The sequence below is a fragment of the Eumetopias jubatus genome, unplaced genomic scaffold, assembly GCF_037043125.1.
Source record: "Eumetopias jubatus isolate StellerSeaLion01/CBP00866 unplaced genomic scaffold, mEumJub1_p1.0 scaffold_7, whole genome shotgun sequence".
Classification (NCBI taxonomy): Eukaryota; Metazoa; Chordata; class Mammalia; order Carnivora; family Otariidae; genus Eumetopias; species Eumetopias jubatus.
Genome location: NW_028274813.1, coordinates 92,371,503 through 92,493,398, shown reverse-complemented (window position 1 = coordinate 92,493,398; position 121,896 = coordinate 92,371,503). Strand labels below are relative to the sequence as shown.

Below are 121,896 nucleotides of genomic sequence, written 5' to 3'. Positions count from 1 at the left end.
CAACTCAGGGCCACCAGGTACGAATTGGAACTTGGAGGGGGGGAACCCCCGAGCGTGTAGCTCTCCTCCCGCACACACATGAATTCAGCGAAGGCAAAGTGATGAAAAATCCCTAGGTCCCCTTCCTGGCTGTGGGACCCCAGTAACTTTCCAGATTCCTCTCTTCTCTTGGCAGCCCTGCCTGGACTCCAGGCTGCAGAATGTCTGAAGAGCTGCTTTGGCAGAAAATACATACTTAAAGGCATTCAGGTGCAAGTTCAGCTGGATTTTTCTCCTCGTGTCCAAGGGGACCCAATCACATCCTTTAAAACCGTATTAGGGAAAGAACAGTTTACGAACTGCTTTTGGGGAGGGCCACTTAATTTTATGCTGTTCTCACTCTTCCCCTCGACCAAACACTCAAACCATATCAATTATTCCTTCTTAGTGTGGAACAAAACAAAACATAACAAACAGCCCCTGGTGAATAAGCCCAACAGTCAGGCTCACTTTGTATCCTAGATCAGGGGTGGGCAAACTTTTGCTGTAAAGGGCCAGAGGGTCTAGTGTTTTAGGGGCCCCTACTCAACTTTTCTGCTACGACTTAGTTCTGCTGTTGTAGAGCAGGAGTAGTTACGAACTAGGATACAGAAGCAAATGCGTGTGGCTGCGTTCCAACACAACTTACAGAAAGCCGCAGTGGGCATGCTTGGTCTCAGGGCCATAGTCTGTCCGTCCCCGTTGTAGATAGCAGCCACGGACGGTGCCTCTCCCGAAAACTGCCCAGTGCTTCCCGTGGCGCTAGCCACGTTCATGCCTACTTACACAAGATTTCGTTCTCTGAGAGCAGAGGCGTGGCTGTGGAAGCCGCGGCCCGGGGGACTTGAGGAGGCAACGTTTATCCACCGCTGCAAATCAGCATGATCAGAGATGGACAGGAGACTGGAAGGGCCTGTTTCTGTTTCAGTAGCAAACCTGAGCGAGCAGCTGTGCCTGGCTTTTGCTAATCCTGGAGCGGCAATCAGGAGCTGAGGATAATGGTCATTCTGGTGCTGGGGTGGCAGGTGCGGAGGCAGGGAAAGGTAATAAATTATTGGCAATCTGATGCCTCCGCAACCTGAAAGGGTCCACGTGGCTTCCGAAGGCACTGAAAACAAGTCAGTACTCAGGAATTCACTGCTCAAGTAATTGGGCTTAGAAACTCGGAGGTAAATTTGCTTAGCACGTGGCTAAATACCCCCAAACCAAAACCAAATGTGGAACAGTTGTGAGAATAGCAACAGCCAAGAATCACAGAGTTTCTCACAGGTAGAGGAATTCTTGCCAATCATCTTCGCCAGCCTTTTCGTATTACCGGTCGGGAAAATGAGGCCCAAAGAGGTGGGGGGGGGGGTGTAACCTGCCCAGCTAGTCTGTGGGGAAATCACCAGATCTCAGCCACTTTGACTCCGACTTTGCTATTTTCCCTGAAGGCATCTGAACTTAGAGGGGTTCCCTGACCATATCAACACTCATGTCATGAGGTTATGACAGCTACGTACCTGGTTACCCTAGAGACAGGATTTATGTTGGGATATAAATGATGCCAGAAAACATGTGAAGGTTACTGAGGGGGAGCAATGCATCTCCTCACTGGTTTAATGTAGATAACAAAAACCGCACAGGATAAAGCATTAAATGGCCGTCTTCCCACGAATATAAGTGCTGGTCTCTCATGTTGTATGATAACATGGCAAGAGCGGACTGGGAGGTTCTCAAGTCCCAGTTGGCGCTGACCTGTTTCTGTCCTAACAAATCGAAAGCAAACGTGACCCTCGCATCTTTTGTGTCTGTGACATACAGGACCCCTCGGGCGATGAAGGCGTTGCCGGCCTTGGCTTTGGGGTACGTGGTATTGATGTGCCGCTGCACAGAGAATGTCCTCTCATCCAGCTGGGCGACGAGAATGCTCGAGCCATCCGCACTTGAAGCGTAGATAATCCAAAGGCCCTTCTCATCCACAGCTAAATTGAAGTAAGTCTTGGAATTGGCAAAGAGGTATTTTCGATCAAAATACAGGGCATTTTCAAGCTTCAGAGTTTGGGATGTTTCTTTGCCAAAATCAAATCTGAAATGTGGAAAAAGGCAGGTATGAGTCAGCACTTTTGTGGACAGTGGTGGCTTTGTTTGTGGCTATGCTCTATTAAACTGGGCGGGGCCTGGGACTCTGCATTTCTAAGTTTCAAGTCATGCCCGTTCTACAGGTCTACCCACAATGCTCTGTGCACCAAGGATGTCAAGGATGGTGACTCCATCTGAGTGTCCCCCTGTGAGCCACGTGACCCCAGGAACATTCCTTACCCTCATGACTCCTCCGGGGTTTGCTAAGCTCCTGAAATGCCCTCTCTAAGATTCTTAGACCTGCAGGGGGCCTTAAAAAATGAGCTAGTCCAGTCTTTTCATTTTACAAATGAGAATGGAGAAGTGACTGGCCCGGGAACATAAGTAGCCAGAGTTTGAATTTAAGTTTTCTAACTGCATGTTTGGGGGTTCTTCCTCTACCCCCTGCTGGAGTTTTTAAGACAAACATGTCACAGTGGTCTAAATGAAGCAGGAAGTCGGCAGCTGAGAAGAGATGTAGCCAAGGCACGGCCCTGAAGTCAGTTTTCTCATCAGGAAAGTGATTGGATACCTTGAGCTACAGCATGGAGTCCCTTGCCCTCGGCTCCGGGAGGCTGTCTGATTTGGCAGACTCCACACCCAGACCAGATCAGAAAAGTTGATTGTGATTCAAGAGTTACCTAACTCCAGGAATGAAAATTCGGGAACATTAGGCTAAAAGAAAAGAACACAAGAGGGTGCCATTGAGCAGCAGAAGAAATGGGGACAGTGGGGCCGTGGCTGCGCACTGGAGCCTCACAAGCTGAAAGCCTTTTAGGAGACCCTGAAGTAAGTGTGAAAAAAAGCCAGAGGCGAGTGAGGGCTTGAGAAGAGCCTACCGGCCCAGCTCAGCTCACGGGCTTCTCTGTCCTCCGAATGCCTGAAGGTCAGGACTGCCATTGCTCTGGTATTGGCGCCCGGCGGCTGTGTTTCTTTTCTTTCTTTCTTTCTTTTTTTTTTTTTTTAAGATTTATTTATTTATTTTGAGAGAGTGAGAATGAGAGAGAGAGAGAGAGCACATGAGAGGGAGAAGCAGACTCCCTGCTGAGCAGGGAGCCCGACGCGGGACTCGATCCCAGGACTCCAGGATCATGACCCGAGCTGAAGGCAGTTGCTTAACCAACTGAGCCACCCAGGTGCCCTGGCGGCTGTGTTTCTTGAACACAGCCCGGGGGCAATGAGGAGCTACAGTATTACATGAGGAGAAAGGGCACAGGAAGGAGTGTGTCTGGGGAGTTCTGGCTTCTAAACAGGGTGGGTTGGTTGCTGTTTTCTGTTAGCATGAGACTGTCCAAATGAGGTAGCTAGGGACATGCTGAAATGATGGGGGAGCTGGGAGAGGGGAAAGAGAGGCCAAGGGGTATGATTCCAGCCACAGCTGACGTGTGTCCCGTCCCCAGCCTAACCCACAGTCCAATGCCAGCAAGGTTGTTGTGTCTGGGCCTCATCGGGGAAGGGGGTGGAGGGTGAGAGAACAGGGACCCAGTTTTCCTGCAGGTCCTATCCCTTGTTTTGAATGACTCGGACCATGGCTTTCATAATACTGGCATTATTTCAGATAGGGCTGCTGCTGGAGGGCTGCAGAGGCTCTGGTCCATCTTCTCACTCTTACTTGAGGACCTGCAGCCCACGGGAGGTGGTGTCTTGTCCAAGGCCATGGAGTAAGTAGGCAAAGTTGGAACCTGAGGTCCCTGCTTTCTTGATTTGCCCAAGATGACCTATTTCTGCCTCTAAAGCCCAGAACTTGGTATCTTCTTAAGCCACAAAGACAGAATTTTAGCAATTTTTTGGGGAGCCAGGAAGACATGGCTCAGTCTACCCAGGTGGCCACCTCTCTCCCCCTTGGGAGAGCAAAGAGGAAGAGAGGTGGCCTGGCCAGGGCCCCATCAGGACGACAGATCAATCTGAACACAAAGGCACCTGACTTTGGGGCGCCTGGGTGGTTCAGACGGTAAGGTGTCTGCCTTCGGCTCGGGTCATGATCCCGGGGTCCTGGGATTGAGCCCCACATCGGGCTCCCTGCTCGGCGGGAAGCCTGCTTCTCCCTCTCCCTCTGCCTCTCTCCCTGCTCATGCTCTCTCTCTCTCTCTGTATCTCTGTGTCTCAAATGAGTAAATAAAATCTTTACCAAAAAAAAAAAAAAAAAAAGGCACCTGACTTTGCACTGTGTTCAGTCTTTAGTCTTCAATGATCTGAGCTGTGAGGTGGAATTCTTCACACCTCAAGTTCTTCAGAATACAACTGACTTCGGGGGGTGACACCTTCCTGACAGGGGAGTGCTAGGTTCCTCCTGCCTCTTTTTTCAAAGGATGAGAAAGTGGCAACTCTTATCACTCCAGATCTACTTCTCTCTGGCTCTAACCTCACTCCTGGTGTCCCACTGGCAATACGGCAGACCCCAGGCCAGGGCTGGGTCATGTGGCTCACTCCCTGTGTCCTGGGGTTCATTCAGCCAGCAAGCCCTGACTGGCCCCTGTGTGCCAGGCTCTGGGGACAGAAAGATCCCTACCCCTAAGTAGCTCTCAGCTAACTGAAACACTACACGGGTGCTGTCTGGGATGCCTGAGGAGGGCAGCAGCAGCCCGAGGGACTCACCTCACTATGGTGTTGGAGCCTCCTTTGTGGTAGTAAAGAGAGTTGTTGTGAACGGCATGCCCACAGCCATGGAAATAATACGGCAGGTGCACGAGTGTGTAACTGCCATTCAGCAGTGAGGGCTGGTCTTTGAATTCCTTTACCCTGATGCCTGCAGGGGAGAAGCCAGGGACAGGCGTGGGAGTGAGTCAGGGGAGGGAGGTAAAAGGACGGAGGTTGAGAGTGAGGGGTCTTGCAAGGGTCCGCGTCCAGGCTGGAGTCTCAGACTCCCAGACTCAAAGGCCAATTCTCTTCTCTGGATTCCTGAACCGACCTTCCAAGGTAGAAGCCACAGAGTTGGTTTTGCTCCTCCCAGCACAACTGCATCGCTCCCTCCCAGACCACTCTAGACTGTTTATAAAATCTTCTATCGGACTGACAGAGGCCTGTACCGGGAACAGTGAATACTTGGCCCTTGTGCAGTCCCCTTTCCCTGCTCCTGCCACTGCTCACTCAGTGGTCCTCCTTCCTTCTGAGCCACAGAGTCCTTCTCAGCTGGTAATCTGGGCAGTCACCGAGCCCTGAGGAAATGAGGCAGTGTCTCAGCTATCGCTCTGACCAGTGAGTGTGGCCAGATCCCTTCTGGAACGAGGCTACTGCTACCCCCGCTGGGAACCCCTGACCAGTCCGTCTGGGGCCGCACAAGCGGGGTCATGCTTGGAGGCAGTATGCCTGCAAGAGGGCACCTCACCTTCTCCCCTGGGCTCTCTGTCCAACAAAGCTTGAAGAAAGATGGGCAGTGCACAAGAATTTGTCTCCAGCATTTCTTCCACAGTATGGTTTTGGGCTTTATAATGCTGTCATCATAATGCTATTTGTTTCTTTCTGGGTACTCTGCCTAAAACTGGATAAGCTATATTGGGAGCGCCCTGGTCCCGCCCCTGGGCCCTGACCTGCAAGGTTTATCCCCGGTGGGCTCAACTGAGAAAAGTGTGCTGCCTGCTCATTTGTGCTTTGGAAACCAAAAAGCAGTTGCGTGACACCAGTCAGCGGGGGTTCCAGACCTAGAATGAGCCCGAAGGCAGGCACCCGACGGAGGGCACAACCCCCACGCAGATCCGCCTCCTTGCCAAGGGAAGGTACCTGAGAAATGTTCCGTCACCCAGATCCGCTCATCACTCTTGTTCACAGACTCTCTTATCCACGTCCCAAATGTCTCTCTAACTTTCAGTACTTGTGTTGGACTTCCAACAGAAGCGATCACGGATTCTACCAAAGGAAGAGAAAGGAAAATCCCTCATCTACCAGCTATGGCTTTAAGGCGTCCAATTTCTGAATTTCAAAACAAGACGCTTTGCTTCATGTACCTGCCAGTGGAGAATGGTGATCCCCGACCTTCTCATCAGCTTTTCCAACCAATGTGCCATCATTCGGTGTAGCGCATGTCTCACCTACAACAGCGATGACAATCATCAGAAGAATCGCAGGTGGCACAGTGAGACTCGTGTAACTCTATAACTGGCGCTTTCCCCACTTCCCCCCAGGCTCTAGTCCTATAAGCATCCCTTACAATAGGCCTATCACATTTTTTAGTTGCTTGCTTTTAAGCAACAAGTCAAATACTTTCAATTCCCCCCAACCCCACGCCACCCCCACCCTCCACTTGGGGAGTTCCCAACAAGCTTTCCATAATCACAGTTGCTAAAATAATGCAATCCCAAGAGGAGGTCAGTCAAAGGGGAAAAGTGGCCTGTTCAAGCCTTCAGCATTGTGGGGTGGGGGGAGTGGAGAGCCATACTGACACTTTCCTTGCCCCCCTGGCCGGGTGGTACCACGATCATGGATTATATCTTCCTGGAAGGATTTACGCTTTCAGGGAAGCTGACGGGGCCTCATAATAGGGTGGCCCCTTTACCTTGTCTTCCTGGACTGCAAAGGGAGAAACCACAGAGGAAGAAGACCCAGAGATGTTTGAGCTCCTCTCCACCATCTCCCACCCGTGTTGGCTTTAAGGTCTGTGGGACATGGGTCCTGGAGAGGCGCCTGATTCACAGTTGGTGTGAGGCTATACCTGAGCTAGAAGTCATCCTACCTGGGTTGTAATTGTTCCCTTCAACAGACGGGCTTAATTCAGACCTTTGGTGAAGAGGTGTCTTGGGTTGGCAGAAGCAGGGCAGAGGGGAGGAAGGTGGCCAGTGTGAAGACACAGAGAAAGGACTGGCTGGGGAGGCGGACCTGGTCTGGGGCAAGTCAAGCTTTCTGGAGTTCAGCCCACTTGCCTAGACCGATTCTGAGGGATTCAAATCACCTGTGAGTTAGGTGTTAGGGACACCTCCGTTGTCCCAAGGGAAGCTCACAGAATAATCTATCAGTAAAATAAAGGGCAGGACCCCCTGTACTCTATGAGCCAGTGTTTCCCAGAAGTCCTCTTGCCCCCTGATGAGAGCAGTCTTGGGGACAGTGTTACTCCCCCACACGCAGTCCTGCTGCCTTGGAGTTTCATCTGCAGTTTCTGTTCAGGAACGTGGGTTTTGCCAGGAAAGGGATGGAGAGACCCTCCGGTTCTTAGTCTGAAGAAAAGGCTCTCATTAATTTGTGTTGTACCAACCTGCTTCTAAAGCTGTGGGGGTGGAGGGGGCTTAAAGAAATGGAATTGGGAGGCGAGAAGGCCAAGTTCAGATGCAGGATGCCTGGCAACCGAGGACTCATTTCTAGGAGGCAGAGTGGAAGATTATGGCCTCTCATTTAAAGCAGTTTTCACAACCCTGCGGCCCAGCCCCTGCTGACCAGCCTCTTAGTAGGCAGGCGAGGCCGGGGCAGGCGCCTCCCCACACACCCGTGTCCTGGCTGACACAGCCTATGGCAAACTGAGACTCTGCAAACGCTCAGGTCCGATTCCCCCCCTTCTCCCAGGGAAGGTTCCCACTCAGCTCATTCTCCAAGGGCAGCTGAACAAAGAGCTGCCGCTAATGGAGGGAGTGGTGCTGAACGCCAGGGAAGGGGCAGGGTGCTAACTGCTGGGCAGAATTATAATCAGGCTCCACTGACTGGAGGGTGGGGTGGGGTGACATCTTTGGAAGCACAGATTCACCCACTCTGATGGCTGAGTGTGCCCCCAAAATGTCTCCCCGAAAGAAGAGGGCACCTAACAAAACGAAAGACCAATTAGGGAAGTGGCAGTGACATCCCCAGAAAGTGTGAAAGAAACTCCAGGCAGGATCCTCCCCCTCTTTGCTTCCCACTGAAGTCATGGTATCAAGTTGTGCCTTCTCCTGGCCTCAGCAGGTGAGTGGGTCCTAGGTCACCTCTCTGGGGAGAAGCTCTAGCCGCACCTCAGAAGTATTTTTCATTAATATGGCCCTTCATTCGTAATTAGCTTTCAGTCCCATGGCCACCTCTGTCACAGATTGGCCCACAGACAAGTCCTCTTGGCCTTCCAGAGATCAGGCGTCCCTTGTTCTTGGTTGGCTTAGTCTCAAGGTGTGAATTTCATCTCTGAAAGGAAGATGCTCTAAGAGCAGAGTTTTAGAGCCAGGCAGATGTGAATCCCAGCTCTGTCACTTCCTAACTGAGTGACCTTGGGCAAGCTACAGAGCTCCTTGGTGTTTCAGTTTGGGATCTGTAAGTTGGTGGCAATACCGATTCCCATGTCGTGGCACTGCTGTGAGCATCCAACGAACTAAGCACTTAGCACTGTGTCCCGCACGTGGTCAGCACGCAAAGCATGGTGGTGATGAGGGCAGAACCATAGTACCGTGGGGAGGTTACCAAGCCGAACCCCCCCCATCTTCCCAGCATTAGCCAAGCCCTTCACGCTCCCAGAGTGAATGACTTAGCCTTTGAGACTCTTTCAGGGGAGAGGGATGGTGGTTTGGCAAGGAAGAGGAATAGTCTGGGGATAAATTGAGAGGAGGGTGAGGAGGGGAGGGTATGGGAGGCCCAATTCTAAACCTGCTGTAAGTTCTCACCCCCAGGGCAGAGCGCCCAAGCAGCCCAACGGCCTGGTGCAAGGGAGAACTCTCGATTTAGGCAAAATCTCCTCCCTCTGTTTAAGAAATCTGGTTGCAAAGCCTGGGTGAAGCCTGAGAGTTTGGGATCATTAGCCAAAGAGATAGGATCCCTGGGGCAGAGGCTGATGACCTGAACACTGGCCACTGAACATGTTTTGCTGCCGGGGGCCTTTAGATCTTCTGCTTCCGGGGGGTCCTGGGGGACCTGGAGGGCCCGGAGGTCCAGGGGGGCCAGGCAGGCCTTGGTCACCTTTGGCACCTGGAGAGAGAGAAGGGGGGGTGGGGTGAGAGATTGATTCAAGAGCCATAAACAGAGATGGGTTTCTCCCAGGGGAAAGGAGAATGAGCAGCTCCAGGGAGGACGGCTGAGCCCCCCTTCCCAGGCATAACTGTATTCTAGCACTCGTCCATGCAAAGTTGAGGATGCACCCATAGCAGACATTGAGTTCCAACCCTGTGCCAGGAACTGTGCTAAGAATTTTACAAATCTCCTACCCATTGTTCTTCCCAACCATTCTGTGAGATGGTATTAGTAGCCCCTCAGTGACCTGAGTCTTGGGGAAGTTCAGTGCTTTGCCCAAGGTCACCACTGGGAACAAGGCTGGAACTCAACCTCAGGTGTGTCTCATGACAAAGCTCATGCTCATTTCACTGGCCATGTTGAAGGATCTCAACCCTGACTACTTATTTGAGTACCTAAGGAGTTCTAATACAATTCTAGTGCTGGGACCCCACACAGAACAATTAAGTCAAAATGGTGGGGAGACTGGTCGTCTGTATTTTTGAAAGCCTCCTCATACGCTGCCAGGTAGGAGAAGCGCTGCTCTGTGTGGTAGAAGAGATCAGGGGAGCCGGCCCAGCCTATGACCTTGGGCAGGCAGCTTAACCCTCCGATCCTGTTTCTTCATTTCCAGACTGAGTCTCATCCACCCTGTCTTGCCCTGGAAGAATCCACTGAGGTCACTGGCGTGAGTGCTCTAACTTTAGATGGCCAGTGTGCATGGGTACAGTCCTTTCCATGTGCTATTGTCTGGAGCATTCACAAGGATGCCATGAGGCTGGGCCATTTAGCCCTTTGGTTCTACCCTCCTGTCCTGAGCTGACTGGTGATCTCAGGCCTTATTAGTTGCCTCTTCCCAGCCAGACCAAATAAGCCTTTCCAGTCTCTCTTGAATGGGTAAGCCAGGGTCACAGAGGCCAGAGGCAAGTCCAAGCCCACTCTGAAAGGGGCAGAGATCTATAGGCAGGGCATATATGATCCACCCTCATATGCCTTGTTTGCTCTCTGGCCTAGGGACACTCAGTTCTGTCTGCTCTCTGGAGTTGGGGTACACTCAGGGATGTTGCTTTCCTGAATGGTTTGTCAACACCCCTCACCTGTTCGGTAGCGTAGGGGAGTGCGATATTTGGGATGTGTAGATTCCTATATAACTGAAGTATAACATGGTCTCATATTTTCAAAGTATATTCACCTATATTTGATGCTGTCAAAAGACTTCTTAAATTTTATGTATTTTGCATAGCAACCTCCCTGTTTCAGAAACAAAGCATGCTAAACATAATTTGAGCTTTGGTCTTAGCATAGTACCTGGCAAACAGTAGGTGCTCAACACATTTTGCGTGGCTAGATGGGCGACTGCTTCAGGGTCATTGTTCTTTTTTTTTTTTTTTTAAGATTTTTTGTTAATTTTTATTTGACACAGAGAGAGAGACAGCGAGAGAGGGAACACAAGCAGAAGGAGTGGGAGAGGGAGAAGCAGGCTTCCACCGAGCAGGGAGCCCGATGCGGGACTCGATCCCCGGACCCTGGGATCATGACCTGAGCTGAAGGCAGATGCTTAATGACTGAGCCACCCAGGCACCCCTAGGTTCATTGTTCTTGACCATTTATCATCCTAGCTTCTTCAGGACATAGGTCCTGTCTCACTCACTTTCATCTTCATATTCCCAGCTACCAGCAAAGTTGCTAATTCATAAATGGTGTTCTTTGACATTCAAAAGTATTTATTGAATACATAAGGATAGTTATATTTTTATGATATGAGTGGTCTCTGAAGTACTGTGCTTATAAAATTCTTCTGCCTCCTCCTCGTCCATGACCATCAGCTGTCACCTACTCTTTCCACCATGTCTTTCTGTGGTTTGCTATCTCTATACCCCCCGACCCCTCCGAGGTGCCAACTGTCTGCTCTGAGCCTGGGCTGGAAACAGAAAAAGGAGATCAGCTACCATGTCTGCTCCAATTCTATGTCAAAAGGCTTAGAACAAAGATCTGAAGATGACCCTACCTGGACTGTGAAGAAAATGTCTGAGCTCTCTGTCAGTTGTCCTCTGAAGTATCTTAAATTGCTTGCTTACTTGTCTTGTTCTAGATTGTGCTAGACTTAATAGATATTTGGAAAAAGGAAGTTCTCTTCATCCTCATTCAATCTAACCATGATTTTGGACTGGAATTATCTAAACTACTTATGCTTACATTTGAAATTTGGTCTCGCCAACATTGTGATAACATGCACGATTTTCTCCTTTTTGAAAACACAGAACCCTAAAACATGCTGCAGAGCAGATGGGCACATAAAGCAGATAAGGAGAGAAGACCCAAGCTGCCTTTGTCCTAAAAACCAGGCTGGTTTCTGGGCCCAAGTGCCAGCCACTTACCTGTGGGGAGCACATCATTGGACACCTCTCCTTTGTCTCCTTTGTCACCCTTTGGCCCTGCTGGGCCCTCATTTCCAGTCAAGCCTAGCTCACCAGGGTCTCCCTTCTCCCCTGGGGTTCCTGTGGCTCCAGGCAGCCCTGAGGGGAGGAAAATGATTTATTAGCCTGTAGTACAAGAAATTCTGGTACACCACTTTGTAATATTGTACACTGTACTTTTAGGGTGAAGGAGCTTCAACAACCAAATACCTAAGACTTTGTTGCTGACATTTTAGGTCAGCAGCATGATCTAAACTCATTAAAGACTACCGTTTCCGGGTGGCTCTTGTGAATATTTTAGGGACCTTTGGCTGGGTCAACAGGTTGGAGAGGAGTGGACCAGAAAAGGGACAATTGCAGCAACAGTGGAAGGAAGGTAAGGCCTGACCCGAAGTTTGCCATGCAGGAAGGACGGAGTGCACAGAGGGGTCTGTGTGGTGCCCGGAAGGGTGGGTGTTGTCCCCTGCCTTCTTGGTTTCTTCCTCACAACATACTGGACTGGTAGGCTGCTCGGTCATCCTTATTCTCATTGTAGAGAAGCTGGAGCTCGGGCTTACTGTGGTCATCAATGAGGCCACTAGGTGAGCAGCAGAGATCTGATTCTGTGACATTCCAGTGCAAAATGCTTTTCATCAAAAGAGCAAAATGGGTAAAGTTACTCTAGCATAAGCGTTAAGAGGGATGCTGATAGTGTGGATAAAATGCAGTAGGTGGACTGTCTGCCTCTGTTCCCGGGGAGCCATAACTCCAGGAACTGCGGACCTGCCCCTGTGAGCTAGACATGGGTAAGAGTCTAGGCAATGGCCCCTCTCAGCATGCATTATGGACCACATAGCATTCTGATCCCCAGGAGGAAGGAAGCAAACAAGGTGCATGATATGATTGCCCTGGTCACTGCTGGCAGGTAGTTTCCAGACACAAGCAGAAGGAGTGGTGCCCAAATAGAGCCTCGCCATTTCACTGAGGTGAGGAGACCAAAGCCAGAGTCTGGGGAGGTAGAGGTGCCTAGGGCTCATGAGGCAGAAGGAGGTGGTTGTGCAGACAGAGCTCTGGAGAACTTCAGAGGGGTCTCCTTGGGTCTTTGGCTGAGTAATGACCTGCAGGGTGAAACTATGAGGCAGGGCAAGAACAAACAGGAAGTTCACTATACAACTCTCAGTGCTTGCCCAGGGAAAGGGCTTCATTCCCACCAGGCAAAGCAGAGAGATCTCAGAAAATGATGTGATATTGGGTAAAGTCCTTGGAAAAGTCTTGTCTCAGCAGTGAGGCTAAATTAGCCCAAGAGTCAAGGCTGCTGTGGATCCATTATAACTAAACTTAAAAACCAGCTTCAGAAGTATTAAACAGCTGGGAGTAGTTTCACTGCCAGAATAGAGTCCATGATTTGAATCGTTTAGTGAATGTAATGCAGCACAGTAACAGTTTAAGAAAGGAAAGGATCGTATCATCTCAGCCGATGCAGAAAAGGCATTTGATAAAATTTAACACCTATTCTTTTTTTTTTTTTTTTGACAGAGAGAGAGAGAGCACAAGTAGGGAGAGCAGCAGAGGGAAAGGGAGAAGCAGGCTCCCTGCTCAGTAACACCCATTCTTAATAAGAATTCTCATCAAACAAAGAATAGGAAGAAACGTTGTCAGTCTGAAAAGGGACCTCTATAAAAATACCTATAGCTAACCTCCTCCTTAGTGATGAAAGACTAAAATGAAAGACTAACTGATTTCTCCCTAAGATCAGGAACAAGATGAGGGCATCAATACTCATCACTTTTATTTCACATGATACCAGAGGTCCCAGCTAGTGCAATAAAGAAAAAGAAAAAAAAGAAAGAAAGAAAGAAAGAAAGAAAGAAAGAAAGAAAGAAAGAAAGAAAGAAAGAAAGAAAAAAGAAAGAAAGAAAAAGAAAGAAAGAAAGAAAGAAAAAGAAAGAAAGAAAGAAAGAAAGAAAGAAAGAAAGAAAGAAAGAAAGAGAAAGAAAGAAAGAAAGAAAGAAAGAAAAAGAAAGAAAGAAAGAAAGATTGGAAAGGATGGATTCAAATTGTCTTTATTTGAAGATAGCTGATTGTTTTGTAGAAAATCTCATGGAACCTATAAAAAAGGTTCTAGAACTCCTGAGCACTCAGGGACCCTGGGGCCCTGAGAAGGAAAGGGATTGCCTAATATTGGGCAGAGGTATTGTCAGATATGAATCTATTAACACAGTCCCCTATCTGTAGGGCCTACATGCTCATTCTCACAACAGCTTCCTGGAGATATTGCTCAAAGTGGCAGAGATTTCAGGCAGCAAGGAAGAGCCAGAGGCATGTTTTAGTGCAAAACAGACCTTTGGTTCCTCTCAACTTCTATAACCAAGAGGGCTTAGGACCCATTCATTTTCTTTTCTAATTACCCTACCTCTCCCCAAGCCCCTTCCTTTTTTTTTTTTAAGATATTTATTTATTTATTTGAGAGAGAGAGGAGGGGCAGAGGGGGACAGAGAGGCAGAGGGAAAGAATCTCAAGCAGACTCTGCTCTGAGCTTGGAGCCCAACGTGGGCTCGATAACACCACCCTGAGATCATGACCTGAGCTGAAACCAAGAGTCAGAGGCTTATCCAACTGAACACCCAGGAGTGCCCCCCACCGCGGCCATGTTCCTTCTTACAGGCTCTGGCTAAGTGAGTGCCCACAGCCCCTCTCTTACGCTCATCGACTTGGCCAGTCCCTACTCCCTGTCATCTTTTCAACCTTGCGATTGTCCTCCCTCCAGATTAACAGTTGAGATTTTAAGATCTGGACCCACCCTGGCCCCACTTCCTACCAGCCCCATAGGATTCCAAAATCACTGTCCCAAGAGAATCTGAGAATTCAGGATTGGAAGGCAACTTTGAGGTCATTCAGATTAACCTCACATCCCAGCCCAGAAGCCTCTCTATGCTGCCTGACTGGCTCTTCTCAAGTCCTGTCAGCAGTGGGGAGGGAGGGTATTACATCCCATCATATCACAGATTATACCAGAAGATTCTGCATTGCCTCAAGAGGCAATATCCCCTAAAACCTACATCTGGAGCTCTCAGCACCTTTCCTTCATGCCGGGAAAGTGATACACACTCAGTGTGGCATTTGCTCTTCCCAATTCAAGGGACCGTACCCAGACCACCCCCAGGAGGACAGCAGTGTCCTCAAGAACCTTCAAATGTTGATCACTGTTAGACAACGCAGCACACAAAGTCGTGTTTGCCAGATTGCCGCCAACCACAAAAACCGCATCTTCATGACAACCATGACATTCAGCCCTTGCGGGGGAGTGAGAGGGCGATGCGCGCCGACAGAGGGCCTGGGGATCCAGGGCAGCCCCTCTGCTCCGCGGGGGCCTGTACTGGGCGTGGTGCAGTCACACAGATGGCAAACCACACCTGTGGGCAGGGGGCAGTCTTCCCTCGCAGCGGCAGCCAAGCCCCGTGGCCCTGGGTCACCCCTGCCCACGGCCGTTAGGACAGCTGGCTGGAAAGTGGCGCACTCACTCAAGAAGAGCCCTTAATCAAGGGCCTCTGCATAGGAAGACGTCCTTTTGTCGGGATTTTAAATAGGCAATTTGGCACATTATCTGCAGGACACAAAAGACGAGAACGTTGCCGTAGAGTTGGGCCTGCACAATGCGCCGAGGATAACCGATACCTTCTAAAGATTTCACATGACCCGGATTCCGCAGTGCTCAGGGAAATGGTATCTTCTAGTTACTTCGGGGTTTTCTCTTTCAAGCATTTATTCTAGTCACAAAGAGCCTCTCCGCATCAGCATTCGATTTCCCCTTTATTCCTCCCTCTTGTGCCTTTTCTTTCTCAAAAAGGCCGTGTGTGAGACAGGAAAACGTTCCTTCCGGAATGCAGTTGTGGTTATGCTGCTCCTACAGGGGTGAGGCTCTAAAGCTAAAGATATTAAAGAGATTTGCTTAAGAATGTATTTTGACTCTGGGCTGGGCCTGCACGATCGTTTTTCCGCTTTCGGTAAGGAAGGGCGGGGGATGTTCTGTCTCCATACAGTCTGTCTTTTCTCTCCTGACCGATGCCTCTGACAGTTTCCTCTTGTCCCACCTTGGCCGTGCCTTGGCCATGGGACATTGGAGGTACAGCACCACCCTATCCCATTCACTGTCAGAGGACCCCCCCCCCGCCAAGGGGGGGGGGCACTTTCTTCCCTGGCCTGATGAGGCAGCGCCCGGCAGTTACACTGTGCACAGCCCGGCCCCCCCCCGCACAGTGCATCCTGTGTGAGTCCTGGCAGGCTTCGAGTCAGCACATTCTGCAGAGAAGAAAGGCTGGATTCTGCTCGCCCGCCTTGTCTGCTAGGAGTGGCTCTCTGCTATTTTCCCTCCCCTGTGGCACACACTCAAAACAAACTATCTCACCAGCTTTAGAGTTGGGGGTTGCATTATGTTGCTGGGGTCAACTTCAGCATCTTCACGGCAGGGGGTGAGGGAGGACCGCTTATTTTTTGGCAGGACCATCTGTCGCTGACTGAGGCAGGGCAGCAAAAGGGGGCCAGGGGGGTGTCACACAAAACCCGGTCCCAAGATTGGGATGAATAAAGAGGAGGGCATTTATTTCTGTTGCACGAGGATTCAATTTTTAGAGAAGACAATGCAGTATTAACCCTTAGTGAGAAAGTGAGAGACAGATGGAAAAAAAAAAAGCAAATGCTTGGTTTTGAGCCAACAGAATGTCAAACTTCATAGAAGATGTCAGTTGCAAAATTGACCACATTTAAGTCTCTTTAGTTCTCTCTGCGTCCAAGTCGGTGTTTTCAAATGAATACAGGCATTTCAACTTAGCTTTCCTTCTGGGTTAAAACCAAGTTTTGGAAACAATAGCTAACACTAATAGGGCACTCACTATGTGTCAGGCCGTATTCTAAGCCCTATACGTATCTCTCATTTAATCTTCTAAATGACCTTATGAGGTTGATACTATTATTGTTCCCATCTTACAGATGAGGAAACTGGCATAGAGTGATTAAGTAACTTGCCCAAGGGCACACAGCTAGTAAGTGGCCGAGCCAGGACCCAGACCACGCCATCAGGCTCCAGCACATGCTATTCCACTGTTGTTCTCAGCATTGCCAAGGTCAGAAACCGAGGGTTATCTCCGATACTTCGACCTCCCGGAAACAATGGTTAGGCTAGAGCTCTATACTCTGGTTTCATCAGGTTCTTCATCTCCTCAAGAGCCCACAGTGGCTCCCCGCTGCCTCCTGCAGACACCCATCTAGCCAGGGTCCCCTCCAGTATCCAGGGGCAGTCTCACTAACAGTCCCTCCAGGCTAGGCCTTTCTCTTCTACCCCTGCAACGCCCTCCATAGCTCCCCTCTGATTATTTTCTCAGACGTTGATCACACCGCTCTCTCTTGTCCCTTACACTTAGCCCTACTATACAACCCATCTTCTACACGGGGCCCTGTTCGTCCCTTACGTGCACAGGCAAGTTCAGCTTTCTCTGCTGGCGGTACTACCCGCTGGCAGGAGAAAGCAGTCTTCAGATCAGAGTAACCAGCTATTTACTCAGTAGCTGTGTGTAAGATACAGCCTCTCCTTCCCTGGACGAGAAGCCCTCATGGACGGAAAGTAGGCACTACCCTTCTTGTTCACACACGCATGTGTGTAGTCTTCAGTCATCGATTATTGAGCTTCACCTGGGCCCGGAGAGAGCTGTGCCGAGTAACCGAATACGTATAAGACACGGTCTCTCCTTCATGGACAAGCACTAGAGCAGACTATTTAAAAATTGGAAACCATGTTAGAGTTGTGGGAACCCGACCTCCTCAGTCTACAGATGGGACCAAGGCTCAACGGTGAAGGGACCTGCCCAAGGCCTCGGAGCCGGTCGGGGACTGAGGCAGGGGCTTCGGGGACTCCTTCCACTCCTTCCCCTGCCTGGAGAGCAGGAACTAAGAGGCGCATAATCAACTCTGCCTGCCAGGCTATTCTTGCACATGTCCTGCCTCCTGGCCCTCCCCATAAGACTCAGCATCAGGCTCAGGCTGGAGGGGGTCTGCCGCCCTACGTCCTGAAGGAGTTAATGGCACTAGCTCCCAAGGCCTGACCTCCTTCCCATCAGCTCCTGCCCTGTGGCACCTCGGGGGCGCCACCCTCACAGCTGGGGGCCAGCCCCCCCGCCCCCCAGCCTGGAAGCTCAGTGTAGTCGTGTTAAAGAGCAGGGGTCCAGGAGTCAGAGAGACCTGGTTTCAAGTCCTGCCTCCTCCACTTCTTACTTTTGCAACAGTGGACAAGTTATGTCCATTTGTGTCAACATGGACTTTATTGCCCCCCCTTCGCTGGGTGTTCCAGGCCCTGGAGGTTAGGACTAAGCAAGATAGACATGGCTTGGCTGTCATGGACCTCACATCCTTCCTCGGGGGTCAGACCATCAGTGCATCAAAAGCAAACGCAAGGAGAGAGTTTCCGGGAAGGGTTATGTATTTTGACACAACAGGAATGAGGCAGGGGCTAGACACAGAGGTGGGGGACGAACTTGAAGAGGGGTGGCAATAGAGATGAGACCTGCACCAGGATCAGCTGTGGGAAGGGCAAGGAAAGAGTATTCCAGGCAGTGGGCTCAGCAGTGCAAAGGTCCTGGGGCAAGGGTGGGCTTGACCTGTTTGAGAGACAGAAAGATAGGGCTTCTTCATCTGGAAAAAATATGGCCAACAAAAATATCCATCTCCTGAGGGTGGTTTTGAAGACCAAATGAGATAAGTATAGAGAGTACTTGGTAGCATGCCTGACAATAGATATTAGCTATTTGCATACTATTGTTCAGAGGATCACTGCTAGAGGGCAGAATCCAGCCTGAGTACCGTCTCTGTGGAACACAGGCTCTTTTTCCTGTTTTTAGAAACAGCACTTGTTGTTCTCTCTTTCTGGAATGCACGCCCACCCCTCCTCTCTCCCAGCCCTGCCTGGCAAAACCACTATGGATCCTGGAACTCTTGGCCGGAATCACAACGCTTCCTTCTCCACAGTCATGACCTTGGCCCAGCAGGCACATCCTGTATGAGACCCTGCCATGCTTTCTTGGGAGCCGAACAGGAGATTCATACTACTAATCAGAAGGTCCTGGAAGGCCTCTCTGCACGCCTCCCTTCCCCCAGCCACACCTGTCGGGCCCTTGTGGGTGCTGTGCACTCCACCTGGGCCACCTTCTGCCTGCTCACATCCTTCAAGTCTGACCTCAGACTTTACCTCTGCGACCCTCCCTCTCTGTACTGTATCTCTTAACCCCTGTTCTCTCCTTCAGATGGGTATCTCATGTTGTGATTGCAGATATATTTCATTATTGACTTCTAATTTCTGCCTTCCCACCAAAGATTTAAAGTTCCAGGGGCTGCATCTGTTTTGTTTCCGCACTAGGGCTTGGAACCTGCTCAATAAATGTTTGCTGACAGATGTCCCCGCCGTCTCCTGGTCTTCTTGCTACTCAGTCCATTCTTGGCCTCCTTTGCTGGCTCATTCCCCTCGTACTTGGTCATTAGATGTTGTTGCTTCTCAGGGCTCAATCCAGGCCCTCCTCTTCTGTTAGCTCCCTCCAAAGGTGACGGTGCCCACGCCCACATGTGCACTGCCTCAGGTGGCCCATCCTGTGTACCTCGAGCCCCAGGGTCTCCACTGACTAGAGATCTGCATGCATCTCCAAGGCCCCCAACATCTCCTCCTGGACGTTTCAAGGCACCTCAAACTCAGCACATCCCATGCTGAGCCACTCTTCTTTCTCTGAACCTGAGTTGATATGGGGCTCCCTTCCTCAGGACAGAGCAGTCATCAGTGACAGAGATCTCAGAGTCGGTCTTGGGGTCCCCCTCCCCCTTCCTCCTTATATCCACCCACCACCGGCTACTGCTGATTTCCCCCCAGAATATCACTCAACTCCACCGGTCTCTCCATCCCCCTGGCCTGCCATCCCTTCGACCTGTGCACTGAGTAGCTTCTGAACTATCTCCCTCCTTCTGTCCTTGCTCCCCTCGTGTGCTCTCCACAAGGTGGCCACGGTGTTATTTTAGAAAAGCAGACCTGACCTTGTCACTCTCTGCTACTTGCAACCCCTCAGTGTCTTCCCAGTGCTCGCTGAACAAAGCCCAGTTCCCCTGACCAACTCTGTGCTCTCCTCCTTGTGAGAACTCTGAGTGCTGGGTAGGACGAGAGCCCACTGTCGGGCAAAGGAAGGAAGCAGAGGAGGGAACACACAGCTCAGGGCTTTGGCGGGGGACTGGGCACTCGTGCTGGGGTTCAGGGCCCGGGGCAGGGGCGGAGCTGACCCACGGTGGAGACGTGCTTTCAACAACCTCTCCGTAGAGCCAGGGTCGGCAGACAGTCTTTGTGTTTGTACATCTAGGATGGTGGTGGTCTCCCCTTCCCCTGGCCCGGGGCAGGGACAACGGCCTGGGCCCTTTAGTGACTCAACTTCTCTGCTCAGCTTTAGCGGACGCTTCTCGTTCTAATGCCGCTGACGCCCGGAGGCCTCCCGCACGGGGAGACAGCTGCAGAGGAGGGTCTGCGTCTTCGGCTGGAGGTCCCGTGGGATCCCCCGGAGACCAAGGATTTGGTCCCTCCCCTGGTGAGCAGACCCTGGCCCCCTCTCAGCATCCGTGCCGGGGTGGGGCTTGCCGGGTGAGGCAGGGCAGCTAGCTCTCTGCGCGGCTGCCAATCCTTCCAGTTCCCTCGCAGTACCAGCCACAGTCCTTACGATGCCAGGGCCTAGCTGACTTGGCACTATCTCTCTGGCCCTGACTCCATCACATCCGCCCCGGCCACCTTGTCGCTCCTCAGACCCCGTGGGCACACCGGCCTCACACACTCTGCTGGACCACACCCCTCCATAGCCCCTGGCTCCCTCTCTCCCTTCCCCCAGGTGTTTGCTCCCTTCCTTCTCAGGGACCCTTACCTGGCTTCCCAGTCCGCAGTCACCCCACCCCCCACCCCCCACCCCCGCCGCATACACACACTTGTCATTCCCTCTCTTGACACTGTGCTTCCTCTGTAGCACTCAGCACCGCATAACAGATGATTCTTTCCTACTTATTTAGCTTGTTTATTTTCACTCTGCCCAGACTGGAATGTGAGTTTCATGAAGGTAGGGATTTTGTCAGCTTTTTCATTTCTAGATCTCCAGCACCTAGAACAGGACCTGCCATGTAAATAGGTGTTATAGAGATGAATGAACTTTTCCTGTCCTGGCTTCACTGGGTTGTGGGCTGCATATCAAGCACACCTCTCCAAAGCCAGGGATCTGTAAGTCACCCCTTTGAAAGTCACCCCTTGCCCACCTGTTCCATACCCAAAGAACCACGGTGGTTTCCTCCCCCTCATAGCTGGCCCTCAGGATACTCATTGCTGAATCCTCAGGACTGGATTACATTTCTGGGGCCTTTCTGGGATAAACCAAATGTCTGCACCCTGATGGCCATCATTATTCAATGCCGATGCTCATTTATAATTATGATTATTATCTAACATGTAAGGATCCGTTACTGCTCCGTAATTAAAGCTGGAATGGCTGGCCTTCTGAGGACTGAGCTGACTTGGCCTGTGTGGGCCCATCTTCACAGAGGCTGCTCCCCGGGAACATGAGCATGTCGGCTTGGCCAAGCGGCAGAGCCATTTAACAATTTTCTCCCTTTCCGCTGGTTCTCACTTAAAGTGCTTAGAAGAGCAGAGGTGCTGGAAGAGGGTACTATGTCATCTGGAAGAATGTTCTAGTAGTTATTCTAGCACAGGGCCTGTCTAGGTGAGTTGGCGTTGCAGAGCTAAGAGGTTGAAAATAAACAAGAGGGTTTGGTGGAGTCGGTACTGTCCGCAGGTGGCTCAGAGCCTGGCCTTCCCGGAAGCCTCTTGGGGAGTCTCTACCCTCTGCACTGGAGCCCCCACCATGCCTCATGCTAGCTCTCGTCGGTGTACCTTCCAGGCCTTCTCCATGCACGGCCCAGCACTGGTGCTCAGGGCCCCTCAGAACTTGCCTCGCTGGCCTGCAGGCTCCTGCCAGGCCCTGCACCAGCCCCTGCTTCTCACGGCTCCCTGGACACGTCTGACACGGATGTTTCCAGGACTTTGCCATAATGCCCCTCGCTGCAGGGCAGCAGAACCCCTCCGGAGAGGCCAGCCACAGCGGTGTCGTCATCCTGCGATGCCAGGACCATGTGATCTGAGTGCCCGCCTAAGGGGGGCCCGGATGCTACCCTGCTATTCAAATGGTCCTAGCTACTCCTCTAGCCGAGAATACCTAGGGGCCGGCGTCCATCAGCTGATTTTCAGCCAAACACAAGGATTTGCTGGGCAGGAGGAGGCAGTGGGAGGGCAGGGCAGGACCTGAGCCTCAAAAGAACTTGGGGCATCAGCACACAGCCCCTGGAGCGTCCCTCTCCAGGGCTGCCAGCTCTGGCCCCTTCCATTCCTCCATCTGCCTCCGAGGAGCAGAAGAGCCAGAATCAGTTCTCAGGGAGGCCGCTCTCCAGGTAGATATAAACCTTTGGCACACAGTGGCTTCCCGGAGAGAGTTAAACCAGTCCCACAGGCAAAGAGGTAACACTTTCTCCCCACCGCATCCTGCTTGGGCCCATCCGAAAAGCAATAACTGAGACAAGCAACAAGGGAATTAACTAGAAAAGTTGCCAAAATACCCATTTTTCCTCTTTTTCCAGTTGCTCCCTTTTCTCCTTTTGGGCCCTGGGGACCAGGCTGTCCATCTGATCCATTGTGTCCTGGAAGCCCACCAACTCCTGGAGGTCCTGCGTCGAAACACGGGAAACAAGACCATCTTAAAAAATCGTCACTGAGCTTAACATGATCTGCTTTAGCCAGCGACACTGGACGGGCATGAATGCCTTTTCCAGATCTTCTCCTGCCTCTTCCCTTCCTTTTCCACCTTTGCCACCTGCCCCCCCATGCAGTGACAGATGGGGAATGGTAATGGCAGGTTCTCAAGTGGGAGGGGACAGGAGAGCTCGTGATTTGGGTCAAGACAAGGAGGGGGACACACTCCGGATTCTTCCCCCGTTCCCGCCTCCACCCCTTCTGAGCAGCCCTGGGGAACTAGCCCTCCACATCCTCCCCCTGGAAGTAAGAAAATCCACAGACTCTTACCTGGTGGGCCAGGTGGGCCTACAACAGAAAAAGGAATTTAGATGATAAAGCATGCCTGGAAGGAAGCGAAGCCAGCACCACAACCCCCAAATCAAAGAGCACTTTCCCCCTCTTAACAAGTACTAACCATCTACTGGCCCTAAGCAACCACTCCACGCCTTTTATTTAGAACCCAGCACATTCACTCAAAAGAACCTTAAAAGCAATTCAACAATTTGCCAACCAAAACCACTTTTGCTTAGGTTTCAATGAACTAAGAATAATTTCTGAATGGGCTTCACCATAGATTCATAAATCAGTCATCTCTCAAGCAATCAGCTTCATTAAATGAGACCTGATAAAAACTCAGGAGGGCACTAGTGCAGCCAGGCCCAGGTAAGCATCGGGAAATGGGCGTGCTGTCATTGCAGGGCTGAGGTCTGGCTGTTGTGAGAAAGCAGTCCCAAGAGTGCTCATCCAGCCAGCGTGTCTCCTTCATGCCACCCAGAGCGATTGAGAGCAGAAGCTGGTTCTCTATTCTGTTGCACGAAATAGCCTGAGAACAACTGAGGGTCCAGATCAGGTAACAAACACCTTGCTTAGTGTGTAATTACCTGAGGATCTAAGGGGTTCAGATGAACCATTTACACATAATCCAACAAAACAATTTTGCTTCCACAAATAGGAGAGTCTCATTGTCAATTATTTTATTTAAGCACTCAGACAAGCCAATGGGTTTATAATGTGAGCAGATGAAGTCCTTCTGTTTTTCCAGAACATATATGTTTACCCATGTTGGAGTAGAAAGGTCATTCTACAAATCCAAGTCTGTGACTTTTTAGAAGACCGCCATTTACTAAGCATTTACTATGTGCACAAAAGTCTACCAGGCAGCAGAAATCTTGGTCCCTGTGTCTGTTGTGTTTATAATCTAGCTGGAAAAGGTAGACACTCTGAAACCACAATGAAACAAGGGAGGGAGTTACAGAGAAGCAGCCCCTCCAAGGGGTACTGGCAACATGGCAGTCTGAGAAGGCTTCCAGAGAAGGCTTGAGCTGTGGCACTGAAGAAACAATGGGCTTGACATGGCCACAGGCATGACGGCTGGACAGCTCAGGTCAGGGACCAGCCAGGAGCAAAGGCACAGGGGAGGGAACTTGCATGATTCAGGGTGAAAGAAAGGGGGAAGATTGGCCAACCTGGCGTGTGTAGAGATGAGGCTGAGTCAGTACTTGGAGGGGTGGGTGTGGGGCGGCAGCATTTGAACACCAAGAGGAGAGGTGTAGGTGGTGTCTGCAAGGCAGTGGGGAGCTACAGTAGGTCTCTAATGGGGGATGACACTGTGAAATCAGTGTGTTTTTGAGATCCTCTCTGTAGATGGAAGTTGAATACAACTAGGGAACAAGATGAGAGAGAAAAGAGAGGTGGGGTGGGGAGAAAACACCCAGAGAATCTTTGTAGTTAAAATGAGGGGAAAGGATGTGGACAAATCAGTTGGTAACTGTAGAGTTGTGGAGAAAGCTAGGAATTCAAGAGGTATTTTGGCAGAAGAATGGGCTCCATGTCTGATTGGGTAGGGGACACTCAGATGACAGGGAACTGAGGATACGGATGGAAGGAGATGTGACGAGTCTTGGAAGAAGAAGTGTTTGAATATATACTTTCCATCCATGCAGTCCCACTTGGGCAAAAATGATTTGCTGAAAAGTGTAGCCTGTGGTGACATGACTTTACCACCAGATGGCGTGTGTCCGTACACACATAAGGAGGTCAGAAGAAATCCATCAATCATTCCAGACTACAGATGGAACCAAATTCAGAGGTGCAGATTGGTAGAAAAAAGGTCACCAAGCAGGAATCGGCTGTCTATATAGGTCTCAAGAGTTCTCAGGACAGTCCAATAACCATTTCTATGCAGGAGTATTGGAGAGAGGTCCTGGCTAGAGCTATATACTTAGGACACTTTGGTCATGGCCAAGAGCGTCACTACGGTGAAATGTTTAGATTAGGGTTTCCTGACATTGACCTGAGGTTCACTGACACCCGTGGCTACAGCTCTTAGTCATTTGAGTCCATAGAATCACCTAGAACGCTTGTTAAAATGCAGATACCCAGACCCCAGCTGGAGATTCTAATGCAGTATTTTGAGTGAGGCCCAGGAACATGCATTTTCACCAAGCATCACAGGTGACTGGGGAGTGGATAGTCCTGGGTACCCCCGGCCAGATGTGAAACTTTTCTGGAAAAAGAATCGGTCACTGTCAACAGAGTCCTAAAGCGGTCCCTGACCCTAGAAAGGCTATTTGTCTGGAGGCAAGAGTAAAATGTTGAGCCAAATTGTGGGATGGAGAGAGAGGGGGACACACACCACATCTGGAGGGAGGCGGATGATAGAAGAGGCACCAGGAAAGAGAGAGTGAACTGAAGGTACAGGAGGGAATTCAGGAGGTCCTGAGCCCTGAAACTAATGGAGAAGAGAATTTCAAAAGAGAAAGAAGACAAACGCTTCCAAAGAGCTCAGAAGCAGAGTGCTATAGCGACGGTGAGCCTGTATCCCGACGCCCACTCGGGATGCCTACAGAGCTGCCCAAGGGCCCCCTACACCTGGAAAAAGCCCTAAATATGTGTCATTATACTAATGTCAAATGTCAGATAATATGTGCCAACTGGGCCTTGAGAAAACTGTTTTTCAGGATGTTTTCTCAGCTCTTGACTCTTCTCTTCTTGACTAACAGAACCCCTGGGGATACATGTGGACAGCCAAGTTCATGTTAGCACCATATGTGGGGCTGGCCCGATGGGATAATGGAGCATGTAGTGGGGACTTGAAGCCTTGGTTCATATATGGTCCTGCCTCCCACTTGCCTCCTTGTTTCCCACTGCCTCCTGGCCTCTCCAGGACAAGTTTTCTGCTGCCTCCCGGGTTTCTGATGCGTCTGCCCCAGTCCCCGCCCAATCAGCGACTGCTGCCACCTTCCACACCAGTGGCAGCCTGGGTTGGACATGTGCCCTGCATGCCTTCATCACAGAGTGGGGTCTCCTGTGCTTGTGAGGGCCTGTACTTGTTCTGCGAGCATCCCACGACTTGAGGAGTATGACACAAAATAGTAAATAAAAAACCCCACCACAGCAGGTGGAGAGTAAAACCATTAAAGAAAGAAGAAAGCCCTTTTCCTGCGTTTTGAACAAGGGATCCTGCATTTTCATTTTGCATGGGGCCCTGCAAATGCCCCAGCTGACTGCCCCAACCCACATTCCTAACCAGAATCGGTTAGAAGTGGGTGGGTGCTATAGGAGCTGAGTCGCTTAGAGTTTTTTTCTCCTTGAAATCTAAGACTGACCCACAGTGCCCCTAGTTATGTAAATTGGAGGTCTGTGGATGGCCATGCAAGGTAAAACAATGCCCGTCTGCAGGGAGAGAGCAGAGAGGAGAGGAGAGGTGGTGACTGGTGTTGACACGACAGAACCACAAGATGGCAGCACTGGGATCCCGGAGTCCCCAGAACCAACTCGGAGTGTGGACTTTATGGGGAAAAAAAGCCTTTGCTGTGTTATGCCACTGGGATTTTATGGTTTAATTATTACCAGAGCATAACCTACCTTGACAAACACATCCCTCTATCCTTACAATAACTGGTGACCTCTTGACCTTTTTTTCCCCTCAAATAAGCTCTAGCGTATCTCTGCTACTAGCGAAGAGAAGAATTTCAATGTAGACAGGAAACACAGGCACACCAGTTATGAGGAAGGAATAATCCAGAAGTGTAACGCTCACTTCCCGTCTTTGAGTGGGGGCACTGGCCCCGCTGAGGGCTCCCAAGAGCACGCCCACCTGGCTCCTCTCAACACGGCCACTCCAAATCACAGGGGAGGATTTCACTAGTCTCCCGTTTCACCCTGGGATGGTGTGACAACGGCTGTCGCCAGACCCAAGGCACCTGCTTAGCAAAGCAATGACCACAGGGGACGTGGCTACACATTTCCCGAAGTCTCACTGATAGAGGAACCCAAAGAAGCCCCCAAATAAAAAAAATCCAAATCGAAACATGTCAGAAAGGGACGTCTGGTTCTGCTGCTTTAGAAAGAGCTAGTAAAAGACCGCAGCTTCCTAAGCCGGATAAGGCCAGACCTGGCGCCTGTGAGGTCGAAAGTCCTGACTCTCTTCCTCTCCTGTTCCCAGCAGGGACTCCCCAGGGCTTGGGACTCACGCCAGCCACAGCTTTGGGGCCAGACGGGAGCTCTAGCCAAAGGGAGTGTGGCTCCCCTTTCCCTTGGGAGTCGGGAATACTTGGCTGTCCTTAAGGAGGGCCTGAGAGGGCCCTAGCTCTCACACGTGGAGCTGGAGTCCACCAACTCTAAAACAACAGGGAGGCCAGTTGAGTGAGAGCGTGAGCAGCTACAGTGGCTGTTTCTGAGAACAGCCTGTCAGTTTACGTGTTGCCCTGGCCACAGCTCGGCGGCCTCGGGACCCCCCCTCTGTGGCTGCAGACCCAGGGCACCTAACTTGGAAAGGCATCTTTCCTCACCTGTCCCCACTAAGTGGCAGCTTTAGTCCAATCCCATTTATTTGGTGCCTTTCTGCTTTGGACTAGGGCATGACAACCTTAAAGAATTAGAGTAGGGATGGCAAATAGGTTTTCTTTCAAGTTCCAGTTCTCCCCCGTTAGCACAGCTTTCTGGAACGCTGGAAAAGAATGACATGAGGCCATGCTCCGTGGTGGCTCTGGTCCATTCTCAGCGTCCGCCTGGGTACAGGACAGGGAGCAGTAACTAGTACCATCACGGGGTTGGAGTCCCTTGGCCAGAAGGAGAACAGGCACTGTGGCTTTGAAGCACCTCAGCTCTGATAAGCAGTTCAGTAATGTGATAGTTTAGAGATTTTCCGAAAAGGCCCACATGCAGAGGCCACTGGAAGTGAAGAGTTACCCAAGAACCTGCCTTCTTCAAGACCCCTGCTTTTCCAGAAGATATGTTCCTGGGGTCCCAAGGAAATCTGGGCTTGGGGATAGGATGCATCCAGAAAAGCATGCTGTGTGTGCTCAAAAGCACACACTGTGCACTAGCAAAAACTCTTAAGTACTCTAGCTCTGAATTGCCCTCACTATTTGCTGGAGAGGTTACAGGCTGCACACCTCTGTCCTTGTCCCCATAGCAACGACAGCTGCCTCCAGGAAAAAGGAACAGGGATGGGGTTTCGTGGTCACAGCTAGATCAGCCTCAAGTCACAGTGCCTGCTTTTTCAAAGATGAGTCCAGTGTAAAGCTAGATCTTGTGCTCAGGCCTCGGGCCCTAAGCCCAGGGTCTGCTCTGGCAGCCTCTTCTCGGGGCTCTGGACCGAGGCTCTCTGCCCTTCCCCCCTGCAGTTGCCAATTCAGTCCTGGGTCCTGTCCCCTTCCTGCCCCCTGTCCAGACAGCATGGTCTATCCCAAGGTACAACCTCACTAGGCAATGTGTACTTTTCACACCTAAGTTTTAATTGAAGAGCTTGCTGTGTTAAAAGGGGGCCCAGTTTCAAGCTGGCATGAAAGGAGAAGGTGCTGGCTTTTGAAAAGATTTCGAGGTGCCAAAGAATAACCTCCTCAACTCATTTCCAGCACAGATGCGATTCCCACCCCCCCACCCCCCAGTCTTCCCTAAGTGGTCTTGACAGCTCCATCTGCATTCACTGAACAGCCTGGCTCTCCTTCTATCACTTCTATAATAAATATCAAAAAGGAAGAGGCTTTTCCTGTGCCTCTCAACGGGGCTTTTGTGCCTGTAATTCCATCCATCTGAGCATTTCTCTAGCGCTCATTACTATCACACAGGGGGAACTCTGAAAAGGACTTCCAAAGATGGAAGAAAGGTGCTTCAGACACAAGAGTTTCAGAATGAAGGACCAAGCTGTTCCAAAGACACTTAATTTTCTGTGAGGACCGAAATGTGACTTGAGTAATTCAATTAGCATTTCCCAAGAAGCCACAGGATTACAGCATTTCTCTCTAAAACTAAACTAAGCAAACAAGAGGCAGACTGTGGACTCGGGGTTCCTCAGGGAAGGATCTTTCTTACCAGCCCACCGCCCCGATTTAATCACTTCCATAAACCACAGGTCTAGTCGTTCAGCAAACTCCCACTGAGTTCCTAGTGCAGGGCAGGTAATGAGTGGTGGTGGGGAGAATGCTGACACACAGGATGAGGGTTCTCAGGGCTGGATGCACACTGCAGGGTTTCTTAACCTCCGCCAGTGGCGCCCTGTCAACGGGACCTCCCCAGGGCCTGAGGCCAGACACCAAGAAGGTTCAACAGAAGATTCATCTGGCTTCAAAATCTTGTGGTTATGCAGCATCAGCGTGTTTTGTTTTTTTTTTTTAATCTCAAAACAACATTCAAAACACAAAATTTCTACAATTGCTCATAAATCAGCCACTGTGAAGTACTTAAATTCTATAGAAAAATATGTACCTCAAGGTTTGATTTTATCGAGTTTCTTCATTCTAGTTCATTGATTCTAGATTATGTAATTTTACTAATCTAGTTATCTAGATTACTAATGTTTGTGTGGGTTTAGAATGTCAATAAAAAATACCACTAGTAAAAAAAAAAAATCTTGTGGTTATGTTTTAAAGTTCATGAGAGCTGTGCATTTACTCCATATTAGACTTTTAATGCAAAATCATTTCCCCATTTCCTCAGAATGGGAGAGAGGCAGGAAATAGCTGTGTCTGAAATCAGGCTCCGTAGGCCCATCCTTGGGCCTGGCCAGAGCCTTCCTCGGTCTGGGGTAAAACAAATTGGGTGACCATTCTGGGGTCTGTGTTCTTCCTTGCCCAAAGCTTCTGAAGGCAGGAGGCAAGCACCTCCCCCCCTCAGGAAGGAAGAAGGCACCCCCTACCTCAGGCAGGAATCAGGCAGCCCCTTCTCAGGCAGGAATCAGGCACCACCACCCCCAGGCAGGAATCAGGCACCCCCCTTCCCAGGCAGGAGGCAGACACCCACCCCCAGGCAGGAGGCAGGCACCCACTCCCAGGCAGGAGGCAGACACTCCCCCCTCAGGCAGGAATCAGGCACTCCCCCACCCCAGACAGGAATCAGGCACCCTTCCCTCAGGCAGGACTCGGGCACCCCTCCTCAGACAGGAGGCAGGCACACTCCCTCAGGCAAGAGGCAGGACACTTTAGGTTCAGGTGCACATGGGTCTATCAACAGCACTCTCCTCTTCCCCTGTCCAACCCATAAGCCATTCTTTGTCCCTTGGCTTGATGTGCCTCCTTTTTGATTCTCTCTGGTCTATTTGTCCTTGATTTCCTGAGTGGAGGGGAGCCGCCTAGCACATGGTAGACACCACACACAGAACACTCTTCACAGAGAGTGTTTTCCTGACTAATTAGCAGTTTGCTTCTAGAACTTTCTGTTCATGTCATATGTATAAGGAAATAATTACTTCTGGTAAGAGAATACCCCTTTCTTTCTTTTCTCTTTTAAAAATTAATGTGAGTAAGGAAAACATCTATGGCCCCCGTTCAAGGTACCACAAGTTTCTAATTATCCAAGACCTAGTTATTTTCCAGGGCTATATTTCTATGGCAATACCAAAAATATTATTTTTCATAATTATATTACAATTGATTTTCAGCTCATTAAAAACATCTGGTAAAAGTAAACCAATATGTGTTTTTATAACCCACAGTGTTCTTAGGTGTTCATTCTGCCCTGGCCCTTTGGCAAGCACACATGTGCGCAGTGTGAGCACCTCAGTGCCAGGCCGGCCTACCTGTCAGGCAGATGCCCTTGGTGCTGTTGCAGAGGTCCACCATCACCCGGATCTGCAGGGAGAGAGGGCGGTTAATAGCAGCACAGAAGACAGTGGGCCCTGAACTTGACCTTTATCCAGACAAGAGCAGTTATAAAGATTCACAAAGTAATCTCAGGAGAACATGCAAAAGTCTGAGGAAAAGTTAACCTCAGCTGAAAGAGAACCTCTTAAAAGACCTAAAGATACATGATAACAGAAGTTCATCTATCAATATTGTCAACCAAATATCCTTGATTTCTATCCAACTGAGAAGACAGAGGATGGCGAAGGAATTGCTAAATCCAGTTTTCGAGGCTGTCATGAGCCAGCCCTCCAGCATCTGAAGGGCTCAATCTGCATGGGGGTTGAATAAAGAGGGTAGGCTTGGTGGCTGGGAGTAAGCACCTACTAGGTGGGCGAGCACAGGCAAGGTACTCAACCTCTGGACACTTTGGTTTCCTCTGAAAAGTGTAAACACTATAAGCACCTGTCTTGAGTTCTGTCCCTGGCACATGGATGCTGCCCCAGATGGGAGTCATTCTCATGCCTTGTGGATACTACCTACTCATCACTGGATGGCTGCCTGTGGTAGGCGATCGCTGCAGCATGGTATGAGCCCGGTATCTGGTTTCCCCGCACCCATTTTGCAGCCCCTTCCCCCCATCCACTCTCTATGCTGCTCCCAGAGAACGTCACAAAGACCAAATCTGAGTGGGTCAGCCCTGATTCAGATACTCTTGTGATTCCTTGCTGCCCTAAAGATAGAATGAAAATCCTCCATCTCTGGACTCATCTCACACCACTCTCTTTTCCCTTTCTGTCTTCCAGCTACACTTTGCCTCAGTTTGCTCACCCACAAAATGGAGATAGGAACAGTGCTTACTTCTTAGGATTGTTGTGAAGAGTAAGTGAAATCATTTTATGTGAAGTTCTTAGAACAATCTCGGAAGCACCCACAAAAGTATCTTCCATTTCATGGAGGCAAAAGAGAGTGTAGACAGAAGCAGGGATTCTGAAGTCAGCCTGCCTATGTTCAAATCATGGCTTTGCCAGTCACAAGCAGTGTGATCGGAGGGCACTTACTTAACCTCTCTGTGCTTCTGTGTTCTTATCTGTAAATGGAGCTAATAGCACCTACCTTATACCATGGTTATGTGGATTAAATGAGTGAATACATGTAACACACTCAGAGCAGGACCCGGCACATAGTAAGCACATGCTATTTATGCTATTGTGTTAGATAGTTCCTTAAACATGCCAAGAATGACTTAGTTAATTTATCAATTTACCATCCAATTGTTTTCAACTTATAGATTCAGTAATTTTTAGACCCCAATAATGTGACACTTCAAAATTTTGGAGAGAACTTATTAAGAAATGGATTTGAGACAGCTGGATAGACATCTGAGGGAAAAGCAAAAAGTTGAATCCTTCCTTCACTCCTTACACTAAATAAGTCCATTAAGCAATATTGATAAAACAGCTAAAAGTGAAAAACAAACTTAGAAAAGCACTGGAAGAAAACCTGGGGAAAAATTTTTTTAATTTTTTTATTGTTATGTTAATCACCATACATCATTAGTTTTTGATGTAGTGTTCCATGATTCATTGTTTGTGCATAACACCCAGTGCTCCACGCAGAACGTGCCCTCTTTAATACCCATCACCAGGCTAACCCATCCCCCCAACCCCCTACCCTCTAGAAACCTCAGTTTGTTTTTCAGAGTCCATCGTCTCTCATGGTTCGTCTCCCCCTCCGACTTACTAACCTGGGGAAAAATTTATAATGGCATTAGAGTAGGAAAGAATTTTCCATGGAAGAAACAACCCCCATACTATATAGGAAGAATGTGTAAATTCGACTGTCTAATAACTTTAAATTTCGGCAAGAGGTGAAATACTATAAGCCAATAACAAATGAGAACCATAGACCTTGGAAAACAATTGCAAAGGGCTAGTATATAAAGAGCTGTTACAAAGCAATAAGAAATAAGAAACCAAAAGAAAAATGGACAGTGGGCCCAAATAGGAAGTTCAGAGAAAAAAAAAAAAAGAGTGCCTCATTTTCACTTATAGTTAAAGAAATACATTCAAATGATGAAATGCTATTTCCCACCTCTTAGATTTGTTAATAAAAAGGCTAACAGAGCACTTCTCATGGGATTGGCCAGAAGGGCTGCACTCTCTCGACCTGTTGATCAAGTATGAAGGCATACTATCCCTTTGGAGGGCATTTTGGCAATTAACTACTAAAATTTAAGTGGGTCTACCATCTGATCCATCTATTGCACTTTGGGATTTATTCTTCAGATATATTCATATATGCATGAGGAGATAGAAGTACAAAGATGGTCATTGCAGAAATGTGGGCAAGAGCAAAAACAACCTCAATATTTATCAGAGGGTCTTGTGAAATGTAGTGTAGCACACCCATAGAATGAAATACAGTGAAAAAGAATGCATTTAAATCTGTAAGAATGACATTAAAATATCCCCAAGATAAATGAAAAAAATGCAAAGTTCTGAGCAGCATGTATAATGTCCTCTCATTTATGTAAGAAAAGTGGTGTGCACATAAATGTTTCTATATGCTTCTCTCTTGCTGCTTTTAGGATTCTTTGCTTTTTGCTTTCCAGAATATGTATGGAAAGAAACCTAAAAAGCCTCCAGTGAGGGGGGAATGGAGGAGCAGGGTGGGAGGAGGCTGTACTAAACATGATACGCTGCCTTTTGTTTCATTGGAAATTTTCACTGATTACTCTTTCAATTAAACTCTTTTTTAAAAGAACATGTTTTGATTTGAGGGGAAAGATTGTTTTGTCTTCTACCTAGGCTTCGTCTGTTTGCTAAGGGATCCAGAGGAAAACTCATACTGCGTCTACTTTGTCAAGTATATCAACAGGTATTTATTGATAGCTTTTGAAATTTACTGTGAAACATACATCTCACAAATATAGCAAATGTGCACAATTTAAAGATGAGTCATAAAGCAAACATGTATATTCCGCCCCTCCCGGGGTAAAAAGCTGGAGGGGCTTCTTCCTGTAACACACCAGCCCCATCAACTCTGAGACAAACTATACTGTGCAGTGTTCCTCTCCCTTTCATACAAGTCAGAACGCAGAGCTTAGAGAGGTGACATCATTTACTCAAGGTCACATCAGTTGCTCGGAGCAGAGCTGGACTCAACTCTAGCTCTCCTGATGCCAGGTCTGCTGTGCTTTCGATTATGGCTCTGATGATCCGCTCAACACAACCAGACAGAAGAAATTTCAACTCGTTATTTTTAGTCATTTTCATAAATGAATGTAATCAGCTGCACTATGGACAAGATTTATTATCTTAAAAAATGTATAATTGCCCATTGAGAGAACCATTAAAGACTTCACAATGCTTCATTTGTTGCCTGGGGGATTGCAGCAGAGGGAGTAGTTTGAAACAACAGAAGCATCAATAGGGAAAATTAGCCTTTCTCTTTCCTCCCCATCACCGGTCTGGAGTAGGCACAGTGTCTATAAAAGACGACAAAGAAAGAATCTTCATTTCCTGACCTTTGGGCTCCACTTAGATGCTAAATATCCATTCAGATATGTACCAGTAAATTGTGTTAATCTTGATGCAGAAATATTCCTCTAACAGACTTGGGCTATATAAGGTTGTACCAGGGGGAAAAATAGGGTATGAAAAGTTGCAGCCATAAGAAAGTCAGAAACTGTCTTTTCTGATAGTGATTAAGAACTTGGATCAGAATAAGAGAATTCAAAATTGGTTGTCACACAACCTAGGTTGCCAAATTACAGAATCACATTTGGCGTAGAGAGCTTTCTAAATCTTAATTTAGGACTTGAGAATGGTGAAGCTGGAAGAGGCCTTCTAGCTCATTGTCCTGGGGGTGTCAGGCCCGATCCGTCCAGGATGCGGCCCTGTCCCCTCCCAGAGTCCAGCTCCCACCACTTTCCCCTGTCACTCTGCTTCAGTCACACTGACTGTCCTCTCTGTCTTTCCTGTGCCTGGAGGCAGTGCTCACGTCTTTGCTGAGACCTCAGCCCAAATGTCACCTCATCAGGAACACTTTCCCTGACTCCCCAACTGAAAATAGCCCTAGGGGCCACTCTCCATCACCTCACCTGGCTTTTTGTCTCTGTAACGCTTATCATTATCCAATATTATCTGACTTATGTCTTCATTTATTTATTATCTGCCCCTGCCTTGCAAAGAATGGAAGCATTTTGAGAGAATTTGCGCTTTGTTTTGTCTCTATCCTCTGTGTATTAAATAGTGCCTGCTTCCAGACCCAGAACTTCTCCACTGCGGAGATACAGTTCAAGGAAGACAGTACGTCAGTGGTCTCTAAGGGAGAGCCTACCTTGACAGAAGGTGACAATAAATTGTTAACCTGGGTTTATGACGTGAGAATCCGTTGGTGTTGGGAAGAGGGTGGGTGAGATGCAGAAAAAGCTCCACAGCAGCAGTGGGAAGGCCCTCCCAACCCACAGACACTATTTGGAGGGCACATTTTAAGGGAACCAATGGCTGTCACCCTCAGTGTAATATAAAGAATGGTACCTCTGAGCCCTCAGGCTTAGTGCACCCTTGGTCACCGAGGCAGAATCATCTCCCCAGGAGAAACACCATGGCCTGTCGGGGTCGTCTCTCCCCAGTAGGAAGATCAATACAGTAATGGACAGGGACATGCTGTATGGGGACTTGTTCTTAGCAGTGACAACATGTGGGTGATGGGAGAAAAAATAGCCAAAAATGGGAGGGAGGGCCTCGGGTTCCTCCCCATGATGGTTCTTGGCTTTGCTTGAGAAAGAATTCAAGAGCAAGTCGTTTAGAAGGAGGGCCAAAGATTTATCAAGTATAGAAGTGAGAAAGGAGCTACTTCATAGACAAAGTAGCAGCCTCTCTTAGGAGGATCCCCCTTTGCCTGTAACCAAAAGCTTTATATGTTTTTAAAATTAGTTAAGGGAGGGGCTTACTCTTTAACTTTGGATTTATCATTTACATTGGGCACTTAGTTTTTCCATTGTCCTAGGGTTGTGAAATTACCTACAGGGAACAATTTTAAAAATGTCAAGCTTTTGTGGCTTTTATCGTCTGGTGGTCTTCCATGAGTCAGATCTTCTGACTTTTTTTTTAATGACTTGCTGGTTTTTAATTGAAGGGTCAGCCTAAAACCAAAATGGCTTTACTTTGGTTAACTTATCTCCTGCATCTCCCTTCCCTCCTGCCTCAAAGTGGCTTGCTCAGGGATCTTACATAACTGAGTTTCAACTTTTCCAGAAGTGTTAATCCGGGTACAGCAGGTGCTGTTGGCCATAACACAGACACCTCCCTGCTCCACTAAAAGGGGGTCAAGGGTTATCCCATTATCAAGAACAACTTTGGCCAGAGAATCTAAGGTTCTTTGCTGCCCAGAGAATCTAAGAATCCCAAAGATCTTAGCACCAGATTCTGCAATAATTTCAAGAATTAAGAAGTTAGCCTCTACATTTATCTCTAACCAGGGAAGTAGGGCAGTTAGAAAATCTCCTAGCCTGAAATAAAAGGCTGCTCTAAATTCCAGAGGTTACCCGCCTTAACAATAGCCTGGGAGATAAAGATGGGGGCATTATCTTTCTAGGCCAATGCGAGGGTAAAGGGCAGGAAAATAAGGAGAAAGGGGTTCATGCTTAATTAACGTTTGAAGTCTCAATCTGTCCTCTTGGGTGGAGGCAGTCCATCTTGATTTCAGCTGCTTTTCTTCCTTGTCAATCTGACTTAGAGGTCTCCAGATTCTGTACAGGTGGAACCTTCTTTAGCTGTGTGATGTGTACCCAAGGCTCAATACCTTCTAGTTTTGCAACAGTGTCAGTGGACAGGAGCACTGGGAAGATCACCTTTCCAATGGGGCTTGAGAGCCGTCTTTTTCAGAACACCCAATCACCAGGCTCTCACTTGTGAGCGAGTTAGATTCTCTGAACTGGGACCTGGGAAGGCTTCTTTAACCTACTGATGATGGGCTTGAGTAAAGACATTAGAGACCTATAGTAGCTGGTCATACTAGCATGAGATGACAAGGGATAAGCAGAAGGTTGTATACTGATCAAATTTTAAGAAGTTTGTAAGGTTTTTGTTAAGGCTGTTCAGGATATATCATATGCCTTTCTTAAGGCATATGATATGTCCTGTGAAGTGGGTGCCTCAATCACCAGAGATCGTGAAAGGTATATCCCAAGTGGGAAATGTACTTTTTTAACAGTTTCTTTGCTAGTGTGAGGGCATCTGCCTTGTAGCAGGGGGAAGCTTTAGCTCTTCTGGAAAACACACATATAGTAATAAGAACATATGGATAACCCATATGAAATGGCAGTTGAATGCAGTCCAACTGAAGGTGTTGAAAGGGTCCAGAGGGAGGTCTGAGGTCTCTGGGAATAAAAACAGATTTTTTTCAGGATTATAGACCTGACAAGTCAGACGTAGCTGGTAGACTGTTTTTGCAATTTTATAGAAGTCTCCTTACCAATGTCTATTCATAATTTGAGTCATCTTAAATGCACTGTGGTGGGTGAAGGAATGCAAAAACAAAAAACAAAAACATGGGGTTTTTCAGGGAGCTGAGAAGCACCAAGGGATCTAGAGTTTCCCATAGCCCCGACTATTCACTTCATTTATAGCCATTATTGCTTACGCACCTTAATTTCGCTGATTTAGGAGCAGATTGTTGCCCTGTTACAAGGACATCAGGATGGCAAAAGTCTTACTATTTGTGGAGAAGATTTTTAAGACTCATGTTTGTCCCTGGAATTAAAGAGGTTGTGCTAGAGTTTGGGCACAAGAGTCCTTTTAATTGTTTGTATTTTAAAGGTTTTGTTCCCTAAGCCTGGGTTGTAACAACCAAAAATGTCTCCAGACATTGGCCAATGTCCAGAGGAGCTAGGGGAGTGGGGGCAAAAGTCACCCTTGGTTGAGAACCATGGTTCTAAATGTTAGTCACTCCAACCAGTAACCCTGTGCCAGGTTGGTCCTCAGTACTCTCTTGTTTTATCCTCAGGCAATGTAAGAGGTAGGTTTTATTGTTCCCAAGTTACAGAGAAGGATTATCTCCCCCAGAATGCTGACTGACTTGCCCAAGAACCCACAGCTAATTAAAGCTAAAGCATGGAATTCAATGGCATTGAGCTGAAGCAAGCTTCCCCAATGGTGTGAAATATGACCAAAGTCGACCGCTATGGATTTTAGGCAAATGTGTTAGCTGTGAATTCTTCTGTGGGATGTCGTTTCCCTGAGCACATTTCTAGACATGCCATACTGTTGCTTAAAAAACATCACTGGAGGGCGCCTGGGTGGCTCAGTTGGTGAAGCATCTGCCTTCAGCTCAGGTCATGATCTCAGGGTCATGGGATTGAGCCCTGCATCAGGCTCCCTGCTCAGCGGAGAGCCTGCTTCTCCCTCTCCCTCTGCCCCCGCAACTGCTTGTGCTCTCTCTCTCTCCAGTAAATAAATAAAATCTTAAAAAAAAATACAAAACACATCACTGGAGTTTTGTTATCCACACGGTAAAGTCAAACCTTTAGTTAAAGACCTGATATCAACCTACTAGCCCGGTCCAGATGAAAGCCGTTTTCCCTATCTGGGTGCCCTGTGGCTCTCACTGGCCTGTGAAGTGCCCCCAATATTCTCCAGTCCTTCAGGTTGACCCCTGACCTATGGCTAGAAGGAAAGTGGGGTTGCATTCTTTTTGTAGCTGTCCTTCTTGAAATAAAATGTATATCTGCCGTAGGACACCTGTGTGGTTCAGTCAGTTCAGCGTCCGACTCTTGATTTCAGCTTAGGTCACGATCTCAGGGTTGTGAGACCGAGCCCTGTGTTGAGCTCTGTGCCGGGTGTGGAGTCTGCTTGAGAGTCTCTCTCCCTGTCTGCCCCTCCCCACTGCTCCCCTTTCTTAAAAAAAAAAAATGGGTATCAGCAGAATGTCAAAGTGGCTCTGGGAGCCAAGTTGAAGCTGGGAGCTAAGTTGAAGACCTCTTAAAAACTTTTCTCTCTTTAAAAGCTTGTATCTTGGGGCGCCTGGGTGGCTCAGTCAGTTGAGTGTCTGCCTTCGACTCAGGTCATGATCCCAGGGTCCTGGGATCGAGTCCCACATTGGACTCTTTGCTCAGGGCGGAGACTGCTTCTCCCTCTGTCCCTCCCTGCACTCATGCTCTCTCTCTCTCTCACTCTATTTCAAATAAATAAATAAAATCTTAAAAAAAAAAAAGCTTGTGCCTTGAAAATTTCAAAGAGCATTGGATTTTAAATCCATTTTCTGGGATGAGATTAAGTATTTATAACCCATAGAGAGAGCAGATTAATAGATTGTCAAAGCCTGGAGGGGAGCAGGGAGGAAAGGGGCAGTACCTGCTCAAGGGGGACAGGGTTTCTTTTTGCGCCGATGAAGAAGTTCTGGAACTAGACAGTGGTGATAGTTGTACAGCATTGCAAATGTAAGTAGCACCACAAAATTGTACACTTTAAAAGGGTTAAAAGGGTGAATTTTATGTTAGGTGTGTCTAACCACAGTAACAAAGTATCTGTTTAGAAGCTTAACCCTTTTAGGATATTTTTGTGTCCCCCCTTTCCTGGAACAACTCAATATCCTGGGATCAATAAGGAAATACGTTGGGGGATAATCTGAATTAATATTTCCAACATTACTGCACCACATGAAATTCTCAGGTTGTAGATATTTTTCTGTATTCTGCAGAATTATGACTAACACAGTTTTGCCTTGTATCTTGTTCTGATGGGAAGATATAAAAACTAACATTGTTAAAATTGATATTAGGAGCTTCACATGTAGTTATACTTAATTTATAGTAAAAGAACAATATTGTCCCAATTTATGGGTGAGAAAACTGAGCAACACTCTTTACATTTGGAGCTCAGAATCTAGGGGGTCATTCAGACATTTAAACTACCATTTACTAGAAAGGTGGACATTGGAACAATGTCTTTTTTTTTTTAATATGTTAAATCATTTTGGGACTTACTTTCCACAATATTAAATACAGGATCAGTTAGGGATGGTGTCTAATATTGGGGTGAGGGGTTTAGAGGAGAGGTGGGGTGAGGGGTTTAGAGGAGAGGTGGGGTAAGAAGTTAAACTAATCTGGTTCAGAAGAAAAAACTAACTAACGAACAATAAAAAGATCTCATTCCCTTTTATTTTTTTTCCTTCAGTCTCAGGTGATTGTGGGCTGTGTTTATGTTTCAAAGACATGATAAAATGTATACATCAAGGTACAGAGAAAGACTATAAGTTCTTCTAAGAAGGGCTTGGGTTTCCTAAGGTCAATAATCTACAAGTCTTTTGAGATAAACAAGGAAAGTTTTGGGATTATTAAAGGAATAGGTGAATTTTGAATTGCCTCTAGAGCTAACTTCTGTTTTGTGAAAAATGTGTAACATTAGGATCATTGCTCTCTATTCCTCCAAGAATTGGCTTATAACTGAAATGACATCATAGATTGATCCACCTGTGCAACTACATTTCCTCAATTTCTTTCTTTCCTTTTGGGTACAAACTTCTAATTTTAAATTCTTCTGGCAGTATTGCATAACTTCCCTTGGGTATAAGACAGGTCCCCAAAGAGGGTGCAAAGAGCCACTCCCAAACACAGCCCAAAGAAAGAACCAACAATCTGCTTGTCCCAGTCAGGCAGAAAGCCAAACCCATTTATGCAAAACAAGACAAGCTAGAAGGCAATACATAATCTTGGGAAAGAAAGGATCAACAAACAATGGTTTTGGACTTGGAAAAGAAGGCACAACAAGATATTTTATCTTCCTCTCCTGACTGGGTACTACAGGCAGTAATTCAGAAGAACTGTTTCTGGTAAGAATTTTCACCTCTCACTGGCTTCTGCCAGAGTTCTTTAGATCCCTTCAGCTGGCTCTGGTATTTACCAGTGTCCCCTGGGCTGTTTAAAGGAATAGTTAGCAGCTTGGAAGAAAACCCCTCAATTTTGTCAACTTTGGGCAGGGGGCCATTTAAGGGGGCCCTCTTTTGAAGGTAGAGATGGGGGTATCTCTAAAGTTATTAATTTGGCAGTCTTTTGTTTACAGTTGTGTTGTCTTTTCAGAGTGGAAAAACAATTCAGACACAGGATTAGTAGAATGAGTACTCGAAGGAGGAAAAAGGGGAGCAATAGGAGTGACCTCAGTCTTATGGGTTTTTTTTTTTTAAAGCTACCTCTTACATCTTTAATTTTTCTTAAGCCTTTTGCAATGAATCTTTTGATGAACTATATTGGAATTTTGAAACCTTGTGGAGACGTCTGCTTGCCAATTAAAACAGGTATCCCGTCTGTTTAATTTGGCAACCCTTGCTTTCAAGTGTACTACTTAAATGATCTTATCCAACTGGAACATTCCCCATCATGGCCATAGTGTTTCTAGGTTGTAATTCCTCTGAGGGCTGGCAGCAGTTTGGTAGGACCCTAGCTGCAAATGGAGTTAACTTACATTTCTGTCTGGACATATCTAGCCATACATGGAGCACAACTCACATTTCTGTTTGGCCTTATTTTGGGGCTCTCAACCTGATGGTTACCAAGCCAAGTTCTTGAGGATATAAAATAAGCTTGGATATTTTTATAACTTCCAAGACCAAAATTCTAAGATATAAAATAAGCAAGTGTGCTGGAAGGTGGAGCACTTAACTCTAGAATTGAAGGATATTAGCCAAAGCTTTATTTACACAATACAAGACAAAACAAACATGAGCCCCTAAACACAACAGCAGTAACCAAAAGACGGCACCATGGACTGGCCAAGAGAAGGCGATGTATGCCACCAGTATTCCCAGCAGGTACTAAACTAAATGGGGACTGTAGACTGGAAGTGGAAAGGGATTCCACCATGGAGCTGTGGACTGGACCAAGGGCTAAGGACTGGTGCTCTGTTAGAGCCTTCTGTCAGTCTAGACTGACCTGTTAACCCTTGACTAGAAAGCCAATTAAATGGTAGCTCAAACACAAAAAACCAAGAGTGACTCACCAATGGCCCTCAGAAACAGCGAGAAACACAGTGAACTCAAAGGGCTTGCAGAGCACCAGGACTGTGTTTCTTGTTGTCCCTAAAGGCCATCAGAAGTCAGCTTCAGATCCCACTGCTGCCACCAAATCTGTTAAACAAAATTCAGCTGAGTAAATTTGAAGATTTAATTGGCTTTATTAAGATGATTCATGAATTGGGAGCATCCCATCTAGTAAGTAGAGGGGAGCTCCGCTGAGCTAAACAGAAGAAAGGGTTTTAAAGGCAGAAAGAGGGCATTAAAAAAAGAAGAAGAAAGGAATTTATTAGCAAGGAATGCATTATTTAGGCAAGGTTGCCCTCTTAAGGGGAGCAGCAGGGGTATATCAGTAAATTTCCTAGTATTGACCAGGAAATTCCATGTTGACTAGCTAAAGGTTACATTCCTTGGTGGCAGCAGGGGCGGGGGGAGGGTTTGAAACTGCTGCTAGGTTAGGTACTAAGTCTTCGTCTGCTGACTTAGCCTAAGTGATGTCATTTGGGGCCTGCAGTTTTCCTTTTAACCTAAGGATATCCTGGACAAGAATGCTTATGGCAACATCGTGATGGCAAAAGCACTTGAATAAATGTTCATCATTTATTGACGAACATAAGCACTAAATGTTCGTCAATAATGCAGTTGTTAAACGGATGAAAAAGAATGAGGTAAAATAATATGTCCTCATCTGGAAAGATGGTCTTAGCGTACTCTTAAACAAGGTGCAGTAAGAGCCACAACACATAATGCAACTTTCTGGTTAAAAGAGGATATCTAGACATGTCTGGATAAGCACAAAGAAGAGCTGGGAGCATCATGAACCAAATCACTAATTCAGATTCTTTTTTCTCCTGGCAGCTGAGACCAGGGGAATAAAAAGGAGATTTTCACTTTTTAGTGTATATAGTTTTAAAAGATATGTTGGGATAATGAGTGATTTTTACTTTGTTAAGTTTTTAGTAATTTAGGGGGAGAGAAAAGAGCATGCAAACATAATGTGAACTCAAAACATGGGTCTGATGGGAGGAGGAGCAAGATGGCAGAAGAGTAGGAGACCTAAATTTCATCTGGTGCCAGGAATTCAGCTAGATAGGTATCAAACCATTCTGAACACCTACAAACTGGAGAGCAAAAGAAAAGAATAGCAGCAACTCTATGAGCAGAAAAGTGATCACTTTCTGGAAGTGTATATTTTTCTGGGGTCATTGTTACCCTTTTAGCATTTTGTTCTCTCATTCATCTATTCTCCTCTGGACAAAATGACAAGATGGAAAAACTCACATCAAAAAAAAAGAACAAGAGGCAGTATCGACTGCCAGGGACCTAATCAATACGGACATTAGTGAGATGTTGGAACTAGAATTCAAAATGACGATTATAAAGATACTAGCTGGGCTTGAAAAAAGCATGGAAGATACTAGAGAATCCCTTTCTGGAGAAATAAAAGAACTAAAATCTAACCAAATCGAAATCAAAAAGGCTATAAATGAGGTGCAATAAAAAATGGAGGCTCTAACTGCTAGGATAAATGAGGCAGAAGTGAGAATTAGTGATATAGAAGACCAAATGATGGAGAATAAAGAAGCTGAGAAAAAGAGGGATAAACAACTACTGGACCATGAGGGCAGAATTTGAGAGATAAGTGATACCATAAGACAAAACAATATTAAAATAATTGGGATCCCAGAAGAAGAAGAAAGAGAGAGAGGGGCAGAAAGTATACTGGAGCAAATTATAGCAGAGAACTTCCCTAATTTGGAGAAGGAAACAGGCATCAAAATCCAGGAGGCACAGAGAAGCCCTCTCAAAATCAATAAAAATAGGTCAACACCCCAACATCTAACAGTAAAACTTACAAGTCTCAGAGACAAAGAGAAAATCCTGAAAGCAGCTCAGGACAAGAGGTCTGTAACCTACAATGGTAGAAACATTAGACTGGCAGCAGACTATCCACAGAGACTGGCAGGCCAGAAAGGACTGGCATGATATATTCAGAGCACTAAACGAGAAAAATATGCAGCCAAGAATACTACATCCAGCTAGGCTGTCATTGAAAATAGAAGGAGAGATAAAAAGCTTCCAGGACAAACAAAACTAAGAGAATTTGTAAACACAAAACCAGCCCTACAAGAAATATTGAAAGGGGTCCTCTAAGCAAAGAGAGAGCCTAAAAAATAGTAACGTAGACCAGAAAGGAATAGAGACAATTGCAGTAACAGTCACCTTACAGGCAATACAATGGCACTAAATTCCTATCTTTCAATAGTTACCCTGAATGTAAATGGGCTAAATGCCCCAATCAAAAGACCCAGGGTATCAGATTGGATAAAAAAACAAGACCCATCAATATGCTACCTGCAAGAGACTCATTTTAGACCCAAAGACACCTCCAGATTGAAAGTGAGGGGATAGAAAACCACTGACCATGCTAATGGACATCAAAAGAAAGCTGGGGTGGCAATCCTTATATCAGACAAATTAGATTTTAAACCAAACACTGTAATAAGAGATGAGGAAAGACACTATATTCTATTTAAAGGGCCTATCCAACAAGAAGATCTAAATATCTATGCCCCTAACATGGGAGCAGCCAATTATGTAAGTCAATTAATAACAAAATCAAAGAAACACATTGACAACAATACAATAATAGTAGGGGACTTTAACACCCCCCTCAATGAAATAGATCATCTAAGCAAAAGATCAACAAGGAAATAAAGGCTTTAAATGACACACTGGACCAAATGGACTTCACATATATATTCAGAAAAATCCATCCCAAAGCAACAGAATACATTCTTCTCTAGTGCCCATGGAATATTCTCCAGAAGAGATCACATCCTAGGTCACAAATCAAGTCTCAACCAGTACCAAAAGATTGGGATCATTCCCTGCATATTTTCAGACCACAATGCCTTTTTTTTAAAAGATTTTATTTATTTATTCATGAGAGAGAGAGAGAGAAGCAGAGGCAGAGGGAGAAGCAGGCTCCCCGCTGAGCAGGGAGCCTGATGCAGGACTTGATCCCAGGACCCTGGGATCATGATGTGAGCTGAAGGCAGACACAACCATCTGAGCCACCCAGGTGCCTGCAGAACACAATGCTTTGAGACTAGAACTCAATCACAAGAGGAAAGTCAGAAAGAACTCAAATACATGGAGGCTAAAGAGCATCCTACTAAAGAATGAATGGGTCAACCAGAAAATTAAGGAAGAATTTAAAAAATCCATGGAAAAAAAATGAAAATGAAAACACAGCTGTTCAAAGTCTTTGGGATGCAGCAAAGGTGGTCTTAGAGGAAAGTATATAGCAATACAAACCTTTCTCAAGAAACAAGAAAGGTCTCAAATACACAACCTAACCCTACACCTAAAGGAACTGGAGAAAGAGCAGCAAATAAAGCCTAAACCCAGCAGGAGAAGAAAAATAATAAAGATTAGAGCACAAATCAATGAAATAGAAACCAAAAGAACAGTAGAACAGATCAATGAATCTAGGAGCTGGTTCTCTGAAAGAATTAATAAGATAGATAAGCCCCTGGCCAGACTTATGAAAAAGAAAAGAGAAAGGACCCAAATAAATAAAATCATGAATGAAAGAGGAGAGATCACAACCAACACCAAAGAAATACAAACAATTATAAGAATGTATTATGAGCAACTATATGCCAGCAAATTAGACAATCTGGAAGAAATGGATGCATTCCTAGAGACTTATAAACTACCAAAACTGAACCAGGAAGAAATAGGAAACCCGAACAGACCCAGGACCAGCAAGGAAATTGACACAGTAATCAAAAATCTCCCAACAAACAAGAGCCCAGGGCCAGATGGCTTCCCAGAGGAATTCTACCAAACATTTAAAGAAGAATTGATACCTATTCTTCTGAAACTGTTTCAAAAAATAGAAATGGAAGGAAAACTTCCAAACTCATTTTATGAGGCCAGCATTACCTTGATCCCAAAACCAAAGACCCCATCAAAAAGGAGAATTACAGACCAATATCCCTGATGAACATGGATGTAAAAATTCTCACCAAAATAGCCAATAGGATCCAACAGTACATTAAAAGGATTATTCACCATGACCAAGTGGGATTCATCCCTGGGCTGTGAGGTTGGTTCAATAACCTCAAATCAATGTGATATGCTACATTAATAAAAGAAAGGACAAGAACCATAGGATATTCTCAATAGATGCAGAAAAAGCATTTGACAACATACAGCATCCTTTCTTGATTAAAACTCTTCACAGTGTTTTATGTGCCATCTATGAAAAACCCACAGCGAATATCATTCTCAATGGGGAAAAACTGACAGCTTTTCCCCTAAGGTCAGGAACATGGCAGGGATGTCCACTATCACCACTGCTATTTAACATAGTACTAGAAGTCCTAGCCTCAGCAATCAGACAACAAAAAGAAATAAAAGGCATCCAAATCAGCAAAGAAGTCAAACTCTCACTCTTTGCAGATGATATGATACTTTATATGGAAAACCCAAGAGACTCCACCCCAAAACTGCTAGAACTCATACAGGAATTCAGTGAAGTGGCAGGATATAAAATCAATCCACAGAAATCAGTTGCATTTCTATATACCAACAAGGAGACAGAAGAAAGAGAAATTAAGGAGTTGATCCCATTTACAATTGCACCCAAAACCATAAGATACCTAGGAATAAATCTAACCAAAGAGGCAAAGAATCTGCACTCAGAAAACTATAGAATACTCCTGAAAGAAATTGAGGAAGATACAAAGAAATGGAAAAACATTCCACGCTCATGGATTGGAAGAAAAAATATTGTGAAAATGTCTATGCTACCTAGAGCAATCTACACATTTAATGCACTCCCTATCAAAATACCACCAACTTTTTTCAAAGAAATGGAACAAATATTCCTAAAATTTGTATGGAATCAGAAGAGACCCCGAAAAACCAGAGGAATGTTGAAAAAGAAAAGCAAAGCTGGTGGCATCACAATTCTGGACTTCAAGCTCTATTACAAAGCTGTCATCATCAAGACAGTAGGGTACTGGCACAAAAACAGACAATAGATCAATGGAACAGAATAGAGAGCCCAGAAATGGACCCTCAACTCTATTATAAACTAATCTTTGACAAACCAAGCAAGAATGTCCAATGGAAAAAAGACAGTCTCTTCAATAAATGATGTTGGGAAAATTGGATAGTCACATGCAGAAGAATGAAACTGGACCATTTCCTTACACCACACACAAAAACAGACTCAAATGGATGAAAGACCTAAATGTGAGACAGGAATCCATCAAAATCCTAGAGGAGAACACAGGCAGAAACCTCTTCGACCTCAGCTGCAGCAACTTCTTCCTAGACACATCGCCAAAGGCAAGGGAAGCAAGGGCAAAAATGAACTATTGGGATTTCATCAAGATTAAAAGCTTTTGCACAGCAAAGGAAACAGTCAACAAAACCAAAAGACAACCGACAGAATGGGAGAAGATATTTGCAAATGCCATATCGGATAAAGGGCTAGTATCCAAAATCTATAAAGAACTTATCAAACTCAAAACCTAAAGAACAATTCAAACAAGAAATGGGCAGAAGACATGAACAGACATTTCTGCAAAGAAGACATCCAAATGGCCAACAGACACATGAAAAAGTGCTCAACATCTCTCAGCATCAGAGAAATAAAAATCAAAACCTCAATGAGCTACCACCTCACACCAGTCAGAATGGCTAAAATTAACAAGTCAGGAAATGACAGCTGTTAGCGAGGATGTGGAGAAAGGAGAACCCTCCTACACTGTTGGGAGGAATGCAAGCTGGTGCAGCCACTCTGGAAAACTCAAAAAGTTGAAAACAGAGCTACCCTACGACTCAGCAATTGCACTACTGGGTATTTACCCCAAAGATACAAATGTAGTGATCCCAAGGGGCACATGCACCCCAATGTTTACAGCAGCAATGTCCACAATAGCCAAACTATGGAAAGAGCCAAGATGTCCATCAACTAATGAATGGATAAAGAAGATGTGGTACACACACACACACACACACACACACACACACACACACACAGGAATATTATGCAGCCATCAAAAACCCCAAATTCTTGCCATTTGCAACAACATGGACGGAACTATAGGGTATTATGCTAAGTGAATCAGAAAAAGACAATTATCATATGTTCTCACTGACATGAGGAATTTGAGAAACAAGACAGAGGATCATAGGGGAAGGGAGGAAAAAATGAAACAAGATGAAACCAGAGAGGGAGACAAACCATAAGCAGCTCTTAATCTCAGGAAATAAACATTGTACGGATAATCTATATTAAAGAGGGCACATACTGCATGGAGCACTGGGTGTTATATGCAAACAATGAATTATGGAACACTACATCAAAAACTAATGATGTATTGTATGGTGACTAACATAACATAATAAAATAAAATTAAAAAAAAGATCATGGAACACTATATCAAAAACTAATGATGTATTATATGGTGATTAACATAACATAATGAAAAAAAAAAGATGGGTCTCATGGCCCAGCTTTCCCTGGGAACCCAAACATCATACCTTCACAATTACTCCCATCACTTGGAATAACTCAGACCTCTGTTGCTTCTAGACACATGAACATAGAATGAACTAGAACAGTTGTCTAGTCCAGTGATTTTCAAAGTATTCATTAGTCACAAGATTTTTCTTTTTCCCACATAAATTGCCAAAACCCAAAATATAAAACAAATAAAAATTGAGCTACTCTGGGTGAACTGGGGTGAGGTTGGCCTTATTTATCTGTAAAATGAGAGGTTTGGACTAGACATGATTTCAAATTCTGCTCCATGGGGAAGAGGAGGTGGAGAGGGACACCCAGAGACCTAGAGGGACACCCAGAGACCTAGAGTCATGGGAGGACGGAAGAGGAAGCTGAGGACCAGAGAGAGTAAGTGGGGTAGCTGTTCCAGATTCACTCAGCTGGCTTCCAGAGCTGAGTACTATTTTCTTTCATAGGTACCTTTTCATACCGCTAAGCCTTTGCAAAAGGAACTGTCTGAATTCCACTTGAAATGCAAATTTTTGCTTTAGTTTAGTTTGAATATGAATAGGATATTAGATTTTTATTATTTGAAAATGCATCAATCTTAAGAAATCTTTTCTGTGCAAAAGTGAAAGGTTTAGTCAAAAGTGTTTCTCCTCAGAATGAGTACTGCTAACTGCAGTGAGTTGCCACTGTTCATCTGAACACAAAACATCGTGGTGGTTGGCTGGCTCCCCTCTTGAACTACCTTCCTCTCACCTGTTACTCTCAGAACTGCTTCATGAAAAAGTAAGAGAGCAAACCCGCACATCCGCACCAGCTTGCTCTGGTTTGAGCCCTGCTTAAACAATGTATACTGCTGTGGCTTCTCCTAAGTTCCCCAAGTACAGTCTCTGATTTGCTAGCCAGAACACTGTTCAAATTCCAAGTTACCTTTCAGATCTGACCTATTCTGTAACTTAAGTTCCATTTTTCTTAGACAATTGAATACTCTTTATGACGCTCTGTAATTAGGCAAATTGCTGTTATTATGCACATACAAATGATCCTTTAGAAACAGCTCCAGGGAGCTGATAATCAGCCTGCCATTGACTGTAGAGATGGGGCTCTGAATGTGGGGGCCCAGGTGCTGGAGGGTTAGACCACAGGTGTTGGAGGAATTCCTCGTGGGGTCTGAAGCTGAGGTCAGCCACCCTGGACTCATCCCCATGAAAGACAAGAATTCACACTGGGGCCAAGACATGGTGACGACAATCTGCAAATCCCAATGGGAAAGTGGAATTTGCCTTGTATGGGGCTGAAATTCTTGGGTATGAACTTGTTCCTACAGGCCCACAGGAAGATCAGCCAAAGGTCCAGGCATCTGTCAGCTCAAATAAGCAAGCCCTGGCCATCCCACACCAATGGCCTTGGGCCTGAGTGCTCCTGTCAGTTCATCCTGACTGGAATCCTGAGAGTCCAACTAAACCCTGCCCAGCCTTCCCCAAAGACCTCTGTTCCCACTGATTGCCCCCGTTTTGAGGCCAGCAGCATCACCATATGGCTGGTTGTTGGCACACTTCCCATGTGTTGCTCTGGCTTCTCAACCAAATGGGCTTATTGGTAGGGACTGCTTCATCCTTTTTCTGTATGCTCCACTGACTCCTTAGTTCTCTTTCCCGGCATTACAGGACATTGGGCACAAAGTAGATGCTCAATAAATACTTCATAATTGGTTATTCACTCAACTGGAAGGAGAACGTACTCCTCAACCAATGATATTATTTCTTTCTGACCAGCAGTAACATTGTTCATGGGAAGTGAACATCTAACAGGTGGTTACCTATCTCTCTTTGTGCCTGCTTGTTTAAGATAACTTTATTCTGGCAGACATGCCACTAATGCCTAGAAAAAGCTTCCAGGATTATCCTATCAGGGTTCCTGAGACATGGCTGTCCCCTTCCTGCCCACATTAACATCACTGCAAAACCAGAAACAATTGCTATCCCCCTGGTATGCCAGGAAATAACCTGAACGTTTCATGCTCTGTTGAGTAGAGGCACCTGCATGAGCTCTGCACCCAGCTGGTGAGGGCTGGGTCAACTAGGCAGAGACTGGGGTGCTGACATGTAAGGCAGTCTCAAACATCAGTGAAAATCCAATGCCATGGGGAAAACATGCTATTTACCAGCTACTCTTGCTTTACTAAGTGGATTAGGATGGGGGTGGAGGCTAGTCAGCCCTCCAAGCAGGGGTTGGACTACTTCTCCTGGAGGCCTTTCTTTTGCAGAGTAGGGTCTGCAGAGCTGAAATGAATTGCTGGAGACCATACAGCCTCCTGCCACCCACCTTCTCACCCTGCCCCAGTCACTGCCCAGACTCTAACAAAATGCCGAAAAAGTAATTAAGGAGAGCTGGTTTAGAGTCCACCCACAAGTCTTGGCCGGCCCTCTTGCAAGTCAAGTCACAGAAGCTGAATGAAGCAGCTGGGGTTGGGCTCAGGACTCATCAACAGTCCCAGTTGGAAGAGGTGGTTCCAGCAAACATCCTCACCCAGTGTCTCTGGCAAAATTGCTTTCAGCTGGGATCAGGGCCTGGGGACATTTATTAACACTGGGAACATCTGAAAATGTGCAGTGCAAGTTCCTGAAGGAGCATTTCCTCCTCCGGTTGTGCTTCACAGATGTCTTTAGGCGCTGACCTCAGGTCAATCACTGGTGGCAGATATCTGTTGTTTCTTGTTGCCCACGCAGACTTGTACAAGTGCCCCAGACCCTTGACAAAATAGGACTCATGACAATGCTTGCCCCAGGGAGCAGCTGGGAGGAGTAATGAAGTCTTCATAAGAACAACTTTAAATGTTTGTATTGGTGTTATACAAAGATATCGTTTCATGATTTGAACATAAATAAGGTGGTTCTACTTTTCGAAAAATCATTAATTCATGCTATTTAAAAAAATATATATTAGACTAAAGTCTAGTTGCTAGCTTTACAATGTAAAAATGGAGTAAGATTTATAAAAACAGCCAGACAAATCTATAAGCTCCCTAACTCACTGAACAGAAATTGCCATTGGTCATTATGACCCCCTTCTTAAGCCTTTCCCTTCTCCTATCAGGCACCCCTCAGGCACCAACAAGCCCCAGGTTCTCAGTCTTATCCTGTCTATAGTTCAAGTAGCTGCCCCTCAGGAATAGCCAGACCTTTTGCTTTTCCTTCTGTTGACAGACTGGGTGAGAGTCATTGGCAGCAAGGAGCACTGCTCACACCATTGGGCTGACCCAGCTCCAGAACCAGAAACCTGGTCCATTCTCAGAGAAGTCTCAGAACACATTCTCCCAGTATCTCCTGTGTTCATATCATTCTTCCACCAGATGGGAGACAGATGCAAATACAGAGACACGGGGCGCCTGGGTGGCTCAGTTGGTTAAGCGACTGCCTTCGGCTCAGGTCATGATCCTGGAGTCCCGGGATTGAGTCCCACATCGGGCTTCCTGCTCAGCAGGGAGTCTGCTTCTCCCTCTGACCCTCTTCCCTCTCGTGCTTTCTATCTCTCGTTCTCTCTCTCTCTCAAATAAATAAATAAAATCTTAAAAAAAAAAAAGCAAATACAGAGACAATGTGACATCGTATCTATCCTGAGACAGTTCTCTCCACAGCCCACATCATAAAAAAAAAAAAAAAAAGTAGCAGCTTAAATCAAGTTACTAAACTCAAATCCTTGCCTATACTTTAAGAAGTTGTTTTGTAGTGAATTGTCTATTTTCAAATCCAGCAATCTATTGACAAATTCTGGCCAATTGTTTCTTAAAGGGAAAAGAACATTTCTTTTTATTTTCTGTATAGTTTAAACACATGCAAATGTAATGGAATAGCTTCCAAACAAAATTATATGTAACTGTGAGAAAATAGAGGTGAGGATTTAATGTTATGATCTTGAGATGGGGAAGAACATTCTAAGTGTAAAAGCAAAAGAAGAACCCATAAATGAAAGGCTTTATAGATTTGACTACATGAAATGAAAAATTGTCAAACCCCCTCAAAAGAAAAAAAACTCTAGAAACAAAATTAAAAGACAGGAAATACCCAAGGCCAAAAGGTGTGGTACAAAGAACGGGCTTTGGAGTCAGATCCAGCTCCATCTGATCTGAATTCCAGTTCTTTCACTCACTGGCTCTGTGATCTCGAGCAGGGTGCTTAATCTCTCTAAGCCTCAGGGATCTGTCAGCCATGTGGAAATTACCCAAGGCCATGTGTCTTCTTCCCCTTGGTATAATTAAAAGGTGCCTAACTGGGGCGCCTTGGTGGCTCAGTCGGCTAAATATCCAACTCTTGATCTCAGAGTTGTGAGATTGAGTCCTGTGTTGGGCTCCAAGCTGGCTGTGGAACCAACTTAAAAAAAAAAAGTGCCTAATTGAGCTATAAGCACCCCAAACCAGGTAAAACTCACAATGTCCAGCATCCGATAACAAATTACCAGACCTGCAAAGAAGCAGGAAGACAGAACACATGATGAGGGGGGAAAAATCAATCAATTGAAACTCACCCAGAAATGGTATAAATGAAGGAATTATTAAAGGCAATAAAACAGTTATTATTTAAACTGTATTCCAAATGTTTAAGAAGCTAAAGACAAGACTGAACATGTTAAATAGAAACATAAAAAAAAAAATAAAAAACACCTAATTCAAACTTCTGGCAATGAAAATTACAACGTCTGGGTGAAAAGTGCACTGAATGGGACTAAAATCAGATTAGACATTGCAGAAGAAAGATGAGTGGATGTGAAGACACAACAATATCAGCTAGCCAAAATGAAACACACAGAAAAAAGACTTAAAAAGTGAAAAGATCATCAACGAGCTGTGGGACAACTCCAAGTAACCCAACACATGTATAGTTAGAGTCCCTGGTTTGCAGCATGTGGAGGGGGTAGAAAAAATTTGAAAAAATAATAGCAGAAAACTTTCCAAGATTTCAGAAAAACTATAGATCTGTATCTCTGGCAATTTCAACAAAACCCAAGCACAGGAACCATGAAGAAAACGACACTAAGGCATATCATAATAAAACTGTTTAAACATGTATTAAAAGGAAAATCTTAGGGGTAGTCAGAGAAAAAAAGACACAATCCATACATAGGGACAAAGATGAGGATAACAACAGTCTTCTTGTTGGGAATAAAGCAAGTAAGAAGACAGTGGGATAACATGTTTGAAGTATTGAAAGGAAGATCAAAATAATTGTCAACAATGAAGGCAAAGACTTCAGACATTTTTATGTTGACCCGTATCATGCTGGACCTAAAACAAACTACCTGCTGCTCAAATGCCTTCTTGCTCCTGCCCAGCACTTGCCTTGTGAAGTCTTGCCCATCCTTGGCTCAAATGCTGCCTCCTTCTTGAAACCTTTCCTCACCGCCCACTGGATTTTAGTCTTCCTTCTCTGAGGATCCTATTTTCCTTTGCTCTGTGTCGTTAAGTGTTTGAGGATGTGCCTTTTCCTTCCCGCTAGCCAATAAATATGTTGGGGGCTCCTGTCTTGTTCTTCCTCATCACCCACAGTGTGCACCCTGACTGCCCAGAATAGGCACTAAGCATTTGTTATACTAACTTACATATTACTTAGTTGCTTAAAGGCTTCTGTTAAACTTCTAAGATATTTCTGACTGATTTAGAAGTACTTATTTACTCATCAGCAAACACTTGATAAGCTGGGCCCTGTGCTTATAAAGGTAAGAGAAAATCTCTGGGCACAAAAAGCTCACAATACAACAATTGGTTTAATTTGGTTGTTTATAAAAGATTTTTTTTAAACAGTCTCAGTTTTTTTTTTATTAACATATAATGTATTGTTTGTTTCAGGGGTACAGGTCTGTGATTCATCAGTCTTACACAATTCACAGTGCTCACCATAGTACATACCCACCCCAATGTCCATCACCCAGCCACCCCAACCTTCCCACCCCCTCCACTCCAGTAACCCTCAGTTTTTTAAACAGTCTGAGTTTAATATGGAGTAGAGAGATTCTTGGTTAGAGCCTCCCAGTGTCCAGGTAATGAATATCCTCCTATTCAGCATTTCCATTATATCCTGGGGATACTTCCAACTGAGACCCCTTCCCAGACTCGTATGCTGCTCCCTCTTTGACCTCTTCACGTGGACATCTAAAGGAAATCTCAGTGTTAACATGCCGCACACTGAACTCTCGATACTCCCCTCAAACATCTATAGTTCTGCCATCTCAGTTAATGACGATTCTATCTTCCATTGCTTGGCCACTATCCTTGAGGTCATTTAACATCTGTTTTACCCCTTTCTCCTATATTCAGGCTGTCAGCAAATTCTATCAGTTTGAGCATCAGACATATCTAGACACCGTCCACTTCTTGTCATATCTGCTGCCATCACCCTGATCTAAGCCCCTCTCTTCTTTCACCTGGATTATCACAATAGCTATATAGAAAGCCTCCCTGCTTCCACAGCCCACTCCGCCCCCATACAAAGTCTAGTCTAATCACAGTGATTTCCTTGAAAAGGCAGGTCACATCATGCCACTCCTCTGCCTAAAACCCTTCAAAGACTTCCCCTAAAGGTCAGGGTCCTTACAACAGCCCACAAAGCAATGTGTGAACTCTTCTCCAGTTCCCCCAGTTTTCTATCTGACCTCCTTTCTGACGTACTTCTCCCTCCCACTTACTCTGCTCCAGTCTCCTTCCCCAGGGCCTTTGCACTTGCTGTTCCCTCTGCCTGAATGGCCTTTTCCCAGATATCCACCCAGCTCACTTCCTCCTCCTTCCCCCAGATATCCACCCAGCTCACTCCCTCCTCCTTCAAGTTTTCGCTCAAATGTCACCTTCTCAGTGGGGCCTTCCCCACCTACATGACTTATAATTCCATCTTCATCTTCCCCCTCTCTAATCTTCACCCCTGCTTTCTCATTTTCCATAGCACTTATCACCTTCTAATACTGTAGGTAATTGTGTACTTTTTTGCCTGCCCTTCCCTTCCAGAACATGAAATCAAAGAGGACAGGGATTTGTATGCTTTCTTCAGACTGTTTCTCATGCACTCACAACAGTGCCTGGGACATAGTAGGTGCTCAATAACTACATATTGAATGAATGAATCTCTCACAGGTAGAGTAGGCCTCTTAAGTCTTACCAATACCTGACACCATCTCCTATTTGGTGAGTAGCATGAATTCTGAGGAAGGAATTTTAAAAATGCTCCAGGACCCACCTTCAAAACTCTTAGCAGGGCAAGAAAGCAGATTCAGAAACTGACAGATACCTTACTTTAGATTTGCACTTGTTGAGTTGTGGATGAATTCATCAGTGAAGTGGTATTCATCAACTACCTCACTAGAAGCATAGCAAAGAATGGTGAGATGTATTTAAAGAGAAAAGGTGACTAAAGGTGATAAATTGGAGACCAAAACTGTACACAGAGTTTCAGTTTGTGTGATACAGACAAATAAGTGCAGAAGGAGTGAGGGAAGGAAAAGATGAGTGTTTTGAAGTGAGCTGAGAATCACTTGTCTCCTCCTGGCCCCTAATGGAGTTTTCTGAAGAATGAGTGTTGCTGGAATAATCTTTCAACAACTGTTAATAACAATATTTTGTGCTCACATTGTTCCCTTCAACAAGCATCTTCAGATAATTTCTGATTTTTATCTAAGCATTCTTATCCTTACCTTATAATCAGAAAAGTATATATAAACTGTAACAAGTAACTTGTCGGTGTTGGGGGAATGGACAAAGAATTAAACCATTATCCCCAGACTTTGCCCTGTGGCATTCTTTGTACATAGCAAAAGCATTTGTGAAGATGTTTTGTCAACCTTCTCCTTGGCTCAGCCTCCTCTTCCTTCCTCCTTGTATCAGGGAAAAGCTATAAGTGGTTACTCCAGAAAACATTTGGAAGAGGTCCTTGGGGGTGAGATGCTCATCCACAAAATAATTACTGATGCTGTTAGCCTCTGAACACTGACTGGATGGGACCATTGGTCTGACAAACATGCTGTTCCTATGGGGTTCAAAAAATTTGGGTCAATGAAAGAATGAATGCATGAGTTCACATTGGACATGAATAAAGATATTTGTAAATTATGCTTAATATAATTAAATTCCCTAAATATCTAAAATATATATATTTTTTTCCTTTTGGACCCAATAACTAAGAAAAATAACTAAGAAACACTATTCTTTCTAGAGGTCTGTGTTTCCCCAGTCACCTGAGATTCCAAACTTTAAAGTCATCCTAGGATCTGTCCTTTCTCTGGCAAATTCTGTTGCTTCAGTCAGCATTGTTTTTATTACAAGGTTTCAAAATTCCCTGAAGCACAGAAATGGAGCATTTGAGAAATACTAAAATATCAGTAATAATAAGCTAATACATACTGAGTTGTAGGCACCACGCCAATGACTTTACATGGATTACCGAATTGAATACTTATGGTAATACCTAAGGTAGACACTGCTATTATTGCCTTCTTAAGGATGAGAGAACTGAGGCACAGAGAGCTTGACCTGTCAAAGTTCACACACCTAAAAGGGAGCCAGGAGTAAACACAGCATGATTCTAGCACTCATTGTAAAGGCTTTGGATCTGCCTTTTACTTTTTAGACTTGTAAAGATTTCTCTCTCAAAGCAAAGACAGAGTTCTTGGAAGCAGGATGTTCTCCTTTCCCTGAATGCTCACTTTCCTCAGTTATCCTTCCCCCCTTTTTTTCTCTCTTTTCATCTCATGTTTAATCTCAAAACAAATTCAGCATCCTCACTTAAATTTTTTTCCTTTTAGTTACTTTTTAGAGGGTGGGGAGGGGAAGAGGGAGAGGGAGAGAGAAAATCTCAAGCAGGCTCAATGCCCAGCATGGAGTCCAACATAGAGCTCCATCTCACAACCCTGAGACCATGACCTGAGCAGAAATCAAGAGTCCGACGTGTAACGGAATGAGCCACCCAGGCGCCCCCTAGCATCCTCACTTCTAAATTAACCTGCTTCAGTGTTTCCTCAATTCTGCCTGTGATGCCTTCACCCTTCTCAGTGTTGGATGGATCTGGACCAGATGGTTCCGTTTTCTTTCTTATATCCAATTAGTTACCAGTTCAATTCATTCTTCTGTCTTAGTATTTGTAGGATATAGTGCTTCTTCTCCATTTCTGATACCACCACCTTAGCCAGACATGAATCCTTTCTTGCCTGGACTAAGGCAATAACTTCCTACCTTTCTTCTTGCCTCTGATCTCTCCCCTGCCTGTCCTGCACTACACACCAGACCAGTTCTACAAAACCACTTTGTTCATGACTCCTTCCTGATGAAAGATCTACAATGTTCCCAATTGCCCATCAGATTCATTCTCAACTTCTCAAAAGTGTAAATTTAAGGAATTCCCCTCCCCCTGGCCCAAAATCCCGAGTGCAGGAAGATCTTCTTTGTTCCTTGCTCTTCCAGCCTGGGACCATTTTCATTCCAGTCCCTTGAGCTTGGCATAAGTTATCATCTGCCCTTGGAATGATTCACCCTCCTTGCCTGCCCAAATCTTACCAACCCTACATTGCCTACTTCAAGTTCTGTTTCCTTCTTCATCACTTTAGTGAGAATTGATTTTCTCTCTTCTTGACTACTCTGATGCTCATCACACATGTCACTATAAAGGATTTTCCTCTAAAGGTCTCCCTGTTCAGAGGGATTGATTCCAAGTTCCTCAAGGGTTGCCTAGAGCAAGAGGGCATGTTACACCTCTGAGTGAAAAATGAATCCAGACTCCAAAAGTCATCCATTAAATTACTGAAAAACTGGGGAATTATTTTGCAGTTGCCAGTTCATCATTTTAGCTCGGGAATAGTTATCCACAATTTTTCCCCAAGTACTCCCCAGTCTTTACATACAGCCCAGGCAGGGTCTCCAAAGTTCCCAGCACTTTGGTGAGCACAGGAAACTTTCTGAATGGCAGCTGAAAGGTTACTCTCCTATTGCATTCAGAACAAACTCCACAAATTGCATTTTGAATGATCTTTAGTTGGCCTTCTTGTTTTAACTCTACCTTTCAGTAAAGAAAATTGTGCCTTGAACTTTAGTTAAACTAGAAGTAAATTATATCTACTTAAAATATAGAGCTGTTAAAACACAAAGAGATACATAAAAGCAACTGATGGGCTGAAAAATGCTCTCTTTGTTGCAGAATCACAACCTAAAAGCTTCAGTTTATTTCACACAACATGACCTTTAGTCTGTAGATAAAATGCATGGAAATGAAGCTTGAATGTCAACTAGATTTGGCCAAGGATTTCTTTTACGGGAGCGAGGAGGGGGGAGGGGTGGAGTTTGAGGAATGTAGAGAAAAAATATATATCTTTTTTTTTTTCTCAGATAAGTGTGTTTTGTCAGATCTGAAGCCTGTTCTGATAGTTCCCACGTAGGTAATCCTACCCTGGAGAACATGAGACCCCTAAGAAGTAAATTGTTCTTCTTTTTTAGAAGTTGTTTTTGCTCTACCTTCTGCTCACATTTTGTCAATTTTCCAAGTGCAAGCATCCAAAATATTTTTTAGGACTGCCACCAAGAGTAACCAGTAGGAGTTAACAACAGCTGAGCCAGTCAGAAAGGGGGTCAAGATGACTCCCTCTTAGTGGGTGTCAAACCTCGTCATCAGTGGCCATGTAGAAGGGGTAGGGGCCCAGGAAATCCTGACCAGCTCAAGAAGCCCTGCCACCCCATCAAGGCTAACTCTGTTTTGCTTTCATGACAAGGTGATTTTGGCTGGTGTTAAGAGGCCAAATTTCCCAAAGCAGCCGCTGATAGAAGTACATGTGAACAGACAACTTGGCATTCTGAAGGAATTGGCAATAAAGCATAAACCCAGAAACAAGATGCTGAGATAATGGGGCAAGAAGGGCTAACGATAAAGTAAGGGTGGAAAATCTTCGTAATAGCTACAATGAATAGCTCCTGGGAACCTGACTATACCAGGTGCTATGCTTGACCTACATCATTTCCCTTATACCTCCTAAGGGCACTATGAGATACACACTATTATCTCAATCTTACAGATGAGGAAACTGAAGTTTGGAGAAGTTAAAAGACATGTCCAAGGTTGCCCAGCTACAAGGCTGTGGGCCCAGGATGTGAATCCATCCGACTCTCTGGTTCATACTCCTCACCACCACAACATACTCAGGGAAGAATCAGGGAGAGAGAATTTGGCTGGGAACCTAAAAGTTGAGGAAGGAATCCCAGGTTGCTCAATTTAGGGCTGCCACACAATAGCTGTAGGTGGCAAGAGTACTGTGTGGAGGTGAGCCTGGGCCAGCCATAGAGAGAATTCTAGGACAAGCGTGTTGGGGATGAAAAACAACCTCTTGGCACTGGAAGACTCATGATCTGAGAAGTAATTCTGGAACTCACCCAGAAAGGGCCATCTGCCCAAAATCTCTCAGCCTGTAGTCTAGTGGGCAATGTCACTAACTGATGGGCTGGTCTGGGGGTTCTGCTGTCTCCCCAGAGTGGAGTGGCACTGTTCCAGAGGCCATGTGGCTTTGAGTTCCAAAGGGAAAAATTCTTTTTATCCCTGGAATAGAGGCGGTATAGGTTGAAGGAAAGGCAGGAAAAAGACTAAGCCCCAGAAGGTCCATCCTGCTCAGGCTGTAGAAGCTTGGCAGAGTTGTTCCTGCTTCCCTCACCTCTAATGCTTTGGTGAGAAAGAGACTAAGGGCTTTTTGATGGCGCCAGGATCTAGGAGCAGGTCCAAATTGTTAAAGCCATTCATGTGGTCAACGCAACTGCCCTGTTCTCATGGGTCCAGATGCTCAGTCTTGGCCCACTTGTTTTTTACATATGTCCTTAGAGAATCATGACAACTGTATATTTACATTGAGTGTTTTATTTGCATATATGCAAAATGTGTTTTGACAAAGTGTCTGAAGGATGTAAGTAAGGAGCTAGCTCTTGCCCAACTTCCTCAACGTGCCATCATGAGTTAAGTTTATGGGTGTGTTCACAGTACCAACAGCGGACACAATCTTAGCAGGCATGTAGCTTCACGTTCTCCCCACCCTTAATTGACACTCAGAAATGGCTTCTGACATGCAAACCAACTGCAGTGTCAGGTGTGACATCCCAAGTGCCCATGTGCACCTGATGCTATGACAAAGGCCATGGGGAAAGATACCTCCCAGGCACTGCACGTGGGTTTGTGCCTTTGGCTGCCTGTCTTTTCTTGTTCTTCTGTATCCGGCCTCTGATCTTTCACGAGGGACTGTTCTGTAGGACCTAATGGGGTATAAACCACTCCCTTCGAATTAAAGAGAATGATGGGGTTTGAAAGGAGGCCTAGATATGGGATTAACGGTGGTTAAAAGCTGTCCTAACATGACTGCTCTTGACTTAGGCAGCTGGCCTAGAAGGAACAAAAGGCTTGAGGCCTGCAGCCCTCCTCCAGGGTGAGACCACACTTTGGGTCAGTTCCATCTTAGATTCTGTCTCCTTGGGGGAGGTCTTAAAACCCTGTCAGAATGGCTAAAATTAACAAGTCAGGAAACAACAGATGTTGGCAGGGATGCGGAGAAAGGGGAACCCTCCTACACTGTTGGTGGGAATGCAAGCTGGTGCAGCCACTCTGGAAAACGGTATGGAGGTTCCTCAAACAGTTGAAAATAGAGCTACCCTATGATCCAGTAATTGTCCTTCTAGGTATTTATCCAAAGGATACAAAAATACTGACTCGAAGGGGCATACGCACCCCACTGTTTATAACAGCAATGTCCACAATAGCCAAATTATGGAAAAAGCCCACATGTCCATCAACAGATGAATGGATAAAGAAGATGTGGTATATATATATATATACATACATACATACCCAATGGAATATTACTCAGCCATCAAAAAAATGAAATCATGCCATTTGCAACAACATGGATGGAACTATAGGGTATTATGCTAAGCAAAATAAGTCAGTCAGAGAAAGGGAAATACTGTATGATTTCATTCTTATGTGGAATTTAAGAAACAAATAGATGAACATTAGGGGAAAAGATGGGAAAATAAAATAAGATAAAAACAGAGAGGGAGGCAAACCATAAGAGACTCTTAACTCTAGGAAACAAACTGAGGGTTGCTGGAGGGGAGGTGGGTGGGGGGTGGGCTAAATGGGTGATGGGCATTAAGGAGGGCATGTGATGTATTGAGCACTGGGTGTTATAGTGTTATATGCAACTATGAATCACTAAATTCTACCCTTAAGCTAAAAAAAAAAAAAAAAACCCAAAACAAAACAAAACCCCAGGGTTAACCCAATCCTAGAACACCCTGATTTAGTTGCCTAGGTTCTCCAAAGGAAAAACCCCTAGTATCTCCTCTGCTCCGATGGACCACAGTCTAATGAGGAGTTGGCAAGTTTTTTCTATAAAGGGCCAAAAAGAAAATATTTTAGGCTTTGTGGGCCATATGGTTTCTGTTGCAACTACACAGTTCTGCTGTTGTCATGTGAAAGTAGTCACAGACGATATGTGAACAAATGGGCATAGTTGTATTCCAACAAAACCTTATTTATGATGACTAAAATTTGAATTTCACATAAAGTTTGTGTGTCATGAAATATTCTTCTTTTGATTTTTTTTAACCCTTTATAAATGTAAAAATCATTCTTACTTTGCGGGCTTACAAGTGGCAGACTTGACTTGGCTATGGGGCACAGTCCGTTGACCCCCCTGGTCTGAATCCTCAGCTTTTACACCATCTGGAAGTGACTCACTCCAAGAGGTAGGAATCCCTGACACAGGCAATTTGGGGCTTTCAAAGAAGTATAGCATCTATGCAGATAGGAGCTATGACTTTAGGTAACATGATTTCCCCCCACAGACAAGATAATGTATAGATCCACAGAAGTGTACCTCATTATAGTCATCATGAAAAGCTCTGTTTATTACAATAATGCCTCAGACAGCTCAACACAGCTGGCTTCTCCTCGAGAACTATCCTCAGAACTGGAGCACAAGCTTTTGAAAAGCCACAGTGCTGGGAAATCTCGGTCCACTGAAGGTGGACTTGATATTTAGAAACAGCCAAAAAACAAAAGAAAACCTAAACCAAACCAAACGCACAAAGAAACCCATCTCCACTCAACCAACAGTAACAATGGCACGGTTACTGGTATCCTTGCAGAACCAGGGTGGGAACTACATGGGGGAGGGTGATGTGGTGGAGCTGAATAAAGCCATTTCTGTTCAAAACCACCCATGATTATAAGATGAGACTGCTGGGAACTAAGCTTGGTAGTCCTAGCATGGCCCCTAACAATATGAGTGTTGTTTGGCCAACACACTCAGCCAGTTAAAAACATTTGTTTGGAATTTTTTGGTCAATATTTCAAAGCCAAGAGATTTCACAAAAGAAGTCAGATTTTTTCACTTCTCTTGAAAAAAAAAATCAAAAGATCAGGCACACTGAGCTCTTGCTCTTGTACAGGAACAATCAGTGAAAGCCCACCCCCCCGCCCCTAGACAGCACGTGAACTTCAGGTTGGCATAGTCTGCCACACCCGACGGCCCCCCAGTCCAGGGCCAGTGGCCATGTAACCTCGTGGTTAGGGCCTTTTCACTCACAATTACAGTAACACAATCACATGGTTCAAAAGTCAACATGATACACAAAGCTATACAGTGAGAGGCTCATTCTCATCTTACCCCCACCCTCCCTAAGTAAAGCACGTTTGTTAATATCTTCACTTATTTTTCCGCTTTTTCCTTACACAAGGTAATACTATATATATATATATATTTTTCTGTCTTGCTTTCTTCACTTAAAATATATCCTAAAGATTATTCCAATAACAGGACATAGAGAATTTCCTCATTCTCACTTTACAGCTACCTATCCCCATGAGTGCATAGGTTGGTTTATTAAACTAATTCCATATTAACGGGCAAAGGTTGTGAATAGTCTTTTGCTCTTACCAATATTCTACAATGAGTATGTGTATATGTCATTTCATAGGTGATAAAGCCTGTCGTGCAGGATAAATTCCCACGAGTGAGATTGCTGGGTTACAGGGTAAGTATATTCGTAATATTTTTAGGTACTGCCAAATTGCATTCCACATGGGTTGTACATTTTGCGGTCCAGACATCAATGCAAAAGCATGTCTATTTCCTTTCAACTTCACCAGGAGAATGTGTGGTCAAACTTCTGTAGTTTTGTCAGACAGGTAAAAATTATATTTCAGGACAGGTGTAATTTGCATTTTAAACCAAGACATCTTTTCTCACATGTTTACCTAGAGACATTTGTAATTCTTTTTCTGAGAACTGTGTTCCATTTTCCTACTGGATTCCTATTTCTGCTGATTTTCCTATTAAATTCTTGTTTTTTTTTCCTTATAAACTTATAGGAGTGTTATATATATTCAGAAGGTTAGCCCTGTATCTAGGATATGAGGTGCAAATATTTTTTTCCAGTTTGTCCTTTGTCTTTTGCCTATGTTTATGAGCTGTATGTTTGTTTTTGCTGTTGTTTGCCATCCAGGTGTTTTGCTGTTGTGTGTGCTTTTTAAAATGTAGTTAAATTTATTTACTCTTTGCTTCTGGTTTTTGAGTTGTTGGAAAGAAAGATTTCCCCCATTCCAACATTAAAAATGAATTTAACCATATTTCCTCCAGTAGTTTTAGGGTTTCATTTTTTAAAAATGTAAATCTTCAACCCATTTAGAGCTTGTTAAGATGCACATTGTGAGGGGCGCCTGGGTGGCTCAGTTGTTAAGCGTCTGCCTTCAGCTCAGGTCAAGATCCTGCTCAGCGGGGGAGCCTGCTTTTCCCTCTCCCACTCCCCCTGCTTGTTTTCCCTCTCTTGCTGTTTCTCTCTGTCAAATAAATAAATAAAATCTTAAAAAAAAAAAAAAAAAGATGCACATTGTGAGAAGTAAAACTTTTTTTCCTACTGGGAGCTTGACCCTAGATTTTGGACAGGATGATGAGGCTACCAGAACATCAGTAAGTGTAAGACCTGGAAAATGGGACGAGAGAGCCGCTGATGGGAAGACAAGTGAGATATGGGGGTGGTGGGAAGTGAGGTGGGGACAGGACTCCCTCTCCTGCAGGAGGTCCTGGCAGATGGCTTCCCAATATTGGTCTAGCTCAGTGGTACCCAGGGCCCTTATTACTTTTCTCCAAAGTATCCACTTACTTATTTTTTGCCCTTTTAACAACCAGTTTTTGGGCCGAATGCTAACCAAAATTACCATGCTGAGTTGATATACTTTCAGCCAAAAGCACAGAACTTTGAAGGGTCGGTTAGCTTGAGGAGACTCATCTTGGATAAATGAGCCATTTGGAAGACTTTATGAAATGCTGACATTAGTCTGCCTATAGCTTATTTCTTTGTTCCTAGGTCTCTAAGGACATGGAACCACAGTGGGGGGACCTTTGATCTCATACTCATTGAAAACCTACTGGTGATGTATAACAGGGTGGGGAAAGGTGTGACTTCAACCAAAAGAAGTCTGCACACCCACCTCCACAATGTATACTAAACAGTTCTCTTAGCAACTTTTCTACTAGAGGTGCCCCTGAAAGTGTTTTTTTCTTTAAGATTTATTTATTTAATTTGAGAGAGAGTGTGCACACGAGCAGGGGCAGAGGGAGAGGGAGAGGGAGAGGGAGAGGGAGAGGGAGAAGCAGACTCCCTGCTGAGCAGGGAGCCCAATGCGGGGCTCCATCCCAGGACCCTGGGATCATGACCTGAGCTGAAGGCAGACACTTAACCACTAAGCCATCCAGGCGCCCCCTGAAAGTGCTTTTTAAAACATTGTTTCCTCATGTGAATAATTCTCTATTCTGAGAAAAACAGGGAGTAAAAATGAGAGAAATTTGCAAAGACGAATGATGCTAGAATAAAGTAAAAGGCTTTCAGCAATAAAATTGGTTCCTCTGCTTGAAGCGGAGGCCTCAAAAGATACCTGGTGGGAGTGAGTTGCTTAATGCTACTCACTGTCAGCAGGAAGGCATGCCACACTGCACCTCTAACAATTCAGAATCTCTGGTGGTGGGATCTAGGTATCAGTCATTTCGAAAGCCCCCATGTGATTTCAATGTGCATCCCCTGCTCCTGAACCATGCTGTTCAAAGTGAGGTCCTCAAAACAGCATTGGTGTCAGTGGGCACTTATGAGAAATGCAGAATCTCAAGCCAGAAATTAGACCTTCTGAGTCAGACTCCGCATTTGAACAAGATTGTCAAGGTATTCACGCGCATATTACAGTAGAGAAGCAGTGATCTAGAGCAGCTTTCTCAAAGTGGCACGTGGAACCCCCTGTATCTAACTCACCAAGAGGCTGGGAAGGTAGGGGAAGGGTGATCTCGGACTTCTTAAGGAAGACAATTCTGGAGATGATCATTTTAGAAGTGTGAGGGGGGACCGTGGAATCTGCATTTCAACGTGCTTCCAGGTGACCCCCTTGCCTACTGCTTGAGAACTACTCCCAACAGGAAAGCCAACAATATGACAGCCATTTTCTCCTGACCTGCATGGAAATTCCCTCAGTGAGGCGGTAAGGTCAAAGCATGCCCATTACAAGTGGGGTATGAGTTGGTGATAATCTATGAGTGCTTCTCAGCCTGACAAATGTGATCTTTCTGCTCTCTGACCTATAATAGAGCAGGTGGTGATCGTTAAATCTAGCTTTCTGACTGACACAGAAATGGGTCTCTCTGTTCTCTTGGGTTAGTGACTGAACAAGCTTCTACCTTAAAAGCAGGATTAAAAATATAAAATGTTGATGCTCAGATGCATCCTTCTTCAAGGGTTTCAAAAAACCCTCAAAATGCATGGTAGAGAGACAAGAGAAAGAGTAAATTCCCCGAAAGGAGATTTCTTCCTTTTTCAGAGGTCTTTTAAAAATTTTTTTGCTTGGGCCCAGATTTTTAAATGATAACACAGGTAAAAAAAAAAAAAAAAAAAGAATGAAGGCAGGAATGGAAAATTTGATCTCTCTCAAAAGATGTATTTGCAGTATGTAGTACTCCCATGATGTAGTTTTAAAAGCATTTCAGCTCATATAAGATACTTAAAAGCTTTTATGATGCAGAAGCTTTAAGTGAGTTTATCTTCAAATACCTAGGATTCCGAAGTATGGCTCACGCTTGACTTGGGGTGCCAGAACTGAAATCTTGGTAATTATAAAATAAAATAAGACCAGTGCGGTTGTAATGGATAATGAAACGGAATGGGGAGCTGCAATGTGATCTAAATGTAATTGTTAGATAATTACTGAGTTAAAAATCAGCAAAAGCAAAGAAACTTCAAACTGGAAAAAAAGATTTTTGAGGCCTTGCTTTAAAGACGTTTTTAAGAGCAGAGTTTCTTTAACCTTTTTGGGGGGAGTGCAAATCTAATGCAAATCTAATGAAAAGCCACCGACTCCCCTAGATGCACGCCCCCTGAGTGCACACTGGTAATTTCTGGAGTTCCATAGACCCGCTGGAGCCCACGTTAGAAACTCAGCTTTCACAGTGGGTTTTTAAGAAAATTTCTCTATTTTGATCTCTTCCACTTGGAACTGCTTTAGACCCAAAAGCAATGTTCTCAGCACCAAGGTTCCAGGTGATTGGTAAAATTAGGGCTGATTGTTTTCCCTTCAACCAATCTCATGAGGATGGTCCGAGGCCAGGTGAAAAGCCAGACCACTCGCTGAAGCCCGGGAAAGCATCCTTTTATTGAAGAAGTCTGCGCTCTCAGAAATGTCTTCCCCGTGCTCTCAGGGGGCTCCAGCAAGTCGCACAGGCAGAGCCCGGAGCCGCTGTGGCTCCCTTCACACCAGACTGTGAAAACTTTTGTCCGACGTTAGGAAGGAAAGTAGGCTCTTAAAAACACTGCCTACGCCCCTCATTTACCTGCAGACCCAAAGATGCCAGAGGTGGAAGACAGCCCTTCACCCCGTCCCCCATTTAACAGGAGGAAACGGACCTCGGGGGACTAAGGTGCTTGCCCAGGTGACCTCCCCAGCCGGGCTCACACCCAGGGCCCTCTCTCTCTCTGCACCTCGCCGTCTAGCCAGAGGAGCACAGGGCGTCTGGGCCTCTCTCCCCTCACTGCCTGCCGCCCACCCTGGCGGAGGCGCCACGGGGAGCCGGGCCCCCGCCTACCGGCACCATGGAGTAGGTCATCATCATCAGCATGTCGTGGCTCTCCGCGCGGATGTGTGGCGCGGGCTCCCCGCCGTGGCTGCGCTTGTTGCGCGCGGCGCTGGCGGGGTCCAGGGGTGGCGCGGGCGCCCGGCGCAGCGCGCGACTCAACTCAGCCAAGAAGGAGCGCAGGGCGTTGTCCTCGCGCTGCTCGCGGCCGCGCTGAGCCTCCAGCGCCCGCACCGCCGCGCTCAGCCCACGCCACTGGCACAGCGCGAACACCGTCCCCGCAGCACTGAGCGCCGCCAGCAGCGCCACCGCCGCCAGCGCGCCCCGCAGCCCCCAGCCGGCGCTCCCGCGGCCTCGCTCCGCGCCCCTGGCCATGGTCTGCACGCCTCGGGCCGGGCAGGGCTCGCCGCCTCCCGCCGGGCAGCCTTTATACGCCGCGGGCAAGCCGTGGGCTGGTGGCAGCGCCGTGAGTCACGCTGTCCTTTGCCCGAGCTGGCGGGGCGGGTTGGGGACAGTAGTGGTGGCGCCTGAGCAGCCCGGAGGGACAGGCGGGTGAGAGGGGGAGAGGATCAAGTGGAGATGACTGGGGCGGGGTGGGGGGGGTGGGGGGAAGGGGTGGGCAGTGTTCCTGCTCCTGGTGCCTGGCCAAGAAAACGGGCAAACCCAGGTCTCCCTCCTTTTCTCAGTGCCCTGCCTGTGGGCATTGTTGTGGCCCAGGCCAGCAGAGTGAGGGTCAGACTGAGGGGGAGAGCAGGAATTCTTAGGGCGGGAGAAGTCACTGAATTCCACTCCCTTCTCCCCCCACACTGACCTCTCTGGAGAAAAGGATCAGCATGCCCAGATGCCAAGACATGTGCCCACTGTCCCTAGGTTTGCTGCCCATCACGTGGCCACTGAAGACCCCATGAGATGTTTCTGAGGAAGGGGATGGATAGAGACAAGAATACAGTTGGCATTGGAGGGTTAAAAAGGCCACCGATCAGAAACAAAAGCCTTGCCCTGCCTGAGAAGCAGGAGTCCTCTGTGAAGGGAGATTTCTAGGATGTGACAGGCCAAGAACTCTCCCATGAGACCCATATCTAGGAGGCAACAGTGTGAGGAGAAAAAAAGTCAAGGGTGGAAATCAGGAGACCTGGTTCTAACCCCATCCTGCTACTACTCAGCTGAAGGGGTTTGCACATGTCCCAAGACCACTCTGAATTGATTCTGAGGTGCTTTCTGGCTGAAGAGTTGGGACTCTGTCTAGGCTCTTTCTGGACCTCACTTAGCCTGCCTTGCTTGAGGGGGGCAGTTGCCTCATGCCTCCTAGTTACCCCTTCCTTTTCTTGTCATCTCAGATGCCTGTACCTCAAGGATCACTATCCCCCAAATGCAGAGTCACTTCTCAGCCTCCTCAGAGGACCTCTCCACCCCTTTTCTCACCTTTCCCTTGAATGGCTCTGCCTCCCTGGGGCCCCAGGGCCCACAGGAGACCCTGGTGGTGTTGGAAGCCAAGATTGCTGTTTCCACAGCCCATTATTTCGAGGAGGAGGTGGTCCCCTGCCATCAAGCCAGCTGGAGCTGTCACGGTTCTGCATCAAGGTCTAGATTCCTGAGTTTTAATTGGGACATGGACCAACTTTGCATATTCTTAGGAGAACATCCAGGATGAGGAGGACTTAGGAAAGCATGAAGTTCCAAGTGGTTCATCAAGGACCTAAACTATGGGGACATGATGTCTAGGAGGGAATGGAGGTGATACAGACAAATTTGTCCAGTTTCTCCCCACTCTAACATACTGTGATCTATTTGAAGAATGCCATGTATCCTTATCTCATCCAGGCTTAGGATGCCAGGCTTAAACCAATGGAGAGAAGCCCCAGAGAGACAGAGCTGGGAATCAGGCTCAGTATCTTCATCTAATTCACTAAAAATTTAACGAGCTGTGTGTCAGGCATAGTGATGGGCATTCGAGGTACAGAAAGGAACAAGGCAAGCAGCTTGCAGTGTGAGCAGTTGGGAGTCCCACGGAGCCTCCTGAGCTTCTCTTTATCCTAACATTCATTATAGTTACTACCGCCTGACCATGTCATCAGTGCTCATCAGCAATAATAGAGTATATAGCTCCTGAGGTTAGGGGCCACACATTGTTTGACCTTGTCTCCCCCAACACCTTGCACAGTCCCTGGCTTGAAATGGCCATCCATTAATTCCCTGTTGAATGAGTGAATGAACAAATGAATGAGTAAAAGGCTGTATAGTGAACGTATGTCCATGTAAAACGAGGTGTGCCTAGTGGGAATAAGGCTTAAGCACGAAACTCTACTTGTGCCACCAAACTGGAGCTACCTTCCTTGGAAGGCTGCCTGTCCAGTGGGGAGAATAACTGCAGCCTGACACACACACCCCCAACCCCTCTGGTTCAGAGCCCATAGTAGAAGGAGTGGAGTTCCAGTTCCATTTGGAACCAGCCAGGTTTTATCTGACAACCTCAGGTGAAGATGCTACCCTTCTTGGGATGTAGGACTCAAAAGGTTTGTGGCATCGACTTTGCACCAGATGGGTGGAGTGCCTGGGATACTGCACTCAGAGAGAGCAGAGAGGCAGAAAGAGAGCAAAGGGAAGGCAAGACTCCTCTTCCACTCAACACTTCTTCCAGTTTTCTCTTCAAGTCTTTCTGTGTAGGAATATAATATTTTATTGGAAAGGAGAAGGGTGGGACAAGTTGTTACAGCCTACGAGGCAGGTGTCTTCACTTATCCCTCCCCCCAAGATGGCTGTATCCAAGCAACTGGCCTTGCTCTGTTCTCTTTTCCCTTTCTTCTCTGTCTTCTCTCTACACCCTCACTCCACCACAGCACCATGCATTGACCCTTCTCCTTCTCTGTCCTATCTCAGAGTTCTGCCTGTTTAAGGCCTAGCTCAGAACCCTGTCCCTCATCAAGCCTTGCCTTCTGTACCACAGTCAATTCTTCCTCTCCCTGAATTCTGCAAGCCCCAGGGACTCAGAGGCTAGAGGCATGGGCTTTGGAATCAGATAGAACGAAGCTTGAAACTGCTTTCTAAATTTACAAACTTGGGCATGTTACTCAGCTTTTCTAAGGAGAGTGTAATCATATCTATCTCATAGCTTGTGAAGATTTAATGAGAATATACATGTAGAGCACTTGACATATAGTAAATGCTCAGTGGACATTAGTGCTATTGTCTATGGGCTGTCTGAACTTGCTGACACACTTGCTGTGCCTTGGGCTGTTGACCAACATCTTAGTCTTCCAGATCTTACTTTTTTTGTTGAGTTACAGTATGCTTAAGAAAGGGACCTCTGTTCACTGTGACATAGCAGGGGCTTATGCCAAGAAGGAATATTAGATGAATACATTGATTAGCTAATTACACTTTTTTGGGATCCTTTTTGAGGAACAGAACTTTTCAATACATGGTAAACTTGGCTTCTTTTCTGAACACAGTGGCTTTGAGATTGGTTATTTGGGGCCTTTTCCATCTCTGCTCTACCTAAGCCTCCCATGACTCCTCGAGGGGCAGATACATCTGTGTAGACTGCCCTACTTAGTATTTCTCAGGATGGGCTGGTACTTTTAGTAATAAGTAATTCTAAAAAAAAGTTAGCTATTAATTTGGCCTATTTTGTTGACACAGGGGCTCAAGATATAGTGAAGACACAGGGAGATATCTGACTTTCCTTTTCTGGAGAACCAAGGAAGCCAAGAACATTCTGTGCTATCTTTACAATAAGAAGTAGCTTTTCTATTAAAAGACAGCTGCTTCATTTTCAAAGGTTAAATAGAATTGTCCTTAAAAAATAATTCCAGCTAGTAAACTTTAGGGCCCCGGAGAAAAATATCCAATTCAAGCATATACTCCAACTTTAAGTCCACAGCATTTCCTCATGACTGTCAAGTGAATAATTTTCATTTACTCTCAGGCCTGATATTGGGTATTGTCATCCTCTGTGATGAGGTTGGCAGGTATTCTGTGACTCCTGATGGTGCTGTTCTGCCTCCCCATCCCCACCCTTCCTCCTTGCCAGGGGTTAGGGAAAAAATCTCTGTAATCTTTGCCACCAAAATATATCTTTCGCCCAAGCACATTTGGTTTTTAGCTCAACATTTCTACATTTTAACCCCACAAAACTTCAAGCTCCCCAAACAAAATGAGTCAGAAATTTATTTTCTTTGTTCATTCACTCATTCATTTATCCATTTATTCAACAAATTGGGTGCTTACTATCTGTCAGGAACTGTGCTAGGAGCTAGGAATAGGAATGAGAGCAAAACCAGACACCATTCCTGCCTTCCTGAAGCCTGTGGTCTAAGTGGGGAGATGGAATTAGCCGAGTAATTGTGTGAGGGTATAATTCTAAATAAGACAATGAGATAGAAGACCTGAAGGAAAGGAGTGCTGTTCTGTGAGATCATATCACTGAGGAACCTGTTCTAGATGTGGAGTCTGGGGCCAGGGAAGGTCTCCCTGATTTTGTGATGGTGTTTGAGCTGGAATGTGAAGATTAGCAGTAGTTAACTAGGTGGAGGTGTGGTTGGGAGGGTTGTAGTTAGAGGGGACAGCACATGTGAGATCCTATGGCAGGAAGCACCATGGTTTATTTGAGGAACCATAAGAAGGCCAATGTGGCTGTAGGATAAAGACCATAGGGAGCAGGGAGGAAAAGGGAATGAAGTGAGGCTGGAGACTGAGTTAGGGGCCAGATTCTGTGGGTGGGACCTTATAAGACTGGGGTCTTTATTGTAGGAGCAATGGGAAGTTAGGGGTTTTAAGTGTGTGTGTTGGGGGTGGGAGGTTGGGTTGATGAATGACAGATTTTCATTTTCAAAGATTACTTTTTATTGGTAGGATTTGCAGTGGCTTCTGTCACTACAGAAACCACCTCTGACCTCCACCAGGCTAAATCTCAGCCTTTGAACCCATCTTTCCAAATAAAATAAGACGACACTGAGTTCTAGAAAATACCATTTTCTCTTTCATTGCACATTTAAAGGTATTTGAAAAGTAGAACCATGACAAACATTTAGACAGTTTGGCTATCATGATACTAGCTGGAGTTTTTGTTTGATACCGAGCAGGTATTTGCATTTTTTGAGAAGTCAGCCTTTGGTGCTTCAAGGTGAGATCATCAAATCAAGTCATCTCTAACATTGGGAATAAGAATAAAAGATAACTGCTTCCCCTGTGAGATTTTGGTTTAAGTTGGGGAAGCAACAACAGCTTTCCACCTGTCATAGGTGCAGTATCTGAGAGTCATCTAAGCATTGTTAGACATGGAGCTGTCAGAGGTTGTACAGTAGGGCTATTTCAAATTCTCCCTCTGCCCTTTCTGTGCTTTATTTCCTTTGTGATAAACATGCCCCTCCCTACTGCACCCATTGTGCCCTCGCAGTGCATCATAGCCAATTATCACAGGTTGCGTTCTCTGGAACAGATGCTGAGATGGAATTTGGGGTGCAAGATATTTATTAGGGATCAGTATCTGTGAAGGAAATAGAGGAAGCAGGATTAGGTAGAGGGAGAAGTCCAACTCATTGCAGTCTTACAAAGCCTCGGCCAACCATTTGGGAGCTCTGAATTGAGTATTGTCCATTGGAGTGTCCCTTGTCAGGCCAGAATGGGTTGGCTTTTACCCCAGTCTTACCCAGTCACAGGGAAGATGTGGGCTGCCCGAGGAAGGGTGTGACCTTGGGCCAGGTGGCTCTCAAAGCTGAGGCATACCCTGACCTCACTCCCTGCAGCTGGGCATCAAGTCCTTCCTTGAAAGGGAAAGTGGGGGGCGCCTGGGTGGCTCAGTTGGTTAAGCGACTGCCTTCAGCTCGGGTCATGATCCTGGAGTCCCAGGATCGAGTCCCGCATCGGGCTCCCTGCTCAGCAGGGAGTCTGCTTCTCCCTCGGACCCTCCCCCCTCTCATGCTCTATCTCATTCTCTCTCTCAAATAAATAAAACCTTTAAAAAAAAAAAGAAAGAAAGGGAAAGTGGGGCACATCTCCACATCTACCATATCAACCACCTGATTAGTGTCAAAGACAGGTCTGCAATTCCAGTATTAGTGAACTTTAAATTGTAATCATATCAGACAGTGGAGAGAAGCCTTCTTTTTCACCTAGAGTTATGGCCTTTCAGTAAATAAAAAAGTGATTGTTTTCAGAAACAGAATGAAAATACGAAGAAAAGCTCCACTGGTAGCTTTGAAATGGCTAGATCCATGGAAGTAACTTAATACTGCAAAGCCCCACTTATGAAACTTGAACCACTGTTTTGAAAGGACAAAACAAAGCTTTACATGTGTAGGGCACTTCAGTTTTCAAAGTACTTTCTCATGTCATTTGAGCCCCATAATCAGCTTGTGAAGTGAGCAGGGCAGGTCTTATAACCATTTCACAGATGAGAAAGCAAGGCTCACGAAGGTTAAGCGTCTTGCTCAAGATCATACTGTTGAAACCTCACCAGCATCCATCGAAAGTGGGAACCTTCTTGACCCAAATCTTGGGCCAGTCAGGAATGCTCAAGAAGATGGACAGGAAGTGGAAAAATAGGGCAGGGAAAGGATTCAAACTGATGAAACGGAAAAGGGCTTAGAGCGGCACTTGGCTCCAAGACTGCAAAACAAAGGCGGGGCAAGCCCTGATTGCTAGAATATGTAAACTATGCAAGAGAAAGAAAGGCAGTCCCCAGTCTAGCATTTTATGGAGGGTTCAGGGAGACCAGTGATGTCAGAATGATTTCCTGGAGACCAAGTAGGGGAACTGTCATCCCTGCGTCTCAAGGTGAATATGGAACCTGAACGAAAGGTGGACTTGGGGCCTGAGAAACCAAGACTTTTCCTCCTTGGGGTCAGAAGTCAGAGTGACAAGCAAAATTAGATATGTCTCACCTTTCCAAAGTCTAAGTGAAAGGAACCAAAAGGGATTCCTGCCAATACCAAGTCTGGAGAGATGGCACTCCATCTGCAGAACCAGGGGACTGAAGGACGGTCCTCAGCCAGGGGCAACGCAGGTCAGACTACAGATCCTGAACCCAGATGACTTCTTCTTTTTTAAGAGATGTGCATAACTGTGATATTAGGCTATATCTCTCCTACCCTTTCCTTCCCTCCTTTCCTTCCTTCCCTTTCTCTCTCCCTCTCCCTCCCTCCCTCGTTCCCTTCCTTCCTTCCGCCCTCCCTCCCTCCCTCCCTTCCTTCTTTCTTCTTTTGGTTTACAGTCTCACAAAGTTACTAGGAATGAATTATTCTTGTATGTCATTTTACTTGGTCTCTTTTTAAAAAAAATTATTTTATTATGGTAAGAATACTTACATGAGATCTACCTCTTGACAAATTTTTAGGGCACCTGGGTGGCTCAGTCGGTTAAGTGTCTGCCTTCGGCTCAGGTCATGATCCCAGGGTCCTGGGATCGAGTCCCACATCGGGCTCCCTGCTCAGCGGGGAGCCTGCTTTTCCCTCTCATTCTGCTGCTCCCCCTGCTTGTGCTCTCTCGCTCTGTCAAATAAACAAATAAAATCTTTAAAAAAAATTTTAGTTATATGATACAGTATTGTTGACTATCTGTAGCACTATATTGTGCTACAGATCTCTAAAACTTACTCATCTTGCTTAACTAAAGCATTATGTTCTTCAATTAGTAACTCATTTCCCTCTTACCCTAGTCCCTGACAACCACTAATTCCAGTCTTTGATTCTACAAATTTGACTATTTCAGATACCTCATATTAGTGAAATCATGTGGTTTTTATCTTTCTATGACTGTCCTACTTCACTTAGCATAATGCCCTCAAAGCTCATCCATATTGTCTCATATTACAGAATTTCTTTTTTAAGGTTGAATAATATTCTATGGTATGTTTATGCCACATTTTCTTTCTCCGTCCATCAGTGGATATTTGTTTCCACATTTTGGCTATTGTGAATAGGGATGCTATGAACACCAGAAAGCAGGTATCTCTTCAAGATCCTGACTTCAATTCTTTCGGATAAATACCCAGAGTGGGATTGCTGGATCATATGATAGTTCTATTTTTTTAATTTTTTGAAGAAGATTCATACTGTTTTCCATAGCAGCTGCACCATTTTACAGTTCCACTAACAGTGTCCAATTTCTCTACATCCTCAACAACACCTGTCTTTTTTTTTTTCCTTGACAATAGCCACCTTGACAAGTGTGAGGGTGATATCTCATTGTGGTTTTGACTTGCATTTCCCTGATGATTAGTGATGTTGAACATTTTTTCATATACCTATTGGCCATTTGTATGTCTTCTTTGGGAAAATATCTACTGAAGTACTTAGCCAATTTTTAAATTGGGTCATTAGGGTTTTGGTTTGTTTGTTTTTGTTTTTGCTACTGAGTTGTAGGGGCCCTTTGGAGATTAGCCCCTTTTCAGATATATGGTTTGAAAATATTTTTCCCATTTCGTATGTTTTCTTTTCACTTTGTTGATTGTTTCTTTTGCTGTGCAGAAGCTTTTTAGTTTGATGTAGTCTCATTTGTCTATTTTTTCCCCCACTTCTCTATTTTTGCTTTTGCTACCTGTGCTTTTGTGTCAGATCCAGGAAAGTATTACCAAGACCTCTGTCATGAAGCTTTTTCACTGTTTCTTCCAGGAGTTTTACAGTTTCAGATCTTACATTTAAGTCTTTAATCCATTTTGAGTTGATTTTTGTGTATGGCATAAGATAGGAATCCAGTTTCATTGCTCTGCATATTTACATCCAGTTTTCTCAGCACTGTTTGTTGAAGAGATTATCCTTTTCCCATTGTGTGTTCTTGGTACACTTGTCAAAAGATCAGTTAATCATATATGCATGGATTTATTTCTGGGTTCTCTATTTTGTCCCAATTGCCTATATGTCTGTCTTTATGCCAGTACCATGCTGTTTTGATTATTGTAGCTTTATAATATATGTTGAAATCAGGAAATATGATGGCTCCAGCTTTGTTCTTCTTTCTTAAGGTTGATTTGGCTATTCATGGTCTTTTGTTTTTCCATATGAATTTTAGAATTTTTTCCATTTCTGTAAAAACCATCATTGGGATTTTAATAGAGATTGCTTTGAATCTGTAGATAACTTTGGATAGTAAGTCTTCAAATCCACAGCCTTGAGATTTTTCTATGTTTATATTTTTCTATTTCTTTTAACAATGTTTTTTAGTTTCAATAGAGAAGTCTTTTACCTCCTTAGTTCAATTTATTCCCAAGTACTTTATTCTTTTTGGCACTATTATAAATGGGATTGTTTTACTATTTCTTTTTCAGAAAGTTTGTTGTTAGTATACAGAAAGGCAACTGATTTTCACATGTTGATTTTGTATCTTGCAACTTTACTGAGTTATTTTATTATTTTAATAGTTTTTCGTGGAATCTTTAGTGTTTTATATATATAAGATCATGTTGTCTACAAACAGGGATAGTAATACTTCCTCTTTTCTGATTTAGATGCCTTATATTTGTTTTTCTTACCTCTTTGCTCTAGCTAGTACTTCCAATACCATGTTGAATAGAAGTGGTGAAAGTGAGCATCCTTGCCTTGTTCTTGATCATAGAGGAAAAGCTTTTAGTTCTTCACCATTGAGTCTGATATTAGCTGTGGGCTTTTCATATATAACCTTTATTATATTGAATTAATTTCCTTCTATTCCTAATTTGGTGAGAGTTTTTATCATGAAATGGTGTTGAATTTTGTCAAGAACATTTTTGCATCTGGAGACAGTCATGTGATTTTTATCCTTTATTCCATTAATATGATGTATCCCATTAATTTATTTTCATATGTTGAACTCTCCTTGCATCCCAGGGATAAATTCCACTTGGTTTTGGTGTATGATCCTTTTAATGTGCTATTGGATTCAATCTGCTAATATTTCACTGAGGATTTTTGCATTTATATTCATCAGGGATATTGGCCTGCAGTTTCCTTTTTTTTGTATGTGGTGTCTTTGTCTGCTTTTGGTATCAGGGTTATGCTGGCCTCATAAAACGAGTCTTTCTTTCCAATCTTTTGTAAAAGTTTGAGGATTGGCATTAATTCTTTAAATGTTTAGTAGAATTCACCAGTGAAGTCATCTGGTCCTTGGCTTTTGTTTATTAGGAGGTTTTTAATTACTGATTCAACCTGCATGCTAGTTATAGGTCTGTTTAGATTTTTTTGTGTCTTTCTGATTCTGTCTTGGTAGGTTGTATGTTTCTAGGAATGTATCCATTTCTTCTAGGTTATCCAATTTGTTGTTGTATGATTGTTTATAGTAGGCTGTTATGTTCCTTTTTTGTTTCTGTGGCATCAGTGGTAATGTCTTCTCTTTCATTACTGGTTTAATTTATTTGAGTCTTCTTTTTTTCTTAGTCTATCTAAGGGTTAATCAATTTTGTTTATCTTTTGAAAGAACCAACTCTTAGTTTCATTGTGTTTTTTTTTACTATTAATTTCCTATCTTCTATTTCATTGATTTCTGCTCCAATCTTTGTTATTTCCTTCCTTTCGCTAATTTTTGTCTTAGTTTGTTCTTTTTCTAGCTCCTTGAGTTATAAAGTTAGATTGTATATTTGAGACCTTTATTCTTTTTTATTCCTTCTTCTTTTTAATCTCAATAAATTTCCCTTTTAGTACTGCTTTGGCTACATCCCATAAATCTTGGTATGTCATGGGTTTTATTGTTATTTGTTTGTTTGACCTGAAGTATTTTCTAATTTCCTTTTGATTTCTTCATTGAACTAATTTTTGTTCAAGAGTATGTTGTTTAATTTCCACATATCTGTGAATTTCTCAGTATTCCTTCTGGTATTGATTTCTAGATTCATTTCATAAAAGATATGTGGTATGATTTCAGTCTTCTTAAATTTGTTATGACTTGTTTTGTGACCTAACATATGATCTATCCTAGAGAAAATTCCATGTGTATTTGAGAAGAATGTGTGTTCTTCTGCTGTTCATTAGAATGTTTTGTATATGTATCTTAGGTTCATTTGGTCTATAGTGTTATTCAAATCCTATGTTTCCTTATTGATATTCTGTCTGAATGTTCTATCCATTATTAAAAGTGAAGTCTTCTACTATTATTGTATTGCTATATATTTCTTCCTTCAGTTCTGTCAATGTTTGCTTTATATATTGAGGTGCTCTGATATTGGTTGCATATATATTTATAATTGTTCAATCTTCCTAGTAAATTGACCCTTTTATCCTTATATAATGTCCTTCTTTGTCTCTTGTGATAGTTTTTGACTTCAAGTTTATTTTGTGTGGTATATCTATAGCCACCTCTTCTCTCTCTTGGTTACTATATGTATGGACTATCTTTTTCCATCTTCACTTGTAGCCTATGTGTGTCCTTAAATCTAAATTGAGTTTCTTATAGATAGCTTATTGTTGGGTCTTGTTTTCTTATCTATCCTGCCACTCTATCTCTTTTGATTGGCAGTTTAATCCATTTACATTTAAATTAATTATTTGTAGGCATGGATTTATTATTGCCATTTTGTTGTTTTCTGTTGGTCTTGTAATTTTTTTGTCTGTCTTTTCCTCTCTTCCTGTCTTATTTTGTATTTTGTTGATTTTTTTGGCACTGATATTTTTAAAATTCTGTTTTTTTTTGTGTGTGTAACTTCTATAGGTACTCTTGGTGTTGATAGTTACTTTGGGGCTTACATACAATACCTCATAGTTAAAAGCCTATTTTAAGCTCATAAAAATAGTCTATTTTAAGCTGTTCAATCACATATAAAAACTCTACACTATAACTTCTCTCCTCACATATTTTGTTGTTTTGTGACAACACAATATCTATTCATATTGTTTCTCTTTTAACATATTTTAGGTATAGTTATTTTTAATATTTTTGTCTTTTTAATACTAAAATTAAAAATAATTTACCCACTACCATTCTAGTAACACAGTATTCTATATTTGTGTATATATTAACCTTTACCAACACATTTCATACTTTCTTACGCTATCTCAACTTGAAGAACTCCCTTTAATATTTCTTGTAAGGAGGTCTAATTGTGATGAACTCCCTTTACCTTTTGTTTGTCTGGAAAATCTTTATCTCTCCTTCATTTTTGAAGGGCAGTTTTGCCAGGTACAGTATGCTTGGTTGGCAGTTTTTTCCTTTGAGCACTTGGGATTTATCCTACCATTTGTTTCTGGCCTGCAAGGTTTCTGCTGAGAAATTGCTGATAGTCTTCTGATGGTTCCCTTGTATATGACAATTTGCTTTTCTCTTGCTGTATTTAAAATTCTCTTTTGGTCTTTGAATTCTGACAATTTGATTATAATGTATCTCAATGTGAAATTTTCTTGCTTCACATTTTTTGTATTTTTTGAGCTTCTTGGATTTAGATGTCCATTTCCTTAACCAGAATTAGGGAGAAATATTCAGCCATTATTTCTTTGAAAAAGCTTTTTGGTCCTTTCTCTCTTTTCTCCTTCTGGAATTCCTACAATGTATATGTTGACCTGTTTGGTGATATCTCATAAGTCCCTTAAGCTTTCTATACTCTTTCATTCTTTTTTTTCCTTTTTGCTCCTCTGACTGAATTATTTTCAATGACTTATCTTTAAATTCATTGATCCTTTCTTTTGCTTGCTCTAGTCTGTTATTGAACCACCTCTAGTGATTTTTTTTAAGTTTAGCTATTGTGTTCTTCAGATCCATGATTTCTATTTGGGCCTTTTTAAATATTTTCTATTTTTTTATTGAAATTATCACTTCATTCGTGTTCTCTTGACCTCAGTGTGCATCTTTATGACAGTTATTTTGAATTCTCTCTTAGGTATATCACATAACTCTATTTCATTAGGATTGTTTTGTAAAGATTTATTGTGTACCTTTGTGATATCTTTGCCTGATTCTTCATTTTCCTTGACTCTGTGTTGGTGTCTGTGCATTAGACAAAACAGCCACCTCTCATAGTCCTCACAGACAGGCTGTGTACAGGAGAAGACCCCCATCAATTAGCCTGGCCAGAGATTCTAAGGGCTTCTCAATATTTTGTGTTAAACCAACCCACTTTCTCTGTTCTTTGCAGCTCCCAGATGTCTAGAGTATGCTGGATCTTATCAGTGCATTGGGACAAGTGATATTGAAGCTAGTTCCTTGGATGGTACCCAGAAAAGTTGGATCACTGGACACTCTGTCCAACTTTTCTTTCCCTAGAGAGGAATCTGGGAAGAGTTTATCTATCTATCTATCTATCTATCTATCTATCTATCTATCTATCTATCCATCCATCCATCCATCCATCCATCCATTCATCCATCCATCTATCCATCTATCCATCCATCCATCCATCTATGTCTATCTATCTCTGCTTGCTCTGTGTTGAACCAGGAAGGGGTACTATGATGACTACCAACCTACCAACCCAAATCTTGTTTCAGTTCTCACTAGCGTCCAGGCAGCTAGAATATGTCAGGTCTCATGAGCACTCCAAGACAGGCAAGTCAGAACTAGTCCTTTGGGAAGCTCCCAGAAAAGTTGTGATGTTGGAAGCCTGGACCAACTCTTTCTCTCACCAGGGAGAAGCAGGCAGCTGTGCTTTTGCCTGCTTGCTCTGTGCTATGCAGAGGGGAGGAGTCATGGCATTTACCAGTCCAAGTCACTGTCTCTGTTCTCCCCTGGGTGGCTAGACTGTGTTGGACCCATGAGAGTGCCAAGGCTGGCAAGACAGAAGCCAGTTCTCTGGGGGGCCCTTTTGGAAAAGCTGGGCCACTAGGTGCATGAATCAACTCTTTCCCTCCCCTGTGAAAACCTGGGACCTGGAGAGTCTCTTCCTGATCATATGGTGCTGTGCTAGAGGTAGGAATTCTGGCAAAAGAGTGTCCTGAATTTCCCTTATGGCTTCAGTGAGCCTGGTTTCATGTTTGCCTGGGGTGCAAAAACCTTTCAATTAGTTTCTGAATTTCTCACAAAAGGAATTTGTGAATTGTTGCTGAATCAATGTGTTTATGGAGAAAGAAGGTGTTCCTACTCTGCTGTCTTGCTCATGTCACTCTGAGATAACTTCTTGAATGGAACCTGTGTTTCTTTCTTAAAGCTGTTTATGTAAGCACCTAGTCTCCAAACTGCCCCTTCTTCTGTGATCAGAAGAAGGCCCCAGCATCTGGGCACCAGTAGGTATCCTGGCAAAGAGACAGCTGGATGAGAGGGAGGGAATTGTATAGGTATACTATGTTCTACCTCTACTCCCAAGACTGGGCAACGTGAGAAAACTAGAGAATGAGTGTCTTCCTTCTGGCATCTTGACTGGGTGAATACTGCCCACCATTTGTGGGTCTGCCCCATCTTAAAGCACCTCAGTGATTGGCACTGAGCCCCAAGAGCAGACAAAAGAAACTACTATAATACCGAAGGAGCCCAGCAATACTCTTAGGAAAGAGGCTTGCATAAAAACAAGCCACTAAAGGACAATAAGAACTTTAAAAATAATAAGAACATTAGGATGTAAAGATTCTCGTAGAGTGCAAAAAAACCTTTCTGGATCCAAAAGACAAGATCTGCACACAAGTTAAGTAGATGGAAAAGTTAAGGAGATAATATTTCAGTGGTAGAAAATAAATTTCCCAAGCTAAAAAAAAGGCCTCAGAATGCTGATTAGAAGGTTTTGGCAAGTTCTGGGCAAGACAAATGAGTCACAGCATGATAAATTCCTGAAGTCTAAGGATAAAAAGAAAATGTTACAATCATCCAGAAAGAAAGTACAATTTACTGACAGAGGAAAAAGGATCATGGGGACATCAACTTTCTCTTCTAAAACACTTGAAGCAGAGAGGATTGTGGTGAATCATGTGAAGATCACTGACAAAAAAATAGTGCATACCAAGAAACCTGTAGCAAGACATTGTTCCCCTATCAGAATGAAAGAAATATATTTGAGGATATGCAAAGATTCAAAGAACGTGTCACCCACATCTTCGATCAGAGAAAAAGATATTAATAAAGGATCTAACCAAACAATAATTGAATCTGTATAAAGGCTTCAAGATGGATGGAGGATAAAAAGGAAAAAAAAAATAGTGATGAGCAAGAATCCTTACAATATATAACTAGTTACATTTGTATGGATAATAATAGACTGTTTAGGATGTCTAACAGAAGTACTCAAAATAGAAGAGACATATTTCAAGGGAAATGTTAATAATAGCCTGGAACTGAAAGTACTAAAGGAAAAAGGGGAAGGAAAACTTTCCCACACATCTCATGTTGGTGTGAGAGTGGGAAGTGAAAGCATTCTAGAGGATCCATCCTTCAGGGGAGGAAGAACAGCAGGAGAATAGAGTTTGGGGGAAATAGTTGGAGTCTTATCTTCATGCAATGGAAGAAAAATATTGGTCTGACTCTAAGTGACAAAAAGGAGAAGAAAGCTGATATTATGGAAAAAGTAGAGTAGAGATCCCAGATTAACAAGAAAAATAAAAGAATTGAATAACAACTCTGTACAACAACTAATTTGTACAAGGAAATGGGGGGGAGAGGAAATAAGCAATAAACAAAATAGAAGAAACAAGTCACTGATGACTTGTTTGCTGAATACAATGCACACTTTTCATTCTGAAGGTCAACCTTACTTGACCTCTCTGCAACCTTTGGTGGTCTTCATCACTCCCTCCTTTGTGGCATTCCTTCCTATCCTGGCTTCCATGACATTATTTTCTTTCAGGTTTCCTCTTACTTTTCTGACAATTCCTTCTTAGCCTCCTTCAACTGTTTAACCCCTATTCACCTCAATTGCTAGTGTTCTCCAGGGTTTTGCCTACTTCCTCTCTATACAGACTCTCCCTTGGTGATTTAGCTCATTCCAAAGCTTCTGACTGCCACCTACTATGGATGACTCCCAAACTCTCTCTGCAGCCCAGGCCTCTCTCCTAAACTCTGGACCCACAGAGCCAACTACCAATGGGGGGGCTCTGTTTGGAGACCCACAGGGACTCAAACTCAACACATCCTATATTCCCTAAAAACAAAACAAAAACCCTTATGAAGTCAACGCAAGAAAGTACCATATCATTTTATTTTATTTTTTTGCTTTATTAGTTATAACAAGATTTTTTCATGTTTTACTGATCAGTTATGTGTATATATGAGTGTGTGTGTGTGTATGCAAATCCTTTCTCTACTTGACATTCTGCATACCCCTTCCTTCCTCCCTGACTTGTGCCTTAATTTGGGTCCCCATCACACCTCCCTCAAATTACTGCAACACTTTCCTGAGTGCTCCTCCGGCTCCTGGTCTGCTAGTTTATGCCACCAGACTCGATTCTTCAGTTTGAGTGATATGTTTATTATACAAATCTGATCATGCCACTCTCCTTAAAATATTTCAATGGCTTCCTATTGCTTTCAGGGTAAAAACCAAGCAGGCTTGCTTGACCCACACAGGGTGTCCCACGATCCAACCCCTGCCTGCTCTCTCTGGCCTAGTTCTTCCCACTCCACACCTGTACCTTATATCCCTTCTTTTAGCTTCTGGGAGCTGCCTGCTCTTTACCTGCTTCATGCCATTGCAGCACTCATCTCTCTGCCTTTTTTCCCTTTTGTTTTTCTCTGTCTGGTTAGCTTTAATTCATTCTTCAGAACCCATCTCTATGTTCCCTCTGGTGGGCTTTCCTCTCTCCTGACACCACCTCCCTGGGAGGGTTAGTTGTTCTAACTATGTGCTCCCACTGCAACTGTGTTACCCATCCTGGTGTACATTCCATTATTTTATAATTGCCTTTTACCTGTCTGTCTCCTTGCCAGTCTGTGAGCTTCTTGAGGACAGGTCTACATCTTCCTTGTCATTATGGTCTCAAAACTTAATGCCAACCTGGCATACAGTAGACATTCAATACATTTTTGTATGACTGAGTAAATATGTGATGAAATACTCTTGCTATGCTTTCTTTCTGAGACTCCTTTCCTGACCACAGAATTAATTCATTTATTTAGAAGGGGGAATAATCAAAGTAAATCAAAGTAATCAAAATGCTACCAGTCTTCTCCCAAAGGCCCTTTCTCCCTGTTTCACAAGAGGACCCAAGCCTGAGTGTCCAAGAAGACACTGAAAAGGGGCCAAAGTCTCAGGGCCAGTCAGTCAGCTCTAAAGAGTGCCTTGTTGGGTCCCTTCCCCTTTCTGTTTGCCATTGCTTGATTCATGCTAAGTTTGGAGTGGGGTCCTATGTGCTGCAGCTGGAGCCTCCTGATATAGTACTTCAGAGTGTCTTATGGTGGACCAAAAACTGTGATAGCCAAGAGCCCGGCATGCTCAAGTGGGGAAACAGAGGACAGAGGCAGTACAAGGCAAAGACATCACTCAGACTTGAATGGGAATGTATTAGTCAGAACTCTTCAGAGAAACAGAAGTATCCCATCCTATTGGCTGTATACAGTTATGTATATAGGATGTATGCATAGCTAAATAAAGATTTTATATCTATATAATAAGGAATTGGCTTAAGGTTTTTATGGAGGCTGACAGGATGAATTGGCAAGGTGGAGACCTACGAGATCTAATGTTGTGGTTCCAGTCTGAATGCTAGCAGCCTTCGGACCCAGAAAGAGCCAATGTTTCAGTTTGAGTCCGAAGGCAGGAAAAAGCTGATGTCCCAGTTTAAGGCAATCTAAGGAATTCTCTTACTCTCTTACTCTAGGAGGATCAGCCTTTTTGTTCTATTCAGGTCTTCAACTAATTGGATGAGGACCACCCACATTAGAGGGTCCAATCTCCTTTACTTAGTCTATAAATTTAAACGTTAATCCCATCCAAAAACACACTCACAGAAATACTCAGAATATTTGACCAAATAACTGGGCACCCCTTAGCTCACAGGTTGACACAAAAATTTTTTTTAAAAGATCTTATTTATTTATTTGAGAGAGAAACAGCGAGAGCAGAAGTGGGGGAAAGGGCAGAGGAGAGGAAGAGGGATAAGCAGACTCCCCGCTGAGCAGGGAGCCTGATGCAGGGCTCTAATCCCAGGACCCCGAGATCATGACCTAAGCAGAAGTCAGACGCCTAACCAACTGAGCCACCCAGTTGCCCTAACACACAAAATTAACCACCTCAGGAGGCAAAGGGTGAGCAGGTTATCCCTACCGCCAGCTGTTAGAAGATGCATATAACCCATACACACACACACACACACACACACACACACACACACACACACACACACACCACACACTCACACACCTGCCCTCTAATCTAGGCTTCCCAGAAAGGGTAGTTTCACTCTCTAAGAGGCATTTTTGGAAATTTATGGAGGCATTTGTCACAATCACAATTTGTTACAATGATGGGGGGGTGCCACTGGATGGAGGTGTCAGATGTTCTGCCGTGGTCAGGACAGTCTATACCACAAGGTACTGTCAACATGACTTTCAAACGTCCCACTAGATGTTTATGTCCATGAAAACCCTGTTTGTAATTATCTGAGTCTAGCATCCAACTCCATTTTACATATAGACATGAAGGATTTTTTCAATTTTAACAGGAACTGAATTTTTCTAGGAATGAAAAATTGAGTGAAGGTGGCACATTTTGTTTAGGACTTTACTAAGGGTTGTTCCCCAGTATCCCCATGATTCTGGAAAATCATATAATGAATAGCAATGCCAATCAGTATTTGAGTGGCCCTTAAAATACATGTGGATCTGTGCATTTCTAAATATTGCATTCATGGTGATTCTGCACTGAGGTGCAAACATCTAAGTACTCATTAGGTCTTCCAGTGTAACTGTGTACAGATTTTTTCCAGGTACTGAAATACTTAATATTTTACGATAAAATTACTTTTCTTTGCTCTTTGATTATAACAGCGAGTGCATTATTATAATTTTTTTTAAGTTATGGATTTTGGAGGAAAAATTCTGTGTGTAGGCAGATTGTGTTATTTATGGTTTTCATTTGAGCACAACAAAGGGAGAATTAAAAATTATTTGTTATAAAAAGAGGCACTGGATCTAACATGGCTGAGAGCCACTATTCTAAATGAACCAGTACCTCTGAAGAGATGCTCATCTACCTGTCAGGCCCAAGCCTGGCCCCAAAGGGCCTGCATGTAGTGAGGAGGCTAGGTCCCTAATAATCTTATCTTCCATTTTGGGGAAACTTCAGAAATGAATGAGTCCTGGGGTGCCTGGCTGGCTCTGTCAGTGGAATGTGTGACTCTTAATCTCAGGGTTGTGGGTTCAAGCCCCATGTTGGGTGTAGAGATTACTTAAAAATAAAAAAAAAAGAAATTAACAAGTCCCTAAGCCACTGGCTAAATGTCACTGAGTGTCAATGAGATATTTCTTTGTTCAATCAGGGGCTGGAAAGATCAAGAGGGCTTTGTGTCTACCTTCCAGGGGCTTACAGACCCTGCCTCCTCCATGAAGGCTGCCTGGATCAGGTCCCCTTTGAGGAAGCTCTCTCTCCCCCCTCCTCTGCTCTGCCTACAAGTGCTCCACCTTAAATTCTTTTCATGAGTTCATTTCTTATCTCCTCAAATGGACTGTAAATTTCTTGAGAAGAGAGGTTGATGTGTCCCATGTCCTGAAGTGCTCATTAAGAATACTGAAAGAATGAATGAATGACTGAACAAATTAGTGAATGAATGGATGAATGAATAAGTGAATGCATGATTTGGGGGAGTCTAACAGATGGCTCTACCAATATAATACCAATATCTTTGGAAGTCAAATAGAGGGGACTGTTTATACCCAGCCAGCTGGCCAGCTGAACTCCCAGTGATGCCTTGGGCTTTAATCAGGAATTTAATTAGCCCTGGCACCTGATTCTGGAAGAAATGGAGAACAATGATGAGCACAAGCAGGAGAGAGCTAGGCTGTTAACCAGCCTGACATATGGTGCCATGTATCACCCACTGGCTTTCTTTTAGGGCTGGACTAAGTCCTAGGTTACTTCATTTCTAAATGTTAGATATGTTTATTCTCTTTCCTGATGCTAGATAATTAAGACCTTTTATTGACTGCCTGAAACCAAAAGCATGTGGTACTTTTGAATGTTTAGGGGTATATACAAAGTAGTTGCAGATGTAGCAAGTAGAAGTAACACAGTTCTGGTAGGAGTTCAAAACACTGGGCTTGATCCCTGACATTTTCCACCAACTAGCTGTGTGGCAATGGACAAGTCAGTTGATATTTCCAGGTTGAAAAGTCTATGAATCAACAAAATGCAGTAAATGACTACTTAAATGAATTGCACAGTGATTCATTGGCAGAGGTAGATATACCATGAAACTAAAGATGTTCACACTTTAAGGCCCTTCATTGCACACTGGCCTCGTCCCAAGACTGTGCTTTGTTTTGTCAGATGGTAGTATTATCCCAAACTTGGGTCTCCAATTAAAGTTTCTCCCAGGTTCAAAATTCTATGTTTCTGGCCAATGGGCTTGAGGAAGGGCATTTTCTTCAGTTTTATAACTTGCTATTTTTGAGTGTCAAGGACAGTGCTGTGTCATAGGTACATTGTTGCTTTCTTTAGGTACTTGGCATGATTTTGGATGATTCCGATAAAGAAAATAAAAACACTGAGTGAAAGTCTAGATCTGTGGGATTTACTAGCAAAATATTTAAACTCGAGCCACATTCTATATTCTATTGTAGTTGAGAATTCTACCAGCAAAATTCTTTGACTGTAAGGTCCATGTCTTGTTCCTATTAATTTTGCTCAAGTCTCATTTCTTGTTGTCCGGGAGACCTAAAATTTGACTTATATATATTGCAGAGGCACTTCTCTTCCTTCATTTTCCTAGAAGAGCTTTGACCCTGGCGTCTTGGAAGCCATCGCTGGGAGGTGCAGGTGAACTATGAATTGAGCTCATAGTGTTCAGTAAAACAGGTCTTTACTGTGTGGCAACCTGATTCAGACACCTACGCTAACCAAACTGGGAAAACTGGGGGGTGCTCAGGAAGTCTCCTCATTATCTGCCGGGTGAGCATGAGGGGCAAGCCCCAAGGTTAAGTGTCACACTGCTAGCCCAAGAGGACAGAGCAGAGATGGCAGATGGTGGAGGAGGTGAATATCCTCAGGCCAAGGTCCTTACAATGGAAGCTTTCTTCTGTGTCTCCTTGGTCCTCACAACCTCTTGCCCTGCCAGCAACAAGCATCCAAAGGGCCTCTGTCCTCAGTGGCTTTCCAGAACCACTGTAAGTTGTCTTGCCCTGGAGCAACCTGCTTTGGGCACTCACCCCAACAAGCAGAGTTGATGTTGGCTCAGGAATTCTCTTACTTTGTTTTTCTTATTACTGGCATTTTATTCCTTTTTGTGGAGAGGGGAGCGAGAATGCTTTTCTTTCGTTTATTCTTCCTGGTGATTTTCACCAAAAATGAGTTTACGGTTCCACTTCTGCCTTCAATTTGTGTCAAACACAAGCCCCAGCATTCTGTTATTGTTTTTGTCTTTAACCTTGTTTTCCCAATATAGAATCACTTCTTCCTTGGTAATATGACCCAGTAGGAGGCCCACAGCTGACAGTAAAAACTCCAGATCAGTGGATGGCTTAAGTGGAGTTCAGTTCACATTTACTTTGCCTGTCTGAAATTTGCATTTCAAACACTTATGCTTCTTCTCATTTAAATTTCATTTCCATCTATCTGTTAATTGGATTTAGATTGGTGTTTAGTTTTGAACAAGCTTTGAACTTGCCTTTTTATTTTTTTGGCTCATAGTTATCTTTTAGTTTATATTATTTTACTATTAAGTTCTCAACCATCCACGAACACAGTTCTAACCCAGCTCTGCTCAGCGTGTGACCTTGTTCCCCAGCATGCATTACCTAATTTCATCATACAGGGGTTTAATAAACATGGTGGTTCCTCTCTTTGCAATGTTCTAGTGCCCTCTGAATTGGCTTTGTTTTTATTCATTCTTATTTCTATGTTCGTATTTTTTAGACCAATTCCCTGACTTACTTGGGAATACATTGTTAACATATAAGCCTAATGGTAATTAGGAATAGCTAGAATAATTCCCATCAAGTTAGGACTTTATAAGTATTAATCTTTGGAAGTGATGAGAAATGCCTACATTTAAATAAGGAGAGTATCAACTCTGTTGGGGGCTGGAGGGCTGTCCCCCACTGAGGAATATGTGGGAATAGCCCCATTCCATGTGCTGCCTGATTGTAAAATAGCACCATGCATGTCATCGTGCTGCCCAGTCTTCAAGGGGACTGAGAGATGTTGGGAATAGTGTCAAAAAGGGAAACATTTTTGTGTAGGTTTTTTTAAAAAAAAGCATGACCTTCATGTCTCCTGATTTTGTCCATCATGCAGACCCTCCTCCTTCCCACGCTGCACACCCGTCTTCTGTTGTCCTGTTGCAGAGTGTGTCAGAAACCCTGCGGTTTCAGAGACTTGGGGCACTTCATCTAGGGGGCAGGGGAAAATCCACATACAAAAACAACATTCAAAATCCCTGCGCTGATTAGGAGTTGGGGAGGGGATGAAGTGTGGGGAAGGCTGGAAGGGAACATGCCAGCATCTTTCTCTCCCTCCTTCTGTTCTCAGGGTAGTGGGAGTGAGTAGTGGAGCTAAGAAGGAGATGACTGGGGGTGGGGAGCAGGGCATGGGCATGGGGTTCTATGCTGAACTGTACAATTTGCAAGCATTTTTCTGTTATCTCACGGGGGTAGGTCAGTAGCTCCAGGGCCATTTTATAGTTCTAGAAATAGGGATTTTAGAGTGGTTAAACAAATTTCCCCAGAGTACACATTTGTAAAAGAGAGGGCAGAGCCACACCCAAATCCAAAAATCTGGTGTTGGAAAGCTCCCATGCCATAAAACATCTTCCTCTCTTGGTTCATCTTTGATGCCTCAAGTTCTACTCTTTAATTTCTTTGGGAAATTAATGGATTTTTTTCACCTATAGGACATCTGTATTTTAATTCTTTAGGAAGCATTACGTCTCAGTGTGAATTAGTCAGTTGGCTCCTTCCCAACTGAGAGCAGCTTCCTACAGAAGGAGCTTCTCAGCAGGCAGGGAAGGAGAGGGCTGGAGAGGGCCGGGCACGGTAGGCAATCATAGGCCACCCAAGAGCCCAAACTCTTGCAGTGGTGATGGCATGGTGGTAGGGGTGTGGAGAGAGGTCCAGAGAAGGCGGCCCAGAAGACCACTGGAAGAGAATGCAGGAAGAAGGCAGAAGGTTAATTTCTTTCTTTTTACTGGGCTAGCTAAGTAAGGCCTGTCCAGGACCCTTGTGGTTCCAGCAGTCATTTGGTACAAAAGAAAACACTGAATTCCTTGGAGCCATTATTGAGGCTTGAAAGCTTGGAGCCTCTGTGTTAGCAGCAGTCTGGGAACAGTTCAGCCAGAAGTGGGATATGTTCCCTGCAGACCCATAATTTTAGGAGCTGCATTGTTTCCTAATGGGATCACTGGTTCTGGACTCAATGGTGCTGAAAAGGAGCCCCTTTCAGCAGGAGAGAAACTTAGAGGTCCTACAATCAGCAACTGAGACCAACAGGGATAGGGACTTGCCCAAGGCCACACAGTGAGTTAGCTTGGCCCAAAGTTGTTGCAATCAAGTGCACTTGAAAAACCCTAATAGGAAAGGTTGGGGAGGGAAGGTGGAAAACATTTTGTCCAGCATTAGATTATGACAAGTTCTCCTCAGAAAGGTTCTCTACACTTCCAGAAGTTTAAAAATGTGATGACTGAAGGGGGCCTTGTGGATAGTTTTAAGCATTTTGGTGGTATTACTGACACTTGATTATTTCCACTTGGCTTTTACTATTTGGATGGTTAACAGCAGCAGCAACAAACTCTTCTGTAAAACTTACCTCTAAATGCCAAAGCAGTTTCTTTTTCTAAAAATAGTATACAAAATGAGAAAGGTTTTTGCATAAAGTAGCTCTCCATTAATTTCCCTTTGTTCTTCTGTGTGACTCAGAGAAAGCCCCCGCTTGTTCTCCACTCACTCTTTAGAAGATCAGGGAAGAACACTGGACCTGGAAATTAGGCCTCCTTCCTCTGAAGAGGTCAGGGCCCTCAAAACTCACCCATGAGTCCCCCACAGTGAGGCAGGAAGGTGCCCACAGGGCTCCCCTCAGTCTACTTCAAGTGCAGGAAGTGGCCCCTTCACCTGCGCAGCCCAGCTCTGGCTGGTGGTGGCCAGAACACCACCTTCCCACCTCTCACACAAGAGGAGGAGTTTGCTTCCTGACAGTTGCGGCTCTCAGGAATTTCATTTATCAGTTTTTTTTCATCAACAGCACTTCTCTCCATTTAGTTCATAGGATGTTGATGTGTTTCTTTTCCTTTGGCTCTTCCATGGGGGCCTAGGCCTCCCCCTTCCCAGGACAGAGTCCAGCCTGCTTGCATACTCTTTCATAGGGCAGAGGTTGAGTCCCTATTGCTGTCCATGTGCTCTACTTACAACTGTTCAATTCAGTAGATGTTCACTGAGGATGGACTCTGGAGCAGGTCTAGAGCACATGGCGATGGAAACGTCTGCCATCTAACCTTGTGGAGCCTATAGACTGGTAAGGGAGACAGCTTTGGGGACAGAAAGAGATATAGCTGAAAGGGACCTTGGGAGTGGGGTTGAGGAAAGAGGAGGGATGATGTAGATTCCATGTCTCCCCAAACTAAGGTATTTCTTGGGCTTGTTGGGGCCACAGAGAGCTTCAAGAATTTCTAGGGTTCCCAAATGGAGTATCTGGGAGTGTCCATCCCTCTGTCCTTCCTACTCATCTGGCACCTGAACATGTACTGTTTTGTGTTCAACTGTTGCTGTGTCTCTGAGTTCTTGCCTCAACCAGATGACACGACTTTTCAGGGCAGCACCACCGAATCCTATCTGCTTTCCCCAGGGCTGAGGTGGAAGCAGGTGCTCCACAGGTACTTGTGCTGGGGAAAATCAAGCAGCTGGGCTGGGAGTAGGATTCATGGACAGTAGAGGCCCCAGGGGCTTGACTGCCTTCCCTTGGTCCCCTTCTCCCCACTGTGTGGCTCTTGAGGACTGATTTGCTGCCAGACTTAAGGCCAACAGCTCAATGATGTGCTGTTCGCAGTGTGCAGAGGACAGAGCCATAAACAGGGATGGTGCCATGGAGTGTGCCTCCTCCCAGAGAGGAAAGAGCATCAGACAGGGAGACCTGGGTGCGGATCCCAGGCCCTCCAGTGCCTATTCACTAGAGTCTCCATGTCTGTAAAAGGGGAAAATGACCTTTACCTCCTATTGTTGTGAAGATTAAAAGTTAATGTATGTGATAAAATCGCTAATGTTTGAATGTTGAAGGGATTTCCCAACTATGATCTCATTTGAACCTCAGGTAGGGCAAGCATTATCATTTCCATTTCACAGATAAAAAACTTGGGGGTGAGAGAGTGTAAATGACCTAGTAGAGATCACACCACATTTAAGAGGTAGAGCTTGGCCTTGCACCCAGGTGGACTTTGGCCACCATCTGTTACCATGTAAAAGGACAGCTGACACATCATACAGTGTCATACAGGGTTTCAAAGTCCTTTCATGTCCACCAACTGCTGATGGTTCCTGGGGGGGCATATGTCAAGTGTTGCCATATATGAAACATCTAGGGCATAATTTTAATGAGAATGTTGCAGTCAAGGAAGAAGTGAGCCTTTGGTAATCATGTGGATCCAACTGCATAACTGGGTGACAATGGCAGATTATGAGGATTGTATAAGAACCACAGATAAGAATGTCTACAAGGTGTAATGACAAGCTCTGGTGAGACTTTTTGACTACACTACAATGCATGAAAGTGTTTGTAAGAATTATGCTTCTGCATCTGACAGAATCTGCTTATATCTTCAGAAAACTGTTATGAACAAATTTAAATTACTCTTTCATGTCTGATTTCAGATGCTCTAAGTATTACATCTGAGAATAGGAATGTTGATTATAGTGTTTACAAGGAAATGGATGAATATTCTGTTGATAACTATTAAAATCTGCTAGACTTAGGCTAAGCCTAATATATCTAGTTAAAACAAGGGAAACACATTCCATCTTCAGCCTGATTAGCAAGAGTGTGTAAGGTGAGAGTCTTAGGCTGAGCTTGCAAAGGAAGAGTGTTTTTCCAATAGGAAGGGAGGTTGCACAAGAATGAGATGGCCTGGTGATGACCCAGGGCAAAACCTGACAAAGCAGTTGGTCTCTGTTGGGCAGAGAATACAGAGGGGACAGGGGTCCATCAGTCGCCTTCAGCTCTGCAGGCTACATCTCAGGGTGTTTTCTATGGAAGTTCCAGAAGAAAAACAGTGTGGTCAGCTTAGGGGTTTGTGGTTTGTGTTGGAACACGGACATACATTACTGGAAAGATGCACACTGGATAATCAGCAAAATAAAACGCAACTTTCCAAATGTTGGCAATGATAGGAGACTCAGTTCCAATGACCAGTTGTTTATTGAATGAATGTCAGTGCAAATCATAACAAATGCATTTTAACCATGACAGCCACAGGAAGGACACAAAGAATGCAGTGTCCCTGATTCCATGAAACAGCTCACTGGAAACTGAATTCTAGAACCTAGAATGGGAGGACTCTGACATCCTTGCCACATGACCAACCAAGACAAAGAACCCTGGGATGCTTGAGGCTACAAAGATCTGGGCATCTGTGGGTCTACCTCCCCAGGAGATCCCTCACCCATGTAAGGGTCACATGTAGGGCATGGGTGATAGGATTATTGGATAGGACGTTGACTCCTGACTGCAGGGGGAATGCACACAGTGTGAATCTGGTACTGGTCAACCTATCAAACTAGGTAAGTCCTTGGTGTCTGAGTAGTAATAGGAGACCTATTCCATGCTTTGGCAGGGATTGAGAAGACATTAGAATGTGGGGCTAAGAACACAGCTTGGTTGAACAAATGTGGCTTTGAACTTCAACTCTGCCATCAACTGAGTGACTCTGGGTAGGTGGTTTCATTTATTAGAGCCTCAGTTTCTTCATCTTTATTGTAAAAAAGGTGTGGTATTATAACTTTCTTGTTAAACTATTGAAGGTAGTAAATTAGATAATGGGTACAGAGTGCCCAACACTGTGCCTGACACATGGGCACTTACCACATAGCAAAGCAGCACCCTGGCCCCTGTAGCCTCATGGGGGTGGCTAAGCAAAAGGCTGAGGAAGGGTCCTCTGACTTCAAGGTAGGTCTGGATCCTAAACTTCTAACAACCCCCCAAAGCTTCCTCTTAAAGGTGTGGGGGTATGAGGGGCACAGTCTAGTTCCCTGGCTGTGTCAAAGTGCAAAACCTCCATTGCCCCAGATTCTGTCAAGGACACCAGAACTATGGGATGGCACTGGCACAAGTGTCAGTAGAATTGAGATCGGCTCTGGCTCTGCAGCTTACTGGCTGGATGACCTTGAACAAGTCCTGTAATCTGCCAAGGCCTGGGTTTCTTCATTTGCAAACTGGAGGCAAGCTTATCTGCTGTTTGCCCATCACTGGGTCAAGTTCAATGTCATTAGCCTGGCATTTAAGCTCCTTCCATAATATTCCCTGGCCTCATCTCATAAAATCCTCTTCATGTCCACACAGCCCTGCCAGGCCAAACCTTTCTCAGCATTTCCTTCATACCAGACAGAGCCTTCCTGCACAACTCTTTGTGTATCTAAATCCTATATATTTTTATATCCCCTGCAACATCTAGCACAGGGTCTTGAATAAAATAGATGATTATTTTATCAATTAGGGTTAGGTTTACATGTGACAAGAAAACTAAAATACCAGTAGTTTAAAGAACATAGAAATTATTTCTCTCTTATGGCAAAGAGGTCCAACAGAAAATAACCCAGGGCTGGGATGGTGGCTTCAGGTGTCAGGGACCCAGCTCCTCTGTCCTGCTGCTACACCATTCTTAGCACATCACCTCATGGTCCACTATGGCTGCCAAGTTCCGGCCATCTTGTTCACATTCAGCCAGCAGAAAGGAAAGGACAAGGAAGGCAAAGAGTGTATTCTCCCCCTTTAGAGAGGCTTTACATGGATGCTATACATGACATTTCTGCTCAAATTTTATCTTTTGGAACTTAGTCACATGATCATTCTAGCTACAAGGGAGGCTGGGGAATATGGTTTTTAACTGGGCATATTGCCATTTCTAATAAATTGATAGGCAAGAGGGCAATAATGGATATTGATATACCCATAGAGCTGCCTCTGCCACAGTTACTTTAAGAATTAAAAATATGAAAACTCACTACCAAGTTTAAAGCCTCATATAATATGTATAATTACAAAAACACTTACCTTGTTTGTAACGATATGGGTATCCTGATCTTTAGGTTGGAAACAGCCCAGTTCTTCCTCACCTCTCATGGGAATGTGGTGACATGTTTATTAATGAATGATAACTCAGAGCTGTAAGTGAAGACAAACTAGCAGTCCTTTTCCTTACCACATTTTACCAATGAGGAAACTGAATTCCAGTGGCTAAGTGACTTGTCTGTGGTCATAGAGCTACTGAATGAAAGAACCAGGATGAGAACTTGAATTTCTGGACTCCATCAAGACTTTTTCCAGCTCCTCCTTGATGAGTGGTCCATTCAGCTTCTGAAGGCCTTGAATTTTGTGGGTCTTCCTGCTCATCTAGCACCCGTGGGAGTGGATCTAGGTCACCATGTTGTCAGCTGCATTCCTGTCAGCATGTAGTTCAAAAAGCCTTCAGTCTGGGAAAGGGAAACACCAAGAAATAGAGGAACATTCTATTTAAATAATGAGGGCATTACTTCTTTCCCTCTGTACCTAGAATACACAGGCCTCTGAATCAGGCACTGAAGGGAGATACAGAGAAGCACATAAAATGTTTATTGCCCTTGAAGATTTGGATGTATAGATTCTTTTCATTCATTTATTAAAAAATTATTTCTTGAGCATCTATGAAAGGTAGACCCTGGGCCCAGCACTGGGTATGCAACAATAAACTGTGCAGATATGGTTTCTATTCTGAAATTGCTTATAGTCTACTGGGGGACAAAGACCAGTATAAAACAATACTATAAAATGGAATTAAAAGTATGGTGATGGGGAAGGGACAAGGTTCTCTGGGTAGGTCACCAAGACTGGGGTATGTGTTGGGGAGCCGGCAGGCATCAAGGCTTAGTGGATGAGAGAACATTGAACTGGAGACCTGAAGACTGAATATATATAGGTGAATCAAGCGCTGTGTGAGAGGCATGGTGGGTGGGAAGGAAGAAGATTCCAGATAGAATGTCCAGGAGTGTGTGTGTGTGAGGAGCTAATAAGGATTTATCATGACCAGAATGTGGCAGGCCTGTGATAATGGTGGAAGGGGTTGGGGGGAGGGGAATGTTAAGAAATGTGACTGCAAATGTGGGCGGGGACCAGTAAATGAAGGCCTTTGAAAAGTCTGTTGGAAAGTTTATATTTTCTCTTGAGGCTAGTGGGATAAACGGCTTGAGGCAGATTTGTATTTTACTTTTTAATTTTTTTTAAGATTTTATTTGTCAGAGAGAGAGAGTGCATAAGCAGGTGGGAGTGGCAGGCAGAAGGAGAAGTGGGCTCCCCGCTGAGCAGGGAGCCCGATGTGGGACTCGATCCCAGGGCTCTGAGATCATGACCTGAGCAGAAGAAGGCAGGTGTTTAACCGACTGAGCCACCCAGGCATCTCGAGACAGATTTATATTTTAGCAACAGTCCTCTGGGCTCAGGGTGGAGAATGAATTTGAAGGGTTAGTCCAGATGCAAGAGACTTCTCAGGAGGCTGCTGCAGTAATGGTGGCCTGAACCAGAGAATGACCCTGAGAGGTGAAGAGAAGTTGATGGATTTAAGATAATTTTGAGAGGTACAACCAACAGGCTTTGGTGACTAGCTGGAAGAAAGAAAGGAGAAAGATGGAGGAAACCAATATATATGAAGAAAAAAATTAAAAATACCAAAGACAGATGCTAACAAACAAAACCTTAGAATAAGAGCTATCCAGAAAGAAAATGGTGGCACGACCATGTGTTCTGAGGAAGGGATAATTTCTGTGGGCTAGAAAGATTTTGGAGGGCTTCCCAGAAGAGTTAGGACTGGTGCTGGGCCTTTTACATGGATGGGATTTGGGTGAGTGGAGAGGACATTCCAGGCTGCACAATGATGCAAGTAAGATTATTGAGACAGAACAGTGTGTGATTTGTTTAGCAGATGGTTTGGTCATGGTTTTTTGGGGGAGATATACTGAGACCTGGTTCTCCAGGGTGTGCAACTAAAACTTGCTGAAGGGAGGGACTGGGGAGACGAATCCCATTGCTCTCCCAGACTGGTTCAGAGTTGTGTACCCCAAGGCCACTTGTGTTGGAACCTCAAGAGGTCTGTGAACCACTAGACAGCCCAGCATGACCAAAATCCCATAGATCTCAGTTTCCACCAGGAAAAAACAAAACAAAACAAAAAGTCTTCCTTCCCCAAAAGGAATGTTTTTATGTTTGTGAATCTTCTGCAGCAACCTGGGTCCTCATGTTGAGAGCTACTGCCCTAGGGTGTTACTACCCTATTTCTAAGCCTCTGCAGAGCCCTGTCTGGCAGCTCGTATTGAGGCCTGTGAACCCATCAGGGAAACTGCCTGAACCCAACATGTGGAAAATATAGCTGTATGAGTGGGTACGTGGGGCAGCCCCTCTGGTCCTGGGGTGTGAACTCTTGCCAGACACCATCCCCTGTCTGAGCACCCTGCACCACATTTCTAGATACTGGCCCAGCCTGTATACTGATGGCATCTTGGTCCCACCTTCTTTGGCTCAAAACCCACTGTTGTCTCCTGCTTTGACCCAGCACTGGCCCTAGGTAAGGTAAATACTGATAATCTCTAATTGACCAGCAGCACCACTTAAGGTCCTAGTGCTATGCTGGACTCTTTACTATATCATCTCTAACACTCAGAAACCTCTTGTAAAGCACATGTTATCCCAATTTTACCAAAGAAGAAACTGAGGGATATTAAAAGACTGTCCAAGCCCACCCAGCCTACCTGTCCTCTGTCCTATATATCCTGTATGTGAGTCAGGGAAGTCCCTGAGATAATTGTGGCAGATATTACATTTTATCCTCACAATGACCTTATCAAGATAAGGACTATTCTCTTTTTATAAATGAGAAAACTATAAATGAGACTCAGAGAGGTGAAATACTTATCCCAAGGTTACATAGCCAGGAAGTAGCAGAGGCAGGATCCAAACTGAAGTCTGCCAGCAGAGCCTCCTCTCTCCACCTCTTCAGGTACCTAAGCCAGGTGAGGGTTGAACCTCCTTTCCTGACTCAAGTTTCCAATGCTCAGGTAGGAAAGCACAGTGATTCAGGAAAATAGTTATAGTGAGGTCATGTACCCCAGTCCCAACCCACTACAAGAGTGATCCTTTTGAGGTTTTTATAGATGGGAAAATAGAGATCCAGAGATGAACAAGGGCTTCATATGACACCATTCTATCATTCTATTTTCTCAGTTCCTTCTGCCCATTCCATGCCACATGCACATGGCCCCAGCTTGGGTGGTACCTACTACACCCTGCTACCCCCCCCCCCCCCCCCCCCCCGCTTCCTGTTCAAAGGCCTAGACTACTCAGCTTTGATTCAGGTTGAATGAGTCATTAAGGGTAAAACAAAGAAAAGAAGTCCTACTCCCTTGCTAGATGAAATGAACCCACCCACCTTTTGACATCTTTTTGTTCTGAAATGATGGTATGCAATGACTCGGAATTATCATACTCAAAGAGACTACTTTGTATTTTTCTTGAAAATGAAGGGACAATGTGTGAATAAATGAGCTGAAATTGGCTTATGAAGGGAGGGAAGGACGACCTCCGGGCACATCAATGCAGAGTGGAGGCTGAATGAATGTGCAAGAATGGGAAGGAACAGCAATTCCTCAGGGGAGAGGAGAGCAGAGAGGAAGCCCGTGTGGGGGCCAAGCAGCAAAGCCCTTCAAGGCCCCTCAATGGCAAAACCTGAAGAAGCAACCACCAATTCCCAAGCCTACTTGACTCAAAGCCAAGCACATTCTCAAGCGGCTGGAAGGAGGAGAGGAAAGACATTTTCAAAAGAGCTTGTGTCTAATATCAGAGAGCCTCTCCATGCCAAGTAGCCTGGCTAGTGGCAATGAGGGACTGGGAGAGGGACAGAGTGTATTGGAGCCAACTGTTAACACTGTGTTCCTCTTGGGAGGAATGATCTGAGAGGATCTAATGTACTACAGCTGCCTGAAAATGTGGAGTAACTGGCCTCTTGCCCAGTAGCTGCAGGTCACAGCTTGGCTCTGGGCATTGCTTAGGGCCTCTGGTTCCTGGTGGTGGCAAAAGAGGACAGAACTGGAAGCCAGAGAGTTGGCACGTTCTCAAGCTTAGTACTAGATGGCCTGGGGTAAAACTCTCAACCTCTCTCAGCCTGTTTCCTTATAGGTGATTGCTACAGCCTATCGCAGAGGTTGGTGGTTGGGAGGATGAAATGAGATTATGCTTGAAAGAGAACTGTTCTGTTCACTTTAAGATGCTATACAAGTGGTAGTTATTGTGTTTACAGACATAGATTTAACCTATTCTGATAAGACTTGACATCAAACTAGGAATCTGAGGCCATGGAGGCATTCCATTCCATTCCTTAGCTTCTGAGAAACATGATAAGATTGGAAATGCATTTATGGGGAGTGAAAAGTTTTCTGACGAGCTTCCTTTCCTTTGCAATGAATTCCAGGCTTCCCATGGTGCTCAAAGAGCTCTGTAGGAAGCTGTTGGGGAAAGCCAACCTCCATTTTGGTTGCTACGAAACTTCATTTTTGGTTCTGTTCTGTGAGCATCTCCATTTCAGACATTTGCACCATTACAAAGGGTGAAAAGACTTGGCAAGAAAGCGGTTTCTTGCTTCATAGCATTAGGTTTTGATAATGTTATCATTTTGAACAGAAAAAGTTCACAGAAGAGCTGATAATGGGTGATATTTTAGAGCTGGAAGGAAATTAGAAAATCATGTAGTTCAACTCTGAGATTTTCTAGATGAGGACCTGAGGCCCAGGCAGGGGAACTGGTTTTCCCTGGGCCTCACACTTTAGTCAGTCCCTAGGAGTCCGCTCCTTCCCTGGCTCCAGGGTCAAAAACTCAGATGCTTTCAGGGTCTAAGGAGGGCATTGGTGGGTAAGATGATAGGGAATGGTGGGATGTTCAGTTCAGTTTTCTTTAAGTTTATTCTGTTTGGGGTTTGCTGAGCTACTTGCATTTGTAAACTTATATCTCCCATCAAATTTGGCAAATCTTCAGCCATTAATTTTTTTCAACCATTTTCTTCTCTGTCATTCTTTATCCACTCCCATAAGAATACAATGACACAGATGTTAGACCACTTGATATTGTTCCAGAGGTCCCTGAGGCTCTGTTCATTATTTTTTAAACATTTTTCTCTATGCTCTGCAGATTGGATAATTCCTATGGATCTATCTTCCAGCCTACTGACACTTCCCTCTGTCATTTGCATTCTGCTATTGAGCCCATCTAGTGAATTTTTTATTTCAGATGTTGTATTTCTTAGTTCTAAAATTTCCATTTCAAAAAAAGTTTCTATTTCAAATCTACTGATAACTTCTATACATTTCAAAAGTGTTTACTTTAACATCATAAAAAATATCATAACAATTGCTTTAAAATTAAAAACAATTGCTTTTTTCTTATAATTTCAACATTGTGTTATCTTTTCCCTTGAGAATTGGTCAGATTTTCCTGGTTCTTATCACATCGGGTAATTCTGGATTATATCTTAGATTTTTTATATGGAATGTTATATAACTCTGGGTCCTGTTAAAATCAGAGCATGATTTTTGTTTTGTTTCGTTTTAGCATTCAAGCAAACCAGTTAAGTGCAGATGGCAAGTTCTGTCTCACCTGCTGTATGCAGAGGTTCCACTGTCAGTTCAGGTTCCAAAGCCTTTGCTGTGCATTTGGGTGTATTCCACACATGCAGAGCTTAGAGGTAAAGCCCAGGACTTATGTTGGTTCATACACGGAATCCCTTTTTCCCATTCTTTCCTCTCCAGGATTTCCCTCACATTCTTCAGCTCCCAGAATCACCTTTCTCTGGTCTCCTGACCAGAAAGATGGGGCTCTTTCTCAGAGTTATAGCCACTCATGACATCACAAAGTTTCATTCTACTAGGCCTGCCCTCTGGATAAAGTGGCAAGAGAAAAGAGAAAAAATGAGGACTCTCCTTACACTCTTCACATAGCAGGGGTCCCTTTTCTACATTCTTCTATCCAGAGGTACAGATTTACAGGGATTTTAGGTGCCCAAGCTGCTGCTATGGGGGTGGCAGTATAGTTTGGAAGCTGCATCTGGCCTTGCGACTGAGCTGAGAGAGAAAATATATGAGAACAAAAACTAAAAAAAAAAAAAGAATTTTCCCCACACAATGGCTGCAAGGGCCCCTTTTCCAAGTCATTTGTCCAGGAAGATGGGCTGGTTCTTACAGTTGTTGCTGTCTATGACTGCTGTGCAGTTTCATGTGTCAGCTCACCCTCAGGTCAAAGCCAGGAGAAAATTTCTAAAGAAACTCACTGCCACCATGTTGGTCATATATTGAGTTTTTCTTTCTTTCCCCAATCTACTTGCTTTCACTTACTTTTCAGAGTCCTTAATTAATTGCTTTGTGTGTTTGTATTTTGTTCAGAGTGTTTAGTTGTAAATCACTGTGAGAGAGAGGTACAGTGTCCCTCCTCCATTTGGTTGGACCTGGAAGTCTAGCCACACACTTGGAATCCATCTCTTTTGGTTGGTGCTCCCCTAGGACTTACTGGCAGAGGCCTACTGATAGAAACTATTGTATTTAGGAATCCTATATCCGCTGGTCTGATGGTGCCAGGTCCCAGGAGTCTACAGCTCCAAGTTTTCTGCCTTATTTGGGTTGATACTTGATATAGATGTTCATTTAACAAAGGTGTATTGAATGTCCCTATGTGCTATATCTTGGAGCTACAAAAATGGTTATAACATCATCCCTGTTCTTGATGAGCTCACAGTTCAGTGAAATAACAGAAATTTGGACTAGAAATTTGAGATCCAAGCTTGAAATCTTTCTTAAGGTCTCTTATGTGCCTCAGAACTGCAACACATTGTTAGAGAGCATTTCCCAGCCTGATTCTGGGGCATTCTCTTTCTAGAAAACAACTATCAAAGGATTGTCTCTCTCTCTTTTGAGGAGAACCAATAGCAAATCACTTTTACAAAACAGTATATAAAGTACTACTTTTAGTTTTGTGAACTCTACAAAATGCCAAGATTACTCCATGTAATACTCTTCTTGCCTAATAGTCTTAGAGAATAGAGTCAGGTTTGGGGCTCCGGAACTCAAAAGGGAAATTAAGACATTGGAGGGTGTCCAGAGTAGCACTTGAAGTGGAAAAAAAAAAGGATGAAATCTGATATTTAAAAAAAAAAAATGAGTGGAAGGAGCTGAGGCCATTTGCCAAGGACATAATTCTTCATAAGGAAGATTAACTACTCCCCCGGGCCATCTCTGTTATCTTTTCTCTTTGAAAGCACTTACCTTCTCTCTCTCTTTTTTTTTTAGGGTAGGCATATGTTCAGCTTTTTTTTTATTATGTTATGTTAATCACCATACATTACATCATTAGTTTTTGATGTAGTGTTCCACGATTCATTGTTTGTGCTTACCTTCTCTTTCTACATCAAAGTAATGCCAGTGTGTTGAATCTGGGAAAGGAGATAAAAAGCAGGAGAAAGAATAAGGGTCAGCCATTTAGCTATCACAAGTAGATGTCATGCATCAGCAAGTGTGTTCTGTGTATTAGTTATCTTACCATCCTCATGACAATCCAGCACACCTTTGTGATAAGCTTTGTGATTCCTACATGGTTGACAGGGAGACAGACTCAAGGGTGATGTGATTTTCTCAGGATCCTAACAAGGAAAATGTAGACTACAACTTAGGTATCCTGAGTATAGGTTCTGTTTTCTCCTCTGCACCAGCCTTAAGACTTTGGGGTGAATCTTTTCCCTTCTCACACCACTAGAGCCACAGAGGTTTTCTGTGTGACATATGGGTCATTCTGAGGAGTTGGGGAAAGAAATACCAATAGTGGGATCTGAGGGCTCACAAGAAAGAAAGAGAGAAAGTCCACTGAGAAGCCAAACTGCAGGTTCCCCAGACCTGTATCTCCTTGGAGTATAATTCAAGCAAGTGCTTATCTCCCTCTCTCAAAAATAAATTCAGAAACTGACCATGAGACAAAGGAAGGAAGGGTGAGGTAAGGGTGAAGAACCTCTTCTTCTGACCAGTAAAGTGATTTGGGGATGGAGGAGGGACTGCTTGGTGGGGAGTAGTAGCAGCAGGGTGGTGGAATCATCCCTAGTTCCCACTGAAGTTCTCAATTAGTCATGAGCTGATTCTCTAAAAACATCACTGTAAACTCACATACAATTATATTTCTCTGCAAAGAGAAAGGAAGGTTGCCTGAGACCACTGGTCCCCACCAAACAAGCTGGATCTTGGCCAAAATCTTTGAAGGTTTGTGACATCAATAAATTCCCTAGAGAGGTATCACATTTTTTGGATTTGTCTGTATATTATATTTTGATGTCATCTTCCCATCTCCTTTCCGCCTGCCCTGGTTGGGTCCTTATCACTTTTGCCATAAACTCCCAATAAGCTCTCTGCCACCAATCCAAACAAACACAACTGACCACGGGTCTTCATGAACTATTTGCTTTTGTTGGATCCAAAAGACTTCAGTGCCTTTCCATTGCATACAGGAAAAGCCTAGACTCAGTAATATTTTCCCAACATCTCTCCTACTTCCTTTGACATGAATCCTAACTTAAATCCAACTGATTTACTTATTGCTACACAAATATGTCTAGACTCTTCCAATCTTCCCAACTTTTTCCTGCTTTATGCCAGCCCTCCCCTTTGCAGTCCTCACCACTGATGGGAGATCACTCCTCCTTCAAAGATGGGCTGATCACCTGGACTCTAGGCAATTCTTCCTTCCCCTGCAATTATACCGTTGATTATCTGGACTTCTTGTGCCACATATAATCATCCTGTATTGTTAATTGTCTTTAGATGTCTGTAATTTGCTCCCACCTGTGGATGTGACAGCACTATGCCATACTTTTCTCACAGAATAGGTACTTGATATTCTATTGCACAATTTACTAGAGCTTTAAAATTTCATATGAAGATAATTTTGTCAATAAAAATGGTGTATCATTTTCAGTGAAGACTTAGGGTCCTTGAGATGGTAGAAGAAAAAGAGATGGAGGGATTTCTTTTTTAAAGCTATTTGTCCTTCCTATGTAAAATATTGTATAACCTCTGATTATTTCCAGTGTTAAAGAAATAGTCCCTCTGGACCTTCTAAAATGATTCAAACATTGAAATGATTCACCAGTGTGACCCAAATTTTTTTAAAAGAAGAAGAAAAATCAAATATTGGCTCCTTTGAAGGGAAAAATAAACTGGCTATACTTTGATTTTTTTCAATATTTTGAAAGAATTGAAATGCACCACAAAATGCAAGAGTTTGCTTTTGCATCTTTGGTAGCAAGTAACAACATGAAAGAAAGTTCTAGGAAACAACTAAATTTCAGGAAGAAAGTTGCCAAGTTTCATGGTACAAAAATGAAGTATTTGCCTTTGAATGAAACACATTTTTGACATCTCTCCAGTATATAAACATCATCTCTGGATTATCTCCTTTCCACCAGTCTCTTCTTGGGCAGGAAAAGTCATAGAGCCTCAGCCCGCACCACTCATCTGAGCATTCCTCTTGAGAAAGAAAGAGTCATGGGTTCAGTTCCTATCACAGGGATCCTTAGGAAGTAGGCAGGGCTTTTTTGCCTGACTTTATACTTCAGCACCTCTCACTGACTGACCAGCTGACCAGAATGCTTCTTGCTCCCCAGCTTCTCATAGGGCTCTAGATCTTACCTCCTCCTCTGTCTTCAACATTTACTCTTTCTTTACCCACTGAACTAGTTTTCTGTTGCTACATAACAAATTACCACAAACTTAGAAGCTTAAGACAGCATAAATTTATTATCCCACGTGGGTCTGGGCATAGGTATGGGATAGCTGCTCAGGGTCTCACCAGGCTGGAATCAAGGTGTTAGCCAAGGTTACAATCTCACTTGAGGCTTAGGGTTTTCTTCCAAGCTCACTGCTTGTTCAATTCATTTCCAGCTCCTAGAGGCCACATGCTGTTCCTAGCCATGTGGTTCTCTCCACAACATGGCAGATTGCTTCCTCAAGGTCAACAGGAGAGCCTCTTTTCTGCTTTGAATCACTCTGACTTCTGGGAAGACCTGTACCCTTTTAAAAAGGTCACCTGCTTAGTTTAGGCCCAAGATAATCATCCTTTTAATTAATTTAAAGTCAACTGATTAGGGACCTTGATTACATTTATAAAACCCCTTTTACCATATAGGGTGATATAATCGCAGGTGTGAAATTATATCTTCACAAATCCTACTCACTCTCATGGGGATAGGATTCTACAGAGGGCTGGAATCTTGGGGACCTGAATTCCACCTACTATAGAATTATAGTAGAATTAGAATTCCACCTACTATATCTACCCCCTCATGGCAGTCCATGGGGCTCAGTCTTCCATTTAACAGTTTGGCAGAATAGGTGCCAAGTAAGTCCTCTCATCATTCCTGAGCCTTTCTCTTGATGTAGCTTCCTGGCTCTTCTCTCTGGGTCTCCACCCCCAGATCTTCTCCCATTGCCCCCTCCCCAGTATACCTGATGAATTAATGCAAGTGTCCCCTCCTTTGTGACCCTCTTCCCTTATTTATTCCCCACCCTCTTCCACCAAGCAAAATTAGGAGCTCTCTGTGCTCCCTAACACCCTGTATAAGCCTCTGGGACAGTAGTAATCTGCTTTACTGTCACCTTGGCATATCTGTCTCTCCTTTTGGCTCTTAAGTCTCTTTAGGGAAGGGATCTATCATGTCCATTTCTATCATCTCAGAGCAAACGTGCAGTAAAAGGCACATACTAGGTGCTTAGTAAAGGTTGGAGAAAGAATGGAAAGCCTAACAACAGTCCAGCAGAAAGTATGTGGAGACTCAGGGGATATTGTCAGCTGGCTCAGAGCATGGGGGTATGAAGACAACAGTGGAGGGCAGTGAGCAGCACCTAGTGCTTCATGTGTCAAGTTCATAGTGTCTGACTGTGGTTTTGAGACAATCCAAAGCATATGACTATGTTATCCATTCATCCCCGCTTGCTGAATTTTTCTTAGACATATAATATAGGCCATGACCTTACAGTTCTTTTCTCAGGAATCTTCCAAAATCCAAAATTTTCCTGTAATGCACTGAAGAGTTGATACTCACAGGTGATGTCCTACATTGAAAGGAAGAAAAGCAGTCATTTGGAGTAGTAAACTTTTTTTTTTTAAAGATTTTATTTATTTGACAGAGAGAGCACAAGCAAGGGGAATAGCAGAGGGAGAGAGAAAAATAGGCTCTCTGCGGAGCAGGGAACGCAATGCAGGGCTCCATCCCAGGATCCCGGGATCATGACCTGAGCCGAAGGCAGATGCTTAACCCACTGAGCCACCCAGGCACCCCATAAACTATCGATTTTGAATTGCAACCCTAGAGCTCACCTTATAGAGTTTCTGTGCATTTATCTTCTTAAAAAATAAATTTTAGGGGCACCTGGATGGCTCAGTTGTTTAAGCGGGTCATGGGTCGTGAGATGGAGCCCCACCTGGGGCTCCATGCTCAGCAGGGAGTCTGCTTGATGATTCTCTCCCACTGCCCCTCCCCCAAATTTCGTGCTCTCTCTCCAAAATAAATAATCTTTACAAATAAATTCTAAAAACCTGAATATTATGCTGAGAATTTTCTCTTAAAAGACACAGAGGCAATGCCATGTCACTGAGAATTTCACAGCTTATGATTATCTTATAAGACTTTCTAAGAGAGATAACTCTAATCATCTCCAATCTACCTTTCTTTCTTTAAAAAATACAAATTAAACTATGGAACTAATATTTGGAAAATGTGGAAAATGTTAAGATAAACATTCTCCATAATCTTACCACCCCCTGAAAACCACTATTAACATGATTTGGTTTGGAAAAAAATAGGGAGAGAGTTTTACTCCTGGAAAGGACGGCTGTCTCCATTCAATACTCTGTAGCAAACATTAGCCTTAGTGATACTGGGTGGAGGAGAAGCACAAGTCATGTAAAGGTGATTTTATTTGGTAAGATTTACTTCCTGGCTAGCACCTAAACGGAGATGAATAGGGAGAAAGCAGTGGTTTCCATAAACCCCTAAGACAAGGAATGCACTATGCAAATCCAGCACCAGGGAGAGCGCCAAGTGGGAACTTCAACTCAACATTTATGGAGCCTTTCCATATGTCTTCCAACCGAGAAAAACAGCAAAAATGTTAATTTTTTAAATCATTAAGTAAATACAATGTCAATATTTAATTTAAGCAAAGTTGCCTTTAGAGCACACTTAAGGTTTCTAATAATTTCTGTCCCCCATCCTATATTTTTTCCCCCTGGCATTGTATTTCTGGACTTTTCTGCTGCAGAGCTCAAAGGTACTAAAAGCACTATCTACCACCACTATTACCATCACCTCTCCCACCCCATCTTTTCATTTGAACACCTCCTGCAATGCTGCACCCTGCCTTTCCTTTGCACTTGCTGCTTTGCAGGATCCATGCACTCCCTGTGACCCTGGGCCCTACCTATCTACTTGGAGCCTGGGATCTTCAGGATCCTAGGGGACATTTCCTTTTACTGAACTACCAACAACTTGAAGTTGAATTTGTCATCATGTCTCTCTTCAACTTGGACTCTCTCTCCCCTCTTGCTGCTTCCTGCCATCTAACCAACTCCATTTGTCAGTCTTTTAGGAGAGCCCTCTCTTCAGTCACTGGCCATTCCCTGTGCACACACAACCTGCTGGTTTTCACCTCTTTATCTTTGTTCAGACTGTTTCTACCACCAGGGAAGCAGAGGTTTCAAAACCTGCACTGACACTTCAGAAATTCTAACAAAATCTATTTACATCTATACTTGGCACCTCCAAGCACTCATGTGTTTAGGGTGGGCTATGTGTCTATGTTGTTTATGTTCTTGACTTATTAGTCCTGACATTAATGATTACAACTTATTTAAGGGATACTCTATGCCAGGACATCTTTTTAAAAAAGACATAGGCAGAAAGAGAACAAAAGTAGCTCAGAATACTAAAGGGCTATGATTGGAGGGGTATCAAGAAATAGCTCTCCCAATCCTCCAAATTCTTTCCATGCCCAGCCTGTCATGCCTAAATCCTCTAATAAGAGTACATGTCATTGGGGACTCAAGGTTTTCACCCTCACCTCCTTCAGCACTCCCCCAACCCCATCCCATCCAACCCCTACTGTTGAGTGCAAAGACTTCTGGGAGCAGCAACATTCTAAGCTGTTAACAGCTAAAGCCTTCACAGAGGATTCTGTCCCATAGTGACAGTTGGCTGAAGACAGTGAACGAGAGAGGTCTTTCAGGAATGAATTGGTAGTGAGAATGGAAGGGGAAAGGAAATAACTAGCTTTATGAAGAGGTAGACCCTAGGTCCAGGCTCCTTCTAGCCTCCTGACAGAGTGTGTCTTGCCAGGTTTAAAGCCTCACTCCTTCCTCAGCCATTCCTGCATGCCTCCAAGAGGGGCCACTGGGCTCATCACTGCAGGGGACCCAGAGATGAATCAGACATGGATCCTGCCCTCGAGGAGCTTACTGTCTAGTGGTAGAAAGTGCCAAGTACCATAGCACTGGCAATTCCAAGTGCCATGGGGCTTCAGAAGAGAGAAAGATGCAGGCTGGTCATCAAGGAAGGCCTGCCAGAAGAGGTTGCATTTGAGCTGGACTTAGGAAAGTGACAGGGAACTTTCCACAGGCAGAGATTGGAGGTGGTGATGGACACCTTTAGTGCAAGACTGTGGTCTGTAGGGGGGTAGGTAGCTGAAGAAAGGTGAGAAAAAGCCCAAGGAAACTCTGGGTGTTTTCTCCAGTAAGAGGACACCAGGAATGACACTTTGCCTGCTTTAACATTTTGCCCAATGTTGCCCAGATGAAAATAGGCCATTATTTATTTATAGGGAGTAATGGCTAAAAGTTGAGAACTCAGGGCTGGAATGACAAGTGCTCTCTGAGGGTGATTAGGTTGACCCTCAGCCCCATTATTCTATGAGTCTGTGTTTGGAGGGAGCATCAATGATACCCTCCTGGGCCTAGGCAAGGTCTCTCAGTGAATGCCCTCAAGCAAGTAATGATGCTTCACAGTAGAATGCGAGAGGGGACCCCAAAGAGTGACTATGATCAGGACTGTCCACTTGAATTTGCAAGAGTATCAGGTTGAGGTTTAGTTCATGTCTACCAGCAGAAACAGTATGGGCACATGTTTTGAAGAGTCTGTAGGCAGAAATGAGAAAGAGGAGGACTGGAGTTGACATGGGTGGGGAGGAGTTGGTAATAAATTGCTTGATGAGAACAAAAAAGTGGTCAAGAAGGGGCAACTGAATGATACTATAAAAATAAAAGGGGAAACTTATTTAAGAAGTCCACACTTTAAATATTTAATCCAGTTCTTCTTTTTCCCTTTGTTGCTGTTTTAGAATTGTAGCTATACCATTTTGTAGAGAATACAGAGGGATCTTGTGAAAATTTTTCTTTGGCAGAGGAATCATTACCCAAATATTACTCCTTTAAAAATGTTTGTACAACTTTCAAGAACCATTTGGTGGCATCATACCCTTTGGACTTTTGTTTTTAAGCCCAGATATAACCAGTATTTCCCCAGGATTCTAGTCATTTCCAGAGAGTTAAATTTAGTCAGCAGTAACCCTAGCCTTGGAAAGATAAAGCAACCCAATGATACTTGATGGAAGAGAAGTTGGCAGATAAATCAGGTATAGTCAACCAAAGGATGAAGAGCCCAAGACTCAGGCCTGAGAGAGTAGTAGCATGCCTTGGATGGGGGCATAAAAAAAAAGGAAGGAAGGCATAGTGGGTCAGCCAGAGAAGGGTCAGCATGCAGACCTGTGGCTCCTGATCCAGCATGCAGACCTATGGCTCCTGATCCTAAGAATCCTCTGGAGGGAGGATTCCATTCTCTGCTTGACCTTTTATACACCTGGCTGGGTGGTGGTGGTGGTGGGGAACCCCTGACCTTAGAGGTGTAGCCCCGCCATCCAGAATGAAGTGAATCCTGCTTCTAAAAGGCTTCTAAACCGAGGATCTAAAAGGCTAAATTGACCTAATTTGGAAAGGAAGCTTTGTGCCCTCTAAGTTTTATGCTTAATGTCTGCCATTGTTGGTCAAGAACTATCATAGAATAGTGCAAATAATCTCAGTATCATCAGAGACGGAGAGGCAAATGACGGGGCAACATGGTCAACTCAACTACTTGGATTCAGATTGGCAATTTTCCCAGTGTGCGAAATTGCCTTTGGGGATTTTCCCACATAAATTTTTTCAGCCTCTAAACTCAGTCTTTCTAGCCTTTGCCTCCTGTAAGTTACCTTAAAAGTCCAGCTTTTCTATAGCCATTCCCTTACTGTGGCAGGTCACTTTGGATCTGATTTCTCTTCTGACAGCTTCTCCACCCCCTGGTCTGATTGAATTATCTCACCTAGGAAGGTGGTTTCCTTTCTTAGCTTTTTGTTCACTTCTCTTTGCCTCTTTCTCCTTCCTGCTGTTTCTCTAATCATACTTTGCTGGTCTTCAGTCCTACTGGTGTCCAATTTGTCCCCTACTATTGTTTTCTGTTTATGGGGGTGATGATTTTCTTAAGGGAAATGTTCTTGTTGTTATACTTTTAAACAAAAAAACAATAGTTGCACTAACAGGGAACTTCAATTGCTTGATACACTAAAAAGGCACTGAAGATGGATGTAATCTGGGGAAAATGCTCTTCCTTGTAGGAGGGAAAAGCAGCAGGAGCTGGTTCCCAGTGCAGGGCTAGAGGAGGAGCTGGTGGTGGTCTGCAAGTGGCACCAGAGGTCCAGAGCTTCAAGCCTCATAGCTATGGTGGGAGCAGGCTCTTTAGGGTTTTAGTCTTGAAAGTCTCTATTGGCAGAGTGAAATTGACTCCTTAATGCTGTCAACACGTGACTCAAACCTCTTTCTAGTGCACCTGATCATTTGCTCCAGAGATGATTTCCTATGAAAAGAGCTAAAAAGCACCACAGTGATTTCTAGAGGGTCTTATAGCTCTCAAAGATAAGCTAATAGGCTGTTTGCAGCCCTTCTGGTTAGTTGTGGTTTGGGGTACAAGCATAGAACACTCAGTAACTTATGTAGAAAAATGTTGGAAGACTCCAAAAAAAACCTAGACAGGGAGTCAGCTGAGTTCAGATGATGGAGTTTCCTTTTAAGGACTCCTTAGGGGCTACTTCTCTCTCAAAATCCTCTGAATTTCTACGAAGAAATGGGTCTAAAGAGTTTTACTCAAACTGGGCTCAGGACCCTTAGGTGGGCTGACTGACAAACTGGAAGAGCATCTTTGTGGTGGTGTGGTCCCTCTTGCCTCATCAGCTGCTCTTCCACCCTTGCTGCTGCTCAGATTGGCTCTGCATTCTATTGCCTCCACACAGAAGCAGCTGCATAACCGAAGGCCCTCCTATCTCTACTTTTGTCCAATGAAATTCTACCTCTCCTCTGGCCCAGCTCAAATGTCACCTCCTCTGTAGAACCTTCCATGAGTGTCCCGTTGGAAGTCAACATTTCCTTCTCTGGGCTCAACAACCATTTGGGCAGTCCCCTAGACTCTAAAACCTGGACCACATGTTAGCAAAGGTCTTTTCTCCCTCCACTAGGCTGTAAACTATCAATGAAAGGAAGATTATTGAGCCTAACATCATGATAAAGCCAGAAAGGGGGGACTTATTTTTTTCAGCCATTAAATTCCTACAAAGGGACTTCTCCTTGTTCTCTCTCTCTGTGGGGAAGTGCCTAAAAGAGCTCCTCATGGCCTTGTCTTTGCAAAGGCACAGTCAGGTCTGCAGAAGAAGGATTTGAGCAGCTGTGGCAAGGCAACCCTGACCACATGGCCCATCTTTTTCATTCTCCAGCTGACCTGATCAAAGGCCACTTTGGGAACAGCTCTGTCCTAAGAGCCACCAAGAGCTGAGGGGGCAGGAGTGGGGGAGGAAAGACAAATGTCAAAATTCTTGGATGATCCTGTGTAGCAACTGGCCAACTGGGGGATGAGAATGGGTGACAAAGCCTTTCACCTTTAGGGTCAGTAGCATGCTGGGCTGCAGGGCCAGGAGGCCAAACATCTGTCAGCTGGGCAGCAGCTACTACGAATGAATCGCCTTTGTCTTGTTGGGGCAGGGATGCGTGTGTGTTTATTTGCTCAACAGAAAACCATGTAAACCAGGGATCAAAAGGAAGCCCTGGTGATGGCAAGAAGCCCAATTGCCATCAGACAGCAGATGCCACCAACAATGGAAAGGAATACATGGGAGGCTCAGGAGGAAGGGTCCTCTATTTTGGCAGAGGCCCCTTGCCTCTCTATGAAACCTTCTGAGGCAGAACACTGAGGGATCAGAAAGTGCCTTTGCTGGCTCCAAGAAACCTAAAGGGATGGAGTTTGCCAATAGGGGCCTGGCCCAGCCACCTTTTCCTAGCTTCCCACTAGCCATGTGAGCAAGCTCACATTTGCAGTCAGCTCAAGACTTGTTTTCTAATTTAGGAAAAATAGTAGTCCATTATCCTAGGGATGATTCTTTGCCCCCAGCCCAGTTCCTTTTTCTCACTTTCGCAGCAACAGCTAAAGTGGGATAATGATCATTAGGAAGTTGAGCAATTTCTGAGTCAACATACTAGCAAAGCTAAGAGTTACTGAGTAAGCAAGGATTCAGGGTTTTAGAAGCAAATGATGCACAAGATAGGCATGGAAGGAAATGTTCTGGACCACTGTTCAATAAAGGAATCCCTTGAATTTCACCATAGAAATGGCAGAGCTGGAAGAGTCCTTAGAAACCATCTATTCCATTTTTCCCCTCCCTAGGCAACTGCTTCCTTTCTATAGATGAGAAAGTAAAGTGGATGGTAGTCAGGGATGAGACACACAGTGCCAGGAGCTGAGCTAGAGTGAGAAGCCACGTCTTCCTGATTCCCACCTGATCTTTCCACAAAGAGAGAATGTTTCTGGATTCCTTTATGTTAATTTCAATGATACATATCAACTTTTAAAAACACAGGCTCATAACACATCTCCAAGTAAACACCTTATCATAGCATGCACCATAAAGTAGTTATATCATTACTTTTAATCATCACCCAGGGCCATAAATGGTAGTGAGGGGCGCCTGGGTGCCTCAGTTGGTTAAGCGACTGCCTTCGGCTCAGGTCATGATCCCGGAGTCCCGGGATCGAGTCCCGTGTCGGGCTCCCTGCTCAGCAGGGAGTCTGCTTCTCCCTCTGACCCTCTTCCCTCTCGTGCTCTCTATCTCTCATTCTCTCTCTCTCAAATAAATAAAATCTTTAAAAAAAAAAATAAATGGTAGTGAGATGTCAATGTGTTTTGTCAATATAACAATTGAAACAGTAATTTCTTACACTTAATTTTTCATGGCATAGGCTCCATAAGTTTGAATTATTCTACAAGTTCTAAAAATGATAAATAAGCCAAAAATACAAAGTAACTTAAATGTCATTAGGGCATTAAATCTCACCTTATAGCCAATGGACAGATAACCTTATACCACCAGCTGGGGCATAACCCAAATTAGTAAGGGAGGACCATTTGATTCTGTGCTAACCCAAACAGTAGCTGCATCCCAGCTGCTGGGTCCTCCCTGTCTCTTACTGCAATTCTCCTCTCCAACTCCTGCTTTGCTCTCTGAGGTCAGGTCTATGACTAGAGGCAAGGAGCTGGGTTTAGAAGATCCTTTCTCCGCCTCGAAATCATTCTTCAAGGCCCAGCTCAAATGTCTTCTCTGTGAAGCTTTCCTGGGTCCTCCCCACATTCCTCAGCGTGATCCAAATCATCCCCTGTTCTCATGTTCCCACCGTACCCTGTCCACCACGTCCCTTACAGTCACAGCATAAGGTGACTCTGCCAGGTCTCCACCAGCCTTAGAGGGGTTCTTGTTTGTAATTCCTGATCTTTCAGCCTCAGAGACTACTATGAAAATACTAGTGCTAATTGGTAAAACTGGGATTTCCACGAGGTCTGGTTCACTAGAAGCAAGATGCCACTCCTGGGGTGGGCAATGAACAGGGAGGTGAGGGAAGGAGCTGGCAGAGGAGGCATTTGCAGGAAAGCCTTGTTGAAATCGTGGAGGTTGAGGTGGACTATGAAATCTTGGGCCTTGGAACTGACCCCTGGGTCACTGGAAGAGAAGCCCCTCTGGGAGGGGACTAAGGGGATGGAGCAGCAGTTCTGAGTGATATAATTAGGAAGGCATTAAACATTTGAGGCAACAGCCATTATTATAAAGGAGAAAATGGCTCTCTGTGTATCGCCCCATAAGCCAAGCGTGCTGGGCCAAGGCTGCTATTATTTGGCTTGAGGCTTGCCTGTGGGGAATGATCCAGAGCCAGGAGAAAGTAGAGATGGGAGAGGGCCACTTGGGGATTTGGAGACTGGGCCTCTCATCTTGACTCTGCTGCTAGTGGGTTGTGTGGCTTTGGGCACATCTGCTCCCTTTGAAAGGGCCTCAGATAGATTAATCCAGAAGAGATGACAAAACAAATTCTAAAGTTCCTTCCAGGCCTAAAGGTCTGGAATCCCAGGGCCGCATGACCTGGATTTCCACCACAAACCTGTTCATGGGTGTCTCTGGAAAGAGGTGTACACAAAAGGCATCACCTGGTCCTTTTGAAAATTGTTGAGTCAAAAAGACGGTTTCCCTCTCATTTTTGAGGTGATCCTCAAAGGAAGTAATTCTCAGTTCAACTGATACACTGGCATGAGGTTGTAAGTCCTAACCAGGGAGACCAAACCAGAAATGCCTTTTCTTGGGTGCCCAAAAATAGTTCATTTAAAATACTGTTTTCTAAAACTATATTTTAGAGGCATATAAACATTAGTTTCAGAACAATTGTTCCTCAATAATTTATTTCACAAACAGGAACATGAAAAATAAATGGTGGTGGTGACAGAGGGAGGACTCACAAGGAACAGCATTGTTTTCTTTTGCTAAGTAAAGACATGAAGAGAAAAACCAAACTCTGATCTACTATCATTGTTTCATGTTCAGAAAAGAACATATTAATACCAAAAAAGTGAAGAGGATATAATCTCAGCAGAAAGGACAGTCCTTCACATTGAATTGAGTTCTATATAAAAAGAACCTCATTTCAGTGAGGAGTTTAGCATGGAAGGACACTGGTCCATGGATTGGCCCCAAGGATCACCAGTTTAGATGTGATAGTGTGCACCATCTTGACTTGGAAGAGGGGTACTCAGGAAAGCATGTCAAATCTACATCCATTCTTTTCTATTTCAAATCCTCCAATCTCAGAGGAAGAATGTACCTCACTTCTGCTCTTCAGATTCTTTCTCTCAAGGCCCTACCCAGAGGTCTGCTGTAAAATGAACTCCATCTGCTCCCTCCTGCAGCCCCAGTCTTACATAGATAGACTCCCCTCCTAGCTCTTATCCCCTACTGCTCTGGAGATGTGGTCTTGGCCCTGCTGCCTCCCATCCTCCCAAGCCCCTCTTACCTCTCTGCCATCCAGCTTCTAGCCTCACCTCTCTGGAAACAGTGGAAAAATCTAGAAGCAACTTCCTAAAATCCAGGGGCCTTCCCTTGGTTGGCCTCAAACCCAACCTGTGATCTTTAAAATGCTCCCGCACACCTTAAAACATCCTTATGCCTGCTTGGTCGGCCTGGCCATGTTTTACTGAGTCACTTCTCTCTTTTCTCACTCTTCTCTCCATTCCCAAAACTCCCCTGCTGCCAGAGCTTTGTGATCCATGACAGGGCCAGCTTTCTTTCTCAAAACAGTCCTGACTTGCTGGCACCTCATTTAATCTTCCTAGGAAATGCAAAGAAGTTGACTGCCTCAGTCAAATCCAGGGGGATGGAGGAAGCATCAGTCTCTCTGAGTTTGGACTATTTTCCATTTTTATTCCAGTCTCTCACTTAACTCTAGCTCTCTATACCCAACATCAATGCCTTCCTAAGGGTCTCCTAGGTGTGAAGTACTCTGTTGCGTGCCTTTGAGGACCAGGATGTTAATACCACATGGTCTCTGCCTTTACAGGGCTCCCCAGCTTATGGGGGTTGGGGAGGTGGAGGTAGCAGAATTGATGTTTTGGTTACCTGGAGGCAAGGCCGTTTGGTGGGAACTCCGTGAGAGAGGGGCAGTAGGTTAGGGGAAGATCCCTGGCAGGACCCGAGAGAAAAATGGCCAGAGTAAAGCTGGTCTGGACTCTTGCTTAATGTTTTGGCTAACGGTTCACTTGTCCTTCTGAATCACCCTGGCATTAACAACAAAGAATAATGCATGATCCTTCTGGGAATAAAAAGCATTTAGTAATGCTTCACAAAAAATTCTTTTGTAAATACTGTGTCCTACCTCAAAATTATTATTTTTTTTTAAAGAAAAGAACGTTGTTAATTCACTGCAAGCCCACTTGGACGCTGAAGAATTTAGAGTATTTGGCTAGAGAGCTTTGTAATGAACAAGTGGTTCAATTATTCTAGTTTCATTATACAACGGCTCAGACATTCTTTGGCATCAAGGAATTAAAGCACATTTTCTCTGGCAAATGGCAATAATATTTGAAGACATATCCTACACAAGTGGTTCTTGACTAAATGTAGTTCCATTTAAAAGTAAGGGTTTTCACATGATTTAACCTATTAGAGTCTGGTCTTATCAGCCTCATTCAAGGGGAGCAGGTAGCTCAGACTTGCTAATTTTCTGTTTAAAATAATTTCGGCAAATTCTGCAGTTGACACTCTTTGGCACCAGGCTTGTTCCCACAACTCAGCACATCATCTGGGCCCCTTTCCCTTTGTTAGCCAGTGTTCCTCCTGGAGGTAGACCTTTCTACTCAAGACCACCATGCCCTGTGGAACACTGACTCCCAGCTCTCCCTGCAAGCCCCTCAATGCTGGGCAGAGAACCGGAGCGCCTGGTCTCTGGGAACTGGGCCTGTGGAAGGGCCCCTGTCAAAGAAAACAGCTTTTCTTGAGGAGAGAGCTGCTCTCCACCCATGGAGAAGGACCCCCCCAGTCCTCCTCCTAGCATAAATGTTTAGGCAGGCCCCCACTAGCCCACACTGCTTTGTGCAGTTTAGAAAAAGGTATTCCCTCTGGAGGGATACAAATCCTGGCAAGGAAGCAGGGGCTGGATTTCACTCCTACCTGGCTCCCGTACGTGTGGCCCCAAGTAAAGGAAGCTTCCCCCTTGGCTTTTAAGCTCTAGACAGCCCCCCTCTCCAATTCAAAGGCAGAAGAAATGGGCAGAGGCCAAGGAACCGGCTAACTCTGTGAAAGTTAGATATGATTTGCCAGGTTATGAAAATGCTCAAAGCTTTCTATGGGATTTTTGGATCTAGAAGTCCCCTTGCCAGCTTGAGCCATTCCCACTGCTGCATGAAGGGCTAGGCGAGATGATCTCCCAGATCCCAGCCTTGTATTGGAGAGTAACGACCTTTACAGGCCAATGATGGTGGCCGAGTTACTACCAAGGAGGAGTTGGGGTTGAAACGTGGCGTTACAAAACTGTTGAACGAAGGTATGGTCTGTGCAGGGACAATACATAATCTGGTTGGGGATGGTTTCTCTCTTTGAGCATGGCACAGATTAAGGATTGAGTGATCAAGTCTGTGCAATTCAGTTGTTAGACTTGTCCAAAGAGGTCCTCCACCCCTGCCCACCTTTTCCAATACCTCTCCTCTCTTACTGCCAAATTTCTTGAAAGAAGAGTCCACACTTGCTGTCTCAGCAGCTCCTCTGCCCACCATCTGACTGGATCTGATTGATGGAGAGCACCAGTGTGCTCCTTGCTGAAGCTGCTGGCCTTTTCTTGTTTGTTTGTTGTTTGTTTTTTTAACTTTTTGTCAGTGTCAAGTGTTCTAAGCTGCTCGTTTCTCTTTCCTGTTTTTACATGGTCCTCCTTGGACTCCAGTTAAATGGCCCTCTTCTGGTTTTCCCTCTACTCTGATGGTTTCTTTTCTGTTTCTTTATTAGTTCCTAAGCTGATGGTATCCCTCAGGGCTCCAGCCTGAGCTTTCTTCCCTGATCTCTACCTTCTGTGTTGGAGATTTGATGTGTCCTGGAGTTGCCGTTGTAACAGCCATGCAACTGACACCCAGATTTCTATCTTCTGGTCCTGATCTATTTCCAGATCTCTGTGCTCACATTTTAAACTGCTGGTGCTGTGCTCTGCCCATCTTGCCAGCCCCTCAACATATTCAAAGCCATTTTCCACCCTCTATTTTGCTTCTCCTTTTGGCTTTTCTAGAGAAACACTCTGCAGTGCAAAGGGCAAGGACTTTGGGTCACACCCCTAGGTTAGAATCCTGGTTCTACACTTTTCTGTGTAGCCTTTGAAGCAAGGTCCTTTTTTTTTTTTGGCCTGTTCCATGAATGCTACCAATGCTCATTCTATAATAAGCACTTCTTAAATGTTGGTCCTTCTGCCCATTTCTTATTAGCATGAACATTTCCCTCTAAAGTATGCTTGCCTCATTCCCAGGTGATTCTGGGGAAACTGAGCAGGAACATCAAGTTAGATAGAAACTCTGAGGAGTTAGGAGAGTGTGGGCTCACAGAGGCTGGGATTAGCCAGGGAAGATAGCATTCAAAAGATGGTTTTGCAATTGTCCAATTAATGTAATAATTACTTTCCTTTTCCCTGCCCTTCCCCAAATCCATGTCAGTTCTTCTGAACCATCTCTCACATTGGTCCCCTCTTATCCACCTTGAGGGGAAGTTACCTAGGTCCATGAGCCAGGCTCTCCACCTTTAGGCTCTGCCCATTCCAGTCCACCTTTCCCATCACCACTGCCTGAAGCACAGCTCTGATCATATGAATTCCCTGCTTAAAAACCTTCAATGTCCCCATCCCTGATTCCATACCTTCACTTTCAAGGTTTTTATAATCTGTCTCCAACCTAGTTTTCTGTGAAATTTAGGCTGGCTCAATCACAAGGCATGCTGTGGCCAAAATGATACATAATCTGGGGATCAGGGGAGGGAAGAGAAGGGTAACTATTGTCCCACCCAATGGCATTCAATCTAGAGCTTGGGAACAATGCTGTGGGGCCCTGTGGATGTTCAAAGTGAAGTGGGTGCTTCACCTGCACCTAGGTGCTGGGCTCTAGCCCTCAGGGCAAGAAGCATGACAAGTCTTAGGCAAAGGAGCCAAGCCTCTGCCCCAGCTAAGCAGTTTAGAAGTTTAGGCACTGCTAGAGGACCAGTTGGAAGTCCAGAGTCTCAGGAAATGGAGGCAAAATTGCAACTCCTCTGTGCAAAGCAACATGACAGGGGAGGGGCGAGGGAAAACAGCAATGCTGTGATCCTGGACTTTAAGGCAACAATATTAATTCTGGACTCTGAAGGCAAAACCTCAGCTGTTTCTCTTTCTGTTCCCTGGCTTTAGGTGAGAATCTTGCAAATATTGCTCGCTTAATTGGTTTAACACACTTCACTAGCCTCACCTCCTCTGTAGAAGGTGCCAGGTCCTTTGAAAAGTTATCTACATCACCTGGCCAACTGGAATTCTCACAGCCAAAACAGAAGGCAGATGGGTAGTGTTTTGGTTATAAATCTCCATCTTGGGCATCGAGCAGGATGTTTAGCTGTTGCATGAAAAACATTTTTTTGACTCTCCTGGAGATTTAGGAATAAGGAGCTCTTATCATTGTCATTTGGCCAACAGCCATTCTTTTTCCACTTTCAAGAAGTGAAACTCCCTCCAGTTCGGAAACATGAAAGGAATAGTCTACCATGTGCTGAGAATGTAACTGCCTACCATGTCTCAGCCCCTTGACTACGCCTAGCAGCTTCTATGCAAGCATCCCATGGGTATCCCAGTCTGGATTTATTCTTTTTATTATTAATAACTACCATTTACTGAGTGCTTACTATGTGCCAGGCACTAAGGGAAACACATTGCTAAGGGAAAACACATTGCCTCATTCTTAGGTGGCTCCTGGGAAACTGAGTAGGAATGTGAAGTAAATAGAAACTCTGAGGAGTGAGGGGAATGAGGGCCAGTGTAGGCTGGGATCAGCCAAGGAAGACGGCCTTTAAAAGATGGTTTTGCAACTCAACCTCAGTCTCACACCTGCTGTCTGCCCTCCACTCACCCACTAGTGGGCCTGAAGTTCAGTGGTGGGGAAGGGGAATGGTTGGAGGCATGTGAGAGCTGTTTCATGTTTGACCCTCACCAGTTTCTGCTGGGTCTGGCAGCAGGAGCATGTGCAGGATATTGGAGCACTGGAAGAGAGCACCCCCTCCCTGTTTCCTCCAGCCTCCTGGGAATCAATGCTAAAATTCCGTCAATGGGACAAGCTTTCATTCTTTGATTCACTGGAAAAAGGCTTAAAATACAAATAGCTCTAGAGGAGGTAAGGGGGTTGCCTTCAATTTATAAGAAGAGATGAATGACTCAAGAAAATTTTCTGCGAGGGCTGGGGAGGATGCCCAGGGGATCCTATCCTGGCTATCTGAGGAGCCTGGGAAGAAAAGGCGAGGGGCACAGTGGGCAGCTGAGAGTTCTGCAGGCAAACCTGCCCTCAAAGCATTGCATAAGGTCCCAAAGTACCCACTCAGCTAGAGATAGGATGGTGGTTTGCAGCCTTATGTGGGAAGAAGCCAAGAAAGATGACAAGCAGAACCAAGTTCACACACCCCTGTTGATGAGAGCCTGACTCTTGGAACGTGAAACCTGGGGCAGGGCTCCAGGACAGGGGCCCCCTCGGAGAGCTGTTCTGTGCCCAGAACCATCCCAAGAGCTGCACAGGCAGTGACCTGGTCACCTACTTATCCAGGGGCCCTCTTTTCCCAAATTCATGATTTGAGAAGGAATTCTTTTCAAACATTTTTGGAAATGTGTATGAAGTCTAACAAGGCATTTGAAATATAGATATATGTCTATTTAGTAAAAGCATGAAATAAATGCCCTTCATTGAAAAGAATAAAATGCTAGGAAAGTGGGACTGTCCCAGATAATTTCAGCCTCAGAGATCTATCTGTACCCCAGGTCCCCTCATTCCATGAAAAATGTAAATAACCAAAAAACTCTTGTTCTATAACAGTAAACTTATTTCAGAATAACCCCTGTGGCTTAGTTCACCTTCCATTTCTCTTGGCAGTGCAAGAAGGAAGCTGGAATATGTGTGTGTGTGTGTGTGTGTGTGTGTGTGTGTGTGTGCGCGCGTGCGCACACATGCGCGCTTTGGGGATTACAGTTATTACCACCTTATTGCAGATCCCTTTGTCGTGTTGCAGGTTGGCAAGAAAGGCTGGGAGACAGCAGGACCCTCTCATCAAGAGTGGGTAGATGGTGCGCTAACTGGAGAGCCAGTTGGGAGGGCAAAGGGCACACCTTCAATCTCCTATCTTGATCTAAACAAATGGTCAGTACCGGAGGTTCACAAAATGGAGGTGGGGGTGTCCCATCGGAGGGGCAAAATAGAGACAAAGCCTAGGGTAGAAAGGCAGCTGTCTCCACTGAAAGCAGTCTGAGTTTAACAGGAAGTGAGCTGTTGGGCCAAGGGTTCACATCAGGGCCTCTGTTTCCAGGGAGTGTGGGACAGAAGGTGGGGGTGGAGCATGGGGAATAAAAGCAGAGGAGCAGGCTCAGGGGAGAAGGGGACTTCAGCTATCTCCGTAGCAGGCTGCAGCAGCATGCGGTAGGGCGACAAGGCAGAGCTGGAGTGCTCACCGGACAACCGGCCCAGAACAAGCAAAAGAGGTCCAGTGCCTGCCCCTGGGGACCCAGTGGTGAAGCTGTAGGTGCAAGAACCTCAGTTTCAGCAGGAGCATCATTTGATTGGGATTAGACTA

General features: G+C 44.6%; 1 protein-coding gene across 2 annotated transcripts; it reads right to left on the bottom strand.

Annotated features, from left to right (window-relative positions):
* Positions 1-1,608: 1,608 nt before the first annotated feature.
* Positions 1,609-67,308, bottom strand: GLDN (gliomedin). Of its 2 annotated transcripts, XM_088025124.1 has the most exons (12): positions 66,946-67,308; positions 49,360-49,442; positions 40,052-40,076; positions 30,236-30,287; positions 22,504-22,521; positions 22,041-22,148; positions 11,361-11,498; positions 8,833-8,961; positions 6,060-6,143; positions 5,836-5,961; positions 4,714-4,864; positions 1,609-2,086 (listed from the first exon to the last, which is right to left on the bottom strand). In XM_088025124.1, exons 1-12 carry the CDS (start codon positions 67,306-67,308, stop codon positions 1,609-1,611), a joined length of 1,755 nt encoding a protein of 584 aa, XP_087881250.1. The 2 variants fall into 2 exon arrangements, with proteins under 2 accessions (XP_087881250.1, XP_027956288.1); XM_028100487.1 differs by lacking the exons at positions 40,052-40,076; positions 49,360-49,442.
* Between the last annotated feature and the right edge of the window lie 54,588 nt (positions 67,309-121,896).

What these genes read in the sequence shown, in the direction of transcription:
- GLDN (XM_088025124.1), bottom strand. Translation starts at nt 67,308, where the DNA reads ATGGCCAGGGGCGCGGAGCGAGGCCGCGGGAGCGCCGGCTGGGGGCTG. An exon ending in GTTCAGTGGCCAGTGTTCAG is followed by an intron (nt 6,144 to 8,832) that starts GTCATCAGCCTC and finishes TCGCTGTTGTAG; the next exon opens with GTGAGACATGCGCTACACCG. An exon ending in GGCTCCAACACCATAGTGAG is followed by an intron (nt 2,087 to 4,713) that starts GTGAGTCCCTCG and finishes TCCACATTTCAG; the next exon opens with ATTTGATTTTGGCAAAGAAA.